This window comes from Rhinolophus hipposideros, assembly GCF_964194185.1.
Source record: "Rhinolophus hipposideros genome assembly, chromosome: 23".
NCBI lineage: Eukaryota > Metazoa > Chordata > Mammalia > Chiroptera > Rhinolophidae > Rhinolophus > Rhinolophus hipposideros.
In genome coordinates this window covers 12,316,187-12,442,984 of record NC_138069.1, presented here as the reverse complement: position 1 = coordinate 12,442,984, position 126,798 = coordinate 12,316,187, and the positions used below count along the sequence as shown (strand labels likewise).

The 126,798-nt window shown below is 41.1% G+C and overlaps 2 protein-coding genes across 4 annotated transcripts; one reads left to right on the top strand and one right to left on the bottom strand.

Moving 5' to 3' along the window:
* Positions 1–63,897: 63,897 nt before the first annotated feature.
* Positions 63,898–69,951, top strand: LECT2 (leukocyte cell derived chemotaxin 2; the record flags this gene model as incomplete). Its single annotated transcript, XM_081035249.1, has 4 exons — positions 63,898–63,943; positions 65,426–65,522; positions 66,928–67,073; positions 69,785–69,951. The coding sequence occupies 4 exons, from the start codon at positions 63,898–63,900 to the stop codon at positions 69,949–69,951; spliced, it is 456 nt and encodes a 151-aa protein (XP_080891375.1).
* Positions 69,634–123,652, bottom strand: LOC308491509 (F-box/LRR-repeat protein 21). Of its 3 annotated transcripts, none has more exons than XM_081035246.1 (7): positions 123,556–123,652; positions 123,110–123,175; positions 87,318–87,672; positions 86,732–86,854; positions 76,428–76,599; positions 75,113–75,790; positions 69,634–71,986 (listed from the first exon to the last, which is right to left on the bottom strand). In XM_081035246.1, exons 2-6 carry the CDS (start codon positions 123,139–123,141, stop codon positions 75,147–75,149), a joined length of 1,326 nt encoding a protein of 441 aa, XP_080891372.1. In that variant the 5' UTR covers positions 123,142–123,175; positions 123,556–123,652; the 3' UTR covers positions 69,634–71,986; positions 75,113–75,146. The 3 variants fall into 3 exon arrangements, with proteins under 3 accessions (XP_080891372.1, XP_080891374.1, XP_080891373.1); XM_081035248.1 differs by lacking the exons at positions 69,634–71,986; positions 123,110–123,175; positions 123,556–123,652 and adding exons at positions 91,307–91,465; positions 93,091–93,148; positions 93,549–93,718 and having other exon boundaries at positions 72,125–75,790; XM_081035247.1 differs by lacking the exons at positions 69,634–71,986; positions 123,110–123,175; positions 123,556–123,652 and adding exons at positions 93,091–93,148; positions 93,549–93,718 and having other exon boundaries at positions 72,125–75,790.
* Positions 123,653–126,798: the final 3,146 nt, after the last annotated feature.

Sequence of the window (126,798 nt, the reverse complement as noted above, 5' to 3'; positions counted from 1 at the left end):
CTGTGCAGCACTGTGGCCAGATGGATGCTGCAAGGAGATGGAATAGACAAGATTTTTGCCCCGGAGGAGCTCAGATCAAGCAAACAGTCACATGGGAGGGCGGCATTCACCCAAACACCTATTAACCACCTACCAGTTACTTACCTAGCACAAAGATGGACGAGCAGATGGGATCCAGGCTCCTTCTGAAAAAACTCAGTCTGGAGACTTGCGGGCCACCCAGTAATACACTATGGAGACGGGCAGCTGGGGCCCTGGGAGCCGGGGGAGGCATCAGGTCCTGACAGGGGTGACACCTGCTCCTAGGCCTGAAGGATAAGGAGTTAGCCAGGCAGAATGAACTGTGCATTCAGGGAACTCAAGTTAGCCGGCTGGATGAAGCACGGGGAGGTAGAAGCACGGAGGAGGGAAGGCATGTCGCAGGGCCTAGACCCAAGCTCGGAGTCCTGCAGGTGATGGAGAAGCAGGCAAGCGACACCATCAGTGTCAGGAGCAGGCTATGAGAGAATCAGATAAAGTAAGACAAGACAGGAGGCAGGAAGATCAGGTGATCAGGAGGGAACCATGGTGGGCATGAAGAGAGGCAGCAAACCAGAGGGGTGGCCTAGGGTCACGGGACTCAGCAGAACTTGTACATGGGGTGTGGGGAAGGAGGAAGAGTCCAGGATGACTAAGGTGTTCCTGGCACGGGCATCTTGGTAGATGGTAGTACTGAGACAGGTTAACATGTCCTTAGGTAGACAGGGAGGTCCCTGGTGGAATAAACAAAGACAGCCATATCCTGAAACTCCAGGTTTTGAAATCACTCCTTCACTCCAGGACATAATGTAACAAGGCCTTGAGGTTAATCATAAAATTCCTTTTGCCCTGACAAACAGAGCTGATCTGATAGATAAGAGTGGGTTACTTGGCTAATTCCTTTAGGATGGGCAAGCAGAACAAACCTGGTAGACGAATTTCATTAGAAGGTGCCAGTTCCCTTCTTCAAACAGCTCCCCTTCCCCAACAGGCAAAAGAAGGTATAAAAGAGCTTTTACCTCAATCACTGGGCACCCCCATTCAGGACCCCCTCCCTCTCGGGAGCTCTGACCCTTTGCTTTCAATAAACTATCCTCTTCTTAAAACTTTTTGCCTCTCCTGGTTCCGTGTTTCCATTCTTGGGTCTCACGAGACTCGATCCCGGCACTCACTCACTCAGAAGTCCCCTACATCATTTGGGGACTCACAGAGACATATTCCTCCTTCAGTACCATTTTTAGAATGAGGGATACGGAGGCAGGTGCCGGCTTGCCAGGCGAGCGTAAGTGGTTTTGAAGACACTGAGCTGGAGGTGCTTGTGATTCACTGTGGGCAGCCAGAAATAAGGATCTGGAGCTCAGGCGAGAGATCTGGGATGGAGAGCCAGATGTGGAGTCGTCGTCGGAGCCGTGGGAGTGGATGAATTCCCTGGGGAAGGCAATTCGTGGGTGATGACAGATGTCCAGGGGGAAGCTACCTTCCAAGGTCTAGAGTTCATGGCAGGTGTGAGGACCGGAGCTGCAGAGTTGAGTCACCACACTGGCATGTGGTGGGCAAACTCCCTCAGGGGCATGTATTGGGAAAGAGGAAGAGCGAGGGGAAGGGGAGGAGATGGCAGACAAGAGCCCTGGGGAGAGCCATCGAGAAAGGTTGAGGGGAAGGCAGAGATGGAACCCTGACAGACAGAGGTCCAGCCAGGGAGACCCAGAGAGGCCAAAGGAGAGGAGAGTTTCGAGAGCCACCATCACTGCCAGGAGGGGCAGAGAGTTCAACCTGGACCCTATCACTTAGTGGTTCCTACACTATGGTTGGTACTCAGGAAACCAGAGCCCACAAGGTTACAGAAAGTTTTCTGGAACATTCTGATTCCAGGTTGTATCTTCTGCATTGAATACTAGGGGATGTTCTGGGGTGACTGACCTTGGAGAGAGCCAGGTCCTTCCCTGATGTCCCCCCCACCCTCTCTCCCTCTCCATCTCTCCAGAAAGAAGAGGTAGGACATTCACTCCCCTGGCTTCCTGTGGGGGCCAGTTCCAGTGCTGGAGACCTCTGCCACTTTGGGGAAAATGTCCCTGTTGCCTGTCTCTCCATCCAGGTGAGCTCATTCTGCTTGCTGGTGAGGACTGTCAAGAGCATACTTCAGTCTGGAATTACAGGCTTTTCCTGAAAGCAATTCTCTGAGCGAGGAAAATGCCTCTCCTGCTGCATTAGGTCCTACGTTTGGGATCTGGGGATTTAGCTCCCCTTTATGTAAGAATCCTTTTCCTTGCTGTGGTGTTATTATCATTTTCTTTCTTTCTTTTTGTTTTCTGGAGCCTTGAGCAAATCCAGAGAACAGCTATATTGATGATTTCCACATCATAAAATCCTATCCGTGGACTTTCCGTTCAGCCAGAAAGATCACACAAAGAGAAAGGCAGTGAGGCCATATAAATGTCCACTAAGCTCAGGAGCTGAGCGGCTGCATTGGCCTGGACTGAGGTCTGAGTACACAGCAGCTTCCATGGATTGGCACCCGAGTCTGAGCTGCTGTAAAATAGCCTCTTTATAAAATCGGGATGGTCTGATCGGAGGGCTGAGTAAGAAATGAGAAGTTTCAGGAAAGGACAGGCACCAAGAGGGAAGGAAGTAGCCTTTGGCAACTTTGCTTGATGGTTTCGGTCTGTGGGTCCCCCAGCCAGGATCCAGGTAGATTGCCAGCCTTGCCTGAGCAACGGCGTTGGGATAGCAAAGCTGCTGAGTGAAGGTCTGAGGCAGGTGTCTAAAGTTCAAATCCCAGTGCTGCTACTTACAAGATGTGCAGCCTTGAGCAAGTTATTCAACAACTCTGAGCCTCAACTGTATGACCCCTTGGCCTAGGACATTGACGGTTTAAAGATTTGCAAGTTAGGGCTTCAAGTTCCCCTGGGGCTAGAGCATTGGATGCATCACAGTTTTAGGGAGATGCCTCTTGTTTGTAAGAGCCTGGAGGCCCTTCCTGGCTCAGCTCTCCCTCTAGCAAGATTTACAGGCTTTGGGCCAAGTCAGGTAATCTCGCTGTAAAACTTCCCTCATCTGTAAAACTAACAATCGATGACTTAAGTTTTTCCATGAGCTCAGAAATGCAATTACAGTAATACTTCATTTACTGTTTAGATGTAAAAAAAACCAAAAAAAAAAAAAAACCCACTTCCATGCCCCACCATTGCCCCCTCTCCAAAAACACAAATGCAGAACACTGTGGATATAAACACATTCTCCCACCAGAGACTGCTGCGGTGTGGGGGTGGAGGTGGGGGGTTGGGGGGAGTTGTTACACAGGACAAGTGACCGCTACGTGGCGGGAGGAAGGAGCAGGGTCCTCCATGCCCAAGTGACCCGGAGCCAACCAGGCCTAGCACAGCTCATGACTAGACTGCCCATTTGGGAAGGATTTTCTTTTTCTTCCCATGTTAGACCAACTGAAGAGAAAGGGAGGCTTGTTTGGAACAACAATTACTAGACTTTGTCAGGCACTTTATAAAAATGACTACTTTCACATTCTGTGGCTCATACAAGATGACCAAACACAGTTTAGATTTTGAAAATAACCCTATTGAGCCTGACAACAGGCCTTAAACATCAAGATGAATTAGTAGTTCCAACAAATTCCCCACAGAGAAAACTTGGAAAGAAATTGGTCTGGGTCTGTTGGCGGGAGAGCTGGCATTTACAGCCTGCCTGCCTGCCTGCCTCGCTTTTGTCATTCTCCCCAACGTCCTACCAATATAGATAGGTGACATGGTCGAAATCATTTCCAGAGGGCACCTGGCCTTCCTAACCTGCCACGATGTAATGAATTAGAGAGCTCTTAAAAGTCATTTCCCTAAGACTTGCTAGGGAGAAAGAAGGGTCAACTGGGGCCCGAGACAGCCAATTTCAAAGAGTATATGAATCAAATTTGGGGGAAATTTTCCATGCTTTATACAACACACAGCACTTAGAACAGTCCTTTACACATAGCAATTATCCATCCACCTAACAAAAAAATGCAAGAAACACCCCCGTTTACTGAAATTAAGAGGTGACTGGAGTAGTGCCATTTAGGTTGTGGATTTGGTTTTCCTTGGAATTTCTATAATCTTGCCCCTCAAAATGTGGTCTGCAAAACAGCAGCATCAGCACCCCCACCCCACCCCTGCACTCAATCAGACTCGATGTCTTAACAAGGTCACAGGTCATCTGCGTGCATGTCAAAATCTGAGAAGCACAGGCCTGCAGGTTTATGGTAAGTATTGATACGCAGCTAAAGCTCAGATGGGTTTCAACTAGGATTCGATTTACATAAAGCTTTTCAAGAAATATGGCCATTGACAAAAAAGAAATAAGCCTGAAAGTGTGTACCAATGAGGTGACCACATTGGAAACCTCTGGTTGTCACCCAGTCCCTGGGTAGTCAGCTTCTTCCCCACACCGAACAGGGAAAAGCAATTGTGTTTAGCCTGGGTCACCTTCACTCTTTCTGTCCTTTCAAAGCCTGCCAAGGGGGCTGGGGTGATCCACAGGTTTGTAACAGCAAGTATTTAAAACAAACCTGCAGCTTCCGTTCTGTCCCCAATAGATGGTTGGGGACAAAACTGTCACAGCCCTAAAATGGCATTAAGTCCCCAGTGTTTACTTGCCTAAATGACTTGCTGTTTTCACAACTTCTCCAAACACTGGCTTTCCTCACCAGCGCTTGCCAAATGCTACTATTTGTTGGGTAGAACCCAAATTCATTTTCCAGGGAAACTGATTTTTCACAAGCGCGTTCCATTGATTTGGCTCAGACAGAATATCTTAAAAGGGAAGAATCCAGAGGCGCTGTCGAGGTTGCTTCGGTTGCCTGACCTCAAATACATTGGTGGAGTGGTGCCCACAGTAGGGAACGTACCGGGTTGCTGGCTTGAGAAGCAAAGCGTACCCACGTCTTTCCTCTGCTCCCCTCAAGGCGTCCTGCATGGAGGGCAAAGGCCTCTGAGAACTAGACATACCCAGCCTCAACGCACTCCCAGGTCCAGTAATCCCCAGGGCTCGCTCCTTTGTCCATCTGGTCTTCCCTTCTTTATTCTCCTCCGTGGCACTGCCCAGAGCTGGAAAGCAGTGCAGTCAGTTCTGTCTGTCTTCCCTTCATGCCCATCCCTCCCTGCCCCACGTGCAATCAGTCACCAAGACCCTACAAGTATTCTTTCCGATTTGCTCCTATGTGTTTCTATCACCCATTTACCACCGCCTCGGATACCCCACATCCCCACTGCCTCACTTCTCTGACCACAGCCCGTCTCCTTGACATCAGCTCCCAGCCCTACCCTCAAGCCCCAGCCATCCATCTTTCCCAACACTGCCTGTCTTATCTTCCACAAACACCACTTGTACCGAAACTGCTCTCCTAGAGCACTCCCAGTGGCTTCTACTGTTTATCAGGGGAAATCCAGACTTCTCAGCCTGTTTTAATAAACATCTCTCCCCCCCACTCCCTAGTTAAAACAGGAACACATACACATACATTATACAAAGCTTGGAAAACACTGAAAAGGCTAGAGAAGAGGATAAAAATGATCCATTCATAATCCCTATATCAAAAGATACTTTCAGTGTATTGTCCTCCTTCTATTACACCCGGCCTCTATGTTTCCCACAGAATTCCTCCTCCCCATCATGCAGCCTGCCTTCCCACAGCCCCAGTGTCAGCCTTGGCTCCTGCAGGGTGTGTGCCTTCTCCACCCTCCCCAGCACACAACACACACAGCCCCACCTTGGCTTCCCTGTGCAGAGCGCTGGGTTCCTCTTTGTCTCCACTCAGTGTTTGAGTCTCTCCATTCAAGACCAGTTTTGCTGCTGGTGTGAAGCTGTGTGTCCTCAGGCAAATTCCTGAACTTTTCTGGGCTGTTGTTTTTTTCAGCTGGTCTCTCTCCCATGGCCTTCTGCTTTAGGGTCTCCTTTTTAATGTTTAAGACCTTGAACCTTCAGCCCTTGGGTCTGTCATCACAGTTTGCACCTGTGCTTCTTTTCTAACCTCTTAATAACTCAGCGGGAGCCCAGATAACATTTAGGGATTCATTAATTGACTGGCTGGGTGGATTTTGAAAGATCTGGCCTAAGTCTCTTCTGGTGCAATTCACGCCTATCCCCATGGACTGGTCCAGGGTAACAGCGCCTGGCACTGCTGTAGCCGGCTGTTCCGCACGCACGTTAGCCTGATGAGCGAGTGTGGCCTGCAGGGTCAGGCAGAGACTCTGCAGGACTGAAAGAGCACGGGTCCTGGACCCCTCCCCAGCTTCCCTGGTTGGGCATTCAGTCTCAGCAGACAGAGGCCAGCTTCTCTCGAGCCGGGTGCTCCCAATATCACACCCCGATTCTCTGAAGGCACTCGCCCCACACGAGGTGAAAGGCAAGCCTCCACTTCCTCAGCTACCATGTGGTGCTGGCTCAGAGAGCAGAAAAGGGAAGGGAGGCTGAAGGTACGGTTCTGAGCTACAGCAGCCATTCGGAGGGCCATGTTAGAAATGCCTAAGACAGTGCTCCTATGCTGACACCACCCTGCCTCACCCCAAATCACCCTGGACATTTGAATCCATGGGATAGAAGGCAATTCGCACAGGCTGGAGAGCTTGTGAGCTGAGAGCCACACAATGTTCCCTGCTGGTTTTAACATCTGGAACGTGCTCATTCTTTAGACCAGCACTTTCACCCTGGAATGAAAGGACAAAATGAACCCCCAAGTGAGAGTGTCATGATACACCCCGACTTCCTGGGACCCATCACTGCACTCCCCCCGCCCCTCCCACCCCAGCAGCCAGGCTCTGGGCCCAGCTAAGGGCACACCTTTCAGCATCAGCTCAGTGCAACACCCCCTCCCCAGGCCTTCCCAGCACTTTCTTTCTCCATCTTATCTTATCTCCCATGGGGGGGACTCCTGCCAATTCACTAGGACATGAATAGGGTAAATGCTGTGATGAGAGAAGGCATGGAGAGGGGCTTGGATTGCTGCTTTTAAAAACCGCAAAAGTAGGGATTAGCTTCTGAGGTTCCCCCAGATGAGGCCGTGTCTAGCAAAGGCTGTGAACTTGAGAGTGACGCCAGGGAGCAGTCGGAAGAGGAAAGCACATATGTATGTGCATGTGCACACGTGGAACACAAGTACCGAAGAATGATACTGAGACAGGATAGTTAGCATGTCCCTAGGTACACAGGGAGGTCCCTGTTGGAATAAACAAAGACAGCCATATCCTAAAACTCCAGGTTTTGAAATCATTCCTTCACTCCAGGACATAATGTAACAAGGCCTTGAGGTTAATCATAAAATTCCTTTTGGCCTGACAAACGGAGCTGATCTGATAGATAAGAGTGGGTTACTTTGCTAATTCCTTTAGGATGGGCAAGCAGAACAAACCTGGTAGACGAATATCATTAGAAGGCGCCGTTCCCTTCTTCAAACAGTTCCCTTCTTCAAACAGCTCCCCTCCCCCACAGGCAAGGGAAGATATAAAAGTAAGAGCTTTTGCCTCAGTCATGGGGCACCCCCCATTCGGGACACCCTCCTGCTAAGGAGCTGCAACCTCTTCTCCTGCTTCTAATAAACTATCCTCTTTTTAAAACTCTTTGCCTCTCCCTGGTCTGTGTTTCTATTCTTCGGTCTCACGAGACACGATCACGGCCCGCTCTCAGAAACTGCTGGCAGATCCAACATCACCTACATCAAGAGGACTTACTCAACAGCAGGGGCTAGTCTAAGTACTTTCCATGCCTTAAGTCATTTCATCCTTCCATTAATCCTATGGGTTGGGTATTGTTATTTTTTCTGTTTAACAGATTAGGAAGGCAAGGCCCGGCAAGGTGAAGGAACTTGCCAGAGTAGTGCTGAAGCTAGAAAGCAGAAGAGTCAGCAGTTGCACGGGAGGCAGCCTAGCCTCCATCTTATCTTACCCCATTCATGTCCTAGTGAATTGGCAGGAGTCCCCCCCATGGGAGATAAGATAAGATGGAGTAAGATAAGGCACCTGCCCTACGTACACCACTGCCCTGTACCCCTCTCCAGGTAGTGTAGCAGCACATTTTTGGAAAGCCCTGGAACCTTCTCTGCTTTGCACAGATGTTCATTGAGCAACTCTCGTCTCTCTCCAACTCTTCCCCCCCCACCCCCCCCACCCCCCCGCAAGTCCCCAGCAGCCACTCTGGTGAATGCAGCAGCCTTGGTGAGGAATATGCTGGTACCGGGTCACTCCCCTGACCCCACACAGGCAGGGGAACTGAGCTGCTGGAACCACTCATTTTCCCCATGAAGTGTTCCTTTGAGTGGATCAGCTAGAATTACTTAGTAATCCTCAAAAACCTTGCCGGGGCCACCCCCAGCCTACAAAGTGCTCTGTATGGACTATGTGCTGAATCTGTTACCTTAGGCAGAAAGAACAGGGCTGCAGGGAGAGAGAGCATGAGGAAAGAAAGGAGGAGGTGAGGGGAGACAAAGGATAGAGGAGATGAGGTCATCCTTAGGAAAAGGTGCAGCTACCAGACTGGTCAGAACTGCATTCTGGTGGCCGAGAGCAGATCCAGGACCCCATCTGGCCCCTCAGGTGAACTTTAGCTCATTATAATGGATGGCAATATTATTAGCACGGCAGCCAAGAGAAATCCCCAGCCCCCGTGTCGCCATGGCAGTTCTGACATGGGCCGAGCAAGAACAAGGGAATCCCACCTCCCGACAGGAAAGGGTAGTCAGCAAGGACCTGCCTGGCAACGCCACCCTTAAAACTTGAATATGTTGCGCCCTCTTTGTTCTTCGGAGCAGTTGCTCTTCTTATGGGCCTGCCCTCTCTCATGCCATCTCAAAAGTGTATGATTTCCTTTCTTTTAATAAATCCTTTGCTTACTTGGCTTTGTTTGAGTTGCTTATTTGTACATCCTTGAATTTCAAGGCACAAGGAGGGGTTAGCAGCCACGTGCTACTGCTGTTGGTGCAGCCCTCCAAATCATCTCCTTGCAGTGCCCTCCTCTGATCAAGTCTCTGGAATTTGAGTTAAACAAACAAAAATGCCACTCAGCTAGTATGGGCAAGCGGGGACTTGCCTTCTTGAATTTGTGGTGAGCAAGTCCCTGTCTTTTCCCCAGCATCTGCATAGACACCTGAGGGAGTCTGCAGCACGGACATGGGGGCTCCCTGTGGCCTGGGACTCCCCAAAGGGAACAATCCCCAGCCATGGCCCAACTTACCATCACATAGCCTCTCCGCTCCAGGTGCTAATTTATGGTCTCAGTTCATGTGAGATTTGTAAACATCCTGAGACAGGAGCCGGCAACGTCCCACCATTTCATCTCAATTGTCTAGACCCCTCTTTGTAGCCTTCTGTACTTTAACAATGACTTCTGTGTAACTCTTTGGTTGGCAAGACAGATCATTTCCTTTCGTAACGTATTTCACATTGGAGATGGACCAATATGCATACTAAGCAGTCACTGTTTCTCTTAAAGCACCATAAAAGTACAGTGGTCCCCCCATCCACGGGGGATATGTTCCAAGACCCCTAGTGCATCTTGGAACCTGAATCGGGGCCTGAAACCCCAGATTGCACTGGATTCTACATATACTACGTCTTTCCTATACATACATACTTATGATAAAGTTTAATTTATAAATTAGGCACAGTAAAAGCTTAACAACAATAACAACTGATAATAAAATAGAACAATTGTAACAATAAACTATAATAAAAGTTCTGTGAATGTGGCCTTTCTCTCTTTCTCAAAATATCTATTGTACTGTTCTCACCCTTCTTCTTATGATAATGTGAGATGATAAAATGCCTCATGAAGTTGAAAACTTTCACCTTTTCACATAAAGGAAGCACTTTACGGCTTCTCTTTGGCATATCCCAATTGTCAGCATCACACTCTTGTGCTTTGGGGTGATTATTCAGTAAATAAGGGTCATTTGCACACAAGCTCTGCGATACTGTGGCAGTTGATCTGATTACCGACATGGTGAAGAGACTGACGAGCAGGTATCGCGTACAGCGTGGGTACTCTGGACCAAACAGTGATTCACATCCCAGGCGGGACGAAGCAGGATGACGCAAGATTTCATCACACTACTCAGAGCGGCGCACAATTTAAACTTAAGAATTATTTATTTCTGGAATTTTCCATTTAATATTTTCAAACCGTGGTTGACCATGGGTAGCAGAAACTGATGAAAGAAACCGTGGATGGGGGGTGGGGATACCATATGTAAAATAAGAGGTGAAAGGTAATTTTTGGGGGGCTTGGCCCAGCCCCACAAGTGACTTTGGCAAGGCACTTTGGCAACACTTTGGCAAGGCACATTAAAAGGAAAAAAACAACTTTTATTTCTTATTTAATAACGGATCAAACATTAATTATCTGTGCCTGAAAATATTTCAAACTAATGGCATGGTCGTTTTAAGTAACATTTCATACAACTAAATCCCAGCACAACGGAAGAATGAAAACAATGCCTGGGGTCCGTAGAAAAGATTTGCCTACATTAATGAGCACATATCTGAAGTTAGTCGAAAGTAGAGTTTGACTTAGTCCTATTGCTCTCCATCATGTAAAAAAAAATACTACTGATAATGTATGGACAACGCATTTGGTCCGGAGAGTGGTTCTAGACTGATTGTACAGACACTCACTGAACTCAGGCGACAAGCCTGGCAATGGGCTGAAGGCTACGGTCCTAGAGATGAGTCAGTCATTCTCCGGCCCTGAGACATTCAGTCTGGTGGGGAAGCCAGGCACATGTACGTGAAACAAGTGCCTAATACATGGCTCTATGAGAAAGGAACTCCGGAGGGAAGTAACCAACCACACGGTGGGGGTGGGATGGGGGCGGCGTGGAGGGGGGAGCAGCAGCAGGGGTCAGGATTCTTCCCAGAAGAAGTGATTCATCATCTGGTGGAGAAGGAAGCCAAGTCAGCAAGGTGGAGTGCAACTCATCAAACTAGAAACCGGAGACAGGGTTAGTACCAGAGACAGACTCCTGGTCTGGGTTTCTGGTTCTTGTTAGTGCTTTCCAGTTCCTGAGACGGAAGGGCCGGAAAGAATTGCTCTTCTGTGCATCCATTCTGAACGGCCAAGGAAAATGCCACCCTGATTGTTTTATTTAAAGATCAGTCCCGCTCCCCCCCGCACTGTGTAGACATCTACTATCGTGTTTCCCCGAAAATAAGACCTAGCCAGACAATCCGCTCTAATGTGTCTTTTGGAGCAAAAGTAAATTTAAAACCTCATCTATTATATTATGTAAGACCTGGTATTATATTATATTATATTATATTATATTATATTATATTATATTATATTATATTATATTATATAAAACTTGGTCTTATAGTAAAATAAAACCGGGTCTTACATTAACTTTTTTTCCAAAAGACACATTAGAGCAGATTGTCCAGCTAGATCTTATTTTGGGGGAAACATGGTACATATTCTAAGGCTTAATTTTTGGTCCTTCTTAAAAATAGACCCAAGTCTGCTATGTGGACACTTTCCAAACTCCAAACCCAGGAAGCCCTGAAGCGGGCCCCTGGGCCCTGCTCACTCTATCCTATCAACAACTCACGGCACATTGTGCTGGTGCCACACAGACCCCTTCCAGACATTCTCGTCACATACAGTTTAAAGGAGGAAAGGAGGGGCAACAAGTGTATGTCTCTGTGTGTGTGTCTGTGTGTCCAAATCCTTATGGCGCCTTTGAGGCAGATGCACCAGAGTTCTGCCCAGTTGGGAGGGGCACGAAGCTCAGGGCACAGCTTGGAAAGACTCGTCTTGGTGATGAAAGTCCAACACAATATGCAACTTCAAAAACATCTTTGTTTAGATACAAAGTTCATCCAAGACCCCATAAATAAGACCTTGGCCTGTTTTTGTAGAGTATTGTGACAGTTGTGGCCTTTTTTTAGTTTTGGCTCCTATAATTTAAACTGGGGACTCGAGTTGATCACTCCAAACCAGTAAATCAATAGATAAGGCAGCAGAAGGGAAGAGTGCCGGGTCACGAGGCCTGGGTTTTCATGCCGCTCCTTTTTTTATAACTGTTTCCAGATGTGGGGGTTGGCACAGTGTCAGCTCAGTGACAATAACTAATGGAAGTCCTCTCTCCACAGCTAACAGCAGGCAGCTACCGGTCCCAGCAGAATAGCCAGTGTGTGTTTTCACTTCAGAGCACTCACTTGGCTGGAAGCATTGCCCTCGTGGAGTGTTTACCTGGCTTAGGCCATGGGGTTGATGACAGTCAAACACAAGAACCTCGGTGCAAGGTGTCTCCTGAAAAAGATTACGGAAAACGACGTACTTATGACAGTAGTTCCAAACATGGAGAAAGATGAGGCTGGATTTGGGGTCAAACATCTCTTCACCAAGGTAATGGTGCACGTGTGGTCATTAGTCGGGGATCCTGTCCTTACCCTTGATGAAATGCTTCCACTATAGTCTCTGAGAGGGGAGGTGAGAAATGGTTTTGATCTGACTTCAGGGTGCTCACGATCTGAGACGGGGTGCACACCCATGAAGCAAAACCAGAGGAGTGACTGGGGCTCGATGAGATTTGTCAGTGAAGACATCCTGGAAAACATGCACATTGAAGGCCTTCTGAAGGATAGTTTGGCCTTTTTTTCAGTAGCAAAAGGGGTGCTCTTAGGAAATGGCAGGACCTGGTATGCTTCAGATGGCCAGTTGCTACATGCAGAGAACTTCGTTCCGGAGACTGGACCTTGGGCTGGCCCGAGGCCTGGAGGCCAGGCCAGTGGAGCCCAGGCTTCTCACATTCTGTTTCAGTTCTCTTCTGACTTTTGGGAAAGGCTCCTTCTGCTGATTTTTATTTGCTGACCAACCTGCTCATCACGACCACAGGGAAAGTCAACTCTGAATTTTTAAAACGGAAACCTATCAATTAGTTTGACGTAAATGTGGCCTTCTCCGGCAGACAGGGAGTCAGTCTTCCCATGCGGTGGTATCACGGACCCCCTTGGAGCCAACCATAAGAATGCATGTCACTGCTTTCTAGGCACAAGCAGTAGTTACTTGTGGATTTCCAGGAAAATCCTGCAACTGGGAATGCTCTGAAAGATTCCAGAAAAATATGTGCTTTCATGCTTCAAACGATATATCAGATCTCCACTGGTTTTGGTTTGTCAGTGGCCAGAACTTGTTTCCCTGAGTCATTTGCAGGAGTTCATTTTGCAGACCAGAAAGCCCCGAAGGGTGTGAGGGAGAGAAGGAGAGCTTGGGGTAGCCAGGGCCACTCTGGGGAAGCAAGAAAGGCGGAGTTTGTCGCTGACAGTGGGGCCTGACCCACTGGGGAAAGAGCGAGCGTGGAAATGGACAATCATGCTCCCCATCCCTGCTGCTGACTGTGTGCCCTTCCCTGGTCTCAGATGGGAAAGGCAGGCTGAGACAAGCCATGCATTTCATCCATCCCACAAGCCCACAGCAGCAACCCCAGGGCCACCAGATGTGCATATACATTCCTTATAGGTGAAATGCTCCTATATAACCCTGATTTTAGAACAATGCATGCAAAGACATTTCAGAGCATGGCTTCATGGGCTAACAGATGGGGTTTGTTAGCCCCTTTTTTGGCTAGACGGGTTCCATGCAGTGCTGCTCAGACCCAGGGATGTATGAAATGAGCTCCAGAGAAGTTTCTCGAGGCTTCCTCTTCTAGTAAGTTCAACACGCAGTGAGCACTTATTAAAGGGTCAGCTGTGGGTGTTGCATAACTGAGCAAATATGAGGGTAAATACCAAAGATGTAGAAGATTATGTTTTCCAGAAGCACACCATCGTCTGGAGGGCCAACGCAAGGGAAGGAATGAAGATAAGAATGGAAAACCTTCATCGCTAAGGCCAAGTTCACCAAGGTCTTCTCTGCTCTCGGGGCCCAGCGCACTCTCCCCTCCAGGCCTGTGCACGCACTGTCCCTGCTGGCTGACTTCCACTTGTCCACTTGATTTTAGTTTAGACAACATGTTCTGCAGGAAGCCTCCTCTTCCTCAATGGCCGTTCTCCGGGCTTGCACTGGACCCCATTTTTCTACTGCTGTGGCATTAGTCAGGTTATAATTATCTGGTGATATCTAGACTGTAAGTCTGGAGAGGGCAATGCCTGCCCCATTCACTCCCCGATTCCCAGCATCCATTCATTGGTGCATTAACCTACTGAGGGAGCACTTGGCATGAGCCAGTCAGATGATCAAAGAGAAAGATCATTGTGAGGCTTTCTTCCTAGGGGAGGCATGTGGGAGGAGGTGCACCGTGAGGTCTGCTTTGAGGAAGTTTGAAAAGGGAAGACAGTAGAAGGCACGGAACCTAGCTGAACCATGCTACCCTCCCCCCTGTCCCCTACCCCCGCCCCAGGGGATGTCTGGGCTTCCATGGGAATAAAATCTGGGAACGATTAATAAGTGGGAAGGGTGCTCACATTCAAGGAGCTCCTACTACATGCCAAGACAGTGTTCCAGATGCCACCCATGGAAATAATATCTGCCATTCGCCAGAGCTGGCTGCAGGCCCAGCCACTCCTTGGGCTCTCTCATTTGATCTTTCAACAACCCTGACGGGTTATGATGGTTGTCCCTGTTTTTACAGATGAGAGACCGGACCTCAGAAAGGGTGGGAATGGGCCAAGACCGCATAGTCACTGAGCCAAAATTTAAAGTTATAGTTAAAGATTTTTATCATACGTGTATATGACTGCCAAAGAAGCCAGAGTACCCCACTGTGAATGTATACATTACATTATACTTTTGTCAGAATACTGGAAGTGTAGATTTGGTTTATACTATATTTAGGAAATGTCTGCTATATATCAACTCTGCCCCTTCCCAGCCATGTGACCTTGGGCAAGTTATTAACCTCTTACATGTCAATGTGCTCTATACATTAGGAATGATAATTGTACCTACCTACAGGGCTGCTGGGGGGATTAAAGGAGTTAATCCACGGACAGGTTTAGAACAGGGACTAGCCCGTACTGCTATAAGTGTTTGCTATCACGATGATGATGATGGTAATTACTATTATCACGTGATCTAACTGGGAAGCCAGTCCTCGTGGTGAACATTAGCCAAAGCAAACGTACTTTTGGTCAGAAAAGTACAATTTCATGTTTTAATTCAAATAAACATATCATTCCCTGCCCTCCTGACGACCAGCTCTCTTATGAATTCTAAGTCCAGCAGAGATAGGTTTCCTCTGTGCCTTAGGAAACCAAGTGTAACACCTTCACTGCTTCTGGCTTTGCTCTCAGGAGCCTGCATTTTCTAGTTGTCCTTTGTTAGGTATCCTGAGGACTTTTGTGTCCTGGCACAAGGCTCCCTCATGAGCCAGATAAGAGGCAAATCTTGCTGTTGCAAAGCATGAGAGAGGAGACTGGGAAAAAGGTGGGAAGAGGAATCGGCACTGAGGAGGTGTGTCTGCTGGCAGATCTGCTGTAGGAAAGCATACATGAGGAAGCTGAGAAAATGGATTCTGGGAAAACTATGCATGTCCGTGCCCCCTGGAAGGTCTTCCTGGAGCCCCAGGAAATGTGTGCTTCAGTTTCAAGTCTTCATTTGTCCTTGAAGGTCAGCGACCACTAGTGAAAGAGGCTGTTCTCTCTCAACAGGGGTCCAGCACCCAGAACGTTCCAGATGAAACAGGTCAAAGGTTTCCTGGATGTTTCCCTTCCAAAGAGGTTAAATGGCAGGCAGGTGCTCTGCTGACATGGTATGGACAAATCCTATAGACACTTGCTACTCAAAGAGTGGTCCATGGACCAGAATTCTGGCATCACCTCTAGAAAAGTCCCCACCCCCCGTAATCAGAATCTGCCACAAACCAGCAGTTCTCAACCTTGGTAGCATCTTAGAATCAATGATCACTGGGAGCTTCTCACAAATCCTGATGCCTGGGGCCATACGGCCGACCAATGAAACCAGCACCCTGGTCCTGTGGTCCAAGCAGCAGTTTTCAGCTCCCAGGTGACTCCTCTATGGGGCCAATGCTGAGAGCCACGGGTGCAGACACATCTGCAGTAGCGAGCCAAGCCCTCCTCTTGTTCAGTGGCAAGCTCATCTCCTCTTCCCTGGGCTATGAGGGCGGCCCAGCCATGTCCCACCCTAGGCCGGATGCTCCCCAACCTGGCCCTACTTCTGTCCCCAGCCTTTTCTCCAAACGCTCCCCTAACCAAACTGGAGGACTTACTCTTCCCCAAATATACCTTAAAGATTCCCACACGTTCACCTTTGAGCTGTCTTCTGCTCCATGTCGGGCCCAAATCCTGCCCATCTTTTGAGGCGTGTCTCAAATACACTTTCTCCACCTGTTCCCCTCTGCCTGGGGGTTTTATCTGACTTTCCCATGGCCCTTCAGTTTCTACTTTGGATTCACATCAGATGTCTTCTTTCTCCATTCCACCCCACCCCTTAGGCTAAAGACTGCGAGGGCAGAATGGGGTCCCACTTGCCTTTGTTTATCCTGGCTCTTGGCTTGGCACACAAGAGCTACTCACACACAAAGGCAGAGGGCAGGTCCAGGACAACTCCAGGAGCCTAGAAAATCCAGACAGGGCTGGAGAGCCCCCTCAGTGTTGCAGACCACCTCCACCACTGCTGGGGATTATTTGGCATGCCGATTTGTTTCATTAAATTAAAGCTATTTTAAATTACTGCTCTATGAGGAGTGGGTGAAATCCACATTAGGCAATTTGCTTCAGTTTCGGCAACATAAAATTTGCCTGGAAGTAAAAAGTTTTCTATCATGTGTAGCAATGTTAATACAGAACTTCAAATGTGGGCCCCCTCCCTTCGAAATAATAGCCTTACTCTTTGCTGGCATGAGATAGGTTTATTACCACCGCCAGCAGCTCCCTGACCACCACACTTCAAAGGAGACATTCTCCAATCGCTCCTCCCAGCTCACTCTGGCAGCCTGAGCACGACCTCAGTTCAAACCCATGAACAATGTTCTTCTAATGCAGAGACTTGCATTTGCATTTGGGCTTGGACTCCTCTGTTTTCCCTTCATGCTACGCAAATCATTTACTAATTCACTCTTGTAACATTCAGACATCTTTCATGTCTAGAAACAGGATCCAGGGAACTGGGCTCCTAGCTGCTGTTCCTTTAGTTCTGGTGTCTTCTTCACTTCTACCCCTGCCCTTGCCAGGCACCCACTTTTACTTTAGTTGAGATATAACTGACACACAACATTCATTAGTTTTAGGTGTACCACATAATGATTTGATAGAGAGAGCGAAATGATTACTATAATAAATTTGGTTAACATCCATCACCATAGGTCGTTACAAGTCTTTTTTTCTTGTGAACATAACTTTCAACATCTACTGTCTTAGCAACTTTCTTTCTTTCTTTTTTTTTTTTTGAAATCTTCTATATTCTTTTTTTTAAATTAAAGTTTATTGGGGTGACAATTGTTAGTAGAGTTACATAGATTTCAGGTGTACAATTCTGTAATAGATCATCTATAAATCCCATTGTGTGTTCACGCAACTTTCAAATATGCAGTATTAGTAACTATAGTCACCATGCTGTACATTATATCCCCAGACTCACTCATTTTATAACGGGAAGTTTGTGCCTTTTGACCTGCTTCAGCCATTTCGGCTACCACCCTCTAATTCCCATGGCAATCACCAATCTCTTCTTTGTACCTACAAGCTGGGGCTTTTGTTATTTTTCAGAGTCCACATAAAAGTGAGATGATCCAGCTCCCTTTTTGTCTTTGTCTTTCTCTGTCTGACTTATTTCACTTAGCATAATGCCCTCAAAATCCATCCATGCTGTTGCAAATGGCAGCATCCCCTTCTTTTTTCCGAATAATATTTCACCGGGTGTATGTAGATACACATGCCATTTCCTTTTGCCATTCATCCATTGGTTGTTTCCATGTCTTGGCTATTGTCAATAATGCTGCAATGAACATGGTGGCGCAGATATCTTTCTGAGTTACTGATTTGGTACTCACTCTTCCTATAGCTCTGCCAGTCTGTATTTTAGACAGGGTTTGGGTAATTATCAGTGTGGGTCACGTGCAAAGTCCATTTTTTACTCTGAGATCAGAATTTGTACTGACAAGATTACAGGTGAATGGCAGGATTTACGAAAGAGCAATTTTTTGCATTCCCATCTTCTTAGCACCAAACCATAGCTCTCAAGCGAAATTTTACAAAGCACTGCTTCCTTCATACATGTGACTTAAGAGGACGGAGGTTTAACAGAGATGGAAATGAGTCAGTCTCTCTGTGTGTCTCACCTAAACAAGTGATATTCAGGCGGCACCCCAACAGGGCCTCAGGTAAGAGCAGGGCTAATTTATATTACGCGTTTAAAAGCATCTCTTGACTGGTAGGCTCAGAATGGCTTGCAGAAGCTGCGGGGAGGTATCCCCAATAGATCTTTAGGAACATACAGCCATCTAGCACTTTGGCTAAGGCCAAGCTCTGCAGAGGGAGGAGGGGTGGGGAAAGGGTCCTGTGAGGGCTGCGCCTACCCTGGGACTTTGTGACGCATGGGGCCCGCCTCTGGCCAGAGCCAGGTGAAGCTGCTGGCCTCCAACTTTCATGTGAGTGCCTGTATTGCAACAAACGTCCCCAGCACACTGTGCAACTTCCACTCTATGGCGAGGCCTCCCTCTCACACAGAAATGTCAGCCCAGAGGAGGAAAACATTGAGCTTTCAAGGCCAAACACCAAGAAACTTTTGTTTGCACATGGCGGTACATTCATGTCCTCATAGACAATGCAATTGTCAAAGATCTAAATTCTGAACTGTCCCTCGTTTCCAAAAATTCTTTAGGAAGATGCCACCTCACAGGCATTCAGAGATTTATACTTTCAGTTCAAAATTTCCGATGAGAACTGCAATTTCGCCATTTATAGGGAAAAGCATGAATTAGACACTTATAGTAAGAAGAGGAAATGGCTTACCAACTATCAGCGTTAATTTTCGAGATTCCGTTTAATTACACAATACTCTACTTCCTCTTCCTCAATTAACATGAACAAGCAGTTGTCTGAAATACGAAATATACAAAACCACAGCAAATGCTAATAAATCTGAAAATTGTGTATGTGTGCTCTTTATGTACCAAGAAAAGCCGATGGCATAACAGAAAGAAAAGAGTAAATAAGGGAACCATTCCTCCCCCTCCCGAAGTTCCTAGGAAACCATTTTTCAAGTTTCTTTCTGATTTTCAAAAGCATCGGCTGATAACGATAAATAGCTTTTAAATCTTTGGCTACAATCACCTAGAGTAAATCACTCCCCTATTAACCTAGGGAGAATAATCATCAAGTGAAAGATCCTCTCTTGTTCCTCAGTCATGGTTTGTTTCAAACGCATCCAATCAGTCCACATTCAATTTTTTCACATGTGTGAATACTTAGACATTGCCTGTTAGCTGTCATTGCTTTTCAACTTAGAAAAAATTTTAAAAATCATCAAATAAAAACTATTTCAAAGCTTAGAACAAATCCTCTCCTTGTATCCCCAACTACTTTATATCTATTATCACAAGGTTAGATTAAGCAATACTTTTGGCTGTTTTCCCAAACACCCAGACACATTTAATGTAAAGTGTGAGTCACGGCGGCATTGCTTTCAGGTTCGAGACAGTCTCCTTGGAGTGAAGAATAATGTCAGTCTTAGGTACTGGTGATGATAGATTGGGAACTAGACATTTATCCAACCGAAGAAAAACAAAATAGGAAAATGTTACCTGCCAACTTTAAATAAAAAGAGCTAACTGTCTGATATGAACTGTATCAGCTAAGAAATATGGGGTGGTGGCAGAGCCTGGAAAGAACAGACAGGAGAGGGATAAACTCCCGCATGAATGAAATAATTTAAAATCTACAGTAAAACGTGGACTTCTAAGAGTTTCCTGGGGGAAAAAAAAATGACTGTCTTTCCTCCATCCAATGGTGTTTACCGTGTGGTAAAGTTTTAGGATGGCAGTTTCAATAGACAGTGAAATCAGTTATTTCCTAAAATGTTGATTTTAATCCAAATTCTATTTAACATACGTGTGATGAAACAAAAATGATTAACGTACTTTTATCTAGATCCTTTGCCCTCTCACACCCCCATCTGAGGAGAGTTTCACTTCTGCCAGAGCACTTATTGGAATTTTTGTGTTTTTGAATCACGGTATCAGACCAAGGGAAAAAGAACACAGAAGCAGGAGGAAAGGCAGAAATGGATTTGGATCTGACTCAGGGCTGTCCCATACAAATACAATGTAAGCTATAGATGTAATTTTAAATTTTCCAGTAGCTATATTAAAGAAACAGGTGAACTTAATCTTAGATATATCGTGAATAGATATATCATGAATGCATTGGGTTCAGTAAAACATTATCACTTCAACATGTAATCCATATGGAAAATTATTAGTCAGATAGTTTATATTTCTTTCTTTCTTTTTTTTAATACCAAGTCTTCACAATCCAGTGTGTGTTTCACACTTAAAGCATATCTCAATTCAGACTAGCCCCATTTTAAGTGCTTAATAGCAACAGGTAGCTAGTGGTCACCACAATGGACAGTACAAATCTAGATAATACGTTACTGGGATGGGAGGGCAGAAACAAAGAAGAAAAGCCATCTGGGCTGTGGGGTTAGGAGTTACGGCAAGGGTAAGAATATTTAAGAGAGATGTCCTGGAACCACTGTGACCAGTCAGGTAAATGTGTACGATTTCTGTGGAGCAGGTACTTAGATCCCTTTCAGAATTTTCAAAGAGTAAAAAGAAAATATTTGAGTTATTGTGAAATTAACTTGGGTAGATGGATGGTGTTTCTTGAAACTGGACCACTTGGTCCTGACTTTATCAGGGTTACACATGTAACATGGATGGAGGAGAGAGAGATGAAAAGGTAGGGCAGAAAGATGCTGTGGTTGTGGGCAGAGGCCAGAGCTATGTTATTATGTAGACCACCCCTTGTCTGGGGTGGGCCACGACCACCCCAGGAGGGCATCAAGTCAGTACATCAATCAGCTACAAGAGAGGATACCGACTGGAATGGCCCATTGGGGTCATGGAGCGTGGTCTTGAAAGCCATGGAGGAGATAGGCATGGCCACGTGACACAGATCCTGACATATCCAATCAGTAGTAAGGGGTGGTGACCCTGGGCTCAGCAGCACAGAATAGGATCAAGGACGCCTGTGGCCAACCTGCTGCTTCCAGGTGCTGCAGACTAAAGGTGCACCACAGTCAGAATATAGACAGGAGAGAGACCGACACTCAGGCTTTCATATGCAGCTCCTGCCCTAGAGTCCAGGTAGCCCAGAGCTCTGAAATCATCTTATGTCAGATGGGAGTAGAAGTCACCCCAGATTAGTGAGTCAGCGCCATTTTGGCGGCCCAGTCTCGTGAGATCTTATGAAAGAAATACCATGCTGTCCTGTGAGGGTGATCTACTCACTGGACCATCTTCCTGGAAGTGGAGTCAGTTCACAGGTCCCAGAATAATCCCATCAATGTGGGTCCTGAAGTTCCTTAAGCAGCTGATCCACTCGCATTGGGGAAAGAGAGTCCGAGAATGCCCTAAATGGAAGAAATGAGAACCAGAGTTTATACAAATGGAACCAATGGCTCCAGCTGGTCCCAGGCATCAGAGAGGACTTACAAAATCTCATGGAAGTGACTTCAAAGCGTGGGGTCCCCTGCAGCGTGGGACCCAGAACAGAGACCCCACTTTGCAGGTCCAAGGGCATTTGGGAGGAAGCTCTCCTAGAGCAAGGGCGAATAAAGTCAATGCAGAGAAACAGAATGGAAGAAACCACGTGGCAGAGACACTCCTACTGACACTGAGCCCTTGAGGCCAGTTCAACCCCTACAATGGTCACTTTTGGCAGCCAAGAAATTCTCTTTCTGACATTAGCTAGTTTGCATAGTGTCTCTGTCACTGGCAACTAAAAGAGCCCTGGACAATGCTGAATTGTTCAGTGCTTTCAAGACCAAAGTTGTGGTTTCCATCCCCATAGGAGCTGTTCCCTCTCTCCCAGTCCCAGGACCAAGGATATCCATCCCTCTCCTCTGGTGACCAAATACACACCAGAGGTGTTGAGCAAGCAAGGTTGTAGCAAAGGTGCAGCAGAAGTCATATCCCTCCCTAGAAAAAAAATATGAGCATGTAAAGGGTCATTCCCACAGGGGGATGAGACCCTGGCTTTATCATGAAGTCTTCTCAAAATGCCTCTCAAAATGCCTTCATACCACCCTCCTCCACCCAGCTATCTGTACCTTAGTGGCTTCACAATGCATTTAGAGTACTATGATCTGGTCCCAGCCTATGCACTGCTTTAATCTCATGCCATCCATTCCCTGCTCCCACTTTCTGCTCTTCAGACATTCTGAATTTCTTCCTGCTTCTTTCACACGCCAAGTTTAGTCCTGCCTCAGGGCCTTTGCACTGGCTATGTATACAATCCGGAGGTCTCTTTTCTCTGTCTCACTTCTTTACCCCCCTCAGATCTCACTTTAAAGGAGACAGGGTTTCCTTGACCCCAATCACTTTCTGTCATCCTATTTTCATTCCTTTAACAACTGTTACTAGTTGATTTGTTTTGTTGGTTGTTTATTATCTGTCTCCCATTATCTTTAAACTCCTTGTGGGTAGGAATCTTATTTGTCTTGTTCACTGCCACATTCCCGGTTTCTAAAACAATACCTGGCATGCAGTAGATGCTCAATACATATTTATCGATTACATAAACTGAAGGCACACAGGCTATTTTGGTTGACAGATACAGGCTGTCTTCTGGGGAATGTCATCCTCTCGGCTCTTCAGGTAAGTCTAGAGCCGACTCATTTATTTGGCTTAACAGATCACTGGGGAGCAGGCATTCCGCATAGGCTCTGTCTGAGGTGATAACTGGACATAGCTCTTAACCTCTAGGAGTGCAGACTGATGGGAGAGACAGACATCGAGACAAAGACAATGTGTGAAGTGCTGGGATCCAGCTGGGGGAACAAAGAGGAGAGCATGATTTTTCTGTTGGGCCCAGATATTCAGGCAGTGAAGTCAGGGAAGCCATAGAGGAAGACCCTTTGGGATGAATACATTTCACCCCTCTTGCAACGCCTCGCAGATATGAATTAGAAAAGCAGTTCTCCCCATTTTTCTCTCTCCTAAAGTATGGGTATATATGCAAGAGGCCCAAGTATGAGCAGTTTATCTTGAAGGAAAGGAAAGCTGGAACCTCAGGTGCTTGGAAACTTTGCGATTATTCTGTTTGCTTGTCAACAGCCAATTAGATTATTTATGCTCCTCAAGTGGATTTTGCATTAACCTGAATATCTGGTTTTGCTGGTATTTTATAATCTGCTAAATTAGCTAACGGCCTCTCCTATCCTGGTTTGGGATGAGGAGATATCAAATGAGACATATGAGTTCTTGGAAGGACAGCCAGCCAGCAGTGTCCCCACAGGAGTCCCTGAGTTCAGGGCTTTCATCCCATTGCCCAAAGGGGTTCACACCTAAGACCAGCCTCATCAGACAGCAGCTGCCACCCTGCTCTTCACCACGGGCAGGCACTGACTCAGCTCCGCCTGTCATACTCACAGACTATGGGATTCGGAATACAAGAAGGAAATCCACTAGAGCACACGAGGCCCCAGGCCACGTCCCAAGGCCTTTGGATCCCCTGATGTAGCAGAAGTTACTCACTGTGCCTGAGACTCCTTGTATAAACTTGGCCTGACAAAAGAATCATGTCTCATTGTCAGAATGAAGCAACATCCAGCTCCTTAATGTTAAACTATGAGTCAGTCATAACAGGCTGAACGGACTTCTCACTTTTAAAAGGGAGCCTGAAATTCATTTTCTGCTACATTAAACACACATATGCACACAATCAAGACGATTCAAATAGACGAGACCTTTGTAAACTGCAAACCCATACAATGTATAAGCTAGCTGGTCTAAAGGAATCTAGCAGACACCGAGATGGGCTGGAGAGGCTGGAATTGGGCGCTCCTGGTGGGACACAGGGCACTGCCTGGCACTGAGGCTGGACATTGGGAGGTGAAGATCCTGGGAGGTTACGTTTCAGTTTCTTGGGCCCCTAGAGGTGATCGATCAGCCCAAAGTCAGCTGATCCTTCCTTTCTACAGTATTCCCACTGAATCGCAGCTGCCAAAATAGATGATGAATGTTGGAGCATAAGGCATACTGGAAACTCTCTAAACCCATCTCCTCATGTGTAAACAAGGCAAGAGAGTTCCAGAAGGGAGTCCTGCCTTTTCTGAGGTCACACAGCAAGTCCATGCTGAAGTCAGGAACGAGACACCAGACTTCCCCACCCCCAGCCCATTGCCCTCTTAGTATACCCATCATAACACACTGGCGGGTATTGTGAGTTATTTTCCATGTGTGTCTGTCCCTGCTCCCTAATGAGACTCTAATCTCTGTTGATTACTTACCTTGCTTTATTCTTTGTGATCCCCAGTAATCCCTTAATTAGAAGGTTCCTTAACACTTGAGTTTTAACATGATGCTTGGTTAACAGCCGCCAACCGTGCTGCTCCCAACTTCTCATGGAAATACCTAAGATAACATCGACAAAAGTTGAAACATCATTCTGTGAATTAGGATCAAAATTTAACCAAATGTCAGGAAAGAAACTGGGTGGAAAACGCCATGTCAGGAACACTCCCTCTGTGTGCCAGGGAGCCAGCCCCTAAAACCGGAACACAAGGGCTGAGCTGTCCAAAGTGCTCTCTGCTGCACAAGCACCCCCTTCCTCGAGGCCTGGAAAGTGTGGATGGAGAGTAACGGGGCTCCTAAGGACCCCAGGGGGCGTCTTCACAGACATGGCACTATGGCCACAGTCCACAGACAGTGGAGCCTGGAGGAGAGCATGCCGGGGCTCCATGAACTCCATTTCTTGGATGTGTCAGAGAGCTATATGGTGGTATAGGAAAAAGGGGATTTCTATTAACAGATGTTCAGTAAATAAAAACCTGCTGGTCACTGAAAACAAGGCCAGAAAACTGCTCCACAATCTATGACCCAACTATTGGACAGAGCTTTTGACAGACACCCCTGATGACAGAGGTAGCAATGAACATTTAAGCCCCCCACAACCTCTCTACTGATGATTACTGGATCTACACAGATGTTCCACGGTTTGAGGATGAGGAGAGGGGGAGAAAACAACAAGAAAATAATCATGCAACATCTGGAAAAAAGCACTTGGGTTTGCAGTTAAAAAGTTTTCATGCAACACCAGAAAAACAACAAAACAAAACACCTGCGTTAGGTCCAGAAGAAGCAGAGCTGACACCGTAGAAGTGAATTGACTAGTTAACGAGGAGGACAAACGACGCAGAAGAAAAGGACAGGTTGTGTCCTCTTTCTCTATCCTACCAAATCCAAAAGCTATATACTTGTACAATTGGAACATATGCAATGATGAAAGATATAGTTAAAGAAAAGTTTATTCTGTCTGCAAATTGAAAGGGCTCATAGGATTCTAAGTAAAATAAATTTAAAGGGGGCTGTGGAGAAAAGAGTTAACGAAGCAGGCCTGAAATTGCTATTCTTAGAAAGGTTTAGATGCTGGCGTTTGGGAACTTGGCTGGTAAATATTTCCCTACCCTGACATAAAACTTTGCCTAAATGGTAAGAGTGGCTCACTGTGCCTAAACTGTTTCTATAAACACTGTGGTTTATGCTGACCAGCCGTTTTCCTGCTGGGAGTCTGAAATTTTGGTACCTGCTAGGTAGAATGTCTATATGATCAGACTCCAATGAAAAAACTTGAGCTGAGTCTTTTAATGGACTTCTCTGGGCAGACACATTGCACATACGTTGTCCCATTTTCCTTCCTGGGGAAAGAGTGAGCTGTGTGTGGCCCCTAAGGGGGAAGAAAGCATAGAGAAGCCTGTGCTCCAGATTTGCCTGTGCCTTTTTCCCTTCTAAGGCAGTTGAATGTCCTTACCACATTGCCGAAATAAATCTTAGCAATGAGTACACTTAGTGTGCAGTTTTGTGAGTCATTTTAGTGAATTTCCAAACATAGCAATGGCCTTGGGGACCCCTGACTTCACTTAAAACACATTCTAGCAAAATATTTGAATTGTAAGAATAATTGACTTTTATAAGAATCAAGGAAGAAAACCACAACTCCTGACTAAGAATATAAAAATTGGTTGCCTTCAGACTTTTTCTTTGTTACCCTATATGGAGCAGCCTGTAGCAGGTTTTGAAGGGAGAAATATGGGACCCAATAATTGTGTAGCTTTCAGAGTAAAGGCAATAAACATTCTTTGATATGCAAGGATTCAAAATAGATATACACTAGTGACTGAGATCATAAACTTTAACAACGTGAGAATAGGGATTTCTAGATACACTGTTCTTCTTTTACAGAAATCCCCAATTCAAAAGCCGGTTGGATTGCTTTATTGGAGAATTATGCAACTTTAGGCTTAACCCCTTGCTATTTCCCTCAGTCTTTCAGTATGTGATCAAGAAATGAATTTTTTGTGCCATATCTTTCACCGCATAATTTAGGGGGAATCTTCGGCTGTGGTTGATGGCCACTTAAACTATTAAGCAGTGTAGTTCTATTCTTAATGATTGTTAAACATAAAGGATAGCAATAGGTATTAATTTATCAGTTATTGTACTGAGGATAGTGGTGTTGAGTAGATTTCTGAGCCACATAGGAGCTCTGTGGGAAAGAATAAGGGGATCAATGAGCGATGCCTGACCTGGGGAAAAAACAAATGGAATATGGCAGCACATGTCTCACTCATTTGCTACCCTGATCATGTATTTAGGATATTGTGGTTTAAAATTTTTTTAAATATATATTAATTTTTGTCTACAAAAGAATAGCTGTCTTGTACAAGAGAAAAGGCCATTCACAGTGCAAGAAGCTTGAGTAATAATTCTCTACATTCAAGAAAGTCACATTGGGAAAAAAATTACTCCCACTGAGTGACATAGGCCATTGTGTGTGTGTGTGTGTCTGTGTGTGTGTATGTGTGTGTGTGTGTGAGTTTGTGTGTGTGTGTGTGTGTGTGAATGTAATGGGAAAGTCAATAAACCACTCAAATGCAATGACTAGCGGTCATCAATAGTATCGAAATATTTTTTGACTTGGACTTCTAACTGCTTCTTGGTTGACTATGCTTTAAAAAGCAATTACATAGTATGATCTCAACTGTATAAAAGTAATGCATATTAAGACAACAGCATGGTGGTTACCAGATGGGAAGGGGGTGTGTGAGGAGGACGAAGGTAAAGGGGGTTGTGTATACGGTGATAGAAGGAGACTAGGCTTCAGGTGGTGACCACACAATAGAGTAGACAGATGTCATATTACAATGTTATATGAATCCAATGTTACCCCCAATACATTTAATTAAAAAAGTCATCAAGGGAATCTACCAAAAATGTTAATCAAGGTTACCTCTGGATGGTGGATTCTTGAGTGATTTTTAACATCCTTCTATTATTTACCCTGGCTATTCCTGGTTAGTATCACTGTCAGATCCATTCTCCACCTTTTTCTACCTTCCTCTGTCACCCAGGGTCTGTAACCTCTATAGGCCGCATTTCCCAGCTCTCTTGCCTTCTGGCCTTCTGGCAGGCTGTACCAATGGGGGTATCTGGAAGAGATCAGAGGGAAGAAGGAAAGAGAGGCCAGAGAAATGTAACATTTGAATAACACTGGCAAGTGGTGGTCTTTCTCAGCAATGTGTGGGTCACTCTTGTACACATGGCATTGCTCTCCTTCCTGCTTTTGGATTTTATTCCCCAGGCATGTAAGTAAATGACATCATCTCTACAGGTTACAAAAATCAGGATCTACTCAAAACCGGTTCATCTAGAGGATTTCTATTCCTTCCCTTGAGGAGGAAATTGAAAAGGCAGAGAGGGGTCGGGTACTGAGGACTCGATGGGGACTGAGGTCAGGATGGGGGCCTGGATTCTGAATTCTGTGGCAGAATGTAGATTATATCTTAACTTTGAAGGCGTTGAGACTAGGTGCAGTTCCATGCTAAAAATGTTTAAAGTGATAAAGTGTTAGCTTTATAATAATTATGAGGAAAATCAAGGAATGCTTTCTGATATTTAAAGCAAACATCTATGAAGCCCATTAATTAGGTAAGAAATGAAGAGATCTTTCTTACAAATTTGAAAAATCTGACCAAAAATGAACATAAATTTCTTTCTCTTATACTTGTGTTACAAAATAAAATAACAATGTTAGTCTACATCTGGGTTTCACTGTCAATGGGTTTCTTAGTTTTGTTTTCTGAGTTACCCATTTCGACATCTTGGTCCTTCAGTTCGTATCATGACCAGTCTCTACATTTAATACTAATGCTTATATAATATTGTTGGGGAGACAAAAGGAAGTTTGAAAAACAACACAGTAAAGGAAGAATAGTACAAAGAAAGGGACTGATAGATCAGCTGCATAACATTTTTAAATCTCTCTGACAAAAATACAGAAATATCATAAGACAAAAAGTCAAATGACTAACAGATGCATATTTACTACACAAGCAGCAAAGGATCAATATCCTTAATGTAATAAACTTTTGCAAGTCAATTTAAAAATGAATTACACACTAGAAAACTGGGTTAAGAGAATGAACAGTAAATTTACAAAAGAATAAATCAAAATTGACAATGAATGAATGAATGAATGAATGGAGATAGTTCACTGATCACAAAAAAAAAAATGAGTTGAAAGTTTAAAAAAATCCTTGCCAGTTTGACAGATGAAAGGCTACAACATGTTACAAATATAACTTTTCTAAAAGGCAATTTCCCACATCTTTCAAAACTCTTCCAACTATATATGCCCACCACACAGAAATTCCACTACTACCAAATCATGAGAGTTGGGTTTCAAGATATCTGTACCAAATGATCAGGTCAGGATTATAATGGCAAAATTTGGAACAATCCAAAATCAGGGGATGGACTAAATAGGTTAAGTCTATGGAAGGGAATATATGCAGCTGTAAACATCACATGTAGAGGACTGTAGTTTGAATGAGAAAGTAATCCTGATCTATTGTTTGGTGAAAAACGGGACACAAACTACTTGAATTCCACACAGATGTGTATTGTTAGGTACTTTTGAGCTGTGGAATCTAGAGAACCCAGGCTGTAACTGAATCCTGGCCCCACCCACCTCCCTCAGTAATTCTCTGCAAATTTCCTGCCCCTTTGACACTGCAATGTCTTCATTTGTAAAAATGGTGCTAATAAAAAGACTTACCTTATAGGGTTGTACTATATGCAGCCCTGAGATGATCCAGCACAATATTTAGTACCCTGCCTGACTCAGAATTGCCCCTTAGGTCATTGTTTTTCAAAATAATGCTGAAAAATATTCATGGAAAACAGACCAACAGAACACACACACAAAAATCCTTGGTAGGGGGGCTGTCGCTAGTTTTTGCTTCTTTTCACTCTTCTAGGTTTTTCTGCATCGAATATAGATTACACTTCTGATGTTAAAACACACACACAATGAATATCACTTTACAAGGAGGTTACCAGAAGGCTTAGGGAAACAGCTGAGACCCATCTTTCTAGGAAGAAAGAAGACATGGCCAAATAAAAGGGACCCACCCCCCAACTCTAGGAAACAAGCTCCCAGCCTGCTGGGCAGCAGGCCCAGGGTCACCAGTGTGGCTGCTATGGGTACAGGCTGCACACTGGCCCATTGTCTGCCCATGGCCCCACTGCGGTCAATGAGAAGCAGATGGCTCTGCACCGTGCCCTGCACACACTGCGCTTCCCCTCACACACCTCGGCTGCAGGGCCTGCTTGGAGCCGCCAGTGAGACAATCTGCTTTTCATTTTATAGGCAGAGAAAAGCCACAGAGGAAGAAGGGAGGGAGGCCATAGTTTCAGGGTGCCAGGGGAGTTGAGGCAAGAATAATTCAATTCTCCCTTACTCTAAAAGGCAAGGCAGTCCAACCCCGCAGGACGCCTGCAGTGCTGGCCTGTAAACTCAAACTCACCTCAAACTACCTCCGGTGGACACAAGCCAACCCCGGAACATGCGGCCTGGAACCCAAGGCTCCAGGCTCTTTGGACCAGCAGGGGCGTCTTCAGTTTGCATTGTGAAGAGGAGCTAGAGGACAGCGGAGGGGCCGCAGAGCAGCAGGCCTCACCCTGCAGCCAACGGAATCACGGAATCACGTAACTGGAGCCGGGAGTAGCCATCTGGCCTGTGGGTCCATCCTTCCCCTTGCCTTGAGGCGCCATCCTTTCCTATGTAGGAGCTGGGGCTCTGCCCTGGTGTCCTGCCCAAGATCTTACCCCAGCTCTCTGCTTACTTGCTGCATTACCTTAAGCGAGCTACTGAAACTCTCTGAGCCCCTGTCTCTTCATCAGACAGATGGGCATGAGACTCATGTTACCTGATAGGAAATATGTCAACTGCAGGAGATAATCCAGCAGAACTGTCTACACAGTGCTTGGCACATAGTAAGTGCTCGTTCACTAGTGGCTATTATCATTCTTCTAACTGCCAGATTCCCTCTGGGTCTTATTTCCCTTGTCTTTGCACTGCATCTTTACACTTGTCTTTACGCAGTGGCATGCTCTTGAGCATAATTTCTTCTCATAGTAGCAACTGTTTTCAGTCTTCGCCTAAGGGTAGTCTCTGCCTATGTACCACACGTGGGTCCCCACCTGCAGTCACCCGTGATTTATGTTGTCTTTGGATGAGTCCAGATCATTGTTTGTAATCACTGTGTGACACACCAACACAGCCTAGTGTTTTTCCCCATCAGGCTGTTGTGTAGCAGGACAACAGTCTCGAGAGCCAGAAAATGGTTTGCAGTTAGTCTCAATAGAGAGGTACCCCGCTGAAGCCTTATGATAAGGGAGAGTAGGAGAAGAAGACCCAGAGCAGAGGGTAACAAAGGCAGGGTTCTGAAGTAAGGGGTGGAATGGTTCCCAGAGAAAGGGGAGCAAACAGGGCGCATCTGAACAGGTACCGAGGCAGCTGCAATTTGGCACAACATCAGAGAAGATACAGAGTTTCAAAACTGTCAGGAAGGAGAAATGCTCACTGGCCTTATGGAGGTGGTGGCAGAAAAGAAAGCCCGTAAGAGAAGGACATCATGAACGTGAAAGTCTGGAAAAAACAAGAATCATAACGATGCCTACAACCTGGACAAACAGATTATAGGTGTAGGGAAAGAAAAGAGGATTTCACGCAGATTGCGTGGTAACTGAGACTTTCAGAAAGAGATGACACGTAAACTGCTTCAAGGCATGTCCCAATCAGGTGAGGATGCGCTTGACTGGCAGTCTTCTCTGAGCATGCTAATTACATTTATTTGTTCTCAAAAAGCTTATTTGTCAGGATGGCTGAGGTGTGAGAGAACATATTCTCTCAGTAAGCAGGTGGTTGGTTATGTATTAGAAAATACATAACTACCATGTTTCCCCCAAAATAAGACCTAGCCGGACCATCAGCTCTAATGTGTCTTAATTAATACAAGACCCGGTCTTATATTGTATCTTATAAAACCTAGTCTTATATTATAGTAAAATAAGACCAGGTCTTATATTAATTTTTGCTCTGAAAGGTACATTAGCGCTGATGATCCGGCTAGGTCTTATTTTCGGGGAAACACGGTATACAGCAACACAATCACTTTTCAGGCAGACTTTTGGGTTGGGTCCTACAGCTACATCTCACAGAAGTAACTGGATCAGGAGCCTGGCTAGGATGGGTGTTCCCAGAGAAAAAGAGCAGGTGGCAGCAAGATTGACTGATACTGTTCTTTTCATCAGCAGGATGGGCTAGGTCATGCTGCGGGAACAAACAACCCCCAAATCTCAGTGCTTTCAACAACAAAGGTTTATTTCTCATTCACAACACATGTCCCTGCATCCCCCTCACTTAGGGACCCAGGCTGATGGACCAGCCACCATCCCAAATCTTGCTAATCACCGTGGCAGAGGAAAAGAGTGTGAGGCAAAACACACGCACTGGCTCATAAAACTTGTGCTCTCAGAATGATACATCATACCTGCTCACGTTTTATTGGCCAAAGTAAGTCACATAGCCTTCTGAATCACACAGGGGCCGGAGAGTCCAAACCTACTAAGTGCTGCCCAGAAGGAGAAGAAACACGTTTCAACAGCCCTATTGGCTACAACAACCATCTACTCGACAACATACCCACTTGCTGGTCACTTGGCTGTCGCACCCCTCTCAATGATTCTCAGCTACCTCTGCCCACGTGGTCACCACAATCTTCAAGTCACAGTTTGGATGAGATGATTGGTAACAGTGCTTCCAACTTGACTCCACAATCATAATATGAGGGAGAAGATGACTCAGAGCAGAAGCTCTGACAAGACCTCGCCTATAGTCCCATTTGCAGGTGGAGAAACAGGAAGTCAAAGGAGAAGCACGTGTGGGAGGCAGGATTCTAAGAAGGTCCCCGGGATTCTTGCATAATTTCCTCTCCTTGAGTGAGACCTAGAAATACCATGGGGTATTACTCCAATGATTATGTTACTTTACATGGCAAAAGGGATTTTGTTGATGTAACTAATTTGCATTAATTAATGGCAGATGTAATCCCATGGGTTAACCAAAAGGGAGGTTATTCTGGGTGGGCCTGACAATCTGGTGAGCCCTCAGAAGAGACAAGAAGCAGTGGCAGGCACTCTCCTGCTGGCTGGGATGAAAACCAACAGGCATGTTGTGAACAGCCTGTGGAGGGGGCCGCATGGCTAGGACCTGAGGGCAACCTCCAGGTCAGCAGGAAAACAGGGGCCTCCGCTCTACAAGTGCAGGACCTGAATTCCACCGACACCCTGAATAAGACTGGAAGAGGACGCTGAGCTCCAAATGAGAACACAGCCCTGGGCTGACACCTTGAGGTCAGCCAAGTGAGACTCTGAGCTGAGAGCCCAGCTGACCTAATGCTTTGACTTCTGACTTACGGGAACTGTGAATTATTTTTTTTTTAATTGTGTGTTTTAGCACTTAGTCTGAGGTAATTTGTTACACAGCAAAAGGAATTTAGAAAACGAACGCATCATGACAGTGGCAGGTTCTATGACTTCGAGCCCCCATGTTTCTCTGCGCCACTCCACTACTGGGCACGCCTTTGCAGCTGGGGAGGCAACCAGGCTTCATCCTTGAAGCTGTCAGGAAAACAAGCTCAGAAAAACACCCACCATGCTCCCTTTTCTTGCATTCTTTACTTCATTCGAACCATCATGCACAACCATCTTTCAAAGATACTGCAGGCATACCTCAGAGATATTGCGGGTTTTGATTCCAGACCACTGCGATAAAGCCAATCATAATCTTTTTGATGGTAAAGGGTCTTGCCTTCCCTTTGTAAAACAAAAGGAACAACTATGAAGTACTATAAAACAAAATGCAATAAAGTGAGGCACGCCTGTACTTTCACCCATGCCCTTCCCCTGCTCAAAAACCTGCAGCACCTCCATCTTGCCTGGGACATCAATTCCAGGCTTCTAATCCCAGTGTTCAAGGATTTCGGGCCTTTTGCTCCCTCCTACTAAATACAAACACTCTATTCCAGGTCTGACGGGATCTGCTCCCTTTTGTGCCCCTCCCCAGCTTGCTCCGAGAGGCACTGCCTCCTGCCCCCTGGTCATCTAATGGGGGCTTTACCACGCTATCCCCAATAGCATGAAATCCCCTGCAGTGACTCCCGCACTGTACTCTCTCATTCTCTGACTGTCCCACTGTGCCTGGCATAACTCTGAAGCGTCCCTGAAACTGATTATATCCAATAATAAACTTTCACGAGTACCGCATCATTTAAATCTTCTCTTCCTGACAAGATATCAAGCTTTCTAAGGACAACAACCACGGTTACTCCAGGTGCTACGTCCAGAATCCATAAAGGCATTTGTACCCATAATACCCTCCAAATGGAAACAACTCAAATGTCTATCATCAGAAGAAGAGATAAACAGATTGCGTTATGTCCGTACCATGGAATACTGCTCAGTGAAAAAAAAAATCAATAACATGCTACCACATGGATGATGCTCACAAACATTATGCTTAAAAGTGTACATACTGTATGATTCATTTATATAGGAATCTGGAAAAAGCAAAACTAATCTACACCGACAGAAAGCAGGTAAGTGGTTGCCAAAGGCCGGGGTCAGGGGTATGATTGCAAAGGGGGCACAAGGGAACTTTTTGGGGTGATGAAAATGTTCTGTATCTTGATTATATGGTGGCTACATGGGTGTGTACATTTGTCAAAGCTCATCAAACTGTATACTTAAAATGGCCACATTTTATTATATGTAATTTAGTCAATAAAGTTGACTTTAAAAAGAAAGGAAACCTTTGTATATTCTGAATCAACTAAGACTGTTAAAAATGTCATAGAATATACCTTTTGGGAATGGAGGTCAGCACAGGATTTGTGAAGGGGGAATGCAGGAAAATGTCTAGAGACTCCTGTTCAGGCAGCCCGCCCCTGGAAAGCCAGCAGAACCATTTCTCCCAGATGAGCTCCTAGGCTGAGAGCAAAGATGTGGCTTAAAAGGTGAGTTAACCGACTTAAAGAGGATTGCTCAGCAACAGAAGCCCAGAAAAAGGGGGGGTAGGGGAAGGGGAAGGGGAGGGTGAGGGTGAGGGGGACAGGGAGAGGGAGAGGGAGAAGGAGAGAAAGGCAAAAAGGGGCCATGTGTTCAGGAAGAGAGGTTTGGATTTGGGGGTCCAAAGACTGGCCACCATGAGCTCTCCCCATGACATCTTACAGAAGCCAAGGAAAAGCTTTTGGGATCAGCCACCCACCTTGTTCTGAACCCACATGTCCCAGCCACCAGCCTGCTTACAGTCTGACCCTAAGACAGCAGGATCCTAGAAAGCAGGCATGGGGATTCCCACCAATGAAAGGTATCCTCATCTGGATTAAGTGTTGGAGGGCCACCGCCCTGGTCATGCTGCCCCGTGTGGCCTTAGGGTAGCCAGCCATGACCCCTTCCTCCCCTTGTTACTCAGGACACTGCCCCAAAGAAGAGGCTCAGTAAGGGCAGCAGCTGGAACATGAGGAGAAAGCAGCAGGGCTCCAGACCTGGAGAAAGCCAGATCAAAATAAAACACTCCCTTCTTCTGTAGGAAAGAAACCAGACCCGAGCAACTAGCACCCGTAACTGTAATGAGAGAGAAATCAAGTTCTGAGGTAGGAAGAAAAAGAGAGTGTGTCCAAAGGCTCGTGCTGTGTGACAAGCTGAGTCTCGGGAGCTAGTGAGCAACGAGGCAGGAAGGGGAAGAAAGAGGCAGTGATCTCAGCTGTGGCAACGAGCAGCAGCAGACAGTCAAGCGCGCTAAAGCGGGAAGGCAAGCGACCAGCGCTGCGGTTACATGGCGTGTTTCTGCAAATGGCTGCCAGGAGCCCCTCCACCTGACCAAACCCCAAATGCTCTCTTGCCCTCTGAATTCCTGAACGTGACCAACAGTACTATTTCTCCTCGAAGCCCCCGCCCCACACGCAGCAGCTCCGCCCTGACCACCTGCCCCGGAATCCAGCAGTCGACTCTCTTCTCCCCATAGGTCAGGGTTTGCCTGCCCCTCTGGGGAGATTGCTGGAACCTCTTCATTAGCCTCCTGTCACCCTGGTTTCTGAACCCCACGGACAGGCACTCAGTCACAAAGAGGGAACCAACACGTATTCAGTATTTATTATCTTAGGTCTTTTAATTACAACCCTAGGAAGTAGTACTGTCTTCATTTTGCTGACAAAGAACCTGGGTTTAATTCATTTGCCCAAATCCAAACAGCTAGAAAGGGGCCAGTCAGGATTCAAACGTCCCTCTGTCTCTTCTCTGCTGCTCCCAGGTGGACTTAGATACAAATCCATTCAACTCGTTTCCCCGATTAAAATCCTTTGATGACCCCTCATTGCTTACAGCAGTGACTTTCTATATGTTTTGTGGTCATAGACTATTTTCTCCAAAAACTTTGCACCGAACAGGAATCTATCATGCAGATCACAGCAGAGCTGACACGCTGTGACTGGGGATGAGACCCAGCATCCTGCCTGCTTTCCCAGTTGCCATCTCCACTTGGAGTCTCAACATTACGTCAGTTTGTGTAAGACCGAACCCTTGATTGGACCCCTGGCCTCTTGATGAATTTTTTGTCTTAACGCATGGTCAGACCATCCACTCAGGAACCCAAGAGCCACCCTTCTTATTACCTTCTCCCTCATCTTCCATAAGTAATACATCAGCAAGTCCATTGGATTTGTCTTCTACAGCTCCCTCGAACTAGCCTCCGGCTTTTCATTTACACTGTCAGCACCCAAGTTCAAGCTATTATAGTTTCTTACCAGGAGTAGTGATATAGCCTCCCTACGTCCAACCTTTACCCCCAAAATCCACTCCATTCCCCGCAGAGCAGCCAGAGGGAGCTAACACAAAATTTCCAGCCAAAGAAGAGGGCCACTCTGATACAGGAACTTCCTGACATCTGAGTGGCATTGTCACTCGCCATACCTTCAATCAAATATGGCCATATATTTCCTTTTCACTTTTAATTTAATTTTAAAAAAACTTTTCTATCCTTGAGAAGAGACTATCAATCAAAAAGTAAGCTGAGAGTCAAAAGAATGGCGTGGTGGTTGGTTACTCGAGTTGTGTGACCACTGGTTTCACCAGCCATTGGACAAAATTAATAGAATCTGCTCCTTCTCCCTTGCCCTCAGTTGTTATGGAAACAACTTATGTAAAATACTCAGAATTACAAAGAACATATATACATCTAAAGCACTCATGTTTTGCTGACATGAAATAATAAATGTGGATATATGGACATCTGGTTGATAATACGATGTTCTGAGATTTACAACAAATTCGATGATGTAATTAAATACCGATCTTTCCACTTTTACTTGTATTTAGAATAAGATCCCTCTCAGAATCTATCTATATTTATCATATGGAGTTGGCCACATGGTCATATAAATCATGTGTAAATTTGGAGCAAATGTTATTGGGTAGCTGGAATTCTGTTAGGACTGTACTTTTAATGGAAAAAAAAACGACATAGAGCAGACTTCCTACATTTTTCACAGATAGAGTAATATAGCTACCAGAAAGGAATATTTCTATTCTAGACGGGCTGATTTTTAATCAACAAGCATGCTGGCTATTGTCTTGCCTTCAGTGAGTCCGACAGCGGAGTGTGCAGGCATTTCCGGGCGGGAGAGCAGAGGGCCACCAGGGAGAAGGCTTTTACAGAAGCATCTCTGTCAGTGTGGTCTTATGCTCTTTCTCCTCTCGCTGGCTGAGGGACATCTCTCTCAAGGCTTTCTTACAGTAGCCTCCCATGGGCTTGCAGTCTCAGAAACTTTTGTTGGAAAGGGAAGTGGTAAATGTGAGCTAAACCTGAAACCCCACCAACTATAGAAAACAAATCTTTGGCTGTGTACATTTGAAAGATTTTTGAAATCCTCTGTTTTGCTGTGTTTACTCCTTTGAGTCTGTTTCATTTGAGGTCTTTGTTTTGAACCTTGTTTGGAATAATTTTCCAGACGTGATTTTCTAGGGAGGCTGCATGTCCTTCTGAAGACAAACGCCTGTGCTCCTGAGATAAAGGAGGTGACATTCTGCTTCCTATGGCCTCTGGCTCCCCTCCTCCGTCTCATGTTACCGATGGGAGAATCACAGAGCCACGGTCCAGATTTTCTTTTTCTTCTTTCTTTGTAACTTGGAAAATGAAAAAATAAGGCTACACTGTTCAACGTGGGAGGTCTGGTGGATAAACGGTTTGGAAAATGACTTCACCCAAACAATGACTCAATTAGATTTTCTGACAGAGAATAAGGTTGTTTAACTCTGCTGATCTCGAATTAGGTTAGGGGTTCTGAAGAACTGAAACAGCATCCTCAGTTGGGTAACCCACCTGTGATGTCAGGGGACAACTGGGGTGGCTCAGCAGAAGAGGGACTGAACCAAGCGCCCCCTGAGTGTATGCTGGGGTTTGAGGATGGGGGGCTGCTGACCTGCTTCTTTCCCTGCACTGAGCGCCCAGGAGCAGAAGGCCCCACCATTCATGTTTTCTGCAGGAAATCCCTGGGCTTGGAAAGGCAGCCACAGTCCTAGCACCTGGCTTGTGCTGCCTCAGACTAGCCTGGGTTCAGTCTGGCAAAGTGAATGACAGATAAAGAAGAATGACAAGAATTCCATCAGTCCGAAAGTCTCTTTTCTGGATGAGGTAATTATATGGAACACTGAAAACACAGCAGATGTTATCGATCTGTTTAGAGAGCATATGCCTAGTGAGGTTCATCGCCAAAGCGAGCCTGTGCTGCCCTGTCATTTTAGTAAATGCTTACTAAGTACTACACACTATGCTAAGCCCAGCGATCATGTGACATCATACCTAAGCAGATCTCCATGACGTTTTCATCAGCAGTATATATTCATATAGAGTGAAAGAAAAAAGCAGCTTGAATCACAAAAAGACACACAGACTATAAGAACATACAACAAAACATTAGGTATGATTCTTTGGGTAATTGGATAATAGGTAATTTTTATATTCATAAAACATTTAAAATATGTATATATGTATATACGTGCACACACACACACACACACACGCACACACACCAGGGTGCCAAAAAAATGTATACACATGACTTGTATCTTTTGTTATCAGTATATATTGAGTAGTACAATTTTAATACATTTTTTTCCTTTCTTAAAATGTGTACGCATTTTTTTGGCCCCCTCTGTATATACCACTACCCAGGATATGTCTCAGGTTATCAGGAAAAAGGTCCCCCCACAATGAGTCATCTACAATTAGCAAGGGCAGCATGTTCTTCGTTGCCGTAACTACCCAAATCTTTCCCACCTGGTCACTTCCCACATCTGCCTTTGGAGGCCAGTTGCTCTAGATTTCTACTTAGGAAGCCCCCTCACTCACATCCTCTTAGATTTCTTCACAGCTTCGCAACACATCGTTCCTAGGTGGACACGTTTGATTCAAGTCCCAGAGAACCCATATGTCAACGGCTGTTTGTTTTAACATATTTTACATGTTAAGCAAACAGAATTTATGTCAATTTCAAAGCCAGCATGGAAACCAGACCTTCCATTTTCCACCAGAAAATTTCATCTGCTATTACCTTTGATCTTTTCTCTTGGGCCAAGTTTGGACAAGACACGTAAATTCTAGGTAATTCCATATGTGCCAGGGTGTCATGCAGGGTGACGTGCGGGGTCTCAGCTCCCACTCCCCACATAAGAATGCAGGACATGGTGAGGCCAAAAAGGAACACCCACGGAGCCATAGATAAGGGAGTCATACATTCTCCCTGGCGGCTGGGTTAGAGACACAGGAAGCAGGAGCCACAATATCCGCAACCCGCTGTCCACTTGTCTCTGCCAACCAACCTCACTTGCTAGCTGCAATCCGCCGTGCTGACTGCAATCCTCTCTAGCTCAGCCACCATCTTCTTGCTAGCCCCCATTTTCTGCTAGTGTAGCCACGACAGTTATATTAGTGGCCAATGGCTCACTGGTTACAGCTGACAGCCAACCAGCCACAGCTGATGGCCATCCAATCACAGTTGATGGCCATTTACTACCCAAGTGAGCACCTTTCTACGTGAGGCTGAGAGCCTGGAAACTGCTCTCCTGGCTCTGTCCCCACAAAGGGTAAGCAGAGACACCTGCTGCTGGAACACTAAGGGCTTCAATGGCTAGCAATGGGGACACACTACTGCTGAGGGATGGCCAAGGACGTAACGCCTTCTAAATGCTTTGCATATATAACTCCTTAGAAATGGCTGCATTGAGTAGGGATTTTGGGGTTTCGTGTACCTCTTTCTAGCTTAACATATTTGCACAATTTGCAAGAAAAACAACAAGTGAAATATTTGGCGAATTCAGGATGACGAAAGGTTATCTTACCACAGGGAAAAGGTGTGTGGACCTGTCCTAAATGAAATTTGATGATGTTGTGTATCATGGAGATACCCAAATTGACAAGACGCTGATAATTATCCGTCGTCTGAGAAAGCTGCCTTACTATTGCTGTAAAGGTCAAGGCACAAATTGTATGAATACTACTTTTGATTTGCAGTCAACCAGTGGAAAATACCCGTTTTGAATTTGGGCCTGACAAAGTATACCTCTAAGTTATGCTTTGATTATCTCAGCATAAATTTTCTTCACATGTTTGCTAAACAGGGTAACATTGCCATGGATATTTTCCACTGCCCTATAACCACGCTTACACATTCTGGCACTTTCTCTCAAAGCTACCACATATGATACCAATTGAACACATTAGCATGTCATTTGTTCTTAGCATGGGTGGGGAATCCAAAGAAAAAGCTGCATAAAAATATGAAGAGAGAGGAAACATAACATAGAGGAAAATGAGAGGGGTGGACACTTGTAACTCGACTTCAGAAAATGTGCTTGGTGACTTAACCCCTTCCTAGCTCATGGAGTCTCCATGTTGAAGGTCATCAAAATCACTTCCTGTGTGAAAGGACAGAATAGGAGAAGTAATACATTTAATTGAGATAGTTGGCCGCAGGTGGCAGACAGGGAAGAGAGCTGTGGCACACAGAAGGAAATAGCTTGCTCTCCACTCACTGATGTGAGAGCTAAGAGCCAACAACCCCTTGGTACCCCAAAGTGTCACATGCAGAGAACCTGTGCTCAGCTTTTAACTTCTTCACATGCCTGAGTTATGTCGAATGGAAATGTCTTCCCAGAAATCACTCTGGAAGGCCTGTCTGGGAACTGGCCATTCTGAATTATGTGTTGGGCTAATCAGAGAGGATGACAGAACTATTGCTATCCAGCCAGATACTTTCTGCCTAGCTGTGAGAAAGAGATTGCAAGGAGCACAGCACAGTAAAGACAAGTGTTACTGTTATTTTGCTGCCTGCGTTCCCTCCTACATATCTCTGGAATCTATCCCTTTGTCTCCACCTCTACGGCCAGCTAAGACCCAGATGCTAATACTGTGATGTACTCCTCACTGCTGGTCCACGTTTGCCATTCCCCAATCTACTTTTCTCACTGCAGTCTGAGTCCTCTTCTCAAAACACAGATGTGATGATGGCTTTACTCTGCTTAAACACCTTCGGTGGTTCCCCATTTTATTCTAAGACAGAATCCAAAGTCTCTCATGTGGTCTGTGAAGTCTACACAGCGGGCTTCTACTCCCCCCGCCATGGGCTCCTCGCACACTATGTTTCTCTCTCCTCCTCCTTCAGGACACAGCTGTCGTCTTCAGGCAGGGCCGTGGCACATGCTATACCCTGTCCCTGATGTGCCCTCCTCTTCTCTCCCCTTGGCATTGCCCCAGTGCCTGCCCCTCCCATGCCCGCCCCTCTCTCAGATCTTGGCTCAGGCGTCACTTCCTCAGAGAAGACTTCCCTACCCTCAGTCTAGGCCAGGCCCCCTTGTTATTCACTGTAATAGAACCATGTTCTTTCCCGTCATGGTACTTCCTAAAGTTTGAAACCAGACATTAAACTCTATTGGGGGCTCTGCCTCTGGAAAATAAACTCTAGAAAGGCAGAAACTGCTCTTGAGTCACCACCGTATCCTTTGCTCCTAGGGCAGGGCCTGGCACTCAGTGGGTACCTAGTAAATATTGGTATTCTCTCAACTTATACTCACTAACCTAGTCATATGCCAACTTCCCAACCCCCACAAGCAGCCGTGATGAGCAGGTGACTTTTATCTTTGTTACTCTTTTCTTACTCCTTTTATAGGTCTGAAAAACTGACTTTGTCAAAAACACGATATAGGCTTTCTTTAAGAAATGATTCTAATAATAAATCATGCTTAGAACATAGAACAGAAAGAGATGACGTGGTTTTATTTCTTTAGCTCTATTTGCCATCTTGAATTGACAACAATTTCTGACCGACTTTGAACTGTTTGGTCGGCCGGCTGAGACTACTTGGCTATTCCAAATCATAGCGAAATCAAAATGGGCCCAGGTCAGAAACCAGAATCTACTCAAATAAGCTCCCTCTTCCAACAAGGCCACCCAGCGCCGACTTGCCTCTCTGCCTCAATAGCCAGAGGTGTTCACACAACTGCAAACCGAGTACAAGCAACTGGGTCCCGAGGTGCTGCTTCTCAGCAATCCACTTCTCAGGAGCCGGAGACTGCGACAGTGCAGAGCCTCTAATCATGGAGAGAGACCGGAAGGCTTAAAGCCATACGTGGCCACAAAGAACATTACTGTAAACCGTCCTAATTGATATTAATGCGCAAAAAGGAATCCCAGAGGATTACAGCTCAGAGCCTGCCTAGCAGATAAGCATACTGAAAGAACAGATATTTCTGTGCTAGGATTGGTTACAGTGAGCGTTGCTGACTTCATATATTCATTCAGAGCATTTGGGGAAGTGGGAGTGAGTCAGGAATCCATCTTTTGATTAATTAATTTGGAAACTCAGAGACACATGGTGAATTGCCCAAGTTCTCAGAGCAACTCAGTGGCAGAAACAAGCCAAAAAACTTGTTCTGATTACAGCCAGTTCAGCTTTCTTTTGTTCAGTCCACAGTTACAAAAGGGTTTTACAAGGTGTGGTCCAGGGACCACCTGCATCAAAACCACTCTGGAGAGTGTAGGAAACACTGATGCAAAAATTTCTTGGGTTGACACCTAGACATAAGCATGTTTACAACTTTACCAAGAATTCTGACGTGTACTAACATTTGAGGATCATATAGCTAGACTTAAATATCTACCTTGAAAGCTCACATAGTTTCTAACTTTATTCTTCAAACTAAATTTGTATCTTTTTAGGATAGAGAAAAAGATGAATATAAAACAAAGCCCATGGTCTTCCTGAATCTCCCATTCGAAGTCACTGGTACTTGGGCTGAAGGGGTCTTCTACCTTATGAGGACTTGGGAAAGAAGGAATGTACTGCTGAAACTGGAGGAATCATTTTGAAAGGAGGAAGGGTATTCCTCTCAGTGGCCTCTGGTGGAACTGATCCAACCCACTGCTTAGCTTTAAAGTCTTTAGAGACTTTTTACAGCAATGAAATCCAGGGCCCATCACCTAGAGCAAGATACACGCGTTTCCCCTGGCTTTGTGACAAAGACACTGAAGAGTTGTTCCGATGAGGAGAGGGAAATAGAAGCGGGCAGACCTGTGCTGGGACTATATTAAGATGAGCTGTAACTCATCTCAATCTTGGAAGTTCTTTTGAGCTTATCCTGGCTAGTTGGGATGCTTAGGGATCTGGCAAGAGCAAACATAATTCCTCTAGAGAATTATAACCTCATCTTAGTTCTCTAATTATTTCTATATAAAAAAATTAAATACAATGTCCAACACCAGATTAAAAATAACCAGAGCCACTCCAAGACAAGACAATATGACAGAAAAATAAGAAAAACAATAGAGAGAAGAAACAGGCCCACAGGGCTTCTTTAGATGTTAGTCACCCTACAGGCTTTCAAGTGACAATGCTATTGATATTCAAAGAGGTAAAAGGTAAGTTTGAGAATTTTTGTCAGAGAACCAAGTTATAAAAAAGAATCAAATGTAAGTTTTGGAAATCAAAAATAAAAATAAAATTAAAAATGAAGTTAAGATCTCATGTATGTGGCTTAACACTAGGTTAGATATAACTGAACAGAAAAGTGGTAAGATACGTTAGAATATTGTACTTAAACTGTGATTTGTAGACCAGATGCATTGACATGACTGGGGAGTGGTTTTTTAAATAATTTTTTTTAAATTTTAAAATAGTTTAAGATTTACAAAAAAAGTTGCAAAGATAATACAGAGAGCTCACCTATAACGCAGACCCAATTTCCTCTATCATTATATTACAGTAATGTGGTCTATTTGTTACAATTAATAAACCCAGTATTGATACATTATTATTAACTGAAGCCCACACTTTACTCATACTTCCTTAGTTTTTACTTAATGTCCTCTTTACATCTGGGAGCTTTTTAGAAATGCAGAATCTTCAGCCCCTACTACAAACCTAGTAAATCAAAATCTATATTTTAGTAAGATCTCCAGGTGACTGTAAAAACATTAAAATTTAAGAAGTGTTGGTTAGAAAAAGGAAATTTTTCAGAATAAAGCATGGGGAGAAAAAAATAATGAAAATGTATGAGAATGTAAGAGGCATGAAGACAATGAGATGCAGGTCTTACGTAAGTATAATTGCAGTCTCCAAAGAAGATTACAGAGAGAATGAAATCAGAAGCAATATTTTAAGAGACAATGGCTGAGAGCTTTCCAAAACCAATAAAAGATATTCTAGAAGCTCTAGGAAACCTAAATAGGAATAAAAGAAATCCACATTTAGGTACATCATAGTAAAACTATTGAAAACCAAAGACAAAAACAAACAAAAACAATTATAAGAGCGATCACAAACAAACAAGCAAACAAACAAACAGAGATCCTTCAAAGGAATAACTATTGGACTTAAAAGCTGACTTCTAAACAAAAATAGTGGGAACCAATAGATATTGGAGTGATATCTTCAGAGTGTTGAAAATATATAAGTACTAACCTAAGATTCCATACCCACAAAAAAATTTTCTTCAGTAATGGTGACATGATAAAATTCAGACAGATAGAAAAATGAGTGAATTTTTCTCCAGCAGGCTTACACTAAAAACAATATTAAAAAGTATCTTTCAGCTAGAAGTAAAATTATTCCAGATGGAAGTTTGGAGATGCAGAAAGAAACAAAGAACAACAAAAATGGAAAATTTTCATCGGATAAACCTAACCTAAATGACTTTCAACTGCAAAAATAACAATAAAGTATTGTGGTTTTAAAAGATATAAAAATTAAAATACAAACAATAGCAGAGAGTTTATTAAATAAAATTATTGCATTGTCCAAAAAGAAACACAAACACCAAATAATATTGGATTTTGAAGAGTCAAAATGCATGCTATAATCTCTAGAATAAATATTAAGAGCATAATTAATAATCACAAAATTCTCAAGTTAATAGAGAGATAAAAGTAAATATAAAATTAGTCAAAAGGAAGGCAAGAATAAGGAAGAAAGGGAAAACAGAAGAGGCAAGAACAAGAGAAAGCACTGAGTAAGATGGTAAATTTAAATGAAAATGTATCAGTTTTTACATTTAATGAATTGGTGATAAAGAATCTGATTCCATTTTTGGATGTTTAACTACTGACACTTCTTAAGACTCCCCTCTCCCCTCTTGCCCTTTGCTCCATAGCTGGGAAAGCTGATAAGAAAACCTGGGTGCTCCTTTCTTTGGCTCTAGTGAGAGATTTAAACTACGCAAGTTCCTTCCCTCGTGAGGGACTCCTCACCCAACCCAATCCCCTAACCATAGTTTCCTTCTCTTGCTCTTTCAAGCCATTTCAGGACTGTGGACAGCCTGAGATGTTTACCCAGCCTCAATTTTTAAGTAATAAACCTTTTCGTATCCTCTTGGTGTGTATGTATGGTGTCATCAGTCTCCACATCCAAACCAAATTTTGGGTAGGGGATCTATCCTGCTTCTTCAGGCTAAAAACAGTTTACATGCTCTAATTAAAAGACCAAGATTATGAGACCTGATTAAAAACTGCAAAACCTAACTATGTGCCATTTATAAGACAGATATCTAAAACACAGGGATATGGAAAGGTTGAAAGTAAAGGACTGAAAAGATAATATGGAAATCACTAAATATTGGGGGTGCCAAAAAATGTATACACATTTTAAGAGATATTATCTATGCACAAGCAGTAGTTCGCCACAATCAGAAGTGTCTGGACGCTGATGGTAACCACTCTGAGCATCTCTCGTAATTGCAGAAGTCAAATGTGACTTGTATTCATCTTTTGTTATCAGTATATATTGAGTATTACAATTAATACGGCTTTTTCCTTTTTTAAAATGTGTATACATTGTTTTTGGCACCCTCTGTATATTTAGTTTTTCTATATTAATGATAGACGTTAAGGTAAAGTGCATTACCAGAAATTAACACTTCTTAAAAATAAATAGTCCAAACAGAGGATATAACTATTTAGATATAACTATTCTAAAACTGTGTGCATCTAACTAAAGAGCCTCATATATTAATGCACAAATCAAGAGAAACAGAAATGTGCAATCATAGTGGGAGACTGTTGCAGAACGATTTCAATAACTGAAAGAACAAACAGACAAAAAGCCAGTTGAAATACAGAAAATGTTAACAACATGATGAGCAAACCGACAGAGTGGACGCATTTTCTGCACTTCAAGTTTTAAAAGATCCATTTTTTTCCTCAAGTATACATGGACTATTTATAAAAATTGACCAAGTGGTAGTTACATGATGCTTTCCTTTTGGACCAATTGTTGAGCTGTGTATTTTTATTTTGTTCACATTACTGTTTTGGTACTATTTTCCACAATAAATTGGAGGTTCTCTGTCTAGGATTATTAAAACCTTCCCTGGTGTCAGAGACTATGGCTCTTTCTATCTCATTTTTTCACTGTATATATACATCTTTCATTTTTGAGGCCACCTCTGGCCCAAGATGGCTGCTGAAACTCCAGTCATTGAAACTGCATTCCAAACACAGAAAGGAGAAGAGGGACTTCAAAACCTCCTTTTAATAACACTTTCTAGAATTTGCAAGTACTGTTCTTCTTATTTATCATTGGCGAGAACTTAGTTACTTTCACTTTTGGCTCCACAGAAGGCTGGGAGTTGAGTCTTTATTTTGGTTGGCCATGTACCCAGCCAAAAAGAAAAAAGAAAAAAAGGTTTCATTGCCACACAGAGAAAACTAAAATGATATCCAGATACTGAAATAGAGAAAAAGAACAAGATTCACATTTTCATCTTATCTTATTTAACAGACCTTTTCTCCAACGCCAGCCTATCACCAGCAGCAGAAAACACAACCTTTGCTTCTAGGGTCCTCTTGGCCTATATTCCTTTGGAGTGGTATGAGGTGGGGATGGATGGACCAGGGAGAAACAGGTAAGCAATTATTAAGTCAAGTGAGCTTTGCATCCAGACTCTACACACAGCAGGTTTAATGAATAGACCGTGGAGGTCTTGCTTTTCAAGTTCAAATGAGTGAGTTGCATGGAAACTAAAGTTGTTAATAAATACAGCCTCTATTTCGCATAGGATGTCCAAGTCTAAATCAAACGCAACTGTTGAAAGGCCAGATGTTATTCCCATTGCTACATTGCAGTGTTTTCCTGGAAGTGATCTCACCCTGACAGTACTCCCGTTGTTCAACGGCACATCCTATTTATATCTAGAACCCTGGCTTTCAGGTTTAAAATGCCCCAAACTGCAAACAGCTATTGCTTTGAATGCTGGGCCTGTCACAGAGAATTCACGCAGAATCCTTTGGCTGTGGTATGTTAACTTTGATGGTTGTCAAAAAGGCAAGCATGTATGTAACTTGCAAACAGGTGGTTATACGATTATAGGGCTCTGATGTATATAGTTCAGACAAATCCTCCACGTGAGACAGTGAACCAGAGTCTTCACTGTCCCTTTCCATGGAGCAAAACGTTAACTCCAATTAATTATCTCCTACAGATTAAAATGTATAGAATCCCAAACTAGGACTCTGACTTGTGGTCGGCGCCACCAATAGAGTGCCAATCCTTAAGAGAAAAGGAAGAAGTGTGACGGTGCCTTTTATCGGGAGTATTTTCTTGTTTTTGTTTTGATCTTTTAAAATGTCAGGATAGAGAGGTATCATGAGAAAATAAACTGTAACAGCAGAGATTTTTTTTAAAGGATAATTATATCATTTCAGTTTTACGCATTCATTTCACAAAAAACATTTCTATGACAAAGCAAACACAATACCATCAACACATTGATAGCCATATATATTTTAAATAGCTCATTCACGTTAGAAATGTGAAATAGAACATTTAGATGGTCCTTATGTTGAAAATCAATGTGATGAAAATTGATGCCTGAGACTGATAAAAACAACAGTTAACATTTCTAGGGTGCTTCCTAGGGGTCAGTTCCTCTGCTAAGTGACTTGTGTGCTTTAGCTCACTGATTAGAAGGGGGTTCGATTATTATCCCCAGATTCAGCAGAGGTGCAGGGAAGATTTATCACTTACCCCAACCCATGTGGCTCTTGAGAAGTGGGGCTGGGACTTAGGCCCAGGTCGCTGGCTCCATCCTTGTAAGCCTGGATTGCACAGCCAGGGGTTAAATGAGACACAATGTGTTATAGGAGTTTAGCCCAGCGTTTGACACATAATGAGCTGCTAATAAGGCATAACGAAGGATGTTTACCCCCTAACAGGCTAACGCAAGCTGACTCACATACCTTCCAGTCACTGAAGGTATTGGAGACGACAGTTAAGGTAATGAAAGGTAAAGGGAACCACGTGACTGAGGGTCCCTTTTTGGTTCTGCCTCTGCCTCACTATTATCCCTGGGTTCCAGCCCCGCCTCACTCCCTGAGGGGCTGGGTGGCTTTAGACCCATCCCTTCTCTCTGGACCTGACTTTCTTCTGTAAAACAAGAGGCTTTAGCTAGGACGATTCCTAAGCTTTCCCACTGCTCTAAACGTCCACGATTGAAGTCATTTCCTAAGATTTTCCCTGTGAAAATTAGTCCAGGAGCCCAGGGTATTTATACCTGTCTTCATTGTGTAGAAAGAGATTAAATGCTCTATTAAGAAAGAGAGCAATGCACTAGAAGGATCAGCGTTTTCCACAAATGAACTGTTTCGATGGCAGCTGGCTGTGGTAGCAAAACTGCTAGCTCTGAGTGTGGGCATGACTCAAAACCAGAGGGCCAGGAAAGACTTTTAGAATAGCTGATGGAATCGAATTATGCCAACGACTTTCATAATCCTGTGCCATTTCAGACCCAAATGCGTCAGTCAGAATGGGAAACGCAAGGAAGCTGCCCTGGAGTGCAGAGGCAGAGGCAGAGGCTAAAGCCTGCTCGATGGCGCCCACTAGTGAAAAAGCCACGATTTGGCCATGCAGACCGGCAGGGCACACACGGGGTTTCCAACAACTACACTGTTTAAGCCGGAAGTCCACTCACGCATCTCGTGCATGAGGACAATGAAAGAGAAAAAGGAAGTCCCTTGTCCAAGGCAACCAGCTAGTTAGAGGTCTAGTTGACCTGCCAGCAGCCATTTTGTTCCATGCAGAGAAATGATCTTCTGTACAATACACTAATTGTTCTCCTTCATCACAACCTATCGTTTAATATTTACTTGTTGCTAGATGTTGGTCACCGAATTAAAAGAAAGCTCAAATCTGCTCTATATTTAATCCAAGAAAATACAAACATGTCTGGAGAAAGTCAGTTTTTTTGATTCTTTCATAGTTTAATAACTGTGCAAATAAATGCTTGGGATCCCCTCTCCCGGGAATATTTTATTGAAATCAAATGGTTCACAGAGATAAATAATATTGGAAATAAGAGTTATTAGACATATATTTTGAACTTCTCACGAGTGACCAGGACAGCATATTGCAAATTCTCAAATATCAAAAATCTAACAAAATCCACCAAACAGTCTCAGAATAAGTGTATGACAGTAATGCCATTTACTGGATAATCGACCAATACTTTTTTATGAAGCATATTTTTATTCATATAGTGTTTATCCATGTTAGAAAAATAAAAGCAGCTTATGACTCAGTTTTTATCCCTCAAGAGGCTTTACATCTTCATAAGGAAGTGAGATACATACATTGGATACAATATGACCATAATTCTAAAATAATGTAAGTGTCCCAGAAGAAAAATTCTGAAGGAGTTTCGAGAAGGGGTGCTGACAAATCTAGAAACAGCTAGGACAACTTCATGGAGGAGGTAGGACTTGACCTGAACCTTAAGGATGGGAAGGGCATTTACATAGAAGAAAAGGAAGAAAAGAGTGTTCAGGGTAGACAAACTCACAAGGACGCATGGTGGTGGTTGATGCAGGAAGGAGAGACAGCGTGATCCTGCCACGGTTCATCTTATTATGACTGTAGCTTCTCAGACCTCTCCCATGTTCCCAACTGGCTTCTTTCTTGCCTCTCTGTCTAGCTTAGAACTCAAGGTTAGCCCTTCCAATCAAGCTTGTCAACCCTGGATTTTAGCTACCTGGTTATCCGCCTCTGTCATGTCCTCTGCTCCCACTCCTGGGCAGCCAGACACTGCTGAGAGTCTCAGAGTCTGGCTTCCTGGAACCCAACTGCTTGGCAATCCTTCATTTCTTATTTCTCAGCTGCAGTAGCCGGTCCAAACCATGCTTAATATCAAGTTCATAGTCATTTTCTTATCACCTTCATATTTTCTACTTAACAATCTCAGGAGATAGAGGCTATTCTACACGAGCTCCCCCATATATCTTGTCCCCACTTGAAAATGTTTATCGTCTCTTATTCTCCATCCATGTTCCAGACCAACCCCTCACCTTCATACATCACCTCATTAGGTCCCCTGACTCTCACATTTTCAGTCTCTCACAGAAGACAGCACTATCTCTGCTCTGGACAATCTGTGCTTTAGGTGAAAGCGAGACATACAAGGGAAAATCTCTCTCCTACATATTCATGCCTGGGGCTCGTGTGGTTCCGAGAGACTGGGAATTAGCAGTCATCCCAGAAAGACCGTCCTTGGAGACAGGACAATGGATGCAGAAGAGAGCTTTCCCAAGAGTCAAGGTCAGACAGTCATCACCTAACTTGTCAGAGCTTCAGTTTTGGCACAAACAAGGAGCAGGAACAAACGAGGTAGTAAAAGGCAAAACCAAAAAGGTGCTTTGTTCTCTTTAAAAGCAACACTAAGGAATAAAGTCTCCTAAATCATCAAATGGAGGATTACGTGTAACCCATCTATAATTCTGGCAAAGCAACATTTTAAATGTTTTTTGGGTTTTTTTTTGCAAGGTTTTGGGTAGAAAGGGACAAACTGTAACTTTTGATAACAAAAAGATGTTTCAAAATATTTGATAATGATCAAAAAAACACTAAGTCATTAAATAGGTGATTTGTGTTTTAAAAACCATGGTCCGGAAATCCCTCTTTCAACTAACATTGCTTTTAATCTCCGTTTCCTCTAGCACACCACCCACTCCTGGCTATGCTCTGCTGACCCTTCTGTTTCTGTATGGTTTGGTGGTAAAACACAAAGAGAGCTGTAGAGTGCTCACAAAATGCAAAACATACTAAAGAAACATGGGAATGAGGGATGTTTCCCTGGCTTAATCATTTTTGTTATATCTTATTTCTCCTCTAACTCCTCACTAAAAGTTTTAAAGTCGACAGACCATAAGGCAAGTTTTCAATGAGATTGTAATTAGGTATGTAAAGCTTCCATAAATTAAGCTAACAAAATGAAATTTCCTGAAGCCCCAGAAGGCTCCCATGCAGCAGGCTCCACTGCAGGCCAAATTTGTTTCTGTTCTAATTCAACTCTTGAAGTCAAAGCACACAGTGAAATTCTTATTCCTGAAGCAAAGGAACCAGGATGGTATGATGGTTAGTTTTATGTATCACCTTGGCTAGGCCACGGTACGCAGATATTTGGTCAAACACCACTTAAACATCTCTGTGATGGTAATTTTTAATTTAATTTAAATCGTTGACTTTGAGTAAAGCACATTACTCTCCACAATGTGGGTGGAGACAACCCCAACTAACTGGGGTCAGTTAGTTGAAGCGCTTAAGAGAAAAAAGATAAAGGTTCCCCAAGGAAGAGGGAAATCTGCCTCCAGTTTGCCTTCAGACTCCAAGCTCCAATACAAGCTCCTTCCTGGATCTCCATCCTGCCCACCTGCCCTACAGATTTTGGACATGCCAGCCTCTACAATTGCGTGAGCAAATTCCTTAAAATAATTCATTCTCATTAACTCTGTCTATATACATATAGACCATATGGTACATAGAGGGTTATTTTGTATTTATGCTGTCTATATACACTATATCTATGTTATTATTTTGTGTATACACCCCCCCCGCCCCCCCCACACACAACTGGTTCTGTTTCTCTGGAGAACCCTGACTGATATCTATGGGTACCCTTTTATTAACTGTAGAGAGAAAACATCTCCAGTAGAAAGACATTATCTGAATTTGGAACCACAGAAGATGCTTCCGGCCTAGGACTATTCCATTTTCTCTAAGAACTTCTGTTTACCCTGTTGTCTGGCTAAGGTACAGGTTAAGTAAGGTGACCTATTCCGGAGGTCACAATCTCTGTTGTTGTCTTTTATTTACTTATTTAGGTCCAGCAGGCCCAACCAACTTCCTTTTCTTGATAGTTCCTACTTAGCAATAACAAAAATAAAATGTTTTCTATCTCTGATATACCTTCTCAAAAAACAATTTTAAAACAACCTTTGAAAGAGATAAAAACACAGATGTATCTAGTCCTGCACAAATGTATTTAAATACCTAATAATGACTTCCCTATCCTCTCTCAGAGCATCCAACACAAATATTCCACATCTCCCTAGAGTCAAATGAAATTCAAAAATTCCATCTTCATTGTTGGAAACAAGCAAACTGTGGGATTCAGCTTGATTTCCCTCGGAAATGCTTCATGGTCTCAGCCAGCTACAGGACAACCCACACTCCCTCTACCTGTTTCACTCTTCCTGGGCCCACATTCACCCTCATTCTCACATCCAGGGTTGATGTGAGAGATCCTCAGTATGGTCCTGCCTTGCTTGCCTCCCTCCCCATCTCCACTTTCTCACAGCGTTTAATTAAGTACCTTGCACACATTGCCCACCAAATGTGTGATGGCTTGTGTTCTTGAACAGTGAAGTAGTATTGTAACTTTGAGGGTCGTTCATGTTGACAGTTCCTTTTTTAGGAGATACCAGTAGCTAGAGAGACATTTTAATCCCTGAACAGGAGAGCATCGTTTCTTCAATGGTCAGAGTTCATTTATCACTTGGTTTAGATGTTTAGCTGGTCTGAGTCAACCATAACAATGGTGCCAAGAATGCGTATGTTGTAACCTCTGGCAATGCTCTAACCATGTCTGTGTGTGGTGCAATTTCAGGGTTCAAAGCTCAGTGCGCCAATCACATCTGTTTGCCATGGTTTAGGGTAATCTGTGTTTCCCTAGGTGGCCCTGGGCTGTTTGCTTTCTGCTGGTCAAAGTACTAGCAGATGGTGAAACAGGGCGAGGAAACATGCCAACTGTGGGTCTGTAAGTATTTGATAGAGTGAGGGTTGTCTTTTGACTGGGGCTTAGTGTCTTCTGGAATCTTAGAATCAAATGGTCATTTCCCATACAGAATTGTCAAGCAGGATTTTTTAAATCAAGAGACTCTTATTTGAAAAGAATGGAAGAGGTGGAAAGTCTTCTTTGATTGCATAATTGTACTTAACGGAACAAAGAGAACTTTTACTGGGAAAGTTTATGTCTAATTTAAACCTCACAGGCTAGAGTGATCTTATTTTATTTTGTGTAGGTGACCACCAATGTCTTTTAGCTATAAAGGTATGCCGGAGATAGGGAGTCAACTGGTTCACAAGAATTCTTGAGAGCGACCTTAGGTAATATATTAGTGGTTGTAAACCATGAAGGCAGACATTATGATTGAATGAGTTATGAGAAGTAGCCTCCTTAGTTTGGATTCTCTGCCTTTAGCACACAGTAGATAAAGGACATTTACATTCTACACAGGTACAAGTACTTCCCATGGGGTCATGGCTGTGATGGCCAAATACAGCCACAGAACTTCATGTAAGGATTGAGCACAGACACTGTCCCTTAGGAAAATCAGACATTGCAAGTACTAGAAAAAGACTTAAATCAGCTACTTTAAACATGTTCAGAGAATTGAAGGAGATTATGTATGAAGAACAAAAGGTAAGTATGAGAATAAAGTCTCACCAAATAGACAATTTTAATAAAGAGATAGAAATTATACATAAAACCAAATAAGAATCCTAGAGTTGGAAAACACAGTAACCAAAATTAAAAAAAAAAAAATTCTCTAGAGGGATTCAACAGCAGATCTGAGCAGGCAGAAGAAAAAAAAAAAAGCACCAAACTTGAAAATACATCAACTGAGATTATCCAGTCTGAGGAGCACAAAGGAAAATAAGTGAAGAGAAACGAAGCCTCAGAGATCTTTGGGGCACCCTAAAACATACCAACATATTTATAATGGGAGTTCCTTCTAGAGTTCCTTCAGAAGGATAGGAGAGACAGAAAGGGGCCTAAAAAAATTTCAGTAAATAATGGGTGAAAACTTCTCAAATTTGACGAGAAATATTAATTTTCACAACCAAGAAGCTAATAAAAAAAAATCCAAGTAAGATGAACCTGAAAACTCAAAGAAGAGACACATTATAATCATACTGTCAAAAAACAAAACAAAACAAAAAGATAAAAACTAGAATCTTGAAAGCCAAAATAGAGAAGGAGCCTATCACATATGGGGAATTTTCGAGGAGGTTAACAACTGAGTTATCACCAGAAATTATGGAGGCCAAAAGACAGTGGGATGACATAGTACAGAAAGCAAAAAAGTTAACAACCAAGAATTCTATATCTGGAAAAATTGTCCTTCAAAAATGAAATTAAGACATTCCCAGATAAACAAAAACTGAGAGAATGTGTTGCTAGCAGATCTGCTCTATAGGAAATGCTAAGGATGTCCTTGATGCTGAAATGAAGGGACACTAGACAGTAACTTAAGTCCACATGAAAATATAAAGAGCACTAGTAAAGGTAACTATATAGGTAAATAAAGCAATAATTATAAATCTGTGTTGATGAGCACACAATGTATAAAGGTGTAATTTGTACAACAGTACTAAAGAGGAGGGAAGGAATGGAGCTGTATATGGGCCAAGATTTTGTATACTATTGTAATTAAGTTGGTATTAATCTGGATTAGATTGTTATAAGTTACAATCACCAGGGCAAGCATTGAGAAAAATAACTAAAAATTATATAATCAAAGAAATTAAAAGCACACTAGGAAGTGAACACATGTGAACAATTTATTGAACACAAAAGAGGCAGTAATAGAGGAATAAAGGAATGAGAAAAACCTATTTGCAGATGACACAACTTTGTATATAGAAAATTCTAAGGAATCAATCAAAAAATAAAAACTATTAGAGCTAACACTTTTCATTTCTGAAAATGAAATTAAGAAAACAATTCCATTTATATAATAGCATCAAAAAGAATAAAATAAGTAGTGCATTTAATAAATGAAGTGCAAAGTTTTAACTCAAAAAACTATAAAACATATTGAAACAAATTAAAGTGGACCTAAAAATGGAAAGACATCCCATGTTCAAGGACTGGAAGACTTAATATTGTTAAGACGGAATATTCTCCAAATTGATTTACAGATCCAACTCAATCTCTATCAAAATTTCAGTTGTGTTTCAGTTTTTTTTCAGAACATGATAAGCCAATTCTAAAATTCATATAGAAATGCAAGGGACACAGAATCACCAAAACGATTTTGAAAAAGAGAAAAAGTTGGAAGATTACACTTCCTGATTTCAAAATTTACTATAAAGTTACAGTGATCAAGTTTGTATGGTATTGGCATAGCACAGACATATCAATGAAATAGAACTGAGAGTCCAGAATTGAAATAGAATGGCCAATTCAATTTTGACAAGGGTGCCAAGAAAATTAAATAGGAGAAATAATAGTCTTTTTAACAAACGATCCTGGGAGAACTGGATATCTAGATACCAGAACAAAACAAAACAAAACAAAACAAAACAAAAAAAGAATTTGGACCCCCTACTTCACATCATATACAAAAACTAACTCAAAATGAATCAAAGACCTAAATGCAAAAGACAAAATTATTATAACACCCTTAGCTTAAAAGATAAACTTAAATCTTCATGACCTTGGATTGGACAATGGTTTTTTAGATATGATACCTAAAGCACAAGCAGCCAAAGGAAAAAACCAGATACATTAAACTTCATTAAAAGCAAAAACTTCCGTGCTTCAAAGAACACTATCAAGAACCTGAAAAGACAACCCACATAATGGGAAAAAATTTCGCAAATCATGTATCTGACAAAGATCTAGTATCCAGAATACATAACGAACTCTCACAACTCAACAATGAAAAGATAAATAATCCAATTAAAAGCTGGGCCAAGGATTTAAATTGACTTTTCTCCAAAGAAGATATACAAATGGGCAATACGCACAAGAAAAGATGTAGAAATTCAAGTCAAAACCACGAGATACCACTTTACATCCACAAGGATGGCTATAATTAAAAAGACAGATAATAATAAGTGTTGATGAGAATGTAGAGAAATTGAAACTCATACAATGCTGGTGGGAATGTAATGTGACGCGGCCACTTTATATTATTTGATTTTTATTATTTACTTTTGGAGTCACTGACAAGAAGATTTAATATGTTCATTTGCTTATCCCAATTCAAGTTCTGTTTCCCAATTTTCACTTGAGCACACTAGGTTCATGTTCATTAGAGCTGTGTTGTTTTAACAAAGTATAACTGGTAATTTATTTCCTACTATATTTTCTGTTCTCTCTCTTTTTTTGTATTAGTTTCAGGTGTACAAAACAACATAATGATTAGACCTTTACACCCCTCACAAAGTGGTAACTCCCCAAGTCTATTACCCATCTGAAATCGTACATAGCTATTATAATACCCCTGACTATATTCCCTATGTTGTACTCTACATCCCGTGACCATATCTATCTATATCTATATATCTATATTTACCTATATTTCACATCCCTGTTACTATTTTGTGACTACCAATTTGTATTTTCTAATCCCTTCACCTGTCCCTCACCCCCAACCCCTTGCCAATCTAGCAACCATTAGTTTTTCTCTGTATTTAAGGCAGCCACTTTAGAAAATAGTTTACAGTTCCTCAAAAAGTTAAACACAGAGTTACCATGTAACCCAGCAATTCCACTCCTAGGTATACGAGGTCTGACAATTAAGTTCATGCACTCTTCCTACATACCTCATTGCTGAATATCACTATGGTCACCTTAGAAGTACTCCCCCTTGGGAAGCTATGCATCAACGCCAGTGCCTAGTCCCTTCAAAGCAATTTTGGAACTCTTTTTCTGGAATGGCCATCACAGCTGTCAACGTATTACCCTTGATGTCCTGAATGTCATAAAAATGTCTTCCTTTCAATATTTCCTTTATCTTTGGTTAAAGAAAGAAGTCATTGGGGGCCAGATCAGGTGAGTAGCAAGGGTGTTCCAATACAGTTATTTGTTTACCGGCTAAAAACTCTCTCAGGAGAGTGCCTTGTGAGCTGGTGCCTTGTTGTGACGCAGGAGCCATGAATTGTTGGCGAAAAGTTCACGTCATCCAACTTTTTCACTCAGCCTTTTCAGCACCTCCAAATAGTAAACTTGGTTAGCTGTTTTTCCAGTTGGTACAAATTCATAATCAATAATCCTTCTGATATCAAAAAGGTTAGCAACATCCTTACAACAAGTTCGTGAACTTAATTGTCCGACCTTGTATACCCAACAGGAGTGGAAACATATGTCTGCACAAAAACTTGCACAGGAATGTTCATAGCAGCACTATTCATAATCACCAAAAGTAGAGATAATCCAAGTGTCCATCAACAGATGAATAAACAAAATGTAGTGTATTCACTCAATGAAATATCATCCAGTCATAAAAAGGAATAAAATGGTCATATATGTTACCACATGGATGAAACTTGAAAACTTTATGGTAAGTGGAAGGAGCCTGATACAAAAAGTCACATATTGTATGATTTCATTTATAAGAAATGTCCAGAATAAGGAAATTCACAGAGAGAAAAAGTAGATTAAAAGCTGCCAGGAGCTAGAGAAAGAAGGGAATGGTGAGTGACTGTTAATGTGTTAATGTGTGTGGTTTTTCATTTTAGGGTGATAAAAATGTTCTGGAACTAGATAGTGGCAATGATTGCATGAGTTTTTAATATACTAAAAACCACTGAACCGCATACTTTAAAACGGCGAATTTTATGGCATACAGTAATAAATCTCAATATGTAAGAAAAAGATTAATTATGTTAGCAGATGTAAAAAACACATACATGTAATATAATGGTTATTCCTCTTCCCCCATTTCCAAGTACTAAAGAAACACTGGTACCTTATGTCACCATGTTTATCCCTTGGCTTTTTATGTTACCTGGCCTATCTCCAGATACACCCCATTGAAATACATGAGCCTAGGGATCTAGAAAGGAAATCAAGGCGCCGAGGTTCATGGGCTCATTTGGTGTCACCCAAGGGGAAAACGTTTTCCAGTCTATTGTATCAGGAGAAAGGGAAGAGATTTCAGGCCGGATCACACAGTTGGTTGGAAATGCCCTTAAAATTCTTCATTTCTTTTTGCTCTCATTCCACATTCATCAAACCACTTTTCCAAGGATTCAAATAACAAGAAGGGAGATCATCTATCTCTATCTGTCTATCATCTGTCAATCATCTATCTATCTGTGTCCATTTATTTGGCTTCCAGTAACTTGAGAAACTTGAATCACTCTCCCTGAGTTCGAGTCTAGGACACTGAAAAAACTAAGGGCCAGACTCGGGATTAAGGTAAATTATTTAAATTCACCTCACTCAGGATGACAAGTAGGTTTTCATCCGTATGCTGACTTCAATAAATTACCAACTGGGAAAGATTCTGTGATGAGCAAGATTGTGAAGCCATGTCTGAGTATAGTCTGGCAGACTAGCATGCCCGGTGGTCCACGTCTCCCTTGGATACAGGCAAGAAAGTATGGTATATGCACTGTGTATTTGCCACTCTGACTTAGACAATACTCTGAGGGGGTTCTGGTAGCTAGAAAACCTCCTGGCCACATCCCTCCAACCTCCAGGTGCTGCATTAGACATGATACCAAGTTGTACTGTGTGTCCACATTTCATAAAGAGAGCTTTTCACCTTCAGTAGTTTACAACTTAATTTAAAGCAAATCAAACCCAGTGCTCCAGTGTCAGGATGACAATCTGTCTTCTCCATTACTCCAGCAATGAAAAAGGAAATGGCTTATTAGAAAATGCTTCTTTTCGTTCTTCTAGGATAAGTCAACCACCCCATACGTTAGAAAACTTAGAAACAATTCTCCACATTATTTTTGTAACCAAATCCCATTCCCTTGCTTATTTCACCTCCCAAAGCAGTGCTGACTCATGATTCATACTTATAATTATTTCCATTCTCTGTCAGCACAGAGGATTTTTGCAGGGGGTGGGACAAAAGGGTGGGGTGGGGTTAGGGCAGGTAGAATTCATGATTTAATTGTTTATTTAGCATTTTCAAATCATGGAAGATACCAAGTGTGGACTCATCACTAAACTCCGGCTTCCACCAGCCTAAACATGTGTACTTAATGCTTTCTTTACTCTCATCATGACGAGGCAGACTTTTGTAGAGTGGTTCTGGATGCAGTTCAGGTTTCTGAATGCATGTGGTTACTAAATCAGTAGCTTATCACAGCCTGCTGCTTCTAGGTAGGTTCGGTCCGGTGAAACACAAGAGAGAGGGAGGGAGCCCAGGTATTTAGTGGAGTCACCCAGGCCAACAACCCTTTGCAAAGCACAAGGCCTCCAAACTACAGACCGAACCAAAGATCAAAGATAGTGAAGAAATGATTTCTGTGCATTCTCACCCATGATTCCCACAGCTAAGGAAAAACCAAAAAGGTTTCATGTAAATTTTACCCAAATAGAAGCACTTGCACATACCCAACACTTTAACTCATCTGTTATTTAGTGTTCTATTAAAACCCTTAGTCTTTTCTTGCATTTAACTTTTAGCACTATGCTCAGTTGAAGACAGTATGTATTTAAGAAAACATGGATATTTTCCTGACAAGAGAGACAGATAAAAATAAAAAGAGAAACAAGATACACCCAAAATGTTCATGGGAAATTGGTTTTATACTTTTTTTTTTTTTAATTTTGGGGTAATATTTGCAGGAAAAATGTATTACATGTAACAAGACAAAAAATAGTTACTTCTTAAAAATCAATAAGGAAATTCTCAACAAAAGGACACAATTAGCCTTAACAGAAGAAAATCAAGTTTTCTTTGGTTAATGGCTTATCAGAGAGAAATAAGAGAATAGGGGAGACAATTGGCAAGGAAAGATATCTGCCTATACATACCATCGGGGCAAACATCTTTAACATTTACCTACAATCGACAAAGGGACTCACAATCAGAACAAGGACCTCAGAGGCCCTTTGCAGTACACACCGCACATGAACATGACACATGGGCTGCCAGAATCTGCCCATAAACAAGGTCATCTTTAATGAGATCTCAGGATGTCAGTTACCTATTCCAGCCACGAACATTGGAAACAGACTAAGGCTTACACCCAATTCTACTTTCTACTGTGTTTTCCCGAAAAAAAGACCTAGCCGGACAATCAGCTCTAATGCATCTTTTGGAGCAAAACTTTATGTAAGACCTGGTCTTATTTTACTATAAGACCGGGTGTAAAATATAAAATAAAATTAAAATATATTAATTTTATATTAATTTTTGCTCCAAAAGATGCACTAGAGCTGATTGTCCGGCTAGGTCTTATTTTCGGGGAAACACGGTAGTAGATGAGAAGGAAGACATCAGTCCAAGAGTAGGAATAAATTTGTTCTGATTCTTTTATGTGCTCTAGCTCAGCACATTGGTGGACAAGTCCCTGCCATCTGTGAGATGCTAGGCCAGGGTCAAGGCCTCTGCCTGGGGTTCTCGGACAGGAAGAGGTAACTCACAGGGATCACCTTTATGACATCAGGCTCATTAGCTCACGGCCCTCACCAAACGAAAGAAATAATGAGATAAAACAAACATCAGTTCTGATTTTAACTGAACACATTTCAGGAAGGGCTGCCCCATATTGGGCTCGTGCACAGGAGCAGCCAACATTACCAAAAGTGTACAGGAATTCCCTAGTTTGCTTTTTTTTTCATTCTAACGCATGCTAAGTTTTTAGAGCTCATCAATCTCCCTCTCTCTCTTTTTTAATTTATTGGGGTGACAATTGTTAGTAAAATTACATAGATTTCAGGTGTACAATTCTGTATTACATCATCTATAAATCCCATTGTGTGTTCACCACCAGAGTCAGTTCTCCTTCCAATCTCTCTTGAAGTAGAAAGCAAAGTGGCTAGTTTTACACTGACGGCCATATAGTTTGGTTCAAATCAATTCCGTGAATGTTTATCGAGGTTTTGTGTTCGGGGTTGGCAGAGTAGAAGCTTTCTCATCATCCTAGTACCGAGCCTAATTTTTCTTGATCCTACATGTCTTACACAGAAGACATACACTTAAGTTCACAGCATATAAGTGGTGGTAGTACTTGTTTAATCTTGAACCTGTTTGTAGACTCGATAAAAGCTGAGTCTAGTTAGCTACACAAATTCAGTGACCCCAAACAATATACTATATTTATCCCATACAATTATGTATTATCACTGTGTACGTGGGCAGGATTCCCACAAACTTTTCTTCTTCTAGCTAATTCATTCAAATTTTATTACATCTCTAAAACTTTTGTCCCATAAACTTTGTATTTTTAATCTGGGGGAGAATAGGACTCTGCTGGGAGATCATCTTCAAATTTATAACTTTGCCATCTCTGTGAATTAGTTTCTCTCTATTGTTTTGTATTTATGACTTAATAGTAATCAACACTGCTATGGTTTGAATGTTCGTGTCTCCCCCTCCAAATCCTATGTTGAAATCCCAATGCCAATGTGATGGTATCAGGAGGTGGGGCCTTTGGGAGGTGCTTAGGTCATGAGGATGGAGCCCTCATGAATGGAATTAGCGCCCTTATAAGAGACCCATGGAGCTCTACTGCCTCCTTCTGCCAAGTATGGGCATAGTGAAAAGTCAGCAGTCTGCAACCTGGCAGAGGGCCCTCACCAGAACCCGGTCATGCTGGCAACCCTGACCTTGGACTTCCAGCCCCTGGAACTGTAACAAATAAATTTCTTTTGTTTATAAGCAACGCAGTCAATGGCATTTTGTTATAGCAGCCTACACGGACTAGGACAATCACAAAATATTAACAGATCAGAAACAATTTGTTTAGGAACTGATGGAATACGGCCAGCCTTCTCACTTTTCTATTTCAGCACGAGCTCATTACCTACCTTGTCAGAAACAGAAGACTGAGTTACAAAAAAGCAGAGATAAGACAGGAAGAAACAACTGAGCTTTGCAATTGGATGAGTTCTACTACACTATTTTCATTCAAGCTTTTCTAAAAAGAGATGAGGACGATGTGCTGAAAGAGGCAAGTAACTTTTAGTTAGTCTTGATAGAGGAAAAATAGTGTTTATAACCAGTATCATCAAACCTGAATTATAGCCAATTTGAATTTCTCCTCCTCCTCCTGGCCCTCTCCACCTCTGGTGAAAGTGCTAAGAAAAACAAAATGGTCAAGGCATGAGGCATGGGGGAGAAATGAGAAGTGGACTTAGAATGTGGACAGTCGACTCTATCTTGCAAAAATTAAACGCCCTTCAGTAATTGGAGCCTAACAAGTAATTGTCCTTCCACATATATTTCTTTATGAGGAAGTACAACTCAGAGAGGATAAAGATCTCATTCAAAGATGTCTATTAACAGATCAGCTTTTCTAATCAAAAGATCTCTAACATGTAGCAAGCATCTGAAACATTCCTCACAATCACTGATTATACACGAAAAATGACGACAGTGCCTTCTCGCCCTGGGCTTCCACTTCAAATGGGACATAAGCCAACCTCATTCGGAACAAATGTTCAGTTAGCCGGCTTCTATTTGCTGTAGTTCTCTTAATATTTCCTCAAACACAATGGAGTTTGTTGTGTTCAGTCATTCTGAATGCTGGGGATTTTCTATGTAAATGAAGGGGTGTGCCAGGTTGGCTTCGGCTGTGGAGGCGTGGCTAAGGAGACTGCTCCACGAGTGTCATGCTCCTCCTGGGGCCAGCAGGTTAGTGTGAGAATGTTCTCCTCACAAAGATGGCAAAACACAAGAAGGTGAGTAGAAAGACCAAGGCCGCATAGGGCTCAGAGCTCAGACTGCTGATGTACCGTCTGTCACTTCCGCCTCGTTTTATTGGTCAAAGCGCATCACATAGCTGAACCACAGACCAAAGGTTAGGAGAGCCCCTCACGGCCCCTGTGAGATGCGGCAAGGGCGTGGATGAGGGGAGGGTGAAGAATTGAGGCCACAACCTCAGTCTCCCACAGCAACTGACCAATTACTGACACAGAGGTGTATCCACAGAAAATTCCAGGGTCTCATCTGCTGTTAAGCGTAAACAGGAGATGCTAATATATGAGTATGTTTGACATATACAGAAAAGTACAGAGAATAATACAAATACCCATGGATCTACCTCCAATAATTAAGTGCTTTTATATATTTACTTCAGATATTTTCATTTTTTATCAAGTATGTTAGAGTTTAAGCCCTCTGTATAGCCTTCCACAATTCTATTTTCCTCCCTCCTCAAAAGTAACTATTATGCGAAAGTTAGTCTGTGCATGTTTTTGTAATTTTACTATATACACAGTTATTTATGAAGCCACAGGCCTGAGGACACTCTTCACCTAGCCTTATCACTGTTAATATTTAGTCAGCATTGCCAATAAAATCAGCTTCTTCAGTTCAAAAAGCCTTTATATAGGTCCTACATGTGAATCAAAGAGCTGCCTGTGGAGTATCAGAATTTGACTTGCTCATTCTTATATTTTTCTGTCTTATACTAAAGAAAGGACAGATGCAGAATTCTAAGACTAAATAGCTAGAAAATATTTATTCAAACTTGAGTGTGGAGCAATTCTACTTATCAGAGGAAGGAACGTCATAGGGAAACAAAAGCCAAATGTTTTCCACAGGAGTTTTCCTTTTGGCTGTTTTGATTTCGACTGGTAAGTCAAAAATAGAATTTTAGAATCTTGGCTGATTTTTAAAAACTCATTTCAATGATAGATTCAAAAGTCATCAGTAGCACAATCATAGCACAAATGTGTGCCTTTGGTTACTAAGAACGGAATAGGAAGGATACAAGGGGGGAATCCTCAATGATTTCCACTTGGATGTTCTGGTTCTTTAATGAAAGTGGAATGGGAGGACTTTAAGAAAAAGTCTCCCAATCTTGGTCTAGGACTTAATTGGAACATAATTAGAAAATAAAAAGTTTGTGTAAGAATCTGATTTAGAAAATTCCTGATAACAGAGACTGGTGTGGATTAGAACAAGGGGAACACTCCCTTAACAGTCACGGTGGGAGAGAAAAATTGAATAAATTAATAAGTATATACCCCAATTCCCAAGGATAAATATTACTTGTAAAAGTGATAATAGTAGTATATCTTGATCAACATGTTGCTCTTGAAGCTTGGCAATAAGGTATCAGACTTTCGAAACTCATCTTTTAGAAGTATATTAAAGAATATGCTTAGTGGCCATATGCTGCGGCTTCTCTTCATAGCACATACAGCAATGAATCGTGAAATACTGTTAAATGAAATCAACGATCTAATGGGCAGGTTCTTGGTTTTTGCTTCTGTTTTTGTTTGTTTGAAGTGAAAGGATGATTTTGCTAACAGTCTCTCTCTGTGAATGTTAACATTGGAAATCTGGGAAATTGCATTCAATTGAACATTTATCAAGTGCTTATTCTATTAAAGAGAAGTTGCACTTAAAACAAAGTTGGCAGAAAATACACAGAGAGAGCCTGCCCCCTCCTCCATGTTTTACTGCTTCAAATTTTTTATGTAATTGTTTCTATTCCCTTCCTCACCTTCTCTTCTCACTCCACTCTACGCTAAATTGGTTTGACATGGTCTTATTTCTAAGAATCTCCCTCTTCCATGTTTGTTAATATGAAAGAGATTTATTTAGCATTAAATAAACTTTGCTAGTCAGAGTTTGTTTCTTCTTTAATGCAAACATTTCCTTGGATTTGATTATTAGGACTAACAATAAGGAAACATTTCAAAGTTACTTTAGATTTCCGGAGATATTTCTTTGAGCCATGCTGTTTGATTGTTTTTCTTAATCTAAACATAGTGGTCCTCATGCCAAACAATGAACAAAGAAAATTTGAAAAGTGCAATTTACACCATTTATTAGTGGATAATATGAAACTATAATGATGGAAGTTAATTATAATATCCAGACACATTTACAAAGACTCTGTCTGTCATGAAACAGACTTCTGTGGCCAGGGAAAAATTTTACATCTGAATCAGGAGTTAAAGGAAGACCTTCCCATGAACTACTGAAAGTTGGGGGGAAAAACTATAGTTAAAATGAGATTTTCAGAATCCACTGGGAGACTTATGAGGCAAGTGGAGACTGGAAATACTTGAGGTCAGGAAATCTCGTCTCATGTTTCTCCTTTTTAGCACTGGCTGGCCCATGGGCTAATATATGTGCTGGCAAGTCTTCCAATGAGATCAGGACGTGCGACAGTCATGGCTGTGGCCAGTACACTGCTCAAAGGTATGAGGTTTCACAAATAACCACAAATTCTTCGGGCTCTTAACTTCTTTTAGTGTCCTTGCCCTATGTTTCCTCAAGTGATTATGGTCATCTCCCTCGGACAGCAGGAAAACTCAGAGATGAAACCAGTTACATTACTGTCTTTGGAGCCATTTCCAAGAACTCTGCTTCAAGTATGGGCTCTGAATCAGGAACAAAGCATGGACTAAGTTTTCATGTGTTGTTTTCACATATTGACTTATTTCACTGCTTTGTTCCAAGGTGAAAATTACATATTACTATCCCATTTTATAAATGAGGAAATTGAACTGAGGTACCAAAGGGTTAAGGGACCTACCAAACACAGCGGGAGGTGGCAAAGGCTGGACTAGGATTCAGGCTCTTGGATCCTTTTCCTATGAAACCAACCACAGTTTACGGTCCCAGGCTCTGGGAGCTGGTCACCAGAGACTGGCCTTGTGCAGGCCATTTTTTCCAAATAATGAGGGACACACTTGTGAATTTTCAGTAATGCACAGCTCACCTTGGGAATACCACTCTCTGATGAAATAGCCATGTGTCCAACTGCATTATGGATCTCCATTCTAATTTTGTGGAACTCTCACTTATACACACACTGCCACACAACCTTGAATACCTGGAAATATACCTAAGAGATGCAAAATATGGGAAAATGGCCTGAATTGCCAAAATTAAGACTCAGTTAGTACACACCCTGAAGTTTATGCACTTGACTTAGTTTAGAACCTGCTCAATGTTGCTTTACACATAATTCCAACAATCCTGGTGAATCTCATTTTTCAGGTAGTAGCCTATTAGAAAGGAGAAGAGGCTAGTAAGAGCAGGCACAGTGACAACAGTGAGGATTGCTAGAGATAGCCTCAAGAGATCTCACAATCTGGGATCACTTTGTGTTTGCACTCCATATACTTTAATAAACCCAGGCGGTGTCACTCACTGTATTAAAACAGCATATGCAGTAAATGATATTTATGATAACTTCTGGATCATTGAGTGAAAAATAAAGTAACACGATTCTTTTATGATAGGCTCCCACAGAAAGACAATTCTTTTCTAAGTGGCCTTTGGAGGGGTCAGGATTCAGGTATCTATAAAACTTACTTATATGGATTGCCTCATTTCCCCCCAGTGCCATATAATAGCTAATATTTTGTAAAGGCTTCCCAAGTACCAAATGCTGCCTTCAATGCTTCAATCTTTACAACATGGTTATTACTACCTTTAGGGAAGGAGGTTAAAATTGGGTGGAACAGAATGAGGAAACCTGGGACATGCCCACATGTTCTAGGAGCTTCAATTTTTGAATTCCTGGGAATTCAAAAATTCCTGGGAATAAGGCTCCCAGGCCAGTTCCTCAATCTGTTCATTCTTATCTACATCCCAGGAACCACAGGCCTCATCAGGGTGTGGATGTCTTGTGTTCTGATGGATCTACTGTGTATGCACCATTCACAGGAATGATCACGGGCCAGGAGAAACCTTATAAAAACAAAAATGCCATCAATAATGGTGTACGGATATCTGGAAGAGGTAAGAGGTGGTGTATATGCCTGGAAAACATATGGAGATGTTTGGTGTTTATTGAATGCATATTCCATACTTCCTCCAAAATGGTAAAAACCTGGAACGCAAAGGACACATGGTACCAAACTACAACAACTAAAGCATTCTGAGAGATGTTCCACCATTTCCCCTAAAATTGTCTTCATTATGCACAGGTTCCACCTGACTCTGCAGCTGACTGAGAGCTTTCTTTCTGTGGCCCATGTGGTTTTGCTTAACAATCTACAAACAAAATCACTTTCAGCAAAACTAACCATCATGAATAGATACTTTCATTTACCCAAATCCCACACTTTGAAAATGTTGGCATTTCTGCAAGAGCTGACTGTGAAATATTTACAAAGGCCTCTATATTCTTGGTAAAGCTGTGTCTCCTAGCGCTCCAGGTCTGGTTGTTTGGTTGTGTTGATTCTATTGAGGTATAAGGGACACACAGAAAAGTGCACAAAGCATAAGTATACAGCTCCAAGAGTTTTCACAAAGTGAAAACATCTGTGTAACCAGCAGCCGGATCAAGAAAAAAAACATCAGCAATATCCCAGGGACGTTTGGTGTTACCTTTTGTCATTAGTCCCAGCAAAGGTAATCAGTTTTCTGTCATATATTAGTTTTGCTTGTTTTTGAAAATGATATAAATAAACAGCATGCAGTCTTTTTATGAGGTTTCTTTCACTCCACACATTTGTGAGATTCATCCATAGTTTTGCATGTAGTTTTAATTCCTGCATTCTTATCCAAATTGAGTATTTTTCTTTATTAATACATTTTTCTTACCTGTTTAAGACACATTTGTCACCCTGAAATCATAAAAATTTCTTCCCGTTTTCATTTATAAGTTTTATTACTCATCTTTAATATTTATATTTATAATCCATCTGGAATTGAGTAAGGAATGAGATAGGGCTCAAGATTTTTTCACCATATTGATATCTAATTGACTCAGTACCATTAACTTATTAACAAGACCAGGTTTTCCCTACTGCACTACGGTATCTTTTGTCATAAATCAGGGTCTGAATATATGAGGTTTTGTTTCTGGTCTTTCTATTTATTGTGTTTCATCAGTCATTTGTCAATATTTCGCAGATACACTGACTTAATGGCTTTAAAATACATCTTGATATCTGATTGTATAAATCTTCTAACTTTGTTCTTTCAGAATGCCTTGGCAATGCTTGATCATTTGCATTTCCAAATTACAGAATCAGTTTTCAATTTCCACCAAAAATCCTCCTGGGACTTTGACAGGATTTGTATTAATTATATAGACCAAATTGAGAAGAACTGATAGCTTAAAAATAATGAGTCCTCCAATCAACGAATATGTTATATCCTTCATGTATTTAGATCTTCTTACATTGTTATATTAGCAGTTGTATTCGTTTTCGGTGTAAAGATCTTGCACACATTCTGTTTAATATATGTACATAAGACACATTTTATTGATTTTGTTTAGATCTTCTATACAGTACTATCCAACAGGAATATAATAAAAGCCACATAAGTAATTTTCAATTTTCTAGTAGTCACAGAAAGTAAAAGAAACAGGTGAAATTAATTTTAATAATGTACTTTACTTAACCCAGTATCTTCAGAATATTTTCATTTCAAAATACAATTAATATAAAATTAACATTTTATTTTACCTTTTTTTGTACTATCTTCAAAATCTAGTGTGTATTGTATACTTAAAGCACATCTAATTCTGATTAGCCACATTTTAAATACTAACTAGCCACATGTGGCTACCATGTTGGAAAGCACAATTCTATAGCCTTACTTAGGTTTTCTGTCTACTTGACCTATTTTCACAGACATATGGTATTCTACTACTAGTGGGTTTCTATCTATTTCTCCTTCTATCTCCTATAGTCTCTGCTTTACATACACAGTTTCTGTTATATAGCACATAGATAGTTGCAACAATTGCATCGTCATTGGGTTTTAATGATAAATTGTCCTCTTTGGTCTTGTTTCAGTGGTTTTTGGCTTGAATTCCACTCTCTGGTAACAGAATCATCACGTTGTTTTCCTTTAGGCTTCCATTTTCTGGGCAAATATTTGTCCAGCCCTTAATTTTTAGCATTTTTCAATTATCGTGTTTTATTATATACAGCATAGAATTGGGTTTTCCTTTTCGAGCCAATAAGAAAATCTATTTAATAGGAAGGTTAGCATTTAAAGATATAACATGTATTTGGTCCCAACACTGTCATATTATTTTATGTTATAATCATCGTATTGTATTAACTATTTCTCCATTTGGTGGGTCTTCTATATTTAAAAAATATCTTTCTCTTGGTATTTAGGAAGATTTATATTCTTATGCCAGTTGTTTCCATTTTTCCTTGTCTTTAAATTCTAATAGCTTATTAGAATATGCCTTAGAGTTGATATTGTTCTGGGTCAATTTTCTCAGTCACCTAGTATTTTCCTGCTATTCTTCAAAGCCTTTATGAAATTTTCATTTGAATCTATTCTTCCTTGGGCATCTTGCAATTTTTGTGTTTTTTTCTGATATGATTTTGTCACTTTCTTCTACTCCCTCGTTAAGTTCAATTAACCCTCCAGTGTTTTTTTTTTTGCCTTTCCCCCCATTTCTGTTCTTATTTTTTTGAATTTCTGATTCAAGACTATTAAAACCCAGATAATGAACAATTTTACTTCTTTTCTTTTAGGTTTCTGTATTAAAATGTTCTACATTAAGCCAATTAAATATAAAGGTTCTATCAAGAAGGGAGAAAAACTGGGAACTCTACTGCCGTTGCAGAAGGTTTATCCTGGCATACAATCCCACATACATATTGAAAACTGTGACTTGAGTGATCCCACTGTGTACCTGTAAGTGGAAGACAAATGACCAGATCTTCTAGACAGAAGGCCATCTTCTTAAAGCCTGAATGCATATCCTGCTTTTCAAATCTGTGTTCAAATAGAAGCATGATGAATGCAAGAAAGATAATAGTGTTTTGTTTTCAGCTTACTGCCACTTGGATGTTTTTGCAGGTCAACTAACTTCTCAGGGCTTTCTGACCTTTCTATAACCTATAAGATCTGGGGTGGTGTTCTTTAGTTTTTGTTTGTTTTGTTTTAAAGATTTCTTAGTCCTAAATACATAGGATAAATAAACATACAAATTCAAGCTGATCCAGACTGTACTTTTAACGCTTCTAAAACTAGATTTGTGCTTGGGGGGAAAAAAGCCTGAACTGTTTGTATGGTACAAGAATAGAGTGTTGTACAGGGTAGACATACATACACACTTTATAAATATTAACTGAATAAACTGAAGGATTCTTTTGAATTAAGGTTGTAGAGAATTTCAGCAACATCCTCAGGTTTGTCAAATTGGTTGGATTGTGAGCTGCTTGCATGGATAAGACAGAATTTGCTGGTCTTTATATCCACACATTCCCACACTATACAAGTGGTAGATTTAGGTAATGAATAATGGTAGTCTAAGAAAATATATAATATTGTAGATTTCAGTACGACTGTATTACAGGGAGTATTAGAAAGAGAAAGAGGTCTATCCTAACCTGAAGTATCTCATGGAACCAAGTCAGCCAGCCTCATCTAGCCATATGCATATCAGAGCTACTTATTTCTACACATCACTGTATATCTATATTATTTTTTTCCTGGTTATTTTGACAAAGGTATTAAGGGGAAATAAGACCACACAAATGTTCAAAGGACCAGAAATAATTATGGCTCCCTAGATTTTAGTCAATAAGAAATGAATAAGTTGAATTCATCATTCTGGAAACTCCCTTCATGAATTTTTTGCTTAAATCCTTTTAGAATGTAGAAAAGTCAAGCAGAATGTCTCTATTCTTAGTGTAGCTATATTAGAGGAAAATGTAATTAAACTTTACTACTGGCGAGAAGTGGCTGTTGTTGTATACTAGGACATATGTGTAAGAAGGTTCAGGACATCAATATTTGTCACAGCAAAACCTGGAACAAGTCAAATGCCCATCAACAGTGAGATGAACAAACAAATTGTGGTTAATTATAGAATATCATATAGCTGTCGTAATAAATGAACCTCTGCGAACATAACAAAATGGATGAATCATAGCAATACAATTTTGAGCCCAAAAAATAGTTTAAAAGACCAAACATAACATGATACTCTTTTTATAAAATCAAAAAAATTAAAACCAAAACCCAATTTTTAGGAACATATAAGTATGTGATAAAAACATAAAAGGAAATCAAGCCAATAATGAACACGGGTTACCTAAGGACTGGATAGGGAAGGACCACAGAGACAAATTTAAGTTACTCTTAATTCTATAGTTTTACAGTTGGGAAGTGATTTCATGAGTATTTATTATTACAACTGTGTTATACAATTAACAAGACTAGCAGGTGAGTGCAGGGAAAAGGAAGAGTTAATGATGGTTCTCAAATAGTTCAGTCTATATAGCACAGTTAGTAATTTCTCATACCCAGTTAGATACTATCCTCTACTGTTTCATAAAGTCTTATACAAGGCTAGTGAATTAACAATTTAATTTTTGGTTAAAAAAGAAAAAACAATAACAAGCACTGTCTGGTTTGATTGTCTACCTTATTCATCTCCTAGTGCCAAATAACTTTAGGTTGTTTCCAGAAATTACTTTTGTTTTCAAAGGACAAAGACTGTGCTTCCACTGAGAACACAGAAAAAGGAAACAGCACACCGACTTTAAAGGCAATGTTTAAAGAGCTCTAAAATGCTTGAACAATGAACTCTATGCTTAGCCTTCTAAATAATCAATCTTCTGAAGTGACAGTTTTAAAAACCAGACTCATTACCTGGAATGGAGAGCTTCCCCAAGGTAGAGCAAGAACGTTGCCTTCTGCCTAGCATTCCACAAGCACTCTCACATCTGTTGAATGGAAATGCAAACTTTAGACCAAAGGACTTCTTAGGAAGGAATAGAATACAGCGCCCTCTGGTGCATTATATACGAGGTGATTTTGTTTGGTTTTTGTTTTGTTTTGTTTTTTCCTTTTCTTTTAGGTGTGTGTGCCAAAATGTTAACCTTAGATTAAAATATTGTAAAATTCAAATGATAGGGAAGTAATAGTACTGAGTAACTTATTTTTCTTTAAAGTGATTATAATATATACTTATAATTTTTGGTCTCAAGTGTTAGGTTCACTGACTGTAAATAATGTGAACAAAATCAATTTTCATTTAGAAAATGTTTTGAGTTTCTTGCAGGGAGCTAATTTAGTGGAAGTACTAATTTAATGGAAGAGGCCATGCCTAGAGAGGGAAGAATTCTTACATCCTTGTGACAACATTTATCACATTTAGTGGCCTATTGACAGCAATACGTGTATATTTATAATCTGCCCATCTCCCTAATATTTAGTACAATACAAATGAGGCCAAGAAGGGTATAAGGAAGGGGAAAAAAATTTGTTTGAGGATCCTGTTTTTGTGTTTTTTTCAGTACAACCTACAATAGAACTTTTTCTCCCATTCTGTCCATTTATATTTGCCCACAAAATTATCCTAACTTTCCCAGAACCTTTAACACATGCAAAGAAACGTTTTTAATATGAACAAGTTTGTTTACTAAAATATTTTTAAAAGCCTAAAGCTCAACATTCATCTGATATCAAACTCTTTCATTTACCTAGAATCCTCTAATCTTAGGTAAACAGTAATTTTCATAGACTTCCAAAGTGAATGGAGACATTTTCATTAGCTGAAGCATCAGAAATATCCTATTTCCTCATCTTGTTGGCCGTATTAAAAATGCTCTTCAGTTTATCAACCCAGTAAGTCAGACCGACCAGTTTTACTCTGAGTTTTGCTGAGAGTCATTATAGTTCTCAGTTCACTAGGTTTGACTCCTGGGCCACTAACGACCACTATTTAGAGCAGCAAATTCTTATTCAAGGTAAAAGAGGCTACTGGTACTCACTGTCTCTCTAGGCTGATGGGTTATGGCGATAAACTCCTCCTTGACCTCCTTTCTCTAGCTCCTCCCTGTCTTGCTTCATTATTCTCTAATGCAAAAACCACTGGCATTCTATCATCTTACCACTCAAGTATGTATGTAGGGGCACTAAAAAAAAAAAAAATCGATACACAGGACTTGTATTCATCTTTTGTTATTGGTATATATTAGTACAATTTTAATATTTTTTCCTTTCTTAAAACGTGTATACATTTTTTTTGGCACCCTTTGTACTTTAATACCAGGTGAGACTGGAGATTTATCTCTTCAGTATTTCCAGCATTACTCTGACCTTCAACCAGCCTGACCTTCCATCAGTTATGCCATTTCCTTGATGTTTGTTTGTTCTGTTATTCTCATCAGACTTTAAGTTCCCTATTATATACTGCTTTTGCACTCTGCTGAAATCTTAAGGTATACATGATGTAATCTGCAATAGTAATAACTGTCTTAAGAAATTGGTTTTATTTTTTAACCAGTAATATCAGTTCCACTAGAATTTATTTAGTGTGTACTAACGTACTACATACTGTTTTGAGAGTTTTGAAATCAAAGGTGAATGAGATGAAATGCCTGTTTTTACGGAGCTCACAGTGACAAAGAATGCGGTACAGTGGTGCGAATGCATGTACAAGTACAGTCTCTAAATAAAGGGATATAATGTGCTATTTTTTTTAAATCACCACTTAAAATCATAATGTATTCTAATTTCCTAATAGGTGAGAATATTAAAAAATTTTTCTAATTAAAAATATTCAAAACTGGAAAATAGTAAACATATTTTGAATTTTTTTAGTTTGATTTTTTAGAAAGAAATGTAAGATACTGGGGGGGGGGGGAAGATTTAGGGCAACAAGTTTGAAAAAGTAGTTAAGTAAAACTGAATGAGTGCCTACGATGGTGCTAAATCGTATGTTAGATGCTGAGAATACAACAGCGAGTAAAACCCAACAGTGATCTGTCACTGATGGGCCTTACGGCACAATGGAATAAGCAGACAATCATACAAGTAAGTGGCAAATGACAGTAATGACAAACGCCACAAAGGGAAGTCCCAGAGTGCTGCGCGTCACAGAGGCTTCCCTGGGACAGCTAAAGGAAAGATCCAAGGGATCAAAGACAGCAATCGAAGTAGAAAGAATAATATGTACAGATGCCTTCTGACTAGGGGGCTGCGTGGCAGTCTTAAGGAGCTGAAAGAGAATGGAAGCAGAAGGGCAAGAGCAGCTTGGTGGGAAGGAAATGAGCGCAAAGTAGGGAGAAAACAGACCTTGTGAGATTTTGCAGGTCATTTTAAAGATACGTCTTCATCCTAAAGTCAACACATAGCCATTAAGGAGTTTTAGCTGTGTTCCTGATTGAAGTACAAGATCCCTTTTGCGTAAGATATGGCACTGTTTCTGATACATAGTAGTAGGTCAGTACATACTGATTCCCTCCCAAACACACTTAGCAAAATTTACTTTTTTAAATCTCAGTAGTGTATTTAATCAATTAACAATCACAGTATCTTCATAAAATGAATGAGCATTATTTAATTTTAATTGAATGCCAATTCTCTCCTAAGTTAATATAATAAAATAGAGTTCCAAGTGTATTGGAAAGTTGTTTATTAAATCATAAAATGATCTTTTATAGTGCTAAAAGTGAAGCACAATTAAGTCAGCCTCTGCATCTATGTTTCGATTTTACTCTTAGTTTTTAATACTAAATATTTTGAAAAATATATTAATACCAAGATGAAACAGAAACAATTTAAACAATATAAAATTGTAAATGGCATAATTTAAGGAGTTTAAAGCTCAATATTATAAATGTATTTAGCAAGGCAAAGCATGCCTTCAAGGAAGGCTATGGAACTTACCTAGAAACCATCTGTAGTTTTTAGCATAGCAACAAAGTCTCTGTGCTCTATTTACGAAAATTTGTGGCTTTTCAAATTTCTCGTATTTTTTCAAACAATAACACAGTTTACCTAACATAGTTCAATAACACATCTTAAAATCTACATTTGCATAGACTGAAAAAAGCCAATCTTACCGATTAAAAAAAATTAAGAATCGTTGGTAGTCAATTACCAGATAGGCATGACATCAGGGAACCATATTCTTCCCAGGTATTTGGAGACTTCAGTATGAATTTCATCTAGGCTACAATCATCATCGGGGATCAAAACTTCCTCCATGATAGACAGCTGAGTTAGCCGTCTCCCACATAGTCTTACAAACTCAATGAATGCACTACAGCTAACTTCACATTCACTGAGGCCCAAGGCTGTTAAGTTTTTACAGTGTTTAGCAATACAAATAAGTTCATCATCAAGAGTCTGAAGACCATTGGCACATACCACTAATTCTATAAGTCGTGGACAGTTAAGACCTATCCGTCCTAGAATGGCTTTGCTTACTGAACGACCAAAATAAAGATGAGTAACAGGGGTGTCTTCTTTGAAGAATGTCTCAAATTCCTCTTCATATAAAAAGAAGTACATGACAACATCAACTCCAGGGGAGTGTTTAATAAGTGCATCCCAACTTTGTTTTTTAATAGAATGAAATTCAATTTGTCCAGGATTTTCACTGACAACATCAATCCGAAGATGTTCCAGGTTAACATGAGTCTCACTTGAAAGTGCCAGGAGAAGTTCGTCACTTAGCATGTAATAATTCAATGCCAGTTCTCTAAGGCCCTGACAGTGATCCGCTACACAAAGGATTCCTGTGGGAAATGGGGAAAAAATGCTTAAGAACAAAGAATCACATGAATATAACATTTTGTAAATTTAAATTTGGTATTATTTATTTATTAATTGCTAAAATAGACATCTGATTTCTCAGGAGATGGATACCAATATATACATAATTATATATATGGTAAATATTTGTGTGTGTGTTTGTGTGAGTGTATATACATATATATGTGTGTGTGTGTGTGTATATATATATATATATATATATACACACACACACACATATATAAAATACTCTCAAGAAAAGCAATTTAACCTATATCTAACTTGTGAATTAAGACTTCTTCTGGGGGGGGGCGGCTGGTTAATTCAGTTGGTTAGAGCGTGGTGCTCTTAACAACAAGGTTGCCGGTTCGATCCCCACATGGGCCACTGTGAGCTGCGCCCTCCACAACTAGATTGAAACAACTACTTGACTTGGAATGACGGGTCCTGGAAAAACACACTTAAATAAATGTTAAAAAAAAAAAAACAAAAAAAAAACTTCTTTTGAAAAAAGATTAATAAATTATGTTTCATAAGCATGTAGTTTTTAATAAGAAACTGCATTGTTACTATTACTACAATAAAAAATATCACATAAGCTTTAAAAAATATATAACCTACCATCAGATGAAACATGAGGACAGCTACTCATTTTTAGGAGTTTTAAAGTATCACTATTATTGGCCACGAGAATCTTCAGTGAAGGATCATCCACTGGTGTGTCTTCAATTTTGATTGACGATAATGATTTTGAGTTGACAAAAACAACTGTAAGTGCTGACACAAAATGAGACTTGCATGGAAATAAGAAAAAATTACGAAGACGTTATTTAAAGATCTATAACTTCAATCAAATAATTCATTAAAACTATTATATCAACATATGCTTACAATAACATAGTAAAAACAATCAACATATTACTATTTTCCATAGTACCATTAGCCAGTAGTAGAAATTTTTATAAGAAAGTATAGTTTTTTATGCTTTTATATGAATGGTAACAAAGGAAAAAGTTTCAAAGGTTTCATAAACGTGTCTGCCAATTATTTTCAATCTTAAAAGGATTTAGTTTTCAATATTGAAAGGATATAATTATATTTATTTCCTAGAATAAGAGTTGGGAAGTTATGGTCCGCCAGCCAAATCCAGTCCATGGTCTGTTATTGTATGGCTCCTGATTTAAAAGTGGTTTTTACATTTTTAAATAGTTGAAAAGAATGTTTTAAAGAATATTTTGTTGACACACGAAAATTATATGAAGTTCTTTAAGTGTCCATAATTAAAGTGATGGTATGTAACGTAGCCATGCTGCTTCAACAATGTACTTTTGATGTCTGCTTTCACACTACCGTGCTAGAGTTGAGTAGCACGGCAGCAGTAGAGTTGCAGCAAAACTGTATGAGCTGCAGAGCCGAAAATATTTACTCTCTGTACCTTTTCAACCTTGCCCTAGAAGAAATTAAATGTTTATCTTGTTTATTTACTCCTGTATTTTCAGCACCTAAAATAGTACCTGGCATATAATGGGTCAATAAATATTCGTTGATGATTAAATGATGCCATATTCCTTAGTGAGTTGCTTTTTGCTGGCAAATCAAACAAAGAAATGTTTTGAAAACTTTCTATGTTTTGAATATTAACAAACTAACGCTTATTTATAGTTTGAACTTGAAAGGGGTGGAATTTCAAAAGTTTTCAGATCCAGTATTTTTGGGCACAGAAAATCTGGAACCAAATCCATGCATGATCATTTTTCCTTTTTCAAAATCAATTTGGAGTTAACCAAAGGTTCTATTGTCTCTATTAGAATGATCAAATTGGTTATAAATCTCAATTCATTTATTACAAAACTTACTGGTTTATACTAATAGTTGACCGATTTACACAAATTTTTAAATGGTGGATCGCTAGACCTTTTTATTAAATTTTATGGTGCCAAATATTATGAGAGAGATATAAATACATCACTCTTTTTTCTTAAGAAATATAAAGTTTGTTTTCCCTTTAATCAACTCTCAATGGACTCTTTTTGTCCTGAAGGACACGATTAAGCATTAGGGTACAGGTATCCCTTGCTTTTTGAAAGTTAACATTATGCCACTTCACTTTTACAAAAGACCTACATTAGTACCTGTTTTCACCAACCAAAAGGAATCTGAAGAGGATTTTCGCTTTTATGAAAAAGGCAAAAAGCAAAAATCACGTTCAGCGTTTGTTCTGCAGTGAAGCATTCTAGAGGCAGTGCACAATGCAAGCAGGGAGTGTGGCTCCAACCAGCTCCTTCTCTGAGGGAACTACACTCAGCTTCTCAGCATCAAGCTGCCATCGTTTTGAGCTGTGTCTGTGAGCACAGCTTTACCTCAAATTGAGCTTCATCTCAATTTGTTCCGTGTTTCTGTTAGTAAGATGTGTCCTAAGACAACTGCTTCTTCGCTTTATGCCATTTCAGCTTCCAAAAGGTTTCACAGGAACACTCTGCTTTTAGGTGTCAGGGGAAACCTGTACATATTTTATTATAGTAACAATATATTCGTTCAGCACTATTTATGCCTAGCAAAATGCTGTACTTTTATTTTTCCTTAGTTTACAAATGAAAAAACTGAGGCTCAGTGAGATCCACAACTTTGCCAGAAGCCACATAGCTCATTTTACTGCAGAGGCAGAGCTTGAAAGGCAGCCTGCTAATCGCCGGTGCCTCACTCTGTGACTGCATCAGCTACCCGAGAAGCTGGCCCTGGAAGCCGATGTGCAATATTAGAGACAGCTTAGAATCTAAGAATTTCAGGCTAATCTGATTCCGTAATTCATAAACAAGGAAATCACTATTTAGAAGAAGTAAGTTTTCATCTGCTTACTTATATGACTCTAATCCCCAAATGACCCATTTTTTTCAGCAATCTCTTAAAAAGATAAACAGGCTAGCAGCAATGCGTGCTGTAAGAGAGCCATGACCCAGTTTATAAGAGAAAAATGCTACTAGAGAAGATCCTCTTCTATTGGAAAGTTTCCATTAGCCAGTTTTAGTGAGAACCATAATTTAGTGCTTATTATAATATACTGGGGATGCCCCCAAATATACACATGTTAAGAGATGTTATCAATTTCTTTTCGAAGATGAATTGAATTACGGTAGTAATGTGCAGTATGAGGTTCACTCAAAAGATGGCGTTAATCAAATGAATGCTAGTGTCACTCACCGTATTAGAATCGTAAGTTTTTTTCCTTTCTTAAAATGTGTATACATTTTTTTGGCACCCTCTGTATATCAGGCACTATTCTAATTCTGGGTTTATAATGGTAAATAAGCAAAATAGAATCCCTGCCTTCAATGAATTTATGATTTGGTCTCGGGAGAAGAGAGTAACATGTTAAATAAATATGGTAATTTCAAGTACTGATGAATGATATAAAGAAGCTAAGATACTGTAATACAGCAGAGAGTAACTGGAAGAGTTGGTGCTGTTTTAGCAAAAGTAGTCAAGGAAGGCCTGAGGAAGTAGCATTCAAGCTGAAGCCTGAGTGAAGAGAAGACAGTTATTAGTTTCTGTGGCAGAGACTGAGGTTGCTTCCTAACACCCATTCATCCTTTCTTCTTTGGTAATCTAGTCCCCATATTTAGTTGAGCACGTTGCCACCCAGCTAAAACACTCCTAGACTCCCAGGAATCTGGTGTGGCCACAGGGCTAAGTTCTGGCCAATGAGACAAAGAGAAGTATTATGGGGTACTTATGGCTAATCTCCTTAAAAAGAAGAGGTCATACCCTTCTTTCCCCACTTCTTCCATCCAACTGTCTAGAAAAAGGATGTGATGGTTGGAGCTCAGAAAGTCATCTTGGACATTGAAAATGAAGAAAACGGAAGTCATCAGAATGGCAGCGTGAGGTGAGCCTCTGTAAAGCTCCCCTGGAATTTACGACTAATTGAACAACAATAACTCCACAAAGGACTCCCTGCACAGCAGACAAGCAAGACGAAGAGGCCCACTACTGAATTCACCTAAAGGTGGACGAATTGCGCAAGCGGGGGAGGAGGAATGGGAGAAGTGCGGAGACGGAGCCACACAGGCACAGGACACAGACCTGGCTCAGTGCTCCGAGCTCGCTGCATCCCGGAACTGCCGCAGCTGCGGGAGAGGGAAGAACTCAGACTGCTAGGGCTCCGCTTACGGCCCACAGGGCTGAGGGGGCAGCATACAACACGGCTGAACCCAACACTCACGGCAGAGACCTTGGAGAAAAGACTGAGGGAAGAAGGCTGAAAACGGTGATTTAAGCCTTCACTGCCAGCGGAGAATGGAAGCCTTAGGCACTGAGACTAGCCGCCCCCTCCGTACCCTCCCAGAGATCGCCCCGCCCTCACCTGCCCGGTGCTAGAAGTGGAACAGTAGCAGTGTCAGATCAAAAGAACAGATATTTGCTATTCTGAGAACTGTGGACCACAGACACAGATTTGCAGTCCAACTAGTTGCGGCAAAAGGGAGGGAGCTGTGGAAGCGAGACCGGCTGTGGTGGTGGTCGCTGCCATTGCTCTGGGCCACCTCTCACAACTCACCCCGCCCCTGGCCCCACCTATCTGGGCGGGTCACTGCAGGAGTAAACAGAACTGCTGAAACATACAGGCTCTGAATCTGGTGCAGGAAGATCTTTGGAACTTCAAAAGCTCTCCGCATACCCCACACAGACATTGCGCCCTGTGACCCAGGCGAACTATTAACAGAGGAGAAGCCCGTCTCCCAGGGAATCCCCCCATTGTGTGAGAAGCTGGAATAGTGCAGAGAAAACATAGCACTACCATGTGAGAGAGAGAAAAAAAGGCTGTAGTCGGAGAGAAAATAAAACATTCTAACAACAAGTAGTGGAAAACAAAAGAAAGACCTCTTCAATAGACCTCTTCCTATTGAAGAGGTCTTCTCCAACCTGTTGAAGAAGCCACTCCTGTAGATGTCTAGGAAGAGAAATAATAAATCACTAATTGCCATGAATAACCAAGGCAATGAGACAGCTCAGAAAGAAAGTGAAAAGTCCAGAAAAAGAACTTAGAGATATGAAAATATGTGACTTAAAAGACAGAGAATTCAAGATTGCAGTTCTGAAAAAACTCAACGAGATGCAAGAAAACACAGAAATGCAGTTTAATGAACTCAGAAACACAATCAAAGAACAACATGAGCATTTTACGAAAGAGACTGAAATTTTAAAAAAGAACCAAATAGAATTTCTGGAGATTAAGAACTCAATAGAAGAAATTAAGAATGAAATAGCCAGCTTAGGTAGTAGAGTTGACCAGATGGAGGAAAGAATCAGTGACATCGAAGATAGAAACCTGGAAATTATACAGATGGAAGAAGAAAGAGACTTAAAAGAAATGAAAGAACTCTACAAGCACTTTCTGACTCCATCAGAAAGAGCAATATAAGAATAATGGGCATACCAGAAGGAGAAGAAAGAGAGAAGGGAACAGAGAATATATTCAAACAAATTGTTGATGAGAACTTCCTAAACTTGTGGCCAGAACTGGATCCTCGAATCCAAGAAGCAAATAGAACACCTGATTACCTCAATCCCAACAGGCCTTCTCCAAGGCACATTGTATTGAAGCTGTCTAAAATCAACGACAAAGAAAGAATCCTCAAGGCAGCTAGGGGAAAGAAGACAGTAACCTACAAAGGAAAGCCCATTAGATTATCATCAGATTTTTCAGCAGAAATTCTACAAGCCAGGAGGGAGTGGAACCAAATATTCAAACTATTGAAAGAGAGAAATTATGAGCCAAGAATAATATATCCAGCAAAGATATCCTTTAGATATGAAGGAGGAATAAAGACCTTTTCAGACATACAGAAGCTGAGGGAATTTTCTAATACATGACCTGCACTGCAAGAAATACTAAAGGAGGCTATTCGACCACCATCAACAGGGATAATTTGTGGCAACCAAAACATAAAAAGGGGGAGAGTAAAGGCCTAAACCGATATATGGGAATGGAGAAAGTAAGCGTGCTGAAGAAAATGGAATACTCTAAATGTCAAACTTTCTTTTACATAAACTTAAGGGTAACCACTCAAAAACAATCCAGAACTGAAATATACACGGTAATAAAAGAAGAAACAGAGGGAAACATCATAGAATACCACCACACAGAAATAATAGACAACAAAAGGGCAAAGAAACAATGGAGACACAGCCTTACCAGAAAACTAAAGATAGGATGACAGGAAACCCTCACATATCAATAATCACCCTAAATGTAAATGGACTGAACTCACCAATAAAAAGGCACAGAGTAGCAGATTGGACAAAAAAAACTAAACCCAACCATATGCTGTCTCCAAGAGACACATCTCAGCTACAAGGACAAGCATAGACTCAAAGTGAAAGGGTGGAAATTGACACTCCAAGCAAATGGTACCCAGAGAAAATCAGGTGTAGCCATAATGATATCAGATGAAACAGACTTCAGGGTGAAAAAGATAACAAAAGGCAAAGATGGACATTTCATAATGGTAAAGGGGACTATACAACAAGAAGACATAACAGTCATCAATATTTATGCCCCCAATCAGGGAGCACCGAAATATACCAAGCAACTACGAACAGAACTAAAGGGAGAAATTGACCAAAACACAATTATATGAGGGAACTTAAATACATCATTGACAGCTATGGATAGATCATCCAAACAGAAAATAAATAATGAAATAGCAGCCCTAAATGACACATTAGATGAAATGGACATATTTGACATATATAGCGCACTTCATCCTAAAACATCAGACTATACATTCTTTTCGAGTGTACAAGGAACATTCTCAAGATAGACCACATATTGGGACATAAAATCAGCCTCAGCAAATTTAATAAGATTGAAATCATACAAAGCATATTCTCTGATCACAAGGCTTTGAAATTGGACATCAAATGCGAAAAGAAAGCAGGAAAAAACACAAATACATGGAGACTAAACAACATACTTTTAAAGAACGACTGGGTCAAAGAAGAAATTAGAGGAGAGCTCAAAAGATACATAGAAACAAACGACAATGAAAATACATATTACCAAAATTTTGGGGATGCAGCGAAAGCAGTTTTAAGAGGGAAATTTATATCATTACAGGCCTATCTCAAGAAACAAGAAAAATCCCAAATAAATAACCTCATGTTACACCTCAAAGAACTAGAAAAAGAAGAACAAGTGAAACCCAAGGTCAGCAAAAGAAAGGAAATAACAAAAATCAGAGCAGAGTTTAATGAAATAGAGAACAAAAAGACAATAGAAAAAATTAATGTGACAAAGAGCTGGTTCTTTGAAAAAATTAATAAAATCAACAAACCCTTGGCTAGACTCACTAAGATAAAAAGAGAGAAGACACTAATTAACAAAATCGGAAATGAGAAAGGGGAAGTTATCACGGACACCACAGAAATACAAAGGATCATTCAAGAATACTATGAAGGACTATATGCCACCAAATTCAATAACCTAGAAGAAATGGACAAGTTCTTAGAAACATATAGCCTTCCAAGGCTGAACCATGAAGAACTGGAAAATCTAAACAGACCGATCACCAGTAAAGAAATTGAATCAGTCATCCAAAACCTTCCCAAAAGCAAAAGTCCAGGACCAGATGGCTTCACTAGTGAATTCTACCAAACCTTCAAACAGGATCTAATACCAATCCTGCTCAAACTCTTCCAAAAAATTGAAGAAGTGTCAGTACTCCCTAACTCATTTTATGAGGCCACATTACCCTGATACCAAAACCTGCTAAGGACAACACGAAAAAAGAAAACTACAGACCTATATTTCTGATGAATACTGGTGCAAAAATCCTAAACAAAATTTTAGCAAATCGAATACAACAATGCATTAAAAAGATTATTCATCATGACCAAGTGGGGTTCATCCCTGGGGCACAAGGATGGTTCAACATCCGCAAATCCATCAATATGATACATCACATAAACAAAATGAAGGACAAAAATCATATGATTATATCAATTGATGCAGAAAAAGCATTTGACTAGATACAACATCCATTTATGATTAAAACACTTAATAAAATAGGTATAGAAAAAAAATACCTTAACATAATAAAGGCCATCTATGACAAGCCCTCAGCTAATCTCATAATTAATGGCGAAAAACTGAAGCCCTTTGCTCTACGTTCAGGAACACGACAGGGCTGTCCCCTATCACCTCTGCTTTTCAACATAGTGTTGGAAGTCCTTGCCAGAGCCATCAGGAAGAGAAAGAAATAAAAGGCATCCAAATTGGGAATGAAGAAGTTAAAATATCACTCTTTGCAGATGACATGATGCTATATATAGAAAACCCTAAAGACTCCACCAAAAAGCTGTTAGAAACAATCAATGAATACAGTAAAGTTGCTGGCTACAAAATCAACGTACAAAAGTCCACTGCATTCCTATATACTAACAATGAAATCTCAGAAAAAGAAATACAAAAAACAATTCCCTTTGCAATTGCAGCAAAAAGAATAAAATACCTAGGAATAAACTTCACCAAGGATGTGAAGGACCTATATGCTGAAAACTATAAGCCATTTTTGAAAGAAATTGAAGATGACACAAAGAAATGGAAAGACATTCCGTGCTCATGGATTGGAAGAATCAACATAGTTAAAATGGCTATATTACCCAAAGCAATATACAGATTTAATGCAATCCCCATCAAAATCCCAATGGCATTTTTTAAAGAAATAGAACAAAAAATCATCAGATTTGTTTGGAACCACAAAAGACCCCGAATAGCCAAAGCAATCTTAAGAAAAAAGAACAGTACTGGAGGTATCACACTGCCTGACTTTAGCTTGTACTGCAGGGCCACAATAATCAAAACAGCATGGTATTGGCAGAAAAACAGACAAATAGACCAATGGAATAGAATTGAGAACTCAGAAATAAAACCACATAAATATGGACAGATAATTTTTGACAAAGAAGGTAAAAACATGCAATGGAGGAAAGACAGCCTCTTCAATAAATGGTGCTGGGAGAATTGGATAGCCACGTGCAAAAGAATGAAACTGGACTGTTATCTGTCACCATGTACCAAAATTAATTCAAAATGGATCAAAGACTTAAGCACAAGACCTGACACAATAAACTGCATAGAAGAAAACATAGGTACTAAACTTATGGACCTTGGGTTCAAAGAGCATTTTATGAATTTGACTCCAAAGGCAATGGAAGTAAAGGCTAAAATAAACAAATGGGACTATATGAAACTTAAAAGTTTCTGCACAGCAAAAGAAACCATCGACAAAATAAAGAGGCAACCAACTGAATGGGAGAAGATTTTTGCAAATAGTTTCTCCGATAAGGGTCTAATATCCAAAATATACAAGGAACTCATAAAACTAAACAACAAAAAAACAAACAACCCAATTGAAAAATGGGCAGAGGACCTGAAGAGACATTTCTCCAAAGAGGACATACAAATGGCAAATAGACACATGAAAAAATGCTCAACATCACTAATCATCAGAGAAATGCAAATAAAAACCACAATGAGATATCACCTCACCCCAGTTAGAATGGCTATCATCAAGACAAATAGCAACAAGCGTTGGAGAGGCTGTGGAGAAAAAGGAACCCTCATACACTGTTGGTGGGAATGCAGACTGGTGCAACCGCTATGGAAGGCAGTGTGGAGGTTCCTCAAAAAATTACAAATAGAATTACCATATGACGCAGCAATCCCTCTCCTGGGTATCTACCCAAAGAATTTGAAATCATTTATACATAAAGACACGTGTGCTCCAATGTTCATTGCAGCTTTGTTTACGGTGGCCAAGACATGGAAAGAACCAAAATGTCCTTCGATAGATGAATGGATAAAGAAGTTGTGGTATATATACACAATGGAATACTATTCGGCGTTAAGGAAAGATGATATAGGAACACTTGTGACAACATGGATGGATCTTGAGAGTATGATGCTAAGCAAAATAATTCAGACAGAAAAAGCAGAGAACCATATGATTTCACTGATATGTGGTATATAAACCAAAAACAAGAAAAGAACAAGACAAACAAATGAGAAACAAAAACTCATAGACACAGACAATAGGTTAATGGTTACCAGAGGGTAAAGGGGGTGGGGGGAGGGAGATGAGGGTAAAGGGGATCAAATATATGGTGATGGTAGGAGAACTGACTGGGTGGTGAACACACAATGGGATTTATAGACGATGTAACACAGAATTGTACACCTGAAATCTATGTAATTTTACTAACAATTGTCACCCCAATAAATTTAAAAAAAATGCTATACCTGACTAACAATCAAAAAGTATAATTTAAAAAAAGAAAAAAGAAAGAAAATGAAGAAAACACCTTGGAGAGACTAGAGTAACTGGAGGAAGCCTGGGTTTCAAACAACTTTATATCAGCTATGGACTGTCTCATCTAGGGATTTCTTTAATGTAAGAGAAATAAACTTTGGTTATGTTTTTTAGGCCACTGTTGTTTTGGGATTTCCACTATGTGAACTCAAACATCATCCTAACCAATATAGTTCGTTTTTGTTAAATATTATGTTGTTTCACCTCCTATGGAGAGACTATAGAAATTACAGAAAAGACATCCTTTACTGGCCCTACACACCCTATATTCAAAGTAACTGAGTCAAGTGGCACTTGAAAGTTGTATAACACCTCAATTGGACATTAATGACATTTACTGGGAAACAATTCCTAAAATTAAAAAATATATCTAAAGAACGAAACCATGCCTAAGCTATTTCAGCAAAAATTAAGTGCTAGTCAACAGAAAACGGCTCTCAGTAATTCTTTTGCACATAAGTAGGATATAGTCTGTTTGTAGGAAAAGAATCCTTTCTGCTAGTTTGACATATTTAAGAATTTTTAGCACATCTCACAAAAAGAGCAGAGCATTTTTACCTTTGACATATGCATAAAACTTGGCTTGGCTGTTGAAATCAAACCCAAGGTCTGGATAGAACAATTTACCAGCTGAGAAAGTATATCACAGGCAGCTTCTGCTGATTCAGTACTACTGTCAACCTCGAAAGACAATTTAAAATTTTAATTTCATGAAGGTAACTTATCAGAACATTACTGGCAATACAATTATTTAATAGAATTCAACTACAAAACTATATTTACCCCTTCAAGCTATAAATTAGTATTTTTTTTCTTTATACAGAATGTCTGATAAAAGTGAGAAATAGAAATGATGGCAAATTAACTTTCTAAGCACTTCATGCTTTCAAATCTTTTACAAAGACCTGAATTTTAATAATAGCACATTCAGATGAAGGAAACTGAAGTTTAAGTTATTTAATATAGCTCAAGTTCTACATCTCTATCTATGCAAATAGATACTACAGAAAAAAACTACAGAAAAACAGGAAATAGTTTGGGATAAAATTTCTGCAAAATTCACTACTGCTTTACTACAAGGATCTAGATATAATAAAAGTTAAAATATAAGTTATGGTTTCTATTTAATGCCAAATTTTCTTACCTTAAAGCTGACATACTGGAGATGGGCTGCATGCCTTTTAATGATCTGCTGAATGAGATCAGGATGAGTGGACTTAAAATATGAAGTAGCTGGTTGGTTCAGTTCAAATTCAAACTTTCTCCAAAGGTCAGGAATATGAAAAACTTCATTCCATCTCCTACAGACAGAAGATGCCCGGGCCCGGTCTATTAAAGGAAGATACTGAAAAATGCGTAATACTACATGGTGAGGCAAACTCCCCCAGTCAAGCAGAACAGTCTGGTTGAGAGAAGAGTAGAACCCAAGTTTTGGCTGTTTCACTGTTGGTGAAGACTGGACAAATTTATTCACAACAGATAAATTGGTCCTCTTCATTCTGTAAACATTAAAAAATGTTAAGTGATCATTATTTCCCCATTTCCATCATGTATTTGTGCTCTAATTGTATAGAATAACAACATTAGAAAATGAAAAACAGTTTAAGACAATTTAAAAAGTTATCTTCCATATTTATGCTTTGATAGGTATTGCTAGGTGCTAGAGATACAAAATAAGAGAGAACTTGTTTTCAAAGAGCTGTGGTCAAATGGTGAAATATAGTGATAAATGCCATCTCTGAAATTGGGACAAGTTGCAATAGAAAAATAAGGCAATAGTATGTAATTGAGTTTGTATGTGGGCGCGGGTGGTTGAAGAGGCTTCCAAGAGGAAATGTCCAAGAAAGCTGTGTTTGCCCCAGGTTTATTCATGGCCAACTATTGTGTTCTTACTATCTCCTACAAAGAAGGAAGCATCACATTGCTATTGTGCTAGGAACTCCTGGAGGGTCTGGGAGACTGTAATGCATAATTAAAAGCATAGGTCTGAATAAGTCCCACGTCTGCCATTGACTAACCCTGTGCTCTTGTCTGAACAAATTAATTTAAGCTTCAGTTTTCTCAGCTGAAAAGCAGGGAGCACAGCAGTACCATCTCATAAGGTTGTTGTGAGGATTAAAGTATTTTAAGTGCCAGCACATAGTAAGTGCTGAATAAACATTGCAGTTGTTGCTATTTTAAATTGTCCAATGCATTTTTCTGAACAAATTTCATTAAGTTGAATCGCAATTCTAACAAAAAGTCAAATTATCTGTTAAAATTTTCAAATGATACCCAAGACACAGGATCTCCAGAAAAATTGGGTACGGTAGGGACAAAGTCTGTGTAAGTAACACATCTGACCCTCACCAGCCATTGTAAAATAGCAAAACAGAAAGCATTCTTCCCTAACAAAAAGAAATGATGAATCTCCAGGCATTAGTCAGCTTGCAATACAACTAAGTTCCAACAAATTTCAGGTCCAGATATAGCCAAGTATATTGGGTTATCTTGTATATATATTTTACCAAAGAATCCAAAGTATTTCAAGTATACAATTATCTGAGGAGCAAAATAATAGTAAGAGTAGTTCTGAATTTTATTTAACTGTGCTTGACTACTTAATTCTCTTTTCACCCTTGAATGCCAGGAGTGTATATGTGGAAGATTCAGTGTCAGAACTGAAACATACCTTTAAATCTAATGAAATATTTAATACATAAATGTCTCTATCTTGTGAGTCACTCTGTCTGATGTGAAACTTTTCTTAACCACAACCTACAGTTGGATCCCAGAAGCAGGACTGACCTAGTCACTGAACAAAAGGAAAGATCATCCGTAGGGTTTGGAAAACCGAAATAGAAAGCACAAACAGCTGCAAAGCTCTAGCTCAAGCATCGGGCAAAAGAGCTACTATACACATTTTAATCTGACTAAAATTACTTGCATGACTGAAAACCTGTCCAAGCAATACAATGAAATATGAAAGTGCTGATGTCAACAGTTGACATCAGTTCAACAACCCTTTCAAAGCATATGCTCTTTTGAAAGGGTTGATCTATTCTTTAATGCTAATTCCCTAAAATGAAGTGTGATAGCCCAGGGAAGGTAAAGGGATGGACACTGGATTCTAAACTCTGATGTGAAGCACATTTACTGATAGTTTGCTTGTACTTGTTTTATTTGGTAGCCTACAGAATGGATAATTAAAATTTCACTAAGGTATTACCAAAAAAGTTATCCCGAATATAATCCCTCACTAGAAAAGCAATGAAGCCAAAAAAACACAGACTTCAACCAAATGCCAGGTTAGAAAATTGCCTTGCAATTCTAAACAAAAAAATTGCGCTATATATTAAATCTGACTATGTGTAGTATTGATTGTTAAAATTATTTATTTAGTAAAATCATTAAATTGCCAATTTACTGACAGAATCACCATTAGTAACTAAAGGATATTATGTGCCAATGATTCTATTAAAAATAACATTTAAACGTTTACATTTTCTTTTTCCTTGTGCACACTGGTTTTCAGAGCATACAACTCATCTGGAAATCATTACTTTTACATAAAATAATTTTATAGTGATGAGTATCAGTAAATTATATTTTAGAATGCAAGACAAATTGATCTTTCTTAGCTTGAAAATGATATAAAAATTCCAGTTACACATATATGATTTTAAAAAACTGATCCCTTCTTTTTCAAACTACTAACTTTCTTACCTAAAGAAGGCTTCCAAGTTACAGTTCACTCTGAATGAACGAAATGTAGTAACTGGTGCCATGGGGTACTCACCAACATCCATTTGATTTCACTACCTAGCTTGGCAAAATACCACAAAAACACATTCATCAGAATGTATAAGTAAAAATCCAATCATTTTTAAGCTTAGGATATTTATATATCATTGTATATGTTGAAAGTTTTTGTTAGGAAATTATTGATTCTTTTTTTCTGCCCAGAAGGAAACTTGTCCTTAAAAAAAAAAGAAAAAGAAAAACTAGCCTAATTAGTGGAAATACTGCAACACTTGCCAGGAGTTACACCTGAAGCTCTACAAAATGGAAGGTAGATCAGTCAAAGGGCTCTGAAAATTCACATTTTCATGAATAGGTATGGAGAGGTACTACAAAAAATTTAAGGTGGTCCATGATGACATTTATTTATTTATAGGCTGTGTAAATTATTCAGTTCGTTTTTAGCAGCACATAATACCACTACAGTTATAATAATTAAATAAGCAGACATAACTTTTATTATTTATAATTTCCATATGAACATCATTTGATTAGTCTGCTGTTAACAGCACACATGCTTCTGTGGTTTTTAAATTTTTCACTTATACTGGTAGATATTGATTCAGTCATACTTAATTTACTCATTCATATTCTCTTTGTGGTCTGGCCAATTTTAGGCACAGTGACTTGTCAGAGTTGGGGGCAGTTTATGGACATGAAAGAAAATAATAACTGGTCTACACCAGCATAAAACTCACTGCCTTGGCATCATGAATCAACATCATAAAGTAAAAAAATAAATAACTGCATTCTACCACTGCTGTAAGCCAAACTAAACTACACAGAGGGGATGGAGGAAGCAAGTATTAATCAACTACACTCTTCTCTTAAATCTCTACTACCTACCACCTGCCAGCTCTCAACCTCTGAATTTTACTCAGAGGTAAATAGAGAGCTATGGAGGACAGACAGCAAGAATGTATTAAAGACCAGTATCCACAATTTGATCTTCCTCCACTGCCATCTGTTCTACTATTATCCAAACCACTGTTTTCCACACAATAGCAAGGTTGGCTCTCTCTCCTTTACAGTCTACTGCAGAAGTAGGCAGAAAGGAGCTATCAGGCACACTTTTAGAGGAACACCACAAATAACAGAAAGATAAGTCAAGTGACTTGTATTCCCTTAACCAGATGACACACAATTTTATTTACCGCAGAAACTTTTCTACCGAGTTACCAATCTAGCTAAATTTGGGTTTACAGGCCATTTTTTTATGTTAAAAAACAATGAAGTCATCTGCCAAGGATATATGGCTGAGGAATTACTGCCTAAGACCCATGAGAAGACAGTATGCAAGTACCTATCTCAGATCAGTTCACTGGAGTCTTTAGGATCAGATGAATTATTTACCTGGTTGCTGAAGGAACTTGATTGCTATTTCAGAGTCACTATCTGAAATTGTGAGGGCTGATAGAAGACAAAACCAGAGTACAGGATCCCATCAAGCGATAAGCCATACTTCCAAAAAGGGAGAGATGAGCAAGCTTGACAGTGATCTTTAGCACAATTCTGGAGTACAAAACAGGTTTGTTAGCATTTGGAAAAGAATATAATGACGACTCAAAGTCCACTTAGTGGCTTCACTAACCACCCTAACACAATTCCCTTTTTTTTTTGATACGTTTACTAATTTAGTGGATCAAGTGACCATGTGAATTGGATCCTCTAAAAGTAAGAAATCTCCCACAGTATTCTTGAGGGAAAGACAATCAAAGACAGATTAGATGAAAAACTAAACATCCAAAACCAAACTGGGGGCGGCAATGGAAGCAACTGTCTTCTGCATCATCACCAGAATCTTCCAGAATGGTTAAAAATGAAGTTCCGAGTTTTCAACCGTCGCAACACTGGAAATAGTGTGTAAATACTACAAATAACAGAACAAAGATTCAAAACTATCTAAAAAGCTACGCAAGTTTGTTGGAAGTGGCAAGATGAAAATGAACAGGAAGCAATTAGCAAATGTCCTGTATTTAATCTCCTTTCTAAAGTGACACACGGAGAAATCAGATTGCTGCAACCACAGGCTGATGAGCTCTGTTTGTTATGGGGTTTGAAATCCCAGCCATCAGTGAAATGACAAGGGACGTGTGGCCTGGCCAGGAAAGCTGAAGATTTATCCTAAAATACAGCTTCAAAACACACAGCTTTCTAATACACCTCTTCCCACTAAATATAACCCAAGCAGAGGACGAAACATAATTTTTAGGAATGTTGTCAAAATATTTATGTTCTTTGCAACCCACCTCTAAGTTCCTTCCTAAACCTAAAAATCTACATTTTTTTTAATGGGAAAGTCAAATGATATCACTAAAGTTTCAATAGGACAAAAGAGAAAAAATATGTATGTCAAACAAATCTTTCCTAAAGCAGTGTTTTGATGTTCTCATATCTTACTGATTTAGCCGTTTTTCCTTACTTTCTCAAAAGTCTCTCTGTGATACTGATGTACTTATTTTTTAAAAATCTTTTAATTTTAAAATAGGTATGTTTGCTTTTACATGACTCATGAAAAGCTGAAGTTTTCAGAATACTCCTCTATGTAGATTCAAAGCACCTCTTGAGATGCAAGGGAGAGTCACACAGGACTAGAACTGGGCGATGCGTTGAAAATCCCTGAAGGGCAGCTGTTCCCCTCTCCTCGGACTGTCCCACCTGTCCTGAGATGGGGGCGGGAGGACACCAGGCCCAGTCCCCTGCAGGGAAGCCTCGTGAAATAGGGCGTCCCAGCTTAGTGAAGGGGAGACTACGGCATCTAACAACAGAAAGGATTCGAGAAAGCATTCTGCAACATTTTTCTGAGATAAAATGATCATAATTTATTCCACTTAATATTCGGGGGGAAAGTTTCTGGGCACATGTGCCAAAGACAAAACTTTCAAGCGCGGAGATTCTTCCAAGTCACAGGCAAGGCTGGCGCCTACTTTTCTCGTGGACGTTCATTTCCTTGTGGCAAATAGGAACTTTTACCCGCTCCTCCCGTCAACTAGAGCACTTCGAGGGGACGAGCTACAGCGACCGCACGTCGCCGTAACCATTTAGCACTTCCAGCAACTGCACATACTCCAGACATCACCGAAGGCGCACCTGACAGAGGGCCGGGGGGGGGGGGGGGCAACCCTTTCAGAGCTTACCCTCCGAGGATGAGGAAGACGACGTCTGACCTCAGGGACCCGGGGCTCTGTGCCAGCCCTGCAGAAAGACCGCCACGTGAGGAGCCAGAAACGAACCGCGGCTGTGAAACCCCACAGACCACCCCATGTCGGAGCAAAGCGAGATCTGCCTCTGGAGTGTGCGACGGACGCTGCGGGCTTTGGGGGGGGGGGGCGAGAGCGTTACAAGCCGGCTCCCGCCTCCCGCCGGGCTGGGGTCGCTCCTCAGGGTCGCCCCCACCTCACGTCTCGGACGGCCCGGACGAAGGACACCAGGGCACGCCTCCGGGGTCCCAGAGAAAGCGCCTGGACCGCCGGCACCTCCGCGTCCCCCCATCACCGGCCGCCCGAAGCAGGACCCGGGGTCCCGCCCGCGGCTTCCTCCAAGCCAGCTGAAGCTCACTCTTCCGACCACCACGACCCCCAGAAGGAAATGCTACCTTTAAACGGTATTTCCGTTCGACGGACGGGCTGCGGCGGCTGGAGCCGGACCGCTCAGTCCGCGCTCCAGGTGGCTGTCCCGCAGGTGGCTGTGGGCGACCGGCTGGTGGCGACGACTCGGGAGACCGGGAGACTGCGAGCGTCTGTCCCGCAAGCCCGCCCCGCCCCCGGCCTCGCCCCGCCCCGCCCCGGCCCCGCCCCCGGCCTCGCCCCGCCCCCGGCCCCGCCCCAGACCGCACGCATGCGCGTGGCGCCACTTTTCGCTGGAGGCCGGTGTGTGTCTGCTCACACCTGCTCCGGGGGCCTAGGCGGTTACGTGGAAGGTTTTCTGCGTATAGGGCTTCGACTACCTCGCTGTGACCACGGGCTCTGTAAAACAGATGGCCAACTTCTCCAAATGGCCGTGAATGAACAGTTCCAGTTTCTAGAACTTAACCTCCCCAGAAAGTGCACCCATTTATTAATATATATCTGAAAATAAACTTTTGCAATATGGAAAATAACAGTTCACTGTTAAATACGCATATAGCACCTCCCTACCCTGGGCTACATCTCATTCCCTGGGGATAACCATTGTTCCTTGTGCAAACTACCAGACCTTCAATACAGACACAAAAAAGTATAGTGAGAAGTAAGGATTTTATGATTCTTATTCATTAGTTTTTTCAAATCTAAGATTAAACTATACATTGTTCTAATACTTCCTCTTTTGTTCATCATTGACACAGTTACATATTGACACGTGTAGATCCCCCTCATATTTATTTTTTAAAAACAGTTTTATTGAATTACAGAATAATTCACAAAATAAACTGCACATACTTCAAGTGTACAAAATGATGCTTTGACACTCCTAAAACCATCATTACAATATAAATAATGAATATATGTGTATCTCCCAACAGTTTTGTTATACTTTTTTTGTAATCCTTCTTTGAGTCCTCCTCCCTCTGCTTTCTGACACTATAGATTAGCTTGCATTTTCTAGAGTTTTATATAAATTGAATCATAGAGTATGTGTTCTATGGTCTGGCTATTTGCACTGAACATAATTGTTTTGACATTCACCCATGTTGTTGCATGTATCATAGTTCTTTTTATTGTTGAGTAGCATTACCTTGTATGGATATACCACAGATTATTTATACATTGACCCAATGATGGACATTTGGGTTATTTCTAGTTTTGGGCTATTACATATAAAGCTGCCATGAACGTTACTGTACACATCATTGTTGGATATATGCTTTCATTTCTGTTGGATAAATATCTAAGAGTGGAATGGCTGCATGATATGATACGAGCTGTGGTCAAACAATATGGAGAATGTTTAAATAAAAAAAATTATTACAGTAAAAGACACACTGCCATTAATGATGAGACAGGAGGATTGTAATGGTGGCACTAAATCTTCTATTTTGAGATTTAGATCTCTGGTATAGTTAGAATTAACTATTGTAATTTAGCTTGGGACTTTTTGAAAGCTTTCTTTTCTTTCTTTGCTTCCTTTCTGCCAAACCTTAATGATTCTGCTTCCTATACATTTACTATGCATACCAGTTTCAATGTTTCTACTATTTACTTCAGCCCAGTGCTGGCCCTGTGATTTGGGAAAGGTTTTGCATCTGCATGAAACTCACTCCTGGTTCCAACTTAAATCTACATAACATATACAAAGGTTGTGGTAACAAGTTTAACCGCACCTTCCCCCACTCCACTAGACAAAGCCGAACTCAACAGAAAATTCCACTATAGGCCAAAGCAATTTACATCCTGGTTAGAAAATATAAAACTTAAGATGAAACAAAGACTTGATGAATTAGTTTCCAGCAGACTCTGCCCAACTGACCCTTTTCTTATTTTAGTAAATCTTCCTTTTGTATTTCTACCTGCCTCTTGAATTCTTTCACACTCTATAAGTGAGCAGCCACTATGATTAATCCCCCTCAAAAGACTCCCCCTCACTTCAAACACACTTATCCAATCATTCTTGTCCCTCTCTGAAGCAGTTCTGGAAGTCCTCTTTCATGAGTGTCTTTAATTGTACTGTCAAAGCCTCGACATCCTGAATCATTTTGACTTTGGGGAAGAGCCAGAAGTCGCATAGCGCCAGATCCAGTGAATAAGGTGGATGAGAACATACCATAATGTTGGTATTTGACAGAAATTGCCATATGCCAGAAGCGATGTGTGACACATTGTGTGGAGCATTGTCATGATGGAGGATGATTTATGATACACTTTAAAACACACCTTCTCTCAACTGTAGCTCCCACCCGACTGACTGCACTGAACAAGTTGAAACTTGTCACATACTGTTACTACGTTTTGATGGAGCCGCTTCCTGTATTGAAGATCCCTGCCTTTCCATTGGATGGCACTTGAAGCAGCATTCACTGTGTTTTGATGACAACAGAAAGGCTCTGTGTCACACATCGCTTCTGGTATGGCAATTTCTGTCCAATAAAAACATTACGGTGTGTCGTCATCCACCTTATTCACTGGATCTGGCACCATGCGCGACTTCTGGCTCTTCCCCAAAGTCAAAATGATCATGAAAGGTAAATGTTTTGAACTGGTTCAGAACATCGAGGCAGCCACAATAGTGCAACTGAAGACACTCACAAAACAAGACTTCCAGAACTGCTTCAGAAAGAGGCAAGAATGGTGGGATAAGTGTGTTCAAAGCGAGAGGGAGTATTTTGAGAGGGATTAATGGCAATGTGTCTTTTACTGTAATAATTTTTTTATTTAAACATTCACTGTATTGTTTGATCGCACCTCATAGGTGTATATTTAACTTCTTAAAAAGACTGCCAATGCCTTTTCCAAAGAGGCTCTTTTACACACCAGCAATGTATTGGAGCTCCATCTCTGCTACATCCTCACCCAACTTTTTAATCTAATAGGTGTCTAAGGGCATAACAATGCAGTTTTAATTTACATTTCCCCAATTAATGATGTTTTTCATGTGCTCATTTACCATCTGTACATCTTAGGGGGGGTATTGGTTTGTATTTTCTTTCCTTATAGTAGCCTTGTGAGATTTTGATATCAAGTAATGCTGGCCTCATAGAACAAGTTGGGAAGTACTTCCTTCTCTTCCATATTCTAGCAAAGTTTGTGCAAAAGTGGTATTAATCATTTGTTAAATATTTGGTAGAATTCATGAATTCATTAATGAAGTCATCTGAGCCTGGAGTTTATTTTGTGGGAAAGTTTTTACCTACAAATTCAATTACTTTAATATATATAGGGATACTCAGGTTATCTATTTCCTCTTGAATGAGCTTTAGAAGTTTGTATCTTTCAAGGAATTTGTCCATTTCATCTAAATTGTTAAACTGATTGGCATATTATTCATAATATTCTTATTATCCTTTTAATGTCTATAGTTTCTGTAATGATGTCACCTCTCTCATTCCTGATATTGGTAATTTGTGACTACATGCTTTTTTACCTAATTAATTAGTCTGGCTATACGATTATCAAGTTGATTGGTCTTCTCTGAGAACCAGCTTTTGGTTTCATTGATTTTTCAGAATTGCCTTTTCTGTTTTATATTTCATTGATTTCTGCTCTGATATTTGTTTCCTTTTTTATTTACTTTGGGTTTAATTTTATCGTCTTTTTCTAGTTTCTCAAGGTTGAAGTGGAGTTCATTGATTTGAGACTTTCCTTTTATTGTGAGATAGGCTTTAGTGCTATTTGTATCCCTATAAATTCTGCTTTAATGGCACATCACCAATACCTAAATTCAGGGAGTCCACTAAACTCAGCATGGGTTCCCCCTTCCTATATAGCACTCTAGAAACTCTCTCAAGGCACTGAAATGGGGGCATTCATAAGACTTCTGATATCTTGTGTCTAGAAAGATGTTGTTTCATATATTTTATCCTTTATTGGTGGCAGGATGCGGGCGTTTCTGCAGAGGGAATATTCAGTCCCTGTTTCTCTATCTTGGTTGGAATGAGAGATCTCCTTCTCATACTTTGTAGTGGTTGAAAGAACAGTTACCCTTATATGGAAACATCATAAAACCTTTACCTGTTCTTGTATTGCTAGACATTTAGTTTTTACTATTAATAGTGTGCTGTGAAGATCATATATTTGGTGCACTTCTATGAATATTACTGAAAATATTCCTAGAACTAGAGTTGCTGGTTCAAATATTTTAGATTTTATTAGATATGGTCACATCTAAAATAAATGTTGGTCAGATAATTGTCATATACTTGACTTCAAACTAAGGAGCACAAAATTATGCCAATAATATATATTTTTTAAAAAATGCATCTCTGTATAGCTCTTTTACAGGGAGTGTCATTGTTGGCTTTGAGCAAATAGTGATTCTGGTTGTTAGCATCAGAATAGTTTAAATTATGCTGCAGTAGCATACAACTGCAAATCACAGTGATTTGACACACAGAGTTTTATTTCTCAGTCACACTACATTTCTCTCACAATTCTGCTAGGAGCTCTGATCCCTATTGTCTTCATTCTGGGACCAAGAATGATGGAGAAGTTACTATCTAGAAAGTTGTCAGTCTATGACAGAGGGAAAGAGGAGGTGGGATGTAGACATTGCATCTTATGCTTCTAAGCATATGTCAATTCCATTCTCATTTCATTGGCCAAAGCTACTCAAAATGGCCACTCCTAACTTTAAGTGGATGGAGAAATCTGCCTGGAAGGAGAAATCTGGAATGTTTGGGAACAATCATAATGACTGGCACATTACTAAAATTGTACAATCAAAATTTCTCCAAAAATATTTTCAAGCATAAAAAGATGTCTCACTTTTGGAGGTATTAAAATTGGGGGAGGGGAAGTTTCCAAGACCGCAGTCACTTCTGACACCAACTGCAGATAGCAGGGACCCTCAAGACTACCCTGCTTCTGACATCAATTATAAGTTTGAGGGTTCCCAAGACCACCCTTACATTGATAGTTTGCTAGAAGGACTCACAGAACTCACTAAAAGCATTATACTCATGGTTATGCTTTGCTTTATTACAGTGATAGAATACAGATTAAAGTTGGCCAAGGGTACAGATTCTTGGGGCAGAGTCCAGAAGAGTTCCGCACGCTGCCTACCAGTTGTCATCTCCCAGTGGAGTTATGGACAGCACTAAATTCTCCCAGTAACAATATATGACAGTATGCATGGAGTATTGCCAACTGAGGAAGAGGACCTGAGCCTCGATGTCCAGAGTTTTTACTGGGGCTCGGTCACATAGACATAGTTGACTCCCTGTGTAACTGACCTTTAGTCTCCAGTCTCTCTACAGGTCTAGCTGATAATGGCATGGGTCAGAGCCCTCCCATGAATCACACTGTTAGACTGTCTGGCATGGCCCACAGCCCTAAGTAAACAACGACAGCCCGTCTTATCAGGCAGAACATGCCAAAGACTTGGCTCTGTCATCTGCAGGAGTTGAGGGCAAAGACGTCTCTTTGGGTAAAATTAATTCTTTACTACATGGGTAAAATCATACTTGATTCAACATCATTTCAGAACTCTACAACGAAATTTCCTATGTATCCTATAGGAAAGAAAAATATGTTTGAACTGTATCAGTAATATTTGCTACCTAAAGAAAAGTCTTAGTTTTGGCAGTGCAATAGGAAAAAGCACAATGCCATATTTACCTTAATATATAAACTGTCTCCTTCCCAAAGAAAAATGCAGGTACATTTCTGACTTTTTTTCCCATTGTACGTTGCAAAACGCATTACCTACATAAAAAGACACTCAAAGATTTGCTTCATTATAGTTTGTTGCATGTGAATCCTACAGTGAAGTTAATTGTGCTCTGAAGAGCTACGCTGCCTTCCTTTTAAAAATTTGGTTTTTAATATTTAAAAGATATATAATCTATTAGGTTGGTGCAAAAGTAATTGTGGTTTAAAAGGTTAAACATTGTGAAAACCGCATTTACTTTTGCACCAACTTAATATTTTCTATATAGGTTACATTTTTTTTCCTACCCAAAAATCTCCTAAGATTTTTGAGATTCAGTCTTCAAAAGTTGTATTATGCTTTCCCCAAAGGAAAATAGTAAAGGAAGTATTTAGTGAAAAATTAAGGCTATTCATTGTAAAATCACAAATGCCAACTAGTGTGTTTCTAAATGTGGAAGAACTGACTGCTCTTTGTAATATTCAAACACAGTGTGAAGCCCCCTGCCCCCCAAACAGGGATTATAAAATGAGCATTTCTAAATGGGTCAGGGTTAGTCATCTCTGACAGCATTGATTCAAAGCCATTAGCCTGTTTTGAAGAGTGAATAAAGTCAAGGGGATTACGTAGAGCTCGAGATTTCATTAACACCATGTTCTATCTGGTGTAACATAGCCTCCTCTTGCACAGCCTCGTGGATCTGAACTTATTCGTTTCTTAAAACGGAGAAGAAAAATGATTTTGAACCTACTGCTTTTCACTAATGCTTTTCTAGTTAAGCCTTTACAGTGCAAAGTTATTAAAATAAAATGTAACATTGAATTATGTTTTCCAACTTTGTATATTACCTGGTTTTAAAAGTTGTAACTCAAATAATTATTCAAATACAATGTAACTGAAAAAAATTGTTAATTAACTAATTAATAAAAAAAGAAACAGGCCTGGCCCAGTGGCTCAGGCGGTTAGAGCTCCATGTTCCTAACTCCAAAGCCTGCTGTTTCGATTCCCACATGGGCCAGGGGGCTCTCAACCACAAGGTTGCTGGTTCAACTCCTCAAGTCCCGCAAGGGATGATGGCCTCCGCCCCCTGCAACTAAGATTGAACACGGCACCTGGAGCTGAGCTGCGCCCTCCATAACTAAGACTGATGAAAGGACAACAACTCGAAGCCGAATGGCACCCTCCACAACTAAGATTGAAAGGACAACAACTTGACTTGGAAAAAAAGGCCTGGAAGTACACACTGTTCCTCAATAAAGTCCTGTTCCCCTTCCCCAATAAAATCTTAAAACAAACAAACAAAAAGAAACAAGTGAATTTATTGCCATTTTAACTAAGCATTTTCATGGAAATACTTTGTTAGCCGAGAGATAATTTTCTACAGTTGTTTTATTTATGAAAGGCAAAACCCAGTATTATTACTTTGTCAGCACAAATCTGGGATCACTGAGTGAAACAGGATCAGTCATTCTAAATCATTTAATAAAAGTAGGTTAGTAGGTCATGTTTTATAGCTGTCCTGGTGATCGGCCATTTTTAGGAGCATTTTGACAAATAGTCATTATCAAAAATGAAAATTTCTTAGTTTTTTGAACAAAAGGACAATTTTAACACTGAAATATTTTCCTTATAAAGAACAGTAAACTCTTTCAAGTTACTAAATTTATCATTTCCTTGTTTATGGCAAGTTTTCCTATGTTAACTCCAAATCTTTGAAAAATGACATATAAGATTGAAAATTAAGTACACAGTAGTTTAATTTCCTGGTTTTAGAAATCCAAAGTGGGTGTTTTTTTAATGATTATTATTCATCAACATAAGGAATATACTGTATTGTGAGTCAATTACATTGAGATCATAAAGTAGAAGAATTGTTAGAGGAAATAGGAAAAACACTGTAATATTTAATGGAAGTCATATTTAAAATGCAATAGCATGGCAGTAGACTGCCAGCAAACACACCGGTCAAATACCCAGACAGAAATAGGACAGCTCTTTGTTACAAGCTATTGAGAAGACACTGGAAAAACAGGCTCACAAACACCAGTGAGGTTTGCCAATCAATGACAATGGTCACCAATCCAGGACAGAGGACAGTGGAAAAGAACAGACTGTGAGCCACACAGTCATCTGTGCAACTCAATTAGACGCTTACAACAGTGACGTTCACTACTGCTCACATTGCGCTGAACGCACTCACACCTGCTGCGAGGCTCCTAGTTGATGGTGTTAATTCAAGTTATCACAGCAGCAGAAATTAATGCCAGGCACAGCATGTCTGCTTTTTACAATTCCCTGTACGGACTCCCTGTGTCGAGTAAAATTAGAAAGCTCCGCATTTACTATAGGGAGAGTTACATCTTCAACTCTATGAGTATTTTCATCTGAGCCTTCCAAAAAAAAAAAAATGAGGTGATGTTTGCAGAACATGTACACATAAAACTCTAAGTGAAGCCACTTTTCTGACCCCATATCCAGCACTTGAAGTAGTGTGGGCTCTCAGATGGGCTTTGAGGAAAAGTCAGGTCTTTTGAGAATGCACAAAATTTTGTGTATAGGGGAAATGATTTTCCTCCAGAAGGAGGGGGCAGAGCTCATGTGTGACAGTTGGAACTATTTTCTTCCCACAGTGATGATTCGCAGCATATGTATTCCATTTGGGTTGAATCATAGTAAAATCGTGTATTTTAGATCCCCAAATCCTTGTTGAATATTTTTCCCCTTATATTTAAAAAAGAGGTTTTTTCTTTAGAGAAAGTTTTGTTACTTGCTTTTCTTTGTCAACATCGACTACATCTTCTTACCTTTAGGGAACTTTTCAAATCTTGGAAAGGAAATCACAACACCATCTACTATTCAATGAAGTGTGTTTCATTAAGAGCAAAGTGCTGTTGAGTCATATCCTGAAAGTGAGTCGTTACTTGCAGCAGATGATTATCCAGGTGCTTCAGAAGAGAACCCCGTCAAACTCTTATTATATTGATGTATTTCCCTGTGGAACAGAGTTTTCACTCTCAACCCAGAAAAATTCACTAATATTAAACTTGTAGGACGACAAACGTGATTGCCTTTAACAAGTGGTTTTGGCAATGGGCAACTACGTCACTGACTCCTGAGTATAATTTAGTTGCATTTCCTTGAATTAACTACCTAGAAAATTGTGTTAAAAACATTAATAAATCACAGTATATCTTATACAACATTCATTACATCCCTACCACATTTCCACTTTTCCTAATTGTTCTCAGTATAGAGTTTGAACATTATCCCACCATAAAAGGTAACGGATTTGAGCAAAAGGTCCTTTTCACAAACTCAAAAGGTCCTTTTCACAAGTTCCCCTATGTTCTGGAAGTCATGTAAAACCTATTTTCAAATAGCCTAAATTTAATTTAGATTTATTTTTGCTATTGTTTTATAAAAATATGTTGAGAACTGTAACGACTATACTCCTGAATTATGCAGAAACATGTCCCCCAATAGTTTTAAAAGCAAATGTTTCAAATTTTTAATTTTGGTGTGCAGCCTTTTGTAAAGTAGAAAAAATAAGGGGAAGGCATACCCAGTTAGATTTCTCTGGCTGGATGACATTATCCCATTCTTTTAGCTTTGGTTTGTCAGACTCCCAGCCCAAATCACAGACATTTTTCTAGATACAGGACTATAATGGAAAAGGATTTTTTGAATACATGAATTATGTCCTATTCCACGGTAAAAAACTATGAATGCAGTCTCTAGTGTTTCTCCAATTACTCCGGACACAGCTCTCCTTGGCTGGTTCCCCCTCATCTCCTCAACCTATCAACAACATGTCCCTGTGGTTCTAGAAGCACTAATCCTTACTATCCATGCTGATTCTGTTGGTGATGCTATCCCTTCTCGTGGCTTTAAGCTCAATCTATATGTTATTGACTCCCAAATCTTTATTTCCAGTCCTCACCTCTCTCTTGAACTCCAGACTTTTATACCCAATTCTCTATTTGACTTCCGTTGGATTTCCAATAGTCATCTCAAACTTATGTCCAAAGTAATTTCCAGATCTCTTCCTTCAAAACCTGCTTCTCAAAACCTGCTGTTTTCCTCAGTCAGTAGCAATGCCATGTTTTCAGTTCCTCAGGCCCCAAACGTTGGAATCGTCTTTGACTCCTCTGTATCGTTTCACATTCTACATACAATCTGTCATCAAATCTTCTCAGTTCTACCTTCAAAACATGTCCAGAACCTGAATACTTCTCATTACCCTGACCGCCACCACATTGGTTCAAGTTCCCATCATCTCTCACCTGGAGTGTGCAGTGGCCCCCTAACTGACCACCTTGCTTCCACTCCTGCTTCTTAGAAAATTTTTAAAATTATAGTTGGCATACAATATTGTGTTAGTTTCAGGTGTATAACACAGTGAGCTGACGTTTATATACCTTATGATATGATCACCATAATAAATCTATTAACCACCTATTGTCATGCCTACAGTATGTTCTTAATGCAGTCAGAGTAGTTCTGTTAGAGTGTCAACTCACGTCACTTCTCTACTTGAAAGCCTCCAATGGTGTCCTTGCACTCAGAGTACAAGCCAGTTATTATACGAACCTGGGAAACCCCACCTCAGTCTCTTTTCTCCCCATCCCATTTCTTCGACTTTTTCTTCTACTACCTCTTCCTCCATCCTCCCTCCCTCACTCTACTCTAGTCAGAAGGGCCTCCTCCTCCCTGTTCCTCAAACCCTCCAGGTACATTCCTCGTATGCTCTTTCCATAGATATCTACAAGGCTTACTCCCTATTATCCTTCAGGGCTTTACTCAAGTGTCACCTTTATTTTCTCCTTAGTACTAACCACTATATAATATACTGTATGTTTTGCTTATCTATTACTCCTACTAGAATGTAAGCTCCAGACAGGCATGGATTTTGGTCTGTTCTGTTCACAAACTATATCCTCATTACTTAGAACAGTGCCTGGCATATAGTGGGTAGTCAATGCAAAATTGTAGAGGGAATAAGTAAATGAATGTCTCGTCATTCATAAAATTGTTCCAGAGACAAAAGATGGATGGATGGATGGATGATAGATTGATACGTTGATAGACAATAGATAGGACAAGCCTATAGAAAGGTTGGCATAACTTGTCACTACCACTCTCCCACCCCCGCTCCAGAAAAAGCGGCACAGGTACCAATACAGAATTACAAATGGAATGATCCCATTTTAGGCTAAGGACAGCATATAATCATTATACATTTTATATCTCTCAGAAGTTAAGTATTAAATAATACCTTTCATTTGAACCTCTTAAAAAGTATTTTTAAAAAGCAGTACTGTAATTACATGCAGTTAAACATCACTATTATTCATCAGTAAGCAGTAGAAGGCTTAATGGGTTCAAGATCTCACTGGCTTTTGACACCTTTGTATTGGAACAGAAAATGCAAGAGGAGCCCAAGTCACAGTTTGACATTTACAGTATGCCATTTAAATCTGAGACAGTCTATGATTGCCTGGCTTGTTAGCAGAAGAGAAAAAGTGAAACGACTTGTAGACTGTCAACAGAGTGTCCTGGTGACCCTGGGCCAGTCGGTTACCTCAGTTAACTTGACTTGGTTCTTCCTGTCTACTCGGCATATCACAGTTGAACAGATGACTCAGGGAAGGCTCTGAGAAGGAAGTGGGGCTCCCTGCTGGCGGTTAACCAAAAGTCTTTTCCTGAGGTCAGAGTGTGAGTGACACGTGTGCTCTGTGTTGACCACACGTGTAATGTAAAGACAAGTGTTCTTTCTGAGACAGAGCTTCTACGAAGTTACCAAGTGTTTATTAAGAGTGTGGCTTTGGTCTCTTGGTGCACGTCCCTTAGCACCTTAAATCCCCTCTTCCAAGGCCCAAAACCCTCCCTCTTTTTCCTTTCAAAACTGGCACACAGGAAAGCCTCCGATTACATGTTACATGTTCTTTCCGAGAGATCACAGTCAGAAACAAAACAAAGGAAGTACCAGCGGTCGAATTTCAGGAATCAATAAGCTCTGTGTTCTAGGGGGCAGGACTCTAACTACCAGCGCCCTGGAGACAAAGTTGAGCGGGACAGACCCTCCCAGCATCCCCAGCACGTCAGTGCTGTGCTTACTAAAATCAACTCTGCCCCAGGGTCTCAGGTCTGAAAGAAACTCTGACGGCTTCAATCATATATCCAGACTTCTGCAGGACCTCAGAAGTCATTTAGTCTTACGCTTGAAACCAGTAATAATAATAATAATACTGATTTAATCTAACTCCCTCATTGTATAGGGGAGGAAATTGAGGTTCCAAGAAGTTAGAGGCTGTCCTGGGAACTCCTCAGGGCACATTCCATATCCCGCTTTTCTGTGTGATTAGAAATGACTGGACTGCATTTCTTACAAAAGGTCCTGTCATTCAGCACAGTCATTCTGCACGTCCTCTCAGTCTGAAGCAGTGATATTTGACTGAGCTCGTCACCCAGGATGCTCTAAAAAGGCTCATGTTCTAGGAATACAAGTCATATAAACTACTAAGGAGATTTTCTAGTCGGGCCCAGGAGGAACTAACTTGTCTGCCTCTAAACTGGAGTAACCCTATGACCACAGCACCAAGCAGTAAATCAGTATTATCTGCTTAACCCAAGAAAAAGCATTGTGGTGTGGAGAAGACGCTGGTTGGGAGGAGGCAGGCATGCGTTTTAGCCCAGGCTTCGTCACGATCTAGCCATATCACTTTGGGCAAGCACTTCATCTCTTTGGGACACAGAAACCCTCCCAGTAAGTAACCAGACTTACTAGGACAGGGCAGGTGGATGAGCAAAGCAAATGGGCAATAGTTTTGCTTTTAGGAAAAAATGCCTCTCTGGTTGTGTCCCCTCATTCATCAGAGCCTTGGAGAAACAGATTGTCTGGAAAGGCTGAGAGCACACTTGTGCAATCCCAAGTCTTTCTAGCTCCTTCCTGTAGCTGGAAAATGGACACCAAGGGAGGAACCAAGAAGATCCCTCCCCCAAACCAACTTCAGTGGTCCACGTGATGAATGATAGCACCTCCTCCCCAAGCAACAGGACTAGGTCCAGAGGACAGCCACGTGACCAAAACAGACCCCATCTAAGTTCTTTCCTCAGACTGGAACACAGGTTGGGAAATAGAATTCCTTTTCTCTCGAGTGAATAAGCTGAAATGATACACGCTTGAGGTTACTGAGGCTACTTCCCTTGGACGCATAGTGGAAGCCCATCTATAGGAGGAGGGAAAAGGCCAAGACAGAGACAATCAGAGCCGAGAGAAAGACGTGGTCCAGTGATGCTGATTCCTGGATCCCTGGATCCAGCCATGCCTCAGGATGTTTGAGTCAAAAAGTTTTCTTTTCTGCTTGAACAAGTTTTAGCTGGATTTGTTACTTTTAATTAAAATAATCTTGAGTAATATAGTCTCTAATTTTTCAAATGAAGAAAATGCGGTCCAGGTGGAGGGAGAGACTGACTCAAGGTTACACAGCACGTGGGTACAAAATTTGGACTTGAAATCAGATCTACTGATTTCCATTCCAATGCATTCGACTACGCTGGGCTTTATATATACTGTATCTTCTGAATTCGTCAACATTTTCTGAATGATGGTACAGGTCTTTTTCCATACCATATTTCATCATGGCAAAATCCATTATTTAAGCAAAAGGTAGAGGACCATTTATTAAGGATTCTGTAATATAAGAGAGCTTAGACTAATTGATTCGTGTCTAGGTAAGTCCAAAGAAAAGATTCAATCATGTCAGGATCAAGGGTAGAAACTATGTACTTGATTCTTTTTTTTTTTTTCCCGTCAGTGGAATATCTGCTGTGTTCTAGGCACAGCAAAAGGCTCATTCATAAACGTGTTCATATGAAGTTACCTCACGCTGGGCTTCATGCATAGCTGAAACTCAATAGACATAGGAAGGAGAGGAGGGGAGGGAAAAGGAGGAGAGGGAAGGGGAAAGGGAGGGATGGAGGAAGAGAGAAAGACAAGAAGGGAGAGGAAGAAAAGCAAAGCAGAGTGGGTTTCAAGTAAAAATTCTTTTTCTAAAGTTCAGCAGTTTATATGAATAACTAGTATCTTACAAGTGATCTCAAATATGTCCATGCAACCTAGCCTACTATGCAATTACTACTTTTTCCTAAATTGAACAGAAGAAACTGTGAGAAGAGAAACCTCAAGTCAGAGCCTCAGACCACAAGCCTGCCTTGGTAGGACTGAACATTAGGAGCAAATGAGGTAACCGAAGATGATGACACTTGATAAAAGCTCTAATTGTTATAGTTCCATGAAGTGTTTATAGCAGGGCTCAGTCACGATCAGTGATATTCATTTACAAGGGCTGAGTATTGGTGTAAACTGGGAGAAAGTGGGCAGTTCCTGGACTTAGTCACACAATGAATAACGTTTTAGAAAACCTGAACACTTGATGATGAATAGATGTTAAGATTATTCTATTTGAATTATTGTTTAGTGTATGTTATATCATTCTTTGTGATCAGAATTTTTAAACCACAAACAGGATGTAGACAAATGATTAAGCAAAAAAAAAAGTTTCAGAGTCAGAAAATAAGATGGTCATGAAGAGAATTTGTTTTGCGTTGGTTTGTAAAAGCACTAAACCACTTTAAAACTTTGCTCTTTTCTAGTTTTACATTCAGTAATGAAAGGCAACACCCCAAAAGATCCCTTAGCATCGTGATAAAAAATAATTGCGTTTATTCTTCCATCTGTATGTCTCTAGGGCCACGTCACTGTCTCTTGAAGAAATACTCAAGTCTTGGCTTTTCTGGTCAGCAATTTGCAGTCTTTTCATGAAACGCCTACAATAGCACCACATGCAATTTTCACCACTGATTCTTTAATTCAAGTGTGTTCATTCAACAGATATGTGCCATTCACTGTTCAAGACTCTGAAAACAGAGGTGGACTAGGCAGAAAAAGCAGTTCCCTGCTTTTGGAACTGTTATTCTCGTGTGAGAGAGGGCAGACAAAGAACAAATGAATAAACGAAAAAAAAATGATTTTAGAGATTGATAAATGCTATTAAGAAAACAAAACAGGTAATATGATAGAGAGTATCAAAGGAGGGCAATATGAAGAGGGTCATTTAGGAAAATCCTTACCCAGAATGTGACATTTGAACCCCAATCTGGATGGCAGCATTTTTCAATCTGAGAGAACAGCAAAAGCACAAAGAATGGACTGACATCGTGTAAGAAGAAAAGAGAGAAAGTGACTATGAGGGAGAGTGATGAGGCTGGAGAAGGAAGCAGGGGTCCCAGCATGCAGGGCACCACAGGCCATGGTGGGAAATTGAAATTTTGTTCTAAGGGTTTGGGCAGGACATTGAGGGTCTTCAAACAGGGCAGTGAGATGTGATTCATGTTTTAAAAAGGTCACTCTGCAGGTGGATAATGGATCCTAGGGAGAAGTATAGAGTGAGGAGGGCTGCCAGCTGTTTTTGTTAGGTTGGATCCTACACAAGGATGACAGGTGGAACGGGTGAGTGGGGGTTGCAATCCTGCCTTTGCATTATTCACCGAGCCCTGTATCCAGCATGCGGCTGCGTTCATCTGTAGAAAGGGGTATATTTTCTATCACATACTATGCACCATATGGGCAGGAAGCAGTCTCAGGAGTGAGAATGGGGGGAAGATATCGCCATAATCTTTGCAAGGATAATAGTTATGGTGGAGAAAGAGAGAAGAGGATTTAGGATATGTCTGGAGGTAGAGCTGACAGGACTTACTGATGGATTAGACGTGAGTGAGGGGTGAGGGGAAAGGAGAAATCAACTATGACCCCTAAGCCCGTCGTGCTGTCCCTGACTGAGGTAGGGAAAGTTGGGAGTGGACCAGGAGTTTTTAGGAGAGTGGTCAAGAATTCAATTTGGCTAGGTGTAGTCTAAGATCCGTGTTAAATGTCAAACAGTCAGATTTATGAGTTGAAGAAATGAATGATACCATTAAGAGTAACTCAGAAGTGCACAGAAATCACAGCCTCTTCTCAGATCTTCCTCATGATTCCTGACCCACTGGGGCATGGGGGCAGGTGGAGGGAGGGAACTCAATTTAGCCCGATCTGCTATTCTTCATGTGAAGGAAGAATTTAAACATGTTCAATCTCTCAGATTTCCACCCCACCATTCATCTCTCCCCCAAAATGATGGGAGCCCACAGTGCCCTCCCAGCAGTGCCTGGAAGAGTCCTAATACCTTTTGGTGTCCACTACCTCCTCTGCCGTCTACAGCAGCTCACCCTATTCACCTGCCCCTGGTCACTGCTGGTGTTAACCACTGAAGCTGGAGCCAGTGTGGCTTGGTGAGAGCTCAGTGAAAGATTTGGGACTCCCTGGCTGACTCGGCCTCATGCCCGCGGGCTCTGTATCCCTCTGGGTATCTGCCATATTCTCCACCGAGCTTGGCCCAAAGACCCACCCTGGGTCTGGGGATGTTTATTAGCTCTCTACCTAGCCTTGGTCCATGGATACCTTGGGAATATGTGGGAATTTCTGAGTCCCTCCCTCACCATATGGGAACTGCAGATAGCTTCAGAGAGCTACCATCCAGGCCTGTCTCTGCCTGGCCATGCCGTACCACTGATTTTACTCAGATATGCCCACCATCTACTCCCCACCGCCTCAGTTGGCATAAGAGCCAGCTGGGTGATGATCTCCTCTCAGAGCCTCCAAAGTAAACTGGGCAAAAATCGCTCGGCATTGCCCTTAGGAGCTATAACACACTTGCCTGGGCAGAAGTTCAGAGAGGAAAGATCAGCAGACATGTCTCTCTCTGCTTCTTCTGCCCCACCTTCTTATCCCCACAATCCCTTGGTACCAGAAGAGATGGGCTACCAACTTTCCCTTTTCCTGGTCCATTCTCCTCTTCGTCTGGGGCAGTGACTATCATAGCCCAGCCAGCAGAGTCGGGGGCGGGGGTGGGGGTGGGGGGCAAAGGGGAGGGCAATCTTCTCTTTATATATTGAATGTTAGTATATTGAAGGACATAAAAATTCTTTCCAGTCTCACTATTACACCTTGATGGATGAGGGAGGGAGTGTAGGAAACGGTGATATAATTATTCACAAGGGAAACAACCTGGACATATCGAAGTGTATTACATTTGTGACATGAGTTTGTAGCCCAGTGACACTGTCAATGCTGGTGATACAATCTGAATTCATCAGCATGTAGATGGGGAGAAGCCAGGACTGAAAAAGAACATCTAATTAATGACAGAGAACGCTGAGTGCCAGAACAGAGGACTGGGGCAATCCAGTATGGAGAAGCTGGACAGTGGGAAAGGAGCCAGCAACGGACACTAAGAGGCAGCGCATATGACATAAACAAAGTTAAGAGCATATGTGGTGTCACTGGGGCCACGAGAGGAGCACATTTCTCGACAAAGGGAGCACCCTGTGGAATCAAATGTTCCCAAGAGGTCAAGACTATGAAAAGATCCCAACCTACACTCTGATCCTGAGCCTGACCCCGACCTAGACCCTGAATTCTTTCGTAGAAGGATAATGAGGACACGTTGAAATAAATAAAACAATACCTTATCTAAAAGGACCATTGGTAACAAAACTTCATAAAATCATGTCACCATTTTTAATTAAGATGAGGCTCTAGTCAACAAATGTTGTGCTGTTTGAGCCAAACTGAAACCCCAACGGGATGACTGAAGTAAAGAGCACTAGCCATTGGAGATCCCCCACAGTTACTGAGAACTTTTTGAGGTACCCCACAGGATATTCCAGACTGCCTTTTATGAAGCATCATGACTGTGTCTTTCTTTTCTTTGCTTATCTTTTTCTGAAATCAACTTGGAAAACACATTAGTCTTTCATTCTTTCAGGCAGATACTAAAGCACATGGTTTTGTGGGTGAGGCCTCTGCTGGGTCCTATGCTTGATGTCCCAGATGTTCTGGAGATGGGAGAGATGTAACCAGAGGTGGAGCCTCCTTTTCCACCAAAAGGAACCCTTGAGATGTGCCTGGTGCCCGTGTCCTGCTACTTGTCCCCACCACTGCTCAGATTTCCTGGTACCTACCACAGCTACCCTGGCCTTCACATTATTCACATTATTCATTTCCTCTATTCCATTTTTGCTAATCAAATTTATATTAGCTAGACTATGGAAATAATAATCTGTGGATAGTGTTTGAGTTCAGCGTTTGAATTATCTGTTTACTGGAATGGTCAACCTGGGAGGCAGAATGAGATAGTATAAAGAGAATGGGTTGAATCTGGTCTCTGCCTCTCACTAGCTGAGTGACCTTGGAAGTCTACAGAATCTGGTGGGTTGGGGAGTGGGGAGTGAGAAACATGGCCTCTAAGTCCGACTGGGTTTCTAGGACCTGTCACTAGCCAGGGAGGAGTGGGGTTTGCCATGACTGTGGAAACAAGGACTGAGTAAGGAACTAAGGAGAGAGTCATTTTGATGCATTCCATCCCAGGGCATAGGACGGAGGTAGAAACTGAGACAGAGGCCAAGATTTTGCATTTGAGGCTAACTAGATAGTTAACAGACCTGAGTGTGTACATAGGAAGTAGTCTTAAATGGCTGGCACATAGGGCCCTGTCCCCTTTGAGATGCAGGATATAACTCAGCTAAGGTGAAATTTCACTCAGGTAGCTCTCAATATCCCAGTGCTGAACAAAATATTGGATGTCTAAGCTGCTGAAGGAAAAGTATACATCTAAATTTGTCTTCTATTTTTGTTAAGAATGGAAAGAAATGATACTGGCTTAACAGTCTCTGTTGGGACCCATCTCAGCAACCAGTCCTAGTTACCTTTCTGAACAGTTCATATGAATCAGCAGAGCAAAAAAATTTACCAGATATCTAAAAGTACTCAGCAGTGTAAGTGGAATATTCAGAGCAAATAACCTTGAATGAAAACGGACTTCATAAAAGAGCTTCTCCCTCCCATTTCCTGTGTATATACAGTTTGATGATTTTTATTCATTGCATTGATAAAGTAAAAGCCAGTTGTTATGGAAAGGGAGCAATAGTTACAATTCTTGAAGATAAAAAAAAACCCAGTAGCAATGAGCACAGCTAGCTTTCACCTTGCCTTCTAATTCCATTCTCCTGTAAAAGGAATCAGCACTCTTTAGAGAAATGGCTGATTCTCCTACTGGAATAAGAAATAGACAAGATGAGCCTGGAGCATCCTAATGCCAGAAAGTAATACAGTGCTCAAAAAACAAAAACAGAAAAAGCCACAATGATGGGTTCAATGGGGACACAGGAGACAATTGAAACAGTTCCCAAATGGCCAAAGATGGAACAATTAGAGCGATAAAATAAAGCAGTATTTGATTATAACCCAAAGTATAAAATAAATACCTGTGAATCCATACTGCTATAAATAAATAATTGAATAAATAAATAGGGAGACAAGTCCCCCATGAAGAAAAATCTCAAAAAATTTATGCAGATACTCAGCACTCAAGGAAGTGGAACATAACTCCCCACTCCTTGCGTATGTGCTGTGTATGGTGACTTCCTGCCAAAGAGCACAGTATGGAAAGGGGGGCGGGGGAAGAGGAACATTATAATGGAAACACCTGACAAATACGATCTCAGTCAGATGATCAAGGTCAACATCAACAGAGATAAGTCACGATGATGTATGTACGTTTGATATTTTACGACGAAAACAGCACTTTACTTTCATGCTCTTCCTTCCAAAATACATAACCCCAGTCTAATCATGAAAAAAAAAAAATCAGGTAAATCCCACTGAGGGATATTCCGCAAAATACCTGACCAGGACACCTCAAAACTGTCAAGGTTATCAAAAACAAGGAAAGTCTGAGAAACTGTCACAGTCAAGAGGGGCCTAAAGAGATATAATGACTAAATATAATATGGTGTCCTGGGTGAGATCCGAATAAGGAAAATAAGTAAAAACTAAGGAAATCTGAACAAGGTAAGGACTTTAGTTAATAATGAGGTATCAAGATTGGTTCATTAATTGTAACAAATGCATCATGTACATATTGTAACAAATGTAAGATGCTAATAATAGGGGAAATTAGATGTGGGGTATATGAGAACTTTCTGTACTACCACATTTTGCTGTGTACAATGAGCACCCACGTTTTTGTCCCAGATTTCAGGGAAACTGAATTAGTACTACCCATGTATAATGCGCATCTTTTTGCCCTCGCAAATTTGGGCAAAAATACGCACATTATACATGGCAAAAAAAAAAAAGGTATATTTACAATTGTTTTATAAATCTTAAACTGTTCTAAATAAAACTTTGTTAAAGATCAAAAAGGAAGATGGAAAGATGCTGAGGTAAAGTTTGGGGAGAGCAGGCCAGAATCAAAAACTAATTTTGGGGTCTGGTAGTGGGTGTCAGATTTTCGAGAAAGAAATGCTGGATGGCTGTATGTAGGGTAGAACTTTAGTGGAAATGAAAGTGGAATTTTTAATTATTAATAATTTAATTTTAATGAAAAATTTAAAGGGCATTTTATGTGGCTCTGACATTTATTTATCATCTTTCTCCTTCATTTTTATAAAAATGATCTAAAGTGGGCCTAATGAGCTTGTTACATATATTTTGGAATGCATATCAAACTTTGAAAAATATTAAAATTACAATAGTCAGTGATGAAAAACCTCAGTAGGGGGAGTTAAACAACAGATTGGATTCTGCAGGTAATTGAATTGAAAATTAAAAGACCCAATCCAATAGTTCCCCCAGAAATCAGAAATGAAAACAATGACAAGAAGTTTAGGGGCCGCCCGATGGCTCAGTTGGTTAGAGCGCGAGCTCTCAACAAGGTTACCGAATCAATTCCCACCATGGGACAGTGGGCCGTGCCCCCTGCAACTAAGATTGAAAACGGCAACTGGACTTGGAGCTGAGCTGCGCCCTCCACAACTAGATTGAAGGACAACGACTTGGAGCTGATGGGCCCTGGAGAAATACACTGTTCCCCAATATGCCCCAATTAAAAAAACAAAAAATAAAAAATAAAAATTTAAGGGAAAAGCACAGGCATGAAAAATAGGTTTAGGAGATTTCAACATATGTACAATAGGAATTATAGAAAGAGAAGGATGATTGGAGATCAAAAACTAATAGAAAAGATTTTTACTGGAGAACGATTGTGATCTTAAGGTGAGACGGGCTACCAGCTGGTCAGGAATAAAAAAGAATAGCCACAACGACACAAATTCTGGTGAAATTCCTGAGTTTCAAGACCATGCCGATAGGACGAAACAAAAAGGTTTCCCACAGAAGAAGAAACAACAGGAACTTCATCAAAGAAGAAACCGAAACTGAAATTACAGACTATTAAGAAGTTAATGAGAACGAGCAAAGTGCATACCCAAATCTACGCAACCCAGTCCAGACTGTGTTCAAAAGAAAATGGCACCGTATCTAGTAATAGCGGTGTGATCCTAGGCAAGTTATTTAACTCTTCAAAGCTTCAATTCCTCATTTTTAAATAATAATATCAACTACTTTCATGGTGCCAATTATATGCCAGACACTGTTCTAGGGGCTTACTGAGTGCTGATTTTTTCATTCCCCACAACAGCCCTATACAGTAAATGATATGATTAGCCCACTTTACAGGTGAGACTGAAGCACAGAGATGTCACTTGCACAAGGTCCTAGTGATAAGTGGCAGCTACGGTCCAGCTAGAGTCTGCACTCATCACCACTATGCTACAAACACTTATGAAGCCTTGTTCCCCTTCAACAGAAAATGCTAAAGAATTAACCCCCAAAAGTCATCACCCAGATTTTATGGCCAAGTTCTATCAGAACCTAATTTACTGAGAAAATAATTTTTTTTTTTGGGTTTAAAGAAACTGCTTACTTTCCATCAGCCTGATTTTAATTTTCTGTGTAAGGGGCTGTGGAAGAACAGCTTCAGACCACTCAGTGGTTGTTCCTACCCATTAGCTGCGCATCAGTCCTCAGGGGCAGCTGAGCACTGGAGTCTCGGGGGGTGGAGCGGGGGACCACTGAAGTGGTACACAGGGCACCTGTGCCTTCAACCCAGCCTGCGACCTCAGGCTGAGCAGCAGTAAATTTGGCAGTTGAAGTAGCACATCCACCCCGAAATTCCTTCCGGGTCAATGCCTTTTCAGCCTCTTCCGGGTCTCGGTGGAAGCAGAGATCACGTGTGACCTGCCGTGGGTGCTCATGGGAGAAGGGGCCACACATGCGCAGTGCTTCCCGGCCCAGCGTGCAGGGCTTGGGCCGAGAGCCAGCCTCCTTGTTGCCCAGAATGGCACGGTCGCGTGGCGTAGAGCGGGTATTACTCAGAACGATGGTAGGTATGTTAACCCAAGACACGTCTGTGATCGCAAGGCGGGCAGCCCTGCGATCAGGAACCACCGGCACTCACAGCTCCTGGAGGGCGGCCTGGGTCTGGTTCCTGACGGTTCCAGGAGGGAAGCGGTCAGCAGGAGGAGAGGCTCCGAGGACAGCAGCGGCCTTCCGCACAGCCTGCCGGCCGGTATTCCTGGAGGATATGGCACTGACATCAGCCGGTTTTTCGATAGCAACAATGGCACGAGCCGCCAGCAGAAACTTCTCCCAGGTGTTCTCCAGATTTCCGATGTAGATGCCATCAGTTTTCCTTTTGTAGATGCGCTGTTCCATTTGGAAGTCAAAGTGGGTGCCGCCTAAGTGGTTCCTGCTGCGTGAGTTTGAGAATATCCTCCTGCTTCATCCGCAGGACTCCAGTGAGGGCTCTGGACATCATGGAAGTTTCCCCTTCAGTTATGACAGGAACCCAGAACAATGCCCCCGGGACCCCTCTCTGAGTAGCGCAGAAAGGCCAGCAAATGATGGATTAGGAGTTAATGATTATTGTCGCATGCCATTAGGCGTTGTGGTTGTTGGTTACACAGCAGAAGCTCCCTATTGTATCTATACAACAGTAACGACCAGTTAGAAAGTATGACCCTGTACACAATGGCCATTAAAATAGAAAACACCTCACCTCTTCTTTTAAATTTATACTTTTATATCCAACTGCCTACTCAACATGTCCCCTGGATGCTTAATAGACATCTCAAACTAAACCTGTCCAAAACAAAACTGAGCTCTTCACAACTCTTCCATCCCAATACCCGTTTCTCTTCCCCTCTTCCTTATCTCAGTGAATGACCGCTCCATTCTACCAATTGCCTGGGCCAGAAACCCTTGAGTCATCTTTGACCCCTGTCTTTCTCTCCCATCATTTATCCTTCCCATCAACATATTTATTGGCTTTACCTTAAAAAGACATCTAGATTCTGAGGATTACAACGACTATTGATACCACCTTGGTCCAAGCCACCATCAGCTCTTACACAGATAATAGTGTCCTAACTGTAAAGGGGGGGTCAAAATTCCCACTTTTGTACCCCAGCTATCCTCCATGCAGCAGCCAGAGTAATCCTTCTAAAATATAGGTTAGAGCATGCTATTCCTCTTCCCAAAGCCTTCCAATGGCTGCCACCTGACCTAAGAAAATCTTAAGTCCTCCTTATTGCCTATAAGGCTCTACACGATTTGCTCTATATTTTCATTCATTTTTTTTCAAACACTCTGCTATAGAAACACTGGCCTCCTTTAACCTCCTTGCTGCTCCTCCTGCATGATAGACACATTCCAGTCTCAGGGCCTTTTCTACTTTCTGTTCCCTCTGCCTGAAATGATCTTCCCCAATTTACCTGCCTGACTCACTCACTCAGTTTCATTGGGCCTCTACTCAAATCACCGTATCAGAGAGGCCTTCCCTGGCCACCTTAAAGAACATAGCTTCCACCCTCCACCACTCATGATTCCTCACATGCTTTTGATTTTTATGGTGCTCGTCACCACCTGACATATGACTAATATATTTATTTATTTGTTTATTGCCTTTCTCTGCTTTCTAGAATATAGGCTTACCAAGACTGGAGACTTTGTTTTGTTCACTGCTTTATCCCAAGAGCCTAGGACAATGCCCAGGACATAATAAATTCTCAATAAATATTGTTGAAAAAAATAGGTAAACCTAAGAATAAACTGTGTAAAACTATTTATGAAAAAAGAACTATGAAATTGAATAGAGGGAAATAAAAAAGGGCTAATATATAGAGAGATATATCATCATCTTGGATGGAGAGTTTCAATTTTTAAAAATACCAATTTTTCCCAAATTCAATTGAACACAGTCCCAATTAAAATCCCAAAAGGATTTTTTTTTTTGGGGGGGGACTTATCAAAAGGATTGTAAAGTCAATCTAGGCCTATAAATGTTTGAAACTATCTAACACACTTTTGAAAATGACAATAGGAGATAGATCGATGTTCCCAACCATATAGTTAGACATACAAAAGAGTTATAGAAACTGAAGATCATGAAACCATAACACCAATATAAACAGGCAGCTCACTGGAACCAGTCAGAGAGTTCAGAAACACAGCTAAGCAAAATCAGAAATTTAGTCCACAGTAAAGGTGGTATATCTTTTTATTTTTTTCAGTGACCGTTGACATTCAATATTATATTAATTTCAGGTGTACAGAGTCATGATTCGGCATTTATAGAATTTACAAAGTGACCCCCCTGATTAGTCTAGTACCTACTTGGCACTATACATATTTATTACAATATTATTAACTAAATTTCCTATGCTGTATTTTACATCCCCATGATTATTTTTTAACTACTAATTTGTATTTCTTAATCCTTTCACTAAAGGTGGTATTTCAAATCAGGGGGCTAAAGAGATATTTAGCTAATAATGATATTGACCAAGCTTACCAAAGGAAGAAACGGGATTTCTTTACCCTCAAATAAACTCCAAAGATTAAAGATTTAATCGCTTAAAATGAAATAACAGTCTAGAAAAATAGAGGTGAATATATTATGTATTTGACCACACAAAAAATATCTATGCCAAAAAACACTACAAGCAGAACAAATAGAGGAAAATAAAAATATATAAAAAACAAATATATACAAAGAATTCTTAGAGCTCAGTAGGTGAAAGATCAATACACCAACAGAAAACTGGGCCCAGTCAGGTATTTCAGAAATGAAGAAATAGAAAAAAGCAATAATTCATTAATTCAATGAATATACATTAGCGAATTACATTAGCAAATATACGAAATACATTGGCAAATATATGAATATATATTATGTGCCAGGCACACTGGCCAAGGTTAATAAAAAACCTGTTGGCAAGAGTGTCAGAAGTGGGCATTTTTAAACCTGAGTAATGAGAGTATTATAAATTATACAGTTTTATGTTAGAACGACTTTCTGGAGAGCAGTTCGGTAATAAGTGTTACAAGTGAAAGCATTAAAAATGCTTGACATCAATTCCAAATGTAGAATTTATATTGTCATGTCTGGATGTGAGACCTGGACCTGAGGCACTCATCCTGCAACTTCCCAGGGGAAAAGCCAACACAGAGAGAGACAGAGACACCTGAGTCCTGGTCCCCTACCCTCAACACCCCCGCCACCCTGGAGCTACTTGATCCATAGATTCAGTGTTTTATGAGATGGTAAATTTTCTTACTGCAAGTGTTAACTGGGGTTTCTGTGATTTGTGGCCAAATCATCCCTACCCTTCTAATCTCCCAGCCTTATTCGCCATCTCTTCCCAAAAGCTACCTCTGCAGCGATCAGGCTGCTTCCAGTCCTTCCAACACCTTGATTTCAGAATTTTGGCCTCCAGAACTGTGAGAGAATAAATGTCTGTTGCTTTAAGCCACTCAGTTTGTGGCACTTTGTTATGGCAGCTCAAGGAAACCAATACAGCTGATCTCTACAATCTACCTCCCCCAGCCCCAAGGCCATATTTTGATTTCAGATTGTTTTAAGTGGAGTTGGAACATAGGCTTTACAGTTGTGTCAGCAGCAATGGAGATAGTTATATGGCATAGCAGACAAGAGGACAAGCTCTGAGGTCAGATAAACCCAGTTCAAGTTGCCAGCTGTGTGACTATGGCAAATCGTTTAGCGTCTCTGAGCTCCAATTCCCACATCTATAAAATGGGGCTAATCAAGATTGTTGAGAGGGCTGAGTCAGATGACATATATAAAGTACTTAATATGTTGTCTTGCATATAATAAGGGTTCAACAAATTCTACAGCCTTCCCCACTGTGATCCAGAATAGGAGTTGTCATCCTTTCTTAATTAGATGGATACCAATAAATTGGCCATAGCAAAGGGGGTCCCATAGTCTCTAACAAATATAGGGGCAGATTTCAGGTAATGTGGGCTGTGTCCATGGGAGGGTGTGAAAATTCCATTTCCAAGGATGGCCTGGATTGTTCTTCACCGATGGGGAGGAGTAGAAGAGGAGTGGACGTTGGAGAGAGGAAAAGATCCTAAGTCTGGAGCTCTGGAAATTGTATGGGAGCCAAACTGGGAGCAGGAGCTTCCTTGTCCCTGGGACCCAGAAGCTTAGGCGAGATGCAAGGAGAGAGGTCCAGGGCAGAAATCATCCTCCTTGGGGAAGAAGCTCCCATAGAGAGGACAGCGTATCCAGCGGGGCCTCCCCGTTCCATTTGGTTGGGAAACACCGACCTAGAAACAACTATTTGTTTAAGAAATTAGTGCTTGAGGATTCTCATAACTAGTTATCTCTTGGCTTTTTAGAGAAAAAGGCAGAATGGGTTTTACCTAGAAACTTAGTGTCTTTGTGTGTGTGTCTGTGTGTGTGTGTGTCATTTGGTGCTGTGGCTTCCTAGAACAAATTACTATTTTGTTTTATTCCTAGATAAATAATCTAGGGAGAAAAATGACGCATGGATTTTTATCACAAAATAAAAATGTCAAACTTTATCTTTGGAACAAAACAAATGGTTGAATATTGTCTTTTGTCATCTATTGCAAAATATGTTATCTACACTAAATCTTGGCAAGCATCCCACTCTCCAATCTTCTTGATATTTAAAATAGGTGAGTAATTAATTTCTGAGCTTAGTGTATTTTCTCTGTAGGAGACATTTGCATACTTACATTTTGATAGTGAAAGAAATCCTAGAAGCTAAACCTCAAAAGTTCGTGACTGCCTAGATAAACATCTGCTGTTCTAATGGTGTTTTGAACTGTTGAACTACCATTTAAATGTTCTTCGTTCTTTTCTTTTTTATTACTGAGTGTACAGGGGAAAAGGGCAAGAATTGGAAAGAATTGTCATCTAACTCTCTCTCTGTTTCATCCTTTGTAGAGTTGGAGTTGCCACACCTGACATGCCTTCCTCATACAGTTACTAAAGGGAGAAGAGATTGAAAGCACTTCAAAATTCTCAAGGGACTACACAACAGGGGAGCTTATATTGTCCATTGCTTAAGCGCTTGGCAAATGCTTTCCTTGCTCAGGTTTTAAAAATGTTACATCTACTCTTTCTTTGTTACATCTACTGATCCACTGCTAATATATATTGGTCATTTCATATATAATATACATTTAATACATTTTTACAGAATTAAATTTATTTGTCATTCATTTATCTAACCGGTATTTCCTGAGCATTTAAGATAGACCATGCCCTGGGAATACAATGATGAACCATAATCAGTTGTCGTGTCAGCTCTTGTGGAACTTATACCCCCACTAGGAGGAACAGACAATAAGAATCACGCAGTCTGCAGTGATCACTGCCATCAGGGAGGGCCCCGTGGAGGAAGCAGCATTTGGGCTGAGACCTCAAGGATGAGAACAGGCTGTGCATGGAAGAATTAAGGAGGAACATTCCAGGCAGAGCTTAGCAAGAGCAAAGGCCTAGATGCTGGAAAGAGCAAGAAACCAACAAGACTGGAGGGTGGAAAGAGGGACAGGCCAGACCAAGTTTCCAAGTGGAAACGTGGCACATTCCTGAGGAAGAATCCCAAGTGGAATGCTGCTGTCTTGCCATGCGGTAGGGCTGGGTGATCCACCCCAGATTCCTGTGTGGGTTTGTGTTGGTGATACACTGATGTTTGGAAGGGCTAGGTAACTGCCCAAGGAGCACCACTGTCCACTGAGCACCTTTCCTGCGCCAGCTCTTGTGGATGGGTAGGAGGGTGGGTGATCCAAGGCCAGCTGGTCAGGCCAGGATTCGGCGCAGGGAGAAGGGAATGTTAGTTCACCCACTTTTCTCCTGACTTCAATGTGTGAGGAGAAAACCTAGAAAACCAGGGCCTACTTGAATACCATTGATGGCAGGTACCTGGCTACACCAAGAGAAGACCTTTGGCTCATGGGGCCATCAAGCTTACTCCCCAGACAACTACAGGAAATGATGAACCTCCAGCACCTCAGGAGGCAGCCGATTGACTCTGGCAGCCGATGACACCAGGGTCCCCACTCCCCTCCCCTTCGTTCAGAGGCCTGCCCTGAATACCCAAAATGCTCTACCCTTCCCAGGCAGGGAAGATAATAGATGACGTACTCTGAAAAGGAGGAGAACAGTGTGGGAACTGGACCAGGGCTGGACAAACTTTCTCTTTAAAGGACCAGATAGTAGATATTTTAGACTTTACAAGCTACATTCAGTCTCTGTCACACATTGTTCTTTGTTTTCATTTGTTAATTTTGTTTTGTTTTGTTTTGTCTTGTTTTTAACAACCCTTCAAAAAGGTTAAAAATTATTCTTAGCTTGCAGGCCTCACACTGGATCTGGCCAAGTAGGTTACAGTTTGTTGACTCCTAAACTAGACTGCATTGCCCTGAGAAAGTTCAAACTGAAGCTGCTGAATCCACGGTAAGCACTGAGTAAACATTTCTTTTTCAATTTTACAAGAATCCTCTGAGGTAGGCCTTATACAACAACCCCAAGCCAAGCCCCATCCCTGCCTCACCCCCATTTGCATTTTCCATATCTTCATCCTTGTTTTACAGTCAGGAAATGGAAGCTTGGAGAGGTCAAGTAACCTGTTCAAGGCCATACAGCTAACAAGTGACAGGAGCAAGATTTGAACCCAGGCAGTCTGATGTCTTAAACACTGCACTGTACTAGCACCCCACTAGTAACTAGAGACATGGCTTTGGAGAAGCCCATTTTTCTTTCTGGGTATGGCTCCCACCTGTAAAATGAGAGGGGTGGCATGGTGTTCCCTCAGTGTGGCAAGCATATCCGATGGAATGTGAAATGATTTTCTTGGTTCCCACACAAGGCTTTAAATAATATTCATTCACATGGTGAGAAGATGATTACCCTTTCAAGTCTCTTTTAAGTCTTCCAGTGATGTTAGGGGAAAGATTCAGTCTGATGTTAGCATATCTTTAACATGTGTCCTGCACACGCTAACTTCCATTTTTAGAAGAGCTTTCCATTTTTACTGAATTTCAAGGCCCAGGATCTTCAGGCCCAGGACCTTCTAGAGATAACTACCTAGAATTTAGTACCACTGTTGTACACTTATTATGGTTTTACTTTTATTGGTTTTTATGATTTTTTTTCTATTTATGCAAAGTGCTAGTGTTGATGTTGTGGCAATTCTCCTGTCCATTCCTTCATAGTTGTAAGATTACTGCTGAAGCTCCTGCTGGCACATCCGTGGCCAAATTGAAGTAGGGGGTAAGGGCAGGTTTCAACTACTTTTGTCTCCTATTACCAGGAAAGCAAAAGAATTCTACAGACATGGCAGTGATCAGACCATGTCACATGGCCACCTGTTGCAGTAAGAGAGGCTAAAATAGTAAGTGTTTGGCTGGGCACATTGCCTCCCTAAACCACACATTGCATTAGCAAGAAAACGGTGTCAATACCAGAGTCTGTAATCAAAGTGTTTGCCATAAGCTGGGAGGTCTTTGGAGCTTTTCCTTAATGCCTGCAAAGGACAGGCATGGAAGTCAGAACTGCAAGCGGATTTGGGGAATTTGGCAAAAAGCCAACTTCTTCTTACCTTATTTGGCACCAAGATATCCTTCTCCCCATAGTGCAGCCAAACAGCAACAATCCCTCATCACGCCTAAGGAACAGCATGCAATGAGAAAAACAATATTGTCACACACTCTTACAGTAGCGGTGAGAAAATCTTATGGGTTTGTCCGCATTGGCTACTATAGCTCCAAGTACTAAGGAAAAGAACCCCCACCTTTTCAGTCTCTAGTGTGTAAAAGATACGTTTTCTTAAATGCACACACCTCCCAATGTATACCCTAGAAACTAGATTTGAAACCTTATAAAATCTCAGTATATGTGCACCTTTCTTGCTATTTCAAAAACTACCTTTCAAATTAACGTTTTAATTCAACATGCATTCAGTGTTCCTAGCACCTTCCCATGTGCTGAAGATACAGGGGTGAACTCGACCCACAAGGACCTTGGGCCATATATCTGGAGACATACCTGGTTGGAGAGGCAGACCAAAAACACACCAAGAAGTAGAAAAGCCAGAGGATTAAGAGCTGAACCTGGGAGCCAGACTTCAGGCTTGAATACACATTTTGTTGCTCCTGGCTGTGTGGCTTTGGGAAAATTACTTGCCTCGTGGTGCCTCAGTTTCCCCATCTACAAAATAATGAGGACAATCATAATACTTATCTCATAGGGTGACAGTGAGACTGCTTTCCGGCTCACAATGATAAGAACAGCCTCATCAAAGGCTGGAAAGCTGACATACAGGCAATGTTTTAAAAAGGAAAAAATGGGGATGACAAATTAGTACCCACCTCATATTACATGGCTTAATTCCCATAAAGTGCTTAGAATTGGGACTGGTATGTAGTAAGTGCTCAATAAACATTAGCTGCTATCCCATTTCAAGCACTGAGCTTTTACTTGGTGTTATATAGTGCTATATAACTTCCCTAAAGATACAAAGGCATCTTCAAAGCCAGTATTGACAGGCAGTGTTTTTGTATTCTTGTGCTTACAGTTGTGGTGTGGAGCAGTTGTTCAAAGCAATACTTGCACAAAGATACGTTTGTATGAGGTAGGGTATCTGGCCGTAGGCATGAAAGATATTGTTAAGATTTGGGAATAAAGTATAATAAGACTGAGGTTATACGATTTCAGGTCAAGGTGGTGGAGTAGGTAATCGTGGTGCTCACCTCCTCTCAGGACCACATCAACTACAACTAAACCACAGAACAACCATCATTTAGAATTGCCTTCAGTGTAGCTGAACTGAAGCCCCACAACTATGGACATACAGAAGAAGTCACCTCAAGACTGGTAGGAGGGGCAGAGACACAGAATGGCTGATCCCCAGGTGTGACCATTAAAAATCTGGATGGATATCTCAGCTGCAGAGGTCTCCTCTGAAGGAGTGAGGGGTCCCAACCCCACACCCGGCTTCCCAGCCAAGGATTCCAGTGCCAGAGAGAGAATTCCCCATAACTTCTGGCTGTGAAAACCAGTGGAAATTGTAGGCAGGATATGGACTGTGGCTGAAGTTGGCCTGCAATGGGTCCCCTTCCAGGAGGCTCTGAGGTTGGCATACCCAGCAGCCAGCTTCCGACCAAGCGGCGACATCACTTGGCGGCCTCCAAGGATGATACACCCAAAGGGCAGACTGGGCAGGCACCAGAGCCCTGTGAAAGTGAACCTTGCTCTGTAGGTCTGTAGGGTTAGCCCTTGAACCACAGCTCCTCCACTGCAGTCACAGCCAGTACTCACAACAAATCAGCCTGAGGGTCAATCCCTCCCACTGATGTACAAAAGGCAACCAAGGCTGAACTACAACAGGAGGGCACACACAACCTGCACAGGGGACACACTGGAGCACCTGACTCTGGTGACCAGGGAAACTGTGGCACTGAGCCCCACAGCACACCTACTACATAAGGCTATTCTAACACTGACAGACATAGCATCCCTACCTAAAATAGAAACAAATACAGGGAGGCAGCCAAAATGGGGAGACAGAGAAACATGTCCCAAAAGAACAGAATAAATCTCCAGAAAAAGAACTTAACAAAATGGAAACAAGCATCCTACCAGATACAGAGTTTAACACGCTGGTTATAAGGAGGCTCAGTGATCTCAGGGAGAACTTCAAAAAAGAGACAGGAAACATAAAAATGGAGATAGAAAACATAAAAAAGAACCAGTCAGAAATAAAGAATACAATAATTGAAATGAAGAATACCTTATAAGGAATCAAGAGTAGATTAAATAAAGCAGAGAATCAAATCAGCAATTTAGAAGATAAGGTAGCATAAAACACCCGAGCAAAAAGAAAAAAGACTCCAAAAAAATGAGGAGAGTTTAAGGGACCTCTGGAACAACATCAAGCATAACAACATTTGCATCATAGGGGTACCAGAAGGAGAAGAGAGGAAGCAAGGAATTGAAAACCTAAATGAAGAAATAATGACTGAAAACTTCCCTAACCTGGTGAAGGAAATAACTATATAAGCCCAGGAAGTGCAGAGTCCCAAACTAGCTGAACTCAAAGAGGCCCACACCAAAATACATCACAATCAAAATGCCAAAGATTAAAGACAAAGAGAGAATTTTAAAAGAAGTGAGAGAAAAGCAGTTAGTAACCTGCAACGGAGCTCCCATAAGACCATCAGCTGATTTCTCACCAGAAACTTTGCTGGCCAGAAGGGATTGGCAGGAAATATTCAAAGTGATGGAAAGCAAGGACCTATAACCAAGATTACCCTACCCAGCAAAGCTATCATTTAGAATTGAAGGACAGATAAAGAGCTTTCTAGACAAGAAAAAGGTAAAGGAGTTCCTCACCACCAAACCAGTATTACAAAGAATGTTAAAGGGACTTCTGTAAGAAAAAATAAATAAATAAATAAATAAATAAATAAATAAATAAATAAAATAAAATGGCAATAACTACATATCTATCAACACTTCAATGTGAATGGATTGAATGCTCCCATCAAAAGATAGGGTGGCTGAATGGATAAGAAAATAAGACCCTTTCATACGCTGCCTACAAAAGACTCACTTCAGATCAAAAGACATACAAGTAAAGGGATAGGAAAGATATTTCATGAAAATGGAAACACACACAAAAAAAGCTGTGGTAGCAATACTTACACCAGACAAAATAGACTTTAAAACAAAGTCTGTAACAAGTGTCAAAGAAGGACCCAGTAATCTCACTTCTGGGTAATTATCCAAAGAAACCCAAAACACTACTTTGAGGGGAATGTGCATCCATACGTTCACTGCAGCGTTGTTTACAATGGCAAGATGTGGAGGCAGCCTGGGTGTGCATTGATGGATGAACGGATAAAGAAGAGGTGGTACATATACACAATGGAATATTGTTCGGCTGTGGAAGGGAATGAATTCTCATCACCTGTGGTGGCATGGATGGACCTGGAGGGGATTGTGCTGAGTGGAGTATGTCAGACAGAGAAAGACAGATGCAGTGTGATTTCACTTACATGTGGAATCTAAAGAACAAAGTGAACAAAGAAAAAAAAAAAACAGAAACAAATTCATAGATACAGAGAACATGGTTGCCAAATGGGAGGGGCATTGGGAATGGGTAGAAAAGGTGAAAGGATTAAGAAGTACAGATTGGTAGTTACAAAATAGTCATGGGGATGTAAAGTGAAGCACAGGAAATATAGTCAATAATATGGTAATATCTATGTATAGTGCCAGGTGGGTACC

Coding starts and splice junctions, on each gene's coding strand:
- LOC308491509 (XM_081035246.1), bottom strand. CDS start 123,141: ATGGGGAGAAGGATATCTTGGTGCCAAATAAG. Junction 86,855..87,317: donor TCCAGTATGTCAGCTTTAAG/GTAAGAAAATTT, acceptor TTGTCTTTCGAG/GTTGACAGTAGTACTGAATC. Junction 75,791..76,427: donor TCCTCATGTTTCATCTGATG/GTAGGTTATATA, acceptor CATTTCCCACAG/GAATCCTTTGTGTAGCGGAT.